Source organism: Suncus etruscus, chromosome 2 (genome assembly GCF_024139225.1).
Source record: "Suncus etruscus isolate mSunEtr1 chromosome 2, mSunEtr1.pri.cur, whole genome shotgun sequence".
In the NCBI taxonomy this organism is placed as follows: Eukaryota; Metazoa; Chordata; class Mammalia; order Eulipotyphla; family Soricidae; genus Suncus; species Suncus etruscus.
Window position 1 is genome coordinate 15,674,069 of NC_064849.1, and position 144,179 is coordinate 15,818,247.

Here is a 144,179-nt window from a genome sequence, read left to right on the forward strand (position 1 = left end):
GGAAATTTAGCCTTGTTAGCCTTAAATCAACAAAATAGAGTTCCTTCTGCTCTAGGCTCCACAGTGTGCTTCAAACATGCCTAGAAATCCTGACTGCTCCAAAATTTGGGTGCCCATGGGAGTAAAACAATGACTTTAGTAACACTATTGTGAGATATATGTTGTAACAAGCAATATAAGCTAAATTATTTTGTGCCTGCTAAGAGGGGCAAGCTTGGGGTTGCTGGGAACACTGATAGAGGGAAGGTCACACTGGTGAGATTGGTGTTTATTTAACCTTGAATACCCAAAATAACTGTATTATGAACAACTTTGCAAATCATGGTTTCAGACATAAAAACAAAAATCTCCAGGTGCTGTGCAATTAATAGGTCCCTCTCTGATGTCCAAGTCTCTTTACCATTCAATGACACCATTTGTCCTGTTTCTTGATACCTGGTCCAAATGATGACATCCTGGTCATGTCCCTGCATCACCTACATACTACCAATGTATGTTGCCTGTTCTTGTCCTTGTACTATTCTCTGTTCAGCATATATATATTCCTGGTCTGTAGTTGGAACCATCACTGGTATCCTCATGCTGGGGATTGCTGCTCTAATTTGTTGCTGGTCCTCTTTAGGACTATCACTATCATATCCTTTTGGATTTCTGAGGTCTCTGGCTGTGGCCACATGATGATCCTTTGAGGTCTGATAGTCTACTCTGGTGCCACTGTGAGGTCAGATAGTCTTACCGAGCTTTCTTTTTTTATTTGTGGCACACATATCTGGCTGTGCTCAGGGTTCTGGCTTTGTGATCATTCCTGGTAGTGCTTGGGTGACCATATGGAGCGCCATAGACCAAATGGCTACATACAAGGCAAGTATCCTATCTGCTTTACTGTCTATCCAGCCCCATACACTTCCTTTTTTTTTTTTTTTTAATTTGGGGGCCATATTTGGCAGTATTAAGCTTACTCATGGTTCCACACTCAAGAATCATTCCTGGCAGGGCATGGGGAACCATATTTCATTCAACGTGCCACAAATTGCATGACTTTATTATTCCTTAAGGTTGAATAGTAATCCACTGTAAATATTCTACAAATACTTTTGTTTTTCTTGTTTTATTTATTTTGGGGGCCACACCCAGTGACGCTCAGGTGTTACTCCCGGCTATATGCTCAGGAATTGCTCCTGGCTTCAGAACCATATGGGACGCTGGGTTAGTCCGTCTTAGTGCAAGACAAACGCCCTACTGCTTGTGCCATTGCTCCGGCCCTTTTTATTTATTTTTAACTGCAATTTCTTTAGTTTTTGTTGTTATTACTTTTGTTATTGGGCCACACCAGTGGCGATCAGGGGTTACTCCTGGCTCTGCACTGAGAAATAGCTCCTGGCATGCACGGGATTGAACCTGGGTTGGACATGTGCAAGGCAAGTGTGCTACCCACTGTGCTATCGCTCTAGCGATATTCATTTGTTTTTGAACATTTGGGTTGCTTCTATATATTGGCTATTGTACTAAGAGCTGCAATAAATATAGGTGTGCATATGTATCTTTGAATGTTTTTGTGTCATTATAGTGGAACAATAATGTTCCACAGACAATATCAATCGATAATAAACATTGAACTAGAATACAGACCTTACAGTGCCAGTCTTGGGGTAAGGGGAATAAATAGACTGACTGGAAATAACATGGGAACATGGGTGGAGTACATGTATTGTGCTAAAGGAGGCAACTATTCACCAAAACTTTAACTGTCAATCAACAAATAATGGAGGGAGGGATGAACTAGAGTTGACAAAGGGAACGGGGGTAAGCTCATGAGTAATTCAGTGATGGGGTATGCAGTAACTTTATGATCAAAACTAGATACTAGAACATTGTTGTAGTTCTATTACCTAAACTATAATAAAAAATTAATACACAACACACAAATTTAATTGCAAAAAAATAATTGAAAAAACCATGAAGTTATCTTCAGAGGCTGGAGATATATGCTATAAAGTAGTAGAGCAAATACCTAGCATGTGTGAGGCCATGGGTTCAACCCTCGCACTGGATGCCTTCTCCGTATCCCCACTATACACTGGGAGAGATCCCCACCCTCACCCCCCCTTTTTTTGGCTTTTGGGTCATACCTAGCAGCGCTCAGGGGTTACTCCTGGCTCTACGCTCAAAACTCGCCCCTGGCAGGCTTGGGGGACCATATGGAATGCCGGGATTCGAACCACTGTCCTCCTGCATGCAAGGCAAACTCTTTACCTCCATGCTATCTCTCTGGTCCCCAGCCTCACCTTTTTTTTGTTTGTTTGTTTGTTTTTGTTTTTGGGCCACACCCGGTGACGCTCAGGGGTTACTCCTGGCTATGCGCTCAGAAATCGCTCCTGGCTTGGGGGACCATAAGGGACACCAGGGGATCGAACCGCGGTCCATCCTAGGCTAGTGCTGGCAAGGCAGACACCTTACCTTTAGCGCCACCGCCCTGGCCCCCAGCCTCACCTTTTAATAAAAAGAATCTTTTCTGAGAATTGTGAATTATTAAAAGCTTAAGAATTTTTATGGAATGTAAATATCCTTTCCTCTTTTAGTTTGTATTTATGCTTATTTGTATTTTTGGTTTAGGGACCACACCTGGCAGTGCTTGGGGAACTATGTGGTGCCAGGGATAAAACCCAGGCCTCTCAGGCACCTGGCCTGCTGAACTATTTTTCATCCTTAGCTGGTATTATGCAAGAGTTAGTGGCTTCGTGCTGGGCACCCCGTAGCCTGCAGTCACACTCACCACCCATCTAGATTCTCTTAGCTGCTCTGATAGTTGAAGCTTCAACTAACCACATTCCCCTCTCCAAAATACCAGGTTCTAGAGTCACAGGTATGCAGCGTCTAGCCTACATGGGCAGTTTGGATTTCCAAACCTGTTCTCACAGCTTTGGCCTATTTGTTTCAGTCTTGTGCCTTGTCATCTGATTTACTGATGTACAGTGTCCCTGCCCAGATAGCTAAAACTATGCTTGGTTGCTGATAGTTGGATTGGGTGGGAGGTGGGAGGAGGAGGGAATGGAAGGAAGCTTATGATGCACTAAGACAACATTTCTCTTTTTTTTTTTTTTTTTGGGGTCACACCAGGCAGTGCTCAGGGGTTATTCCTGGCTCCAGGCTCAGAAATTGCTCCTGGCAGGCACGGGGGACCATATGGGACGCCGGGATTCGAACCGATGACCTCCTGCATGAAAGGCAAACGCCCTACCTCCATGCTATCTCTCCGACCCCAACATTTCTCTTTTCGTCATTTCTCATTTCTTTTCCAGTTGCCAAATGTTTTCCATTAGAACTCTGAAAATGACTGTGATTAATTAGAACAAAGTTTGGTGTGTCTTTCCCATCATCATGGCAGCTGTTATACTAGAATGGAAACTGCCGGTTACTGAAATTCATTCAATCACAGAAATGTCTCGTTTAAAAATAAAAGTCAAGTACACACATTATTTTTTTCATATATTTACAATATAAATACTAATTTGTTTTCAAAGTACATATTCTTTTAACAATTTGCAAAAGTTATCTAGAGTGGGACCGCAGTTTAATGTAAAGTCTCTGTAGTAGTAACTAAGGAAAAATAGAACTGTTTTTGGGAAGTACGATTCTAGAAAGAATATGAAGGAGCACAATGATCTGAACTTGCAAAGGGTATATGAAGCAGCTTAATCCACTTTGCACTGTCAATACAGCATTTTAAAGATGTGAGGCAGCAATCTGGGTAAGATTTTGTTAAAACTAAACTCAGAAGATATAAAAGTATACATGCTTGCATAGTGCATTACCTTAAGGAAGCTCAATATTTCATTGTCATTTTCAATAAATTAAATGAATAATACTTACACACATCACACAAAATTAAATACTTGTATATATATTTCAATTTAAACATTAATGTCAAAAATACATAAAATGATTTTACATAGGATCTGTACTACATTAGAATACTGGAGACAAATATCACTTGAGTATTAAAGAAAACATTAAATATTAAATAACTGAAAAATATGTAAACACTAATCTAACTGGGGTTGGGGATTGCTGTTGCAACATGTCCAATGAAGGAGTTCAACAGTACAAAAATGAGGACAACTGTTTTTTTCCAGTCTACTTGGAATCTATGGATCTCACTCCAGAAATCCTTTAAGAAAAACTGGTCCAGGATAATAGGAGAAGATCCAATCTCCTACTTGTTAATTTGATACACTCTGTTCTATACTAATTTTTGCTTTCATGTGTGGGTACTGAACAGATGTTTTAAACTGCTTCTACTTTCAACATCTTGGTGAAAACTGAGGGTTTGTGGGTGATTCTGTGTAAGATTTGAGTTCATATGCAGCACCGCTATCAACTTCCATTGACTTTCTGGAGAACAGGAGCCGAACATCTCTATGGAGGTAGATCTTTCCAGATTTAGAACTCTGGAACCTAAGCAATGAACAAACAAGACACATCGTTTCAGGAAGTGAATCTTTAAAACTAAAAAACTTCAGGAACTGTAGTGATAGGGCATTTGCTTTGCATTATATGGTTAATCTGGGTTTAATCCTTGGCAATTCATATGGTTCCCTGAGCATCTCCAGGTGTGTCTCTCAAATAAACAAACAACAAAACAAAACAACAAAAATTACCACCCAAATCCCCCCAAATCAAGATCAAAGTACAAAAATGAAATGGAAAAAATGCTAACATTGGAAGCAGAAGATAATTTTACTACAGAATTAACATACACTTTATGTAACAACACTGATACTGACTAAGCATTTGCTTCTATTTACGTGTTCAACACTCCATTATTATTATTATTATTATTATTATTTTATTTTATTCTATTTTTTTTTTTTGGTTTTGGTTTTCGGGTCACACCTGTCAGTGCTCAGGGGACCATATGAGATGCCGGGATTTGAACCGCTGTTCTTCTGCATGAAAGGCAAACACTCTACCTCCATGCTATTTCTCCAGCCTCAACACTCCATTCTTAAAATGCCACAGGTACATCTTTTTGTAATCTGAATCTGACATGTGATCTTACCTTTTATCCCTACAGCTTCCTCATCTTTAGGGTTCAGTACCTGAAAGTTAGTACTACATCTAGCTTTTGCCATCCTAGCATCTTCTGCTCACCAAATGGGTTGATTTCACACAACTCAATCTCACATAATTTTGGATGAATTCAATTGTGAAATATAAAAAAAGGGAGTAAGTAATAATATCCCAAGAGACAAAGGCCAGGAGGTCTCTTGCCATAAATAGTGGGGGGTGCAGTTAGGGCAAAGAAAGGACCACTATAACAATGATAGTTGTAAATGACCACTCTGGACAAAAACTGGGTGCTGAAAGGAGATAAAGTGATATGCATGATACCTCTTCAGTGATAATATTGCAAACTACAGTGTCTAAAAAAAAAGGGAGAGAGAGGGAGAGAGAAACTAGGGTCATTGGTGGTGAACTGGTGAATGTGAACTGGTGAAAGGTGTTTGTTGTACATAGTATGAATGAAACTCAATCATGGACAACTTTTTAACTATAAAAAAACAAACAACTGGGAAGGAAGGAAAGAAGGGAGGGAGGGAAGAATGGAGGGAAGGAGAGAGGGAGGAAGGAAAATATAAACAAGTAACAAAAAAGAAAAAACAAAACTATTATGAATGATCTTGTATATTATGGTGTTTAACATTTTAAAAAATAAAAACAATTTTTTGAGTGAATGAAAATGACTTCCTTACTTGACCTGTCACTAAGGGCTGCAGAGGCAGGTGAAGCAGATGACCAGAGGCCAGCAGCTCTTGGGACTAGCTAATAAGAACAGAAATCTCATAGGCAGCAGGGGAAGACCCTCAGCTCTCTACCCACAGAAGCAGCCCACTTGGTTTGTTTGTTTTTTGACTTTGGGCCACACCTGGTGATGCTCAGGGGTCACTCCTGGCTATGCGCTCAGAAATAGCTCCTGGCTTTGGGGGGGGACCATATAGGATGCCGGGGTGGGGTCTAATTGTGGTTGGTCCCACGTCAGCCGCGTGCAAGGCAAATGCCCTACTACTGTGCCATTGCTCCGGCCCCAGCAGCCCATTCTGAGTAGAGTCCCTGGGCCCTGGCACTTTGGGGCTGGGTAGATCCAGGCACAGATCTGCTGGTCCTCTGGGTGTACAGAAATCAGCACAAACTTGCTGATCTCTTGGAAAAGTCAAAGACCTTATGCTAGAGCAAAATATACTCCCAGCTCTTAATCTCCAGCTCCTTCTGGTAGCAGGTGTGTGGAGTTTGTTACCTGACCAGTCCAGTAACCCCAGGTTTTTTGGGGTAAAGAGGTCTTCTGTCTTTTTGCCCTTGCCCTTAAAAAAGAAGACAGACCTCAGTACTTTCCTACTGTTACTCTTAAAAATCTGGGCCTTGTGACTATGTGATTTGTGTTTATATATTCAAGTGGACCCCACCAAGGAGACAGACAGACTTGAGTATCCTCCACCATCTCCCACAATTTTATATGGCCGATTTAAAATAAAAGTCCACTGTCACAACTAGAGAGATGATAGTACAGAGGGTTGCCTTGCATGTGGCCAATTTGAGTTTAATCACTGGCAACCCATTTGATCTCCTGAGGACTAGGAGTAATTCCTGAATTCAAGAATACACCTCACTTGGCTTAAAAACAAAACAAGCGTTCACTTTGGAATAAAAAAGTGACCACAGAAGCGACCAGATTCTAAGGATAATCAATCTAAGAAAGGACTGCTTTCATCAGTCTAGGCCAGGGGTCCTGAAACTTTTAAACAGGGGCCAGTTCACTGTCCCTCAGACCATTGGAGGGCCAGACTATAGTTTAAAAAAATAGATCAAATTATTGTGCACAATGCACATATTTTGAAGTTAAAGATGCCCAACAACAGATGAGTGGCTAAAGAAACTGATACATCTACACAATGGAATATTAAACAGTTGTTAGGAAAAATGAAGTCATGAAATTTGCCTATACATAATGGACATGGAGACGATTATGCTAAGTGAAATGAGTCAGAGGGAGAGCAAATAGACACAGAATATTCTCACTCATCTGTGAGATATAAGGAAAATAAAAGAAAGCATGGTAATAATACCCAGAGACAAAAGAGATGAGGGCTAGGAGGACCAGCACATGACAAGAAGCTTATCACAAAGAAGCTTATCACAAAAGGAACAGTTAGAGAGAAATAACTATACTAACAACTACTATGACAATGACAGTGAGAGAGAAACAGAATTCCTGTCCTGAAAACAGGCAAGGGGTGGGGGAGAAGGGAAATGGGGATATTGGTGTTGGGAAAGTTGCACTGGTGAAGTGCGGTGTACATTTTCTGACTGAATTCCAACTATGAACATGTCTGTAACCAAGGTGTTTAAATAAAAAAATTAGAGGGCCAGAGCAATAGCACAGTGGTAGGGCATTTGCCTTGCACTCTTCCAACCCAGGATGGACCTGGGTTCAACAAACATATGGAACAACTTTATATGCTATAGTAATATAATATGTAGCACACATGTTGTGTAGCAAATATACCACATGGCACATATATAACAATATAGTAGCATAATATTAGAATTCTAATTTTATAGGTATGTAGATAGTATTAATTGGCTATTAGTATGTTATAATAATTCAGTAGGTCCTCAGGATACCAAACACCAGGGAGAAGACTCCAAGATGACAGATTAAAATACACTGTGGCAGGAGCTAACTAACCTAGCAGTCTCTTCTAAGTAATGGATTTGTGTGTGCAGTTCACTCAGTAACTTCAGCAGTAAGAGAAAAGGAGTCCTGAAAGAAAGGCACCTCCTCTTGATGAACAATGATTCTTGGAGTAAGGAGTTGGGACAAGACAAATTGCTGTCCATTTTTGGGATACTACAGGAGGTAAGGCACATGCCTTGCATGCAGCAGGCCCTGATTTGATACTCAGAAATGAATGGTCCCCTAAGCACCACTATGTGTGGCCCTGGAGACCCCTATCACTGCTGGATCGCCTTGGGGGTTCCTCACACCACAGGGCATAAACATCATCTCATCCTCAGGCTCATGCACTGATTGCCCAAGAATTGCCAGGAGGTGACCTTGAGACTCTTGAGTACCACCTAGGAAGTGCTTTCTCACAATAAAACATAACATTATCAATAATGGGCTGTGAATCTACTATGAAAGGAACCAGAACTTACTTTGAACACTACTATGGGTCAAAAAACCATTGGGCTCTCTCTTAATTAACAGATTTACTCATCAATGCTGAGAACACAATTTCGATTTCAGGTTTAAAAACCTTACTCTAGGAGTTTGACAAACTTGTACCTCAAGGGCAGACAAACTGTTTCTTGTGAGTTAGGCACTATGAGCTTCTGATCAGAATATAGCTCTATGAGCTCTATGAGAAAAGAGATCCCCCATTCTTAATCTCTTTTTCCTCTCTCTCCCTTTTCCCCTCCCCCCTCTGTATCAGGGCTAGAATTCAGGTCTCCTGCATGCAATCAGCTCTCTGATTCAAGAAAGTGATTTTGTCACTGTTTTCCTAGTGTCTATATGCATGACTGACACATGAATATTTGTTGAATGAATAAATGCATCTATGAATGAAAGTCAAAAACTTCTCTGTCCAATTACAACTACTATTCACATGTGGCTACTAAAAACTTGAGGGCCCGGAGAGATAGCACAGCGGCGTTTGCCTTGCAAGCAGCCGATCCAGGACCAAAGGTGGTTGATTCGAATCCCGGTGTCCCATATGGTCCCCCATGCCTGCCAGGAGCTATTTCTGAGCAGACAGCCAAGAGTAACCCCTGAGCACTGCCGGGTGTGGCCCAAAATCCAAAAAAAACCAAAAAACTTGAAATGTGGCCAATTCTAATGGAGTTGTGCTGTAGTATATTATTATATAATTGATTTTAAAGATTTATTATAACCAGGGAATATAACATAATTCATGGGTAAGTTTTATATTATAAAATCAAATGACAACAACTGGATATATTGTGTTAACTAAAACATAAATACTTCTTGTTAGCTACTACTAAATAAAAGAGGCCTATGCATGGAATTCATTATAAATCTTTTTACAATTTTTAGAACATGTGTTTCACTATTCTAAATCTACATATATCATTTATTTTAATATAAGATGTTTTATATTATGTTGTAAATAAAGAAAACCCTATTAGTTCAACAGGCAAAAAAGACTAGAAGACAAGATGCCATGTTTTCTCCATCTTGGCATATCAGTGAGAATTCCAAGCTAATCAGATCTAGGGAATGTAAGTATTACAATGAAAGGAGTACAAATTTCAGTGAGTGACATCTTTCCTTTACCTTGGAGATCTGCCCACATTACAAACTGAGATATGGACTCTAATCTCTTTCTCTCTCTCTCTCTCTCTCTCTCTCTCTCTCTCTCTCTCTCTCTCTCTCTCTCTCTCTCTCTGTGTGTATATATATATATATATATATATATATATATATGTCTTTTTATTTATTTTTTTATTTTAGGGTCACACTGGCAGCGCTCAGGGGTTATTTCTGACTTTGCACTCAGAAATTGCTCCTGGCAGGCATGGGTGACCATATGGGGTGCTGGAATTTGAATCACTGTCCGTCCTAAGTTAGCTGCTTGCAAGGCAAATGCCCTACCGCTGTGCTATCTCTCCGGCCTCATATATCTATATCTATATCTATATCTATATCTATATCTATATCTATATATATGTCTTAACATCCTTTTGTCTCCATCACTCTTATTTCTCTAAATAGAATTATTTTACTTCGAAAACAGAAAAGGAAATGTGCCTTAGTGAGCACTGTGGTTGAATGTGTGAACATTGAAGCCTTATGTGTGATCACTTACAAGTACCACAACTATAAATACCTGAGTACCACAGCCAGGCCTGGCTCAGTTAAAGTAATATTTTTAAATTTGCTTTTGAGTCACAACCAACAGTGCTTAGGGCTTACTCCTGGCTCTACCCTCAGGATTCACTCCTGATAGTGCAGGGTGTGAACTCATGTCAGCAACACCCTACCCTCTGTACTATCATTCTGAACTCAGAATTTTTATTTTTTGTTTTTGGGCCACACCCAGTGGCACTCAGTAGTTACTCCTAGATCTGCACTTAGAAATCTCTCCTGGCAGGGGACCATATGGGATGCCGGGAATCAAACCTGGCGCAGTCCCGTGTTGGCTGCATGCAAGGCAAATGCCCTGCTGCTTTGCTACTGCTCTGGCCCCAGAACTCAGGATTTTTTTGTTTGTTTGTTTGTTTTTGTTTTTGGGCCACACCCGGTAACGCTCAGGGGTTACTCCTGGCTATGTGCTCAGAAGTCGCTCCTGGCTTGGGGGACCATATGGGATGCCGGGGGATCGAACCATGTCCATCCAAGGCTAGCGCAGGCAAGGCAGGCATCTTCCCCAGAACTCAGGATTTTTTTTTTTTTTTTTTTTTTTTTGGTTTTTGGGTCACACCCGGCAGTGCTCAGGGGTTATTCCTGGCTCCAGGCTCAGAAATTGCTCCTGGCAGGCACAGGGGACCATATGGGGCGCCGGGATTCGAACCGATGACCTCCTGCATGAAAGGCAAATGCCTTACCTCCATGCTATCTCTCCGGCCCCAGAACTCAGGATTTTTAAAAATAATAAAAAAATTAAAGTTTGCTAATACTATCAAATTTGATAGTGAGTATTAGCAAACAGTGTGATGCACCTTCGTTGGAAATATGGCAAAAACTCCAAACTGTAACAAGGAAAATTATTGGCTGAATATACAAGATAAAATACAGATTTACTTCATATCTATTACTTTTTATTAACTTCTATGTATTGTGATTTATAGTTTCTGATAGTTGAGTTTTAGACATATAATGTTTAATTATTTAATTTTTAATAATAAATATAAAATTTATATTATGCTGTAATAATCATATTGAATATATTGCCACCATGACATTAGATGACAGTCTTAAAAATCAATTATTAATTGAAATAAACAGAAAGCAAGTTCAAAAAAAATTTAAAGTTTTACTTTTAAAATAGTCTTTTCATGCTTATTTGAAACATTACCTCAGATGTATGAGGTAGCGTAATAACCGTTCTTCTGTGTGTCGAAGGTTCTCTTTATTAATATTTCTCTTCATTTCTTGTTTAACAGGTACAGAAAATGTTCTTTGTCGTAGGAATGTCTGATGATTGGCTGGCATATCTCGTAAATCATATATCACAACAAACATCTTCACAACGGTCTTATTGGGATTAAATAAGGTCTGAAGAAACAATATAGAGATTATTTTTCAAAAAACATTGAAAAAAATGTTGACTGGTTGAATTAAAATGTCTGTGTCAACAAAAAACAGGTTTTTATAAATAATTAAGTAATCCCAATTCATTTTGGAGGAATAAAGATAATAAAGTTTCATAAATTTAATAGAGTGATATTACATATTTTTCACAGTTCAATTTAAATTTTAATGTCATATTAATCCTGCAACAAGTCAAAATCTTTGGTCACAATAACAGAATATGCAATTGACCTTTTATTTAAATTTTATTTTTGGTTTTGGGGTATACCTGTTCAAGTTCAGGGGTTTCAGGCTCTGCTCTCAGGAATTACTCCTGGCAGGGATTAAGAAACCAATTGGGGATTAATACTGGTCTGTTTAAAAGGAGACATCAGGTCGTCATTTGCTTTGACAAGAAAACTTGGTTAAGAAAATAGTATTAAATCATTTTAAAAGTGATCTAAAAGTGAGTTTGTTACAGACAGCAGAATCTTTCTCCTCTCTCCTCCCCACCTCACTCTTCTCTCTTCCCCCAACCCCCAGCACAAACCTTACATTCAGGCCTCCTGCATGCAAACTAGATCCATTCAGCTATCTGTCTGATTCAAGAAAGTTAATTTCTGTCATTGTTGTTTTCCTAGTGCTTATATATTTGTTGAATGAATAAATACATGTATGAATGAATGAAGGTCAAGAACTCTGCCCAATACAACCATTATCCACATGTGGCTACTAAAAACTGTTAGTTTTACTTACAACATTTTTGTAGCAGCATATATACCTAACCAAATCCATACCAGGGATTAAATGCAGGTCAGCTGTGTGCAAAGCAAGTCCACAGAGCATTACACTATTGCACCGGTCCTGCTTTTGTTTAAATTTAAATAGTTCCACTAGGTATAGCAAAATGTTCCCTATCTTATCACTGAATGAAAATATTCTAGCTCAGAGGAATTGAGTCCAGTGGACTATGGAGGAACATACTTTGGTGGTAGATATGGTAGATATGTGCTAATTTATTATTTGAAGAGGTGTGACATTGTACCTCTAAAATAATCTTGTAAACTATCTCACTTCAATTATTTCAAATAATATCTATTATTTATAATATGCTATCTCACTTCAATTATTTCAAACACTAGCTGCATTAGAGTTTTAACTACAAAGTTCCTAAAATAGAATTTAAAATATTTCATGCATGGTAGCGTCTTAAAATAATAATTAAAGCCTTTGTATAACTAGACTCTAGATACTAGATTTATCTAGTGTTTTAGATACATCTAGTTAGTGTAAAACTTAAAATGTTTTTAGAGAGAGACATTTTTCTACTTGTAATATTTTCCGATTTTAGAAAATGAAGTCCATTATTATTAGATACAAAGTAAGCAAAACAGTATTTTGTGGTCTCTTCTCATAGTCTCTTATTGAAAGCATCATAGACATGACTTTTATTATTCATTATCATTACAGACCAAAATATGTACTGTGAAGGCTACAATAAGTTTAATTAATATTTCTTTTTTAAAATTAATATTTCTATGAATTAATCTTTTTTGGGGGGTCTACACCTGATGATGCTCAGGGGTTACTGCTAGCTATGTGCTAAGGATTCACTCCTGGCTTGGGGGACCATATAGGATGCAGGGGGATTGAACTGTGGTCTGTCCTGGGTCAGCCACGTGCAAGACTTACACTACCACTGTGCCACCGCTCCGGCCTCGAATTATTCTTTTTTATTTTTATTTTTTTAAGTTCTACTTGTTAAACAAAATCCCAAGGTACTAAAAATAGAACTTCGAACAAATTACCAATATATCAATAGATAACTTGGTGCCCATGGTTTCAGAAGCTCACCTGTGGCACTGGACATCACTCACAGAATCAAAATGAGAAATATTGCCACTAGGGTGTCATCAGGGGCAGTAGCAGTTGAGGCAGTAGCTGAGGTAGCTGCGAGAGCCTCGCTCCCAGACTATGGACCTGGAGCCCAGCAGCCAAGTGCTTTGTCTCCTCACCCTCCAAATCCCCATCATCATCTCATCCGAAGCAACTTCCACTACCCCAGTGAAGTCAGCAGCCCAGCTTTGACCCCCCCCTCACCAACAGGGGCTGGCATGAGTAGCTCTTTGACTGTGTCCGGGGATGAAGGACCCACTGTCACCGAACCCCGGCCTAAAGCCTGACCCCATCTCGCTGCCCAAAGCTGACCTTGGAGCTTGGGAATGGCCCATCACTGCTTTCTTTCTCCCCCAGATGACAGCCCAGCTCCTGAAGATGGGGAACTGCTTCAAGTCCCCCACCTTGGATGTCACCTTGGATGACATCTCCCAGTTCCCCAAGTCTCAATCGGACCGGGCTAACTTCAGCAAGGGGACAGAACCAAACAGGGAGCTGCCACCACCATATCAGGACAAGTTCCAGTTCCAGTCTATCATCCAATACCTAGTCAGACTCACCTAACAACTCAACTGATTGAAGAGGAACAAAGCAGGATAGCTCAAAGAATAGGTCTAATACAACATCTGCCTAAGGGAGTTTATGCCCCTGAAGGAGATTAGTCAGAAAAAAAAAAATCCAGGAGTGTGTGGTCTGTATGATGGACTTTATAGGGACCCAATTCGGTATCTGCCGTGCATGCACATCTATCACTCAGACTGTACAAATGACTGGTTGGTGAGATCCTTCCTGCATGGAGCCAGTTGGTGCAGCACTGTTTTTGGCCTACTAGACTAACAGAACTGGGATCTTCTGTCTGACTTCAAGTGAACCATCATTGTTGGTGGTTTTGATCTTTTTATCACTGAGCCCAAAGAACCAGGGATTAGGAATGAAAGTTTCCTTAAAATTCCTGAATGGCTGTAGATGTTGGGAGAAAAGTACCATATGTGATATTTTAGAGATTTAGGGGAAAATTGGGTTGGTATTTTTATGTAAAGCCTTGACCCAGTATTTAAAATATAATTGTATTTAGATATTTTTATTGCTCCAGTACTTAGGAATTGTATAAAAGTATTACAGCAGCTGTAAATGTCTAAACTGTCTGTTGAAGATTAGGAGAAAGATAGTGGTCATTTTTCCTAAGTGAAATAACCCCTATCCGCTGCTCCCCACTTAAATTCTTTTCTGAAATTGCTGGCATTTGGGTCAAGGTTTTATTAAATGCTACTTTTTTGTTTTGCTTTGTTTTGGGGCCACACCAGGTGGCACTAAAGAGTTACTCCTGGTTCTGCATTCAGAAATTACTCCTGGCAGGCTTGGGGGACCAGGATGTTGGGAATCAGACCCAGGTCCATCCTGGGTGGGCCATGTGCAAGGCAAATGCCCTACTGCTGTGCTATCGCTCTGGCCCTAATAGCTACATTTTATAACACTGGTACAAAAAGAAAGTAGTTCAAAGCTTAAAAAAAGAGAGAAATATATCAATATTATGTTCATTTTTTAAATATAGTGAGTCTTAAAAATAGTACAATCAGCAACCAGAACAACTAGCAAACTAGGTGATCAAAGCATATTTATGCATAATTAAACTCTACATATAATAAAATACAAACCTAAATTTCAGATTTAAAATTAACTATAAATTGGCAGTCCATAACTAGGAGTTGAATGTGTTGCCCTTGAGTTTATTTATGCTTAATTATTATGACAACTTGTGTCTTGCAGTGACCCACACTTTCTCATGAGGTACTAACAAGATACAAGAAAACAGAAAATTCATTCTTTTTTTTTTTTTTTTTTGTGGTTTTTGGGTCACACCCGGCAGTGCTCAGGGGTTACTCCTGGCTCCATGCTCAGAAATTGCTCCTGGCAGGCACGGGGGACCATATGGGACGCCGGGATTCGAACCGATGACCTCCTGCATGAAAGGCAAACGCCCTACCTCCATGCTATCTCTCCGGCCCCAAAATTCATTCTTTATGATCATTCTTTGAGATCATTAAAAAAGTTCAACATACAAACTCTAATATGTAATGATATTTAAGTAAATATACAACACACAACTGTGTAATATGAAACAAGCTAACATAGACTCCTTGCAGTATTGTAGCAATGATAATGAGACTAAATCCCGCAAAAATTGATCACACTTGGGCCAAAGGGCATAAAAGGGGTTGTTGAATTGGCTCACAACCTGAGTGCAAGGAACTCAGCAGGACTATTTTTTCTTTTCAGTCTTAATGAGATACAATCAGCATACCATCTACACTCTCTTCAGTAATCTGCAAGAGTCAGCTTTGTGATAGATTTTGGGGTTATAAAATTATCCTGGATCTGACTGAAGATAAACTCAATCACCAATCACTAATCAGCCTTCTCATCAAATTAATCTTCTGAGACCCTATAATAAAAGTTTGCTCAGGGCTAGACAGTTCTGAAATAAAAGAACATTGCCTTCTCTGCCCTAACATCTGTCAACCTACACTTCTGCTGTCTGTAACAAGTTCATTAGATCACTTTTAGAAATGATTAAACTAGTAATTAGTACTATTTTCCTAACCGAGTTTTCTTGTCAAAGCAAATGGCAACCTGGGGTCTCCTTTTAAACAGGCCAGTATCAATCTGGCTAACTATAATAAATAGAAGTCAGCAGTACTGGTAGTTTCTAATTACATTGACAATCATTTTACTTAAGTTATCTAAATTGTCAAATACTATTTTTTTAAAACATTCACCTTGATTAGTTTATTATGTTTTCCTGTTATGGAGGTTCCCAAATGGTCATTCCTGGGGCAGAGCAGGGAAACTCCAAACAAAGCTGCAGCCCCACTGTTACTTACCAAAGTTGTTGCAGCAGCAGTAGCAGGAGAAAGGGCTAAGTTCTATATGTATGTGAGAGAATGATTATTGCAATTGTAGACTATAAAACACATACCACTTGTATTGTTCCTGAAGGAGGTACTCGATAACCCCTTTTACCAAGGGACTCTAAAGTAATCACACCCTTGAAATAAAAGAAGACAAATTGAGTACAAAATGACATAGATATATAAGATAATAAAACAAAACAATGAATTAAATAATTATTAAATTTTGAGAATTATATTTGCACAGAAAAACAATTAAATTATATTAAGTCATGAGTATGAAACAAGATCTAGAAAGTTCAACACCTAATGAAAAATGTATTATTCTTCAGGAAGCTTCTATCATAAATAACAATTAACACATCAATGACCACACTACATGAAATTTCTACTAGGATACATACAGAGAAGTCCCTAAATGAGAGCTGGACTGAGTGCATATTTTGCATGCAGGAGGTCTGGGTTTTTATCCTTGGCACTAAATACAGTTGGTTCCTGAGTACTGTCTCTAGAATGACCCCTAGGCATTAAGTTGGGAATAGGCACTGAGTACCAACCAACCATCACCAATAAAAAATATATCTAAGAGAAGAAAACAAAGGGAATTTATTAACTTGTGTTTTGTGAGATAAATGAAGTAGAAAATAATACATTTGTTTTAGGTTATATAAAGCCATGTATGTAGAAGGTTGTAATTTCCTGGCTAAAAACATAGTAAATTATTCAGTTAGGAATGTATACATTCACACACATATCATACACATATACAAACTCATTATTAGAGATGTACCAGCATTGCTTATGAATTTGTTAGAAATGCAGAATTCTCCACAGACCTAACAATTACATTTGCATTTTAAGAGTCCTCAGATGATGTCATATGTACAGTAAAGCTAAGAAACACTGATGTAATTTTATGAGAATTATTTTATTCATTGCAGAAATTCAAACAGAAATGGGCATAAGTTTATAAAACAAGGGAAGCAAAGGCAAAATGTATACACATTTCTAGATAACAGGTGGTGACTGTGATATTTAATTTCTAAATTTTAACAATCTGGGGACCTCAGAGTAGTACTGGAGGTAAAGCTCTTGCCTTGCTTGCAGCCAATTCTGACTGGAATCCCTTGCATCCCATCTGGTACCCTCAACACTGCAGGGGTTATTCCTGAGCACAGAGCCAGAAACTGATATTGAGCACCACCAGGAATGACTCAACCCTGTCCCACCCTGCAATCTCAGGCCTCAGCCTTAAAAAACAAAACAAACAAAAACAATCCTGAACTAAGGGAATACTCAAATGGAAAACATAAGCTGAGTATGCATGAGCTCTTGAGTTCAATCTATGTGACACCACTTGGTCTCCCTCGCTCTACTGAAGTATCTTCTCTGTCTTCTGGAGTGAAAGCTAAAAACTAAAATAAGAATAAATTCTGTTTAATTTGTTTTAACCAGTTTGTAGATTTCCTTTGCATAGAATAGTTAAGTAAAATAACTGTATACTCTTCATTTTGTATTTTACACTATACAAGTCAAAGCATCTCAACCTTTTGGAAAGCAAATATAAAATAGGACTTTCCACCAATCAGCACCTTTTCCAAATTTAAATGATCTACTAGGGACTGGAGAGATAGTACAGCAGGTAGGATGCTTGCCTTGTATGTGACCAACCTGGGTTTACTTCTCAATCATATAGTCCTCCAAGCACTGTCAGAAGTAATTCCTGAGTGCAGAGCCAGAAATAACTTCTGAACATCACTAGCTTTGGTCCCAAAACTAATAATAAATAAATATACTAGAGGGTCTGGGGAGATGTCTCAAAGGACTGAGCATGTGTTCATATCCCTTATGCTACATGGTGCACTGAGCACTGCTAGGTATGGCTACCAAATCAAACCAAAGCAAACTAAGCAATACATTGGCGCTAGGAAGTAAAAATTAGTGGATAAAAGTAAAGTGAAGGACCAGACTCTCATATGAGAATACCTCAGATCCAGGTGAACAGCACTTGATATCAGAATATTGGTTAACCTATTAAACGTTCACGTAAGTGGGTACTGAAAAGACATGTGGTTCTGGACAAAACTGATTTATCCCAATAAAACCATGAAAAAAGAAAATCAATAAATTGCATCTGAAACAAATAAAATTTTAACAATTTATCTCTTAAACTATTCTATATATAAATATACCATACTTCTTCCTAGGTTGAGAAAGCTAAAGAAAAATATATCCAAATAAGTACCTTTTTAATTACATTTCTTTTTCTTTTGGTGATTGGGCCACACCTTGCTGTGCTTGGCTCTGCACTCAGAAATCACTCCTGGGCTTGGGGGACCACATGGGATGCCAGGGATAGAACCCAGGTCAGTAGCACGCAAAGCAAACTCCAGCTCCCATTATGTTTCTTTATAGTTCAGATGACAGTGATTATTTTAAATCTGTCCCTCTCCCTATAATTTCACTCAAAATGTTGTTCTTTAGGTCCCTCTATGTAGCAGTAAATTGCATGAAAGCAATAATGCTTCAAAGATAGAATTTTGTCAGTAAAACACTCATATAAAAGTACATCAGTGTCTCTTAGACTTTATTGTACATATGGTAACTTTGAAGGTCTCATAAAAATGCAGGTTAAATTGGTAGAACAGTTAGAATTCTGCATTTCTATTTGTTTGCTTTGTTTTTGGGCCATATACCATTGTGTTAGGACTTACTTTTGATTCTGAGTTTAGGGAATCACTCCTAGTAGCCTCAGGGGACCATTTGGAGTGCTGAGTATTTGAGTGTTTCAAATACTGGTTGGCCACACACAATGAGATCCTTATGGGTCCCAAAGTTTTGCATTTCTAACAAGTCTATTGGTGATACTGGTACCTATGTTTCTAGTGAGAAATTTATATATATATATATATATATTGCCTTGAATAACTGACTTCAAATTTTAATCAACAACTTAGAACTTCTAAATACTTGACTTTTTATATGATACGAACCAATAAAGTGTTCTATGTCTTAATTTCTCCTACAAAACATTAATCCTAAAAACTCCCTTTACTTCCTTTCTGATTTAGGAATTCCCTATTGATCTTTTTGGTTAGTTGGTTTGGGGGTTAAACCAGCAGTACTCAAAGGCTATTCCAGGCTTGGATCTTGGAGGAGGGGTGTTCACACCAGGCAGTGCTCAGGGGACCATATGCCGTGCCATGGATAAAAGTCCTACAAGGTAGAACCTCCCACAGCAAAACATGCATTCAAGTCCATGGAACTAGAAGCTGAAAAAACATCCTTTATTGCTTTGTGTTGTTTGTTTTGGGGCCACACCCAGAGATGCTTCGGGGTTACTCATGAATCTGCCCTAGGAACTAATGCTGGTAAGGAATGGGGGATCTTATAGGAGGCCAGAGATCAAGCCCTGGTTGGTCATTTGCAAGGCAAGTGATATATCCATTGTACTATCTCATGGGTTCCAAAAATATCCTTTATCTCTTAATTATTAATCTTAATATATCAACTATAAAATGTCAGGAATAATGATGCTTTTTGCTACATTTTATGTATAGTTCAAATATCTTTTGATCTTCCTTCAAAGATGTTTATTTTTAGAGCCTCTTTATTTTCTATAGATATATTCCAATAAAATATATGAAACTGGTGAGAATTCTTTTTTTTTTTTTTTTTTTTGGGCCACACCCAGCAATGCTCAGGGGTTACTCCTGGCTGTCTGCTCAGAAATAGCTCCTGGCAGGCATGGGGGACCATATGGGACACGGGGATTCGAACCAACCACCTTTGGTCCTGATCAGCTGCTTGCAAGATAAACACCGCTGTGCTATCTCTCTGGGCCCTGGTGAGAATTCTTGATACTGTGATAATTCAAAATAGGGCACCATTTTTTTTTTTGTTTTTTCGGCCACACCCGGTGACACTCAGGGGTTACTCCTGGCTATGTACTTAGAAATCGATCCTGGTTTGGGGGACCATATGGGACACTGGGTGATCTAATCACGGTCCATCCTAGTCTTGCGCGTGCAAGGCAGATGCCTTACTGCTTGTGCCACAGCTCCGGCCCCAGGGGCATCATTTTAAAAAAAGTGGATACCAACATGGTGCAGTGTGGGGGGTGGGTGGGCTGGCTAGCAATGTGAGCCTGATAGTCCCAGGTCTAAGTCTAGTGTGTGTGTGCAGGCCACCAGAGTTCACCTCATGGTGCCGTTGGCGTATGTATGTAGCATTCATACCATGCTAGACAAATGGGGCATCCTGACCATAATGTTCTAATATTGTAAATATTCCAATATATAACATATTGTGATGTGTTTATCTCAGTAGTGCTTTGCATTTTACTATCAAAAATTCGCATTTTGTTTAGATGGGGATTAGGACCCTACTCAGTACAGCTCAGAGACTGAGTCTAGCTGTCTGCTCAAGAATGACCCGTGGTGGTGCTTGGGGTACAACAGGTGATACTGGGGACCAATTAGGAGTTGGCAGTATGTTAGGCATGTACCTTAGCTCCTGTACCATCTACAGCTATATAAATAAATTGAATTGTAAAAGGTGATGCATTTCTAGGAAAAAATAAATAACGAAGAGGACGCAAGTAGATTTACAAAGGAATTTTTTGTTTTGTTTAGTTTTTGGGCCTCTCCTGGAATGTGCTGGGCTCAGAGGCTCCTGTTTTTTTTTTTTTTTCATCAGGAATTGTTTTCTGGCTGTGCTCAGGGTGTGCCTTGTATCAAACCAGTACCAGCCCAAACAGTAATTGACTTATCTCCTGTACAACTCAAAGGAATGGTTTCTGATAATAACCAATGTTATGCATCATTATGATTATGGCCCACACAGTAAATATTATTGGAAAAAGAGATCTTTGAATAATGGCAATTCCAAGTATAAAACATCAATATTGTATTAAAACTAGGTTTTTTTTTGTTTGTTTGTTTTTGGCCACACCCAGGGATGCTCAGGGGTTACTCCTGGCTATGTGCTCAAAAATCACTGGATCAGGGGGCCGGAGAGATAGCGTGTAGGTAAGGTGTTTGCCTTGCATACAGACGGACGGTGCTTCAAATCCTGGCATTCCATATGGTCCCCTGAATCTGCCAGGAGCGATTTCTGAGCGGAGAGCCAGGAGTGACCCCTGAGTGCTGCCAGGTGTGACCCAAAAACCAAAACCAAAAAAAAAAAAAAAAAAAAGAAATCACTGGATCAGCCATGTGCAAGGCAAACATCCTACTGCTATGCTATTGTTCTGGCCCAGATTATAATCAATTTTATTAAAAAAAAAAAAAAAGAAACAATTTCTCTAGCTTCTTGCCCCTCCTTTATTTAGATGTAAAAAGCATACTTAGAGGGGCCGGAAAGATAGCATGGAGGTAAGGTGTTTGCCTTTCATGCAGAAGGTCAGTGGTTCGAATCCCAGCTTCCCATTTGGCCCCCTGAGCCTACCAGGAGCAATTTCTGAGTGTAGAGCCAGGAGTAACCCCTGAGGGCTGCCAGGTGTGACCCAAAAAACAAAAACAACAACAATAAAAAAAGTCTTTTTGCTGAACTGTGGATTGAGATACTTATTAACAGTTTTTGATTGGGGCAGATCAACCATGAGGTCGAAAGCTCCTGGACCCCTGTCTATCTCTTGGAAGTTTGGCTTGGTTTATTTCCTCCTGTAATGCTGTTCCAGACCCATTTTTCCGGAGTTGGATTACAGCATGTGGAGTCCCACACATCAAACAGGTTCTTACTGAAAATTTCACTATTAGAATGGAATAAAGCTAGATAATATTCTTTGAATAAACTGCACCAACGAAAAGTAGATTATCTGCCTAAAAAAGTGGAACATACCTTCCTTAGTTGTTTTTCAATTAATGTCCACATTAATTATTAATGCCTATTAATTAATGTCAATTAATGTCTACATTCCTGTTTCATATTCACAACTGTTATGAATAAAAGATATTGTGGCTATGCCCTTGGAAACCTAAATGGTCCCTAGAGAAAAATATTGAGAAAAAAAGGTTGGGTTGGAGTTGGAGAGACTGGAATGCTTAATAAGCTTGTCATGCTTGTGGCTGACCTGGGTTCAGGTTCCAGGAATAAACCCTGAACAAAGCTGGGTATGGACCCCAAACAAAACAAACAAAAAAATGAAACAAAAAATTGAGGTAAGTGTTGACCTAGGAAAATTATGCCTACAGCAATTATATTTACCAAAGTAAGAGTTAATGTGAAAACTTATATATGACTCTATATTTAACATCAACACTGTAAAAATCTTATACACTTGCTCTCAGTCTCTTTTCTTACCATTTATGTCTTTTGAAAAAGGGTTGATGTTAAGCATATAACAGAACTTGGAATTTTTTCTGCAGCTAAATGTTATTTTGCCCTTAGTACATAGAAAAATGTGATAAAATCATAAGTTCTTTTTTGTTGCTGTTTTGAGGTCACACCTGGTGGTTCTCAGAGCTTACTCTTGGCTCTAAACTCAGGGATCACTCAGGCAGGCTCAGGGGAGTAAATGGAGAGCTGAAGACTGAATTCAGGTCAGCCACGTGCTGTAAGGTTAGTGCCCTATTTACTGTACTGTTTCTCTGGTTCCAAGGTAATATGTTCTTATGGCTTAAGACTATGTATCAATAGGGAGGGAGTGACATAGAGTGGGTTGGGTGCTTGCCTTGCATGTAGCTGATCTGGGATTGATTCCCAGCATCACACATGATCCCCAAGACAGCCAAGAATAATTCCCAAGTGCAGAGCCAGGAGTAATCCCTGAACATCAACTAGTATGGCTCAAACACAAAACAAAAAAGACTGTACAAAAACTCTTTAGCTATATTACTCTCAAGTAAACTATTCAAGTATTAGCATGGTTGGAAAATAGCTCTGTGGTAAAGAAAATATTTAACATGTCTGAGGTCCTGAATTGGATCCTCAGCACCAAAGAAACAAGGTAAAACAAATAAAAAAACATGGACTCAAATGTAGGTAGTAAGCTAAAAAAAAAAAAAAACTTTTTTTTTTTTTTTTTTGGTTTTTGGGCCACACCCGGCAGTGCTCAGGGGTTACTCCTGGCTGTCTGCTCAGAAATAGCTCCTGGCAGGCATGGGGGACCATATGGGACACCGGGATTCGAATCAACCACCTTTGGTCCTGGATCGGCTGCTTGCAAGGCAAACACCGCTGTGCTATCTCTCCGGGCCCTAAAAAAAATCTTTAGATTAAAATAAATAATTCAAAGACAAATCACATATATGTTTGGCCATCAAATTTAACCACCTTAAATGTTACCAAGCTGAGAATCTCCCATGAAGGAAATCCATGTATAACTAGTGTATACAGTATGAACTTGAGAATATGAACTCAGGAAAGAACGAACTATGGTTTATACACTTATTAGTCAAAATTTAGTTTCTGCAGATCAAATAGAAGTTATCAGCATTATTCCCAAATACAAAAGAATATGCTGTTAAAACTCAGAAATTGAGAAATAGGTAATATAGAAATTGAGAGGTTAGGTATGTTAGTCTCTATTCATCTGTCAATTTTTTTCTTAGGAACTGCTTATATTTTCAATCCCCATACGAAAGCAATATACTCTCTTTAAACATATTTGCCATTAAGCTTTTAGGTTTTATCAGAAGAAAGATTTTGAAAAGTACTTGCCATATAAGGAGAGGGAGCATTATCATCTGAAACACTGTAGAATGACACTTCAACAGGAAGGGTCAAGTGCGTGGGGCAGAAAACACCACTTGCTCCCACCTCAGCAGTAAAACCATCAACAATGCCAAGAGGATCTAAACGATAATTCAGGACAGATTCCTGGAAGACAAATGACAATTTTTAAGAAATAAAATTTATTTATTATTACTTTTTTTTTTTTTTATTTTGGTCACACCAGCGGTGCTCAGGGGTTACTCCTGGCTCTGCATTCAGAAATCGCTCCTAGCATGCTCGGGGACCATATGGAATGCCAGAAATCAAACCGAAGTCCATGTGGGTTAGCCGCATACAAGGCAAATAGCCCTACCACTTCGCTATCGCTCTGACCCCCAAAAATAAAATTTGAAAGTTAACATTCTCATTTTTTCCTAATTAAAAAACATCAGTTTCTGATACCAAAATGCTCTCATTTTGAATGTTATTTGACCTGAAATACACTCCTGTTCCCATTGATCTCTTACCATAGAAGCAACTCTCTGATATTTGGCCTAACAGGTTTTGCCTATGTTTGTTCCTGTACTGCAGTGATATTTCAGCTGACCAGCACTGGGGCCGCACACACAGGAAGCATGAGCTCCACTTCTCTGAGCTATCTCCCTGGCTCTCAACTATCTTTGAATTGCATCATAAATTAGAACTACTTAATGTGTTATTCTTATCTCTGTAATAAATATAGCCTCTAGTAGAGCAGGTATAATGTCAGAGATCCTCTTGTATTTTGCAGTCTTTTCAGAGTGCTAGCCATGTACAAGCATTTGAAAACTTGTTGGCAAAGTAGAGCCTCTACACTCAGGGATCACTCCTGGTGAGGACTTGGGACATTATGTAGTATCAGGATCAAAAAAATCTGCCGGGCCCGGAGAGATAGCACAGTGGCGTTTGCCTTGCAAGCAGCCAATCCAGGACCAAAGGTGGTTGGTTCAAATCCCGGTGTCCCATATGGTCCCCCATGCCTGCCAGGAGCTATTTCTGAGCAAACAGCCAGGAGTAACCCCTGAGCACCACTGGGTGTGGCCCAAAAACCAAAAAAAAAAAAAATTGCCTTTGTGCGTGATATTAGAAAGATTGAGGATTCCTGTGTGCACTTTGGCACAAAGGAGACATTTTGAATAGTCTCTGCTCTGCCTGATCTCCCCCACCCAGAACATCTCCCGAGGGTATGAAAGTAGAGAACATCTCTGAGAGTACATCACCAGAGGTAGGCTGTCTCCTCCCACAAAGGGTGGGCCAGGAGTATTGTCACTCTGCTCTGCTTCACCAATGTACCCCAGCTCGACTCTACTGCTTGTGTTATCTCCCAAACTCTGAAAAAAAAATTCATTTCTAAAAATGCTACCATAGAGCTGGGGTGTAGATCAAGTGGTAAGACCTATGTCTCGCATGTGCAAAGCTCTGAGTTTAAACCCTCAGCATTGCATGAGCCAGGAGCACTTCCAGAAGTGACCCCAGGATATAAATAAATAATTAAATAAAGTGTCAGCCTAAGAGATAGTTTCATGCCTGATTACATGTACATGATTTGTATGCAAGAGATCTTGGTTCAATCCCTAGCACCACACGGTCTCCTGAGAATTACTGGGAATAACCCTGAGTACAGAATAAGGAGTCGTCCTAAAATACAAGGAGCAGTCCTTGAGCACTGCCAGGTATGGCCCTAAACCCCAGAATAAATACAGAAAGGATAAAACAAAACATGTCTCATATGACATACACTTTCTTGCTTAATTTATTTTTTGGGCCACACACAATGATGCTTAGGGGTTATTTCTGGCTCTACATTCAAGAATCACTCCAAGCAGTGTTTAGAGGGATCATATGGAATGCTATAGATGAAACCCAGGTCAGCTTATGCAAGGTAAGTGTCCTACCTGCTGTACTATTTCTCTGGCCTCATCAATTTAATTTTTAAAACACTAAATTTGCTCACCACAAAGAGTGGTGAATGCAATTAGAGAAATAACTACACTAACAACTACCATGACAATGTTAATGAGTGAGAGAAATAGAATGCCTGTCTAGAATACAGGGAAGGGGTGGGGAAGGAGGGAGATGAGGGACATTGGTGGTGAGAATGTTGCACTGGTGAAGGGGGGTGTTCTTTTTATGACTGAATCTCAACTACAATCAGATTTGTAATCATGGTGTTTAAATAAAGATATTATTTTAAAAATATCACTAAATTCACATTACAACAAAAAGTTAAAAAAATATAGACATACAAAAAGTAGACAAGCACTTTTTCCTTATCTCCCAAGGGTATTCACTAAGATAAAATTTAATTGTCAAGTATGAAACTGTCAGAATGGAAAACATTAAGTCTGTTTCAAAGTTTCTTTTCTACATATATCAACATATATACATACACACATCATGACATATAAGTAGCATTTTTCTTTGTTAGTTCATTTAGTTATTTTTTAAAGGGAAATATCTAAGTCCTCACCAGTCAAAGTCCATGTGTAAATTTTAAAGTGACATAAAGAATTAAAATGTCTTCGTCAAAGCAGTAATATCAAGAGACCTCCTAAACATCTGAGACAACTGACCTACAATCTCCATTTACTGCTCTGCCATCAATCCAATCCATATCCTGTTGAACCAACTTCAGTCCCATGGTCTTAGTGTTGTCCTCCTCCAATCATTAATCCAGTACAGATCCACAGAACCTCTGCTCTAACTAAATGAAGTATTTTCTAACATTTCTTTCCATTCCATTCTGGTATATCTTCTGTACTACTGCTTGAGCTGTTACTCTTTTTTTTTCAAGCTTTATATCATCACCAGGTCAAATATCCATATCTCCTGCTCTCCTAAGGGTGAAATCAAGTCTTTGTAGCATAGAATGGAAGCCCCACCCTGCCTTTTTATATTCTTTCTCCTCATTTGCAGACAAAAAGTGTCATGCTGAGTCCCAACTGATACTTCTGAACATCAGTGCACTCTTTGACCTTGCTTGCTTGCTCAGATTGGCCAGAGTCAGAGAGTAAGTCTAGGACAGTATAACCTTTGAACCTTTGCTTGTTGTGATGGGCTCACTGTGGTACATGAGCACAGGAACACATGCAGCACATGCAGCACAGGAACGTTCTGTCTGATACAGCGAATATAGGCCTAAACCTATGTTTTAACTGCAAAAATTAAGGGGTCGTCTTATACGCCGGCAAATACGGTATCATTAATTTTGGGGGGGGGTCACACCTGGCTGCACTTAGGGGTTACTCTTGGCTCTACGCTCAGAAAATGCTCCTGTTAAGCTCAGGGGACCAGATGGAATGCTGGGATTCAAACCACCGTCCTTCTGCATGCAAGGCAAATGCCCTACCTCCATGCTATCCCTCTAGCCCCGAGTATCATTAATTATTAAATTAAATTAAAATTAAATATTCTGATTTCCAAAAGACAAAATTTTTAGAGCATTATGTATATCTGTTGCAAAAAATTTACTTCAAACATCATACTTGGGGAGGATATTTAGAAAATCAAAGATAAATTAAAACAGTCATTAGAATTACAAATTAAAAAAACATCAGTTTGGCAGTGGAAATTGACAATTACAGATAAAAGTTAAGTAGCCAGATACTTTACATTCCATAATATTGGAAACTCATGATAAATAACTCACTAAGTGAATGAAAAATTTAAAAATACCACATCACTATTACATACTTAAATGGCTGAGCTTAAAAAGATTGACCACTCCAAACATTGATAAGGATACATCCCATAACTAGGTCATAGCCCAAGTAAAAAGAAAATTTATGTCTATAAAAATTTTAATATATATGAACATTAACAGCAGATTTATGAATATAAAAGCTCAAACTGGAAACGACTCAAAGAATAACAAATGTTATATCCATATAGTAGCAGGAATAAATTCTTTGTACACAGAATATGAACAATCTCAAAACAATGAAGCTTGACTTCAAAAAGAATACTGTATGGGTCTATATTAAATTCTAGAAAATGCAAACTATTTTACTGTGTTAAAATGCAAAGAGATTCCCTCATGTGGGAAAAGAATCAGTACACTATGAATGGCTGTGGGTACTGTGTTGGACTGAATACCTGATCAGACTAAGTTTCTCTGAGATTTTTTTTCCTTTCATCTATTCCCACAAATGTCAAAATGTCATTATTTCTCTCAAATATAATGTTGTGTCAAGTTCAGTAATTTAAAATTAATTTTCCTCTCATTTCTATAGAGAGTCGCATTTACAAATTCAGTATAGAATACGTGCTTTCTATACTTACAGAAGAGTATCAAATTAATTGTAAAAGAGAATCCAAGTGTTGGATAGTCTATAACTTCTTTGTATTTCCCTTTGGCCATGATTGTATATTTCCAGGAATGGAAAGGTTTTCAAAAATGGATGATTTCAATGCTTTGGAAAGTTACAACCCATTGACTTATTTTTCTTTCACAAAATTATAGAAACAATTGACCTACTAGATTTAAGAAATTTCAGGGGCCTGGAGAGATAGCACAGCAGTGTTTGCCTTGCAAGCAGTCGATCCAGGACCAAAGGTGTTGGTTCAAATCCCGGTGTCCCATATGGTCCCCTGTGCCTGCCAGGAGCTATTTCTGAGCAGACAGCCAAGAGTAACCCCTGAGCACTGCTGGGTGTGGCCCCAAAAACCAAAAACCAAAAAAAAAAAAAAAAAAAAAGAAATTTCAACTCTCTGAATAGTTTGAAATCATTACCTCAAAATTTCCTAAAAGACTGAGACTTGTTATAGGTGGAGCACTAGAACTCAGAAATGGTTTTTCATGAATATCTGGGTCATCTTCAATGTTTAAACACAATCGAGGACTATTAAAAGAAACAAATAGACAGATGAACACATACATTTTTCTAATATACTCTTGTCAATTAAGAAACATCTTCTAATTTACACTTCTAAAAATTAAAATAGAATGATCAGTTTTACTTAAACTCCCATAATAAGTATTACGGTAACGAAATTGCAAGATAAAAATATATTTAGTTTAAATTCTGAATTAGATTTTATTTTCTATGTTTGACAAAGGCTATATTCTCTCTCTCTCTCTCTATATATATATATATATATATAACTATGTGGATGGTTTTAAAAGTGAAAGTCATTTTTATAATTTAAATAATAGCACATAGTAGTATCTTGCATTTATATGATAATCTGTTACATTTCTATACATAAAGTAAAAGATATAAAATAATACTTAAAAGTATAATAAAAGGAGAAAATGAATGACTGAAAATATATAAGCCCATTTACATGAGAAGATGAATATGTATTTTTGTAATGACAATAACTATTATAGTGACTATTCACTAGCCTAACTTTTCCTTACTTATCCTTAATAACTGATTTATTGAACAGATAACCAAGTGAAAGGATACTGAACTGGTAACACTCTTAAGAGATAACCAATGCAAAAATAAGATTCCCCATAAAATATTTTTTAGAGTAAGCTAAATCAATATAAGAAATGTATTATTGTTTCATGTAAAGAAATAATTTAAAACAAATACCTTCTTGATGATAAGTTTTTAAGATGCAGTAATGAGGAATCCAGATTAAAGCAACCAGACTGTGTCTTTCTCTGAGGAACCTAAGAGCAAAGTAATGCTTTGTGATAATTAAGTAGACTATGATTTTAAAATTAAATTCGTAAAAACTTCTCAAATGAAGCTGAGCATTTCATAAAAATAAAAAACCTATGGGCTGTAGAAATAGTATCAGTAATAAGGTAGATAGATTCTCAGCATAGCTTATGGTTCCTGAACACTGACTTAAGTCACCCTGGGCACCAGAACTAAGCCCTGAGCACCACCAATTGAGGCCCCAAAATATAAACCAAACCAAACATATTCTATTAACAAATAATTTAAAACACATTCTTTTTTATACATGCCTGTTATGCTCCACATTTATTAACTAATGTAGAAAAAACAGGTGATTATCCTGTCTAGAGTACAGGCAGGGGTGGGGTGGCGAGGAGGGAGATCTGGGATATTGGTGATGGGAATGTTGCACTGGTGATGAGGAGGTGTTCTTTACATGACAGAAACCCAACTACAATCATGTTTGTAATCAAGGTGTTTAAATAAAACATTACTTAAAAAAAAACAGAAAAAAACAGGTGATTAATAAAAATACTGGTTTTTGAATTATGTTCTCTTATGGCCACATCCATCAGTACTCAGGGACATCTCCCAGTAGGATGCGCAATCTGGTGCTCGGAGGATCATTCAGTGTTGAAGAGAAAATTCACAGCACTCACATAAAAAGCACATACTCAATGCCTTTGAGTCCTCTACCAGGCTTTTTGAAAGGCAGACCATTTTTTTCCAACACCAAATATTACACAGACCTCATTATATAAAATAAAAGGACTTTAGCTTTTTAAATTTAAATATTTGGGGGTGAGATAAAAATTCACAGAAAAAAAGTTGATTTTAATTAAAAAAATAAAATATTTGATGCTAATAGTTTATAAAACAGGTGTTTTGATAATAAAAACAGGTGATATGATACTAATTACTGTAGTTTTAACTAAAATGGCATCTATATTGGGCCAGAGAGACAGTATAAGGATTAAGGTATTTGTCTGGCATGAATCTGACAATACTTCTATTTCCAGCACCACCTTAGTACTGGGCCTGTAGTATTTTTTTTGGGGGGGGGGGCACACCCGGCAGTGCTCAGGGGTTACTCCTGGCTTTGTGCTCAGAAATAGCTCCTGGCAGGTTTGGGGACCATATGGGATGCTGGGAATTGAACCCAGGTCTGTCCTGGGCAGCAGCATACAAAGAAAATGCCCTACCTCTGTGCTATGACTCTGACCCCCTGGGCCTGTAGTATTATCTGAGCATTGCCAGGGAGGCCATCCATCTCTGACTCTCAAGAATGACATTAATTTCCCACAACCTTAAGAAAGACAGTATCACCCTCATTTTACAGAAGAGAAAAAGGTTAAAGAGACTCACTAATGTCAAAAAGCAAGACAGAAGCAAGGTGACTCCAAACTGATGCTTTACTATTGGATTCAGGTATCTATACTTTTTGTAAATGAGAAAAATACTTCAAGATATGATGACTTATGTCATGAGTTACAAATCAAAAGTCATGAATTTGATCTGTCTGGTGAAGACATCCAGCTATTTTCTCATCACTCAGTAACAAATATTAAAGGATTTGAGAAAAACACTATAATCCAATAATCCAATACATTTTATTTGATTATTATTCATTCTTCAGATTAAAATGTTACTGTTAAATATGAAAAAACATTTTCCAACTGTACTTATGTTCTAAAAGTACTTATATTTTTAAATTAAATTTTTGGATTACAATAATTTGCAGGGGCTGGAGCAACAACACAGCGGTAGGGCATTTGCATTGCATGCAGCTGACCCGGGACTGATCCAGTTCGACCCCTGGTATCCCAGATGGCCCCCTAGCCTGCCAGGAGAGCTTTCTGAGCACAGAGCCAGAAGTAATCTGAACGTCACCCAAAAACCAGAATAAATAAATAAATAAAATACTTTGCAAACATTTTACATCTTTGCAAGTTCTCAACTCAAGATGGAAGAGGAAACACTTACAGGACTTGAAAGAAGAGGCAATCCTGTTCGAGGATGAAAAGCTCTTGTTGAGGTTCCATCCAAGGAATGAAAATTGTGTTTCTGCCAGTCACTTGAATGTTTTAGTGGTACAATCCTCTGTAAGGAAAGTAATTAGACTTTAATACTTAATTAAAATATTTAAGTACTTTTGATATATATATATGTTTTATATACATTTATATATATGATATATATATGGTTTTTTTTTTTTGCTGGGGTTACACCCAGCAGCACTCAGGGGTTACTCCTGGCTCTACGCTCAGAAATTGCTCCTGGCAGACTCGGGGGACCATATGAGATGCCGGAATTCTAACCACCATCCTTCTGCATGTAAGGCAAATGCTTTACCTCCATGCTATCTCTCTGGCCCCTGGTTTATATTTTTTACTTTGGAGATATATAATATTTTACTAAGGCATTCATTCTCAATAGTGTATACACACATCATAATCAGAAAATATAATGTTCTGATTAGATCATATCTGAAAGTGTGGTAAAGATTGACTAATGTATGGAATTTCCTAAGATGCAAAATGTATATTCAAGAGGCCAGAGAGATAGCACAGTAGTAGGTCATTTGTCTTGCATGCAGCTGATCCAGGATGAATGGTGGTTCAAATCCTGGCATCCCATATGGTCCTTGGTGCCTGCCAGGATTGATTTATGAGCACAGAGCCAGGAGTAACCTGAGTGCTGCTGGGTGTGACCAAACAAACAAAACAAAAACAAAAACAAAAACAAAAGGTATATTCAAATACAATTGTCTTTTTTTGGGTCAGGAAAAGTATAAACATACTACCTAATTTGCCACAAATTTGTACTGAAATTTTCCACATTTGGGGAAAGTCATAGGAGTTAGCATATCTGGAGTACAATGGAGAAGTTGGGTAAACTACTTTCATGATTATGAAATCTTTTTGTTGTTGTTGTTATTGTTGTTTGTTTCTTGTTTTGGGGACCCAACTAAGCAGTGCTCAGAAGTTACTCTTGGCTCTGCACTCAGAAATTGCTCCTGGCAGGCTGATGGGACCATATGGGATGCTGGGGATTGAACCTGAGTCTGCCGTATACAAAATAAATGCTCTACCTGCTGTGCTATCACTCCAGTTCTCTTTTTGAAAGGTAAGTATCAAATGCAATCATCTTTGGTATATTTTGTATCAGGGTATAGTCTCTAGTAAAGGATTTTTGTTTTGTTTTGTTTTTTTGGGTCACACCCAGGAGTGCTCAGGGGTCACTCCTGGCTCTATGCTCAGAAATTGCTCCTGGCAGGCTCGGGGGACCATATGGGATGCCAGGATTTGAACCACAGTCCTCCTGCGTCTAAAGCAAACACCTTACTGCTGTGCCATCTCTCCGGCCCCTAGTAAAGGAATTTATTGATTTTTTTTTTTGTGAGGGAGGGTACAGTGATAGAATCCATAAATTCATACTTGGAAGTCACATGCTACATTAAAACCACAGCAAATGCTTGATAATTAAAAATAATAAATATTACCTCTGTATTTTTCAGTTGTTTGCAGGAAGACAAACTGCTTTTTACACTCTTTCTCTGAGGACTGCTTGGAGATTTTTCATCGATTGAATCTTCCTTATCTTGTTTGTTTTTAAATAGGTCTTGCTTTTTACACTTGAAATCATTATTTTTATTGAGATAATTTTTCATACCATTAAGTTGAATATTTTGTTCACACATCTTAGGATCTTTTGAGTCTTTGTCTGAGCACTTATTTTCATCTTTGTTCATATACCCAGACATTTTCAAAATATTAACTTCTATTTTCAGATCATTTTGTTTTGAGTGATCAAACTGGTGATTGTTAGAGTCTGTGTTACAATGTTCTTTTTCTGTTGTTTTTTCTTTATGCTTACTTGTGCAGTTTTGTTTGTCAATACTGTTACAACTTGAATACTGTTTATTGAGTCCATTGCAAAGTTCTTTTCCCTTAAATTGACACTCAGAAAGTTCTTTTTCCACTCTGGTGATCAAATCCAAGTTATTTTCTTTGCAATGAGGCATATTTGAGGGAGTCAATAAACTACTGGCATTGTTATGTGTCTCTTGAAATGTACTTCGGATGATTTCACTGGGACTTTCCTGATATGAACTTTGTCTTATTTGAGGTTTTAAAGAGTACTTGTCTGTACTGTTGCATTTAAAGGAACTATAAGATTTACTAGGCTTTTTGCTTTCCCCTTCACTGTTGTCTTCTAACAAGGAAAATTTTGTACTAGAGATGAATAAAGAGGTGTCTTTCTTGCTTTTCTTCAACAAATTTTTGTCTTCATATGAACTCCTAAACAATTTAGAAGGAACCGAACAGGAACTGAGGGCATTAAATGACTGCCTGGGCAGATGCGATGCTGTGGGATCAATGTGCTCCAAGTGCTGAGCAATCCTTGCAATTACATCTTGCCTTTCCTGGAGTAGAGAGCCTATCAAAGGATTTATCTCACTACTACGTTGAGAAGAACAAAGACCTTTAGAAATGCAAGTTTCATTTGAAGAAGTTTCTTGTTTTACTCTAATTTTCCCCTCACTGGTGGTATCTTCTGAGGATGTAAGTTCTGGACAACCAAAAGAAACAGAAAAGGCTTCTTTATTTTTTCTCACATTTTCATTTTCTTGTGAAACTCGGAAAAGTTTTGAATGAAGAGAATTAGACTCCTGAATATTAAGTGGATGTCCAGAAGCATGCGAAGTGCTTGGATCACAATGAATTAAATGCTGAGCAATTCTTGCAATGATCTCTTCTCGATCTTGAATTAAAGAACCTATTAAAGGCTCAGTTTCACCAACTGGCTGCCGCGAACTCTGGAAGTTTGGTATGTTGGAATCAATCACTGAAAATGGTTTTAGAGTTCTCATGGATGCTTCATGTGACTTTTTATCTCCTATATGATTAAGGTCCAGTATATTGGCTTGTGATATTCCGTAGTCAGATTTACTGCCAGTTGCTGAAAAGGGTTTGACAGTCTTGACAGCTGTATTATATTCTGGAGTTTTGCCTTTTTTAGCATGTGAAACACTTTCAGGTGCCATGGTCCATGGATGCTTGTTACATGGACACTGTGAACTGTTTGTAGTACATTGCTCTGCTTCACTAGGATTCCGGTGCTGAAGGGTTTTACGTTCATGCTCTTGAATTCTGTTCTCATAAAGATTAATGTTAGTGTGAATGCTACAAGTCAAAACTGGATAATTCGATTGTCTGGGCAAGGACTGAACGCTGACTTTCAAGGCCACATTGTGAGAAACATTAGGAACAGGAAACACATGTTCAATTGGAGTCTGTGAAAAATTCCACTGTAGATCTATGTCAGCAGCACTGATTCTAGAATGACAGAAAAATACTGAATAGGTTACTAATTTTTAGAATTATTTCATATTATTTTAAATGTTAAGCTGTAATCTATTGTTTTTCTTTATTACTATTGAAGTTTTATTTTAGCTACTTTTAATTTTTTGTTTTTTTTGGGGGGGGCAGTCCTGGTGTCTCTCAGGGGTTACTCCTGGCTCTGCACTTAGAAATTGCTCCTGACAGGTTTGGGGAGCCATTTGTGATGTTGGGGATCGACCTCAGGTCAGTCCTGGGTTGGCAGCATGCAAGGCAAATACCCTACTGCTGTGCTATCATTCTTTCCCCCTATTTTAGCTACTTTATATCACATGTCATTGTAATAAAACAAATGAAGGCAGTTTAATAGATTATATTAAATATGTTAAATAATAAACAAATATTAATTATGTATAGAATAGATGTTATCTTTTCTGAGGTGAGGTTGTCTCTCCAGCAATGCTTAGGGGGTACTTTTGGCTCTACCCAACTGAGTAGTTAGACTGTGCAGCTGATACTGAGGTTAATGGGACTCTGCCCGGTGGTGCTAGGGTGAGAAACATGCAGTACAGAGGATTGAACTCATGTCTTTGTGTATACCAGGCATGCACTCCAGCCTTCTGAATTATTTTTATAACCTGATATATCTTCTCTTTTTTCTTGGGTAGAGGGTGGTTTGGGGACCACAGCCAGGGGTTCTGGAGGCTAATCCTGGCTTTGTGCTTTGGGGTTACTCTGTTTACTATCAAAAGTGCTGAGGAGACCAACTGGAGCCAGAGATCAAGCTAGAGGTATGAATATCAGAACAGGGATGAATACTATAGGGGTTAAGATTCTTTCTTTGCATTCTGCAGAGCCTGGTTTGATTTCTCAAACACTGCAAAGAGTGATCCCTAAGCCCAAAGCCAGGGGTAAGCCTTCAGTATTGCTGAGTGTAGCCCAATACCTCTACCCTAAAAAATAGTACCTGACTACTTAAGCAGTAAGTCTAAGATGTCACAATTAAAATTTTATTTATTAGGGAACTAGAGAGAAGTACAGTGGCACTTGTTTGCATATACCCAATTCAGTTTTGATTCCCAGAATCCAATATGGTCCCTTGAGCAATATCAGGAGTAATTTCTGAATGAAGAACCAGAAATAACCCCTGATCATTGCCAGGTGTGACCCAAAAACTTAAAAAAAATGTTTTAGGGGCCGGAGAGATAGCATGGAGGCAAGCTGTTTGCCTTGCATGCGGAAGGACGGTGGTTCAAATCCCGGCATCCCATATGGTCCCCTGTGCCTTCCAGGGGTGATTTCTGAGCATAGAGCCAGGAGTAACCTCTTATTGCTGCTGGGTGTGACCCAAAAACCAAAAAAAAAATTTTTTTTAAATCTTAATTTAAAAAAGGACTTTGGACCTACCACTAAATAGTTGTCTACTTTTACTGAAGAAGGTAATTAAGAGATACTGTGTGTAAAGGCCACTTCTCTAAGTAGTAAATTCATTATTCCATATGCTTCTATGATGTCAAATTTATATGATAAGATATAAAAAATAAATTAAGTCAATACTGTCATTCTGAAAGTAACTTAATTGTTTATAATGACAACCACAATCTATTCATGACTCCCTAAAACAAGCTTAAAAATTCATTGATGATAATACCAAATTTAGTACAAAAAGTCATGTTGACTAAATTCATTGGTTTGCTAAACTCTGCAATGTGCCTGACAAGGTAGCAGGCAGTGGGTGGGGGAAAGGGTGGAAGGGAGGTAGGGGATTACAGAATATGGGAGCACCAGTGATAGTAGATGGCAGTGGTGGTGGGCTTGGTGTTGATATACTATATGCCTAAAATCAAATCTCAGTAACTATAAAACAAGGTTTAAAATAAAAAATAAATAAAATCCTTAAGTAAAAAATATCTTTGGTTCATACTAGATTTTTTTGAGAAAAATATCAATTTATCTACTTAGACTTTTTACTTATGCTTTAGGCACTGTGAAAATACAAAGTTATTCCTGATTGGGTTCTATGAGAGGCTTCTATGAGAGGCACTTTATACATGTAAGTTTAACAAAATATATGTAAGTTTTTGCACTGCATCCACTTATATTTAGAATTAAAGGAAATAAGCTATTTAAGAAGTAAAAGATATATGGTAACCAGTTCAGTTGAATATGCGATACTTGTTGCTATTATTTTTCCTAGATATACCTGTAAAGAATATTTCGTGGAATAGCACCATGAGAAACACTCAGCCAAGCACTTAATTGAGAAAAAAACACAAATGAGCGAACAGCTAATAAAAGTGTCTTCTCTTCAATAAATCGATCACCACTCCTAAGGGAAATAAAAAAAACATAATTTAAATTAGTGTGAGCACAATGACTAAATTTTAGAAAGACACAAGTAAAAATGAATGTTGTTTTCAAGCATATCTGAGAACATTTAACAGCATCACTTGAAATCACCCAATTACTTAATATATAAATTTTACTGTAAAAAGACTAAAAGATATTCATAGAAATAAATTTATATAAATGATATAAATATAATTATATAAACAAACAATATGTTATATATATAAATATAAATAATATTTCTATAAATACGTTTCTAAAATTTATAGAAAGTATTGAAAAACCTTATTTTCTTTTTTTTTTTTTTTTTTTGGTTTTTTTTTGGGCCACACCCGGTGACGCTCAGGGGTTACTCCTGGCTATGCGCTCAGAAGTAGCTCCTGGCTTGGGGGACCATATGGGACGCCGGGGGATCGAACCGCGGTCCGTCTCCTAGGCTAGTGCAGGTAAGGCAGGCACCTTACCTCGAGCGCCACCGCCCGGCCCGAAAAACCTTTTTTCTGAGAACATTTAGAACTTAGTTCAACAACTTACTGTCGAGGAACTGGTTCCAAAATCCATCTTTCTAACAGTAAAGCATCTTGCTTGATTGCAGGGTCATTGAGATCAATCCCTTCTGTGGTTGGCCCATCATCACTATAGCAACAGTCTGGCAGGAGCATCACTTCCACCATGACTGGAAGGTTATTCTTCCATAGCAATGCGACTTCAGACCTGGTTCGTCTGGCTTGGCGACACTTACAGAGAAAATGCACATTGCTTCAATAACCAAATCAGTTTTACATTTAAGTAAAAATTTAATTATAAGAGAAATGTATTTAATTATCTGAGAAGTATATGATTTACTGCAGACCTTTGTTTAGGTTTGTTTATTAAGATTTCCTCATTAACAAGTAGATATAGTCATTTACCACAGGTGGCTCACATTTGAATGTGGCTTACTAACACAAGTTGTTGTGCCAGCATCAATTTAAATAATGTACTAACACTAGTAATTTTTAGAATATGAAGATTAGTCATCAACAACATTTATAATGCAAATTTTTTAAAAATAATATCTTTATTTAAGCACCATGATTACAAACATGTTTGTAATTGAAACATGGGTTTCAATCATAAAAAGAACACCCCCCTTCACCAGTGCAACCTTCCTATCACCAATGCTCCCCCTATCTTTATCCTTCCCCACACCCTGCCTGTATTTGAGATAGGCATTCTACTTCTCTCATTTATTAACATTGTCATGATAGTTGTTAGTGTAGTTATTTCTCGAACTGCACTCACCACTCTTTGTGGTAAGCTTCATATCATGAGCCAGTTCTTCCAGCCATCATCTCTATTGTTTCTGGGCATTATTACAATAATGTCTTTTATTTTTCTTAACTCCCACCTACAGATGAGTGAGACTATTCTGTGTCTATCTCTCCCCCTCTGACTTATTTCACTCAGCATAATAGTTTCTATGTATATCCATGTATAGGAAAATTTCATGACTTCATCTCTCCTGACGTACAGCCACAATTTAAAAAATCTCAAAAAAAAAATGTGGACTTCTCAACTGGAGACCTGCCTCAGCAATTTCTCAACAGCTGACATTACCATAAGGCCTCTCCAGACAACTGGTGTACTCTCTTCAACCAAGAAGTCCACAGACATACAAGCAATACCATATTTTAAAAAAGGCCTCATTAAGTTTCTTTGTGATAATTCTGGACTCCCTTTCAGATTCATAATCTTTAGTACTGATAGCCCATACACATCTACATCTAAAAAGCCAATCATCTTTGACAAATCATTAGCTGCAAACACAAGTGCAAGATTTACTATGGTAATAGATTTTCCAACTCCACCCTTTCCAGAAGCCACAACTATAACTTGCTTAACACCTTCTTTTGGTTTCTTCTTTGGAAGTCTTTGGCACATGACTTGTTGATTTGTATTCTGCACTTTAGAGTCTCACTCTCAGGGCCAGATATCTGGCGCTGACAATCATTTGACTTCTCCCAAGAGCAGCAGAGGTCCGGCCACCACCCCGAAGCAACACTCCACCCAAAAGCAACACATGCTTCCAAGACTCCATAGTGCAGAATGCTGCGCAGCACCAGCTATGATGCAAATTTTCTTGGGGTGGGAATATCTTTGCTTTATCTTGTAGAATATTCCCACCCCAAGAAAATTTGCATCATAGCTGGTGCTGCGCAGCATTCTGCACTATGGAGTCTTGGAAGCATGTGTTGCTTTTGGGTGGAAAAAAAATGCCATATATAATGTATGATAGACCTCATAGGTAACCAAACCTTGCCCAGTTTGCCAATTTTATCATTTTTACAGTGGAAAAATTAGTTCAAGAGAAGATAAAAATATCAAAAATTCATTCCATTTACTATTTATGAGCTCATTATTATGAACAAATTATTTTATCATCTGTTCGAGACACTAATATTTTAAATAGGGGTTACTCTGGAGACACTCCTGGCAGTGCTCAGGCAATCTGAGTATTTTAAATCACTAAATTCTCTCCTGCTCCGTTTAACTTTGAAAGATTTTAACTTTGAAATACATTTAACAAAGGGCTAGAAAGAGTATAGTGGTTAAGGCCCTTGCATTGCATACAAAGAATGCCTGTTTGAGTCCTCAGCAAAACGTATGGCTGATTGAGAACCATGAGGAGTCACATCTGAGCAAAGAGCCAGAAAGGCACCTGTGCACCACCAGGGTGGTCTCTAAACCAACCAAACAATGAACCTATACCCAAAAGAAATACACCTAAGAAGCTAACTAGGAGAAACTGCTTATAACAAACGATTAAAATGAGTATTTTACCAGTATTATATGAAACGGTAAGGTGATAACAAAGAAGTATTCTTCAACTTTTAAAAAAGGGATACAAGAGGAAATTTGGTTAAAGTGGGGAAAGTAACCATGAACATCAGTTTACAAAATAAACAAGAAAATGAAACCGATGAGCCCAGGACTAAGATTCCAGAAATAAAGAAAGCTCAGTCACAGTAGCAAAGATAAGCATAACTCTTGTATGTGAGAAGGCAGTTTTGAAACTATCTGTGTGTCAGCTGATTATGTTCAAAGCTATCTCTGGTCTTTTGCTTATGGGCCAAAGTTACTAGCTTTGGTCTAGGATTAGGATATTTTTCCTTATGGCTATAATCAATTTCATATTTAAGTGTGAACATTATTTTTATGAAACAAAGGTCACAAAATCTATAGAGATAAATTTTAAAAATTAAAATCAAAACTCACCTGGGCCAGTTTGTCACTACATTCATGTTTGGTTGTTACTGGGTAACAGGACTGTGCTGGAGGGCAATGGAAACTTTCTGTGCGACCTTTTACAGAACACTCAGGTATTCGCCCTTCTGTGATTAACAAAGCCAAAGAGACCAAGAACTCCTCCGCATCATATTCAAAATATTCATCAAGATTATCTATAGTGTTTGAAAAGAAAAGAAAGTAGATATTTTAATAGCTATTTTAATGTATTCTCATTAAGAACTTAGCTTTTTTGCCTGATATATTGAATGTTATATTTTACATGCAAGTATATTTAATAACAGTGTACAATAGTATAAAATTAAAATGCATTAAAATTTCCATTCACAAGGTACATAGTTTAGAGATGAAAGTTAATTCGAAATTCTAGTTAAGATAGTTAAAATTATGGCACAGTTTTATGTAAATGTCATCTTATGAAATATTTTTTGTTGTTGTTTTTTGTTTTGTTTTTGGGCCACACCCGGTGACGCTCAGGGGTTACTCCTGGCTATGCACTCAGAAGTCGCTCCTGGCTTGGGGGACCATATGGGACGCCGGGGGATCGAGCCGTGGTCCGTCCTAGGCTAGCGCTGGCAAGGCAGACACCTTACCTTTAGCGCCACCGCGCCAGCCCCATATTATGAAATATTTTAGTTAATATGTTAGATTAACATTAACTCAGAAAAAATTTGTTCTTGTAATCCTCACAGATGCAAGGCAAATGCTCTACTATTGAGTTACATCCCCGGTTCAGTTGTAATAATTTTTTAATTTTGGGGGGCTAAAATGATAGCACAGTGGATAGGGTATTTATCTTGCATGAGGTTGACCTGGGATCAGCTTGGGATCCCATATGGTTTCCGGAGCCTGCCAGGTGTGATTTCTGAGTGCAGAGCCAGGAATTACCCTTGAGTTCACCAGGTGTGGGCCCAAAACAAAAAAAGATTTTTTTTTAAATTTCTCTCTCTCTCTCTCTCTCTCTCTCTCTCTCTCTCTCTCTCTCTCTCTCTCTCTCTCTCTCTCTCTCTCTCTCTCTCTCTCTCTCTCTCTCACACACACACACACACAATAAAAATTCCTCACAAGTACTCTAATGTTTTAAACAGTTAATTTTCAGAACTGTTAACCTGCCATACAAGTTAAACATGTGTGCACAGAGAAACAAGCACACACAAACAAAATTCAATTTGTTGTGCAATCTTGAAAAGATTGCTTTATTAAGCCAATTAAGCAACTTACATTTTAACTACTTACTATACTATAAGAAGATAATACAAACTTGTACTACACACAGCTCTCAGTTACAAAGGATTTATGATTTAGGACTAGAGAAATATAAATATCAATATAATAATGCAACACGAGCTTCCTGGAGCTGGATTTTTAGCAGCACAGGCGGGCAGCTGGCAGACCTCCGTATGTGCCAGCGGCCTTTTGGCCTGGCCTAGGGTGGGGGGCCCGGACCTGGGTCACCCGAACCCCCTCTCCCCCTTTCCTCCGGATCTCCAGGTGGGTTTCTGGGAGGAGCTCATGGGGCACCCTGGGTTTTCCCCACTCCCAGGCCGGGTCCGGGGACCGGCCTAGGTTGGGCTTAAATCCCTGTCCTTCGGGCTTGGGAGGGTCTCTCTCCCTTCCTGGAGCTGGATTTTTAGCAGCACGGGCGGGCAGCTGGCAGACCTCCGTATGTGCCAGCGGCCTTTAGGCCTGGCCTAGGGTGGGGGGCCCGGACCTGGGTCACCCGAACCCCCTCTCCCCCTTTCCTCCGGATCTCCAGGTGGGTTTCTGGGAGGAGCTCATGGGGCACCCTGGGTTTTCCCCACTCCCAGGCCGGCTCCAGAGGTTGGATCAGGGGGTGGCGTTTGATCTGGGGGGTGGCAGATAATTTCTCAGCTATACTCAGGCTGTCACTGGCAATTTCATACCAGTCTACATTTTGAAACCGCGCGGGGAGCCCCCGCGCGATCATATGCTCCTCCCAACCATCAGTACCCCAGATTTACCCTTCTTAACTTCAGTAACACACAGCTTCAATCTCTGACCAAAGACATACAGTAGATCTTACAAATCCCAGAACTATTTAGAAGGACATAAATCGAACACATATTGAACACATATATCTTTTGAATATTTTATGATTATTTTCTTTAACTGCTGTAACTCTCTATATATTCTTCTACCATGATGTTTCTATCCACTTTTCATCTTGTCTTTTCTTTGTAAGCTGTTCAGTAAGGATTGTGGTGGAACTGTCCCTCAGTTTGATGCCTATGATTGAACTATGTCATGGAAATTGCTGGTCTTGTTCCTATTGCCTCCAGATGCACCAATAACGCTTCGTGGCATTGATCCTTGTTTGCATAGACACATTAAAATGGGAAAACACTATACATACAGATTAGTTATTATCTAATAAATCTCATTACAATGTACCTTACACCCTGAATATTGATATAATGACCTGGCATAGGCCCCAGTTGAATGGGCATTCTCCATTCACGCTGGAACCAGGCAAGCTATCTACGAAACATCCAAGGTCTTTTATAGCAACAGTTGGAAGCAGTCCTCTACCAGGAAAGACACTACCAAGGGTGTGACATCGACCTCCTAAAAAGACACTTCCGTTTACACTGAGAAGACGTGACAACAACAATGACCTGCGAGAAGACATGACAACAACGATGACCTGCTCTACAGGACATGGTTCTCTCTATTGCCCCTTAAGTGTGAGGTGAAACGAGAGGATGCTCTGCACCATCCTGACTGCAATATGGGATATGCAGACTCCAGGATCTTTAATACAGAAGAATGATACCAACAACAGAGACTATGTGAGGAATGGAGGTGTATTGCCACTACAGACTATGACTTGAATTGGACAAACTAGTTTGCCTGGAGCCTAGAGTCAGTCCTGTGCCAGGAAACTTCAGGGGTAGGGTCTCCATGTATTTAGACCATAATTTGTCTTTCCATGTCCCTTATGTTTTGGTGGGCCTATGCAAACAAATGCCACTTTAATATCGTTTTTTACTATGTTCTCTTGACTCCAATCCTTAAGAAAAACAACCCATTAAAACTTTTGAGGTTAACTTAAACTAGTAAGCATGTGCATGGAACTAGATAAATGTACTTTGCCCTCAATGTTTAAAGAGTTACATCAGTCTAATATCTTTAGATTATATGGTGTGCTGCTAAGAAACAATATGTACTACAACTGGGGATTTGAGGGACAAAGTAATTGTATTGTACATGGGTTCAGTTTTGTTTTTCTTAATGTTCTTTGGCTGAAAGTTCAAGGCTGGGATATCATCGATGGAACTACTGAGAATCCTGTTTATGGGTGATTGGGCTTCCACTGTAACTTTACCCTGTCCTCTTTCTTTGCATCTTTGTTGTCATAATTAAAATAATAAAAAAAATAATTAATAAAAAAAAATAATGCAACATGAATTTCTAGTAAGTTCAGATAACAGTGGTAGAATTTTGCAAAACAGGTGCTAAGTGGAACCATGTGAGAAATTCTAATTTGTATGAAGAATTTATACCAAGAAAGCATGGCAAAGGCAGGGCTGGAGTATTGGAACACTGTATGATTGAAACTCAATCACTGTGTAACTGTATTTCACAGTGATTTCATTTAAAAAGATTTATCAAAGAAAAAAAAAGCATGCCTATTCGCCAATGGACGGCTTATAAGAAAGAAGTCTTAAGAGTTAACTTTATAGAATTATGAGTGTATGAGTTTTTTGGTTGTATTTTGGGGTATCTTTACTCTCTGTAACTTTTACAACTATGATACATTTCAGAAACCTACCAGATAATGGCTAGCTTACACACTAGAAATCATGTATTTAACTTAATAGGAAAACAAACTGTTACCATAACATTTAGAAATAACATGAAGTATACTAGCGGTATTATGAGGCAAATAAAAGATTAAGTGCATGTCTCTAAAATAACTTTTCAGATACTGCAATGAATAAGTTGAGTCTGAATTTTAATAAATAAAAAATCATAGTAGTCATAAAAATGTTAAAATTTTGATAATATAATCCTAAAATATCAGAGAACAGAATTATAGTAATTATATATATATATATTACTAGAAGCTGGAACTATGTCATATTGACATAAAACTTAGCAAAAAAATTGGTATTTTGAGAACACAGTATTTCAAATATCAAAAAGCATGGATGCCAAGGCTGGTCTGTGATTTCAATGTTACAGAAGAGTATAATCATTTCCTGCAACACATTATACTGACAAGTGCAAAACAATTTTTAGACTCTAGAGAAATAGTATAGGATTTAAGGTGAATGCATTGCATGTGGATGACCCCAGTTTGGTCTCCAGCACCACATGGTCCCTTCACAGTATTGAATATGGTCCTCGATGCTCCGGAGCTTCACTGAGGTAGACCAGATAATCTGGGTAACTCAGGGCCCAAGCAGCACCTCATCCTGAATCCAAGGATTGAAACTCCAGCCAAGAATAAAATCATTTAAGTATTCCTCAGATTATAATGTTATGCATATAGAAATTTATTATAAAAATAGTTAGAAGGGGCTGAAGCGGTTGCGCAAGCGGTAAAGTGTCTGCCTTGCCTGCGCTAGCCTATGATGAACTGCGGCTTGATCCCCCAGAGTCTTATATGGTCCCCCAAGCTAGGACTGATTTCTGAGTGCATAGCCAGGAGTAAGCCCCGAGCATCACCAGGTGTTGCCCAAACACCAAAAAAAAAAAGGAAGAAAGAAAGTTAGGAAAAGCTCCAATACTTAAAAATTGAATGACATACTGCTAAATAATTACTGAATCAAAGAATAAGGAGTACAAAAATTGAAAATGATGACAAAGTCTCATAATCTATGGAACATACAGAAAAGCAGTTCAAAAGGGGGAAAGTTAATAGCAATATAAGCATATATCAGAACCTAGAAGTTAGACCATAATCCATAAAACAAAATAAAGAAAACATAGGTAGAATTTTTCGGGATATGGCCCTTCGAGCTGTTTTAAGTGATTTGATTACATTGGCAAAGATAACAAACTTAAAAGTCATTGCATGGCAAACAACAACAAAAAACAGAAACAAAACAAAAAATACCTCCAGATAAAATAACAGGACACCAAATGGAAGTAAATATTTGCATACAATCCTTCAGAGAAAGTTTACAAAGAACTGATGAAACAAACCAAACAAACAAACAAAAGGATCAGAAAGAGGGAGAGGAGATGAACAGACACTTCCATGAAGAGTATATATGTACAGATGACCAGTAGACATATAAAAAAGTGTTCACCATCATTATTTGGGAATTGCAAATCAAATGACAATGAGAACAATTTCACACCAGTCAAATATATATATATAAACATATATAAAAAGGAAAGTGTGTATATATATATATATATATATATACAAAAAACAACAAGAAACGGGAAACATAAGACCATATGGGATGCCAGGGATCAAACTTGAGTTATCCAGATGCAAGGCAAATGCCCTACCATAGCTCTGGCCCCTCTCTCCAAATTAAACATGTGACTTTTCCTAGTGAAATTCTCAAAAAAATAGTCAAAGAGCCTAGAGATGTGGCTTAGTGGCAAAGTGCATGACTGAAATGTATGCAGACAGGTTTAAGAACCAAAGCAAAAAACTCTTGTCTGATATTCAAATTTAATTAGGTATCATGGTTTACAGTCTGAATTTAGATGTGACTATGTTGATGTCATTTTTAACAAAAAAATGAAAAACAATAACACAAGTGGTCATATACTATCCTTGTGGTAAGTTGCATGCTTAAAAAAAGTACAAATGATAATTTCTACAATGACAAACTTTGCTAAAGGTCAAGAATGAAGCAATAGGGGCCAGAAAGAGAGCATACATGCCTTGCATGTAGAAGGATGGTGGTTTGAATCCCGGCATCCCATATGGTCCCCCAAGCCTGCCAGAAGCGATTTCTGAGTGTAGAGCCAGGAGTAACCCCTGAGCGCTGCTGGGTGTGACCCCCCCAAAAAAAGAATGAAGCAATAATCTGTATGCCTCTAGAAAATACATTTAGATATTGCTGTATGAAAAGATTAAGTTATATATTAAATTAGAAGAATCTGACCCCATTTTCCCCCCACCCAAATTCTTACATCTGATGTTATGTATACTTACATGAGAAAAGGGGAAAGAGTAGGGAAGCACAAAATTGTGGAGATTAATGAGTCCTAGTCACAGGCACAGGAAGGAAGAGGTCTGGGGGAATCTGTAGTTTTCAGTGTTTATGTACTCTGTAATTGCTTGTATTTTGTTTCAAACACCAGGTATTGCTTGCCTAAATTTTAGTCCAAAATCGAAAACTTGGGTGTTAAGAGACAAAAAGTCTTTAAATGCATTAAAAAAATGTGTGTAGGTGTCTAAGAAAACTAGAGAACCACTAATTTTCTGCTTTTCTAGATACTTTTTAAAACTCTAGCAAAAAATGGTAGCTTGCCTTGTACATTCCTGATCTAGTGTGATCACTAGCACCAGAATATGGTACCCTGAGCAAAAGCAGGTGCTATGTCAGAAACAAAGTAATCCTGAGACTGGAGTAAGCCCTGATCACAGAGGTGAGGGAAGGAGAGGGAAGGGAGGAGTAAAAAAAGGGAAAGAGAAGAGGAGGGGAGGGAATTGGACTTCATCTCTGATTATTACCCTTTTATGCACCCAATGCTCTGGCTAAATTGACTCATTTTTTCCTTGAGCCAGCTCATAATACTAAGCACAAAAACTACTCCTGTTTCCAGCACTCTTTCTAGTTTACCACTGGAGTCTTTTTAGTCCATCTCTGCCATTAAGTCAATAGTCTTAAAGATTGCCATGGAAAAAATTGGCAAGGAGGTCACTCTTTGTGAACCATGAGAGAGTAATTCTACTTGCTAAATGTTTATGCTGATTTTCTAATCTTTAGCTACATTAGCAACTCATCAATGATTTTCTCAAACTGTAGTCAATCAAAAGTCACTTTAACTAATTTAAGCAAACAAATGCATATTTTAAGGAGTCTGGGGATATAACATATTTTCCGGAATATAAGACAACTAGGCTATAAAACAACCCCCACCCCCAATTTTAGACTTCCTCTCTGACTCTGGCCAACCTGAGCAGGCTTTTGACAGTGTAGATTCGGGTCCAGAACATTGTCTAATTTGCATGCATAAAAAGCCTCCTTGGATTGGCTGAGTTAGAGAGGCAGTCCGAGCAGCCTGGCAGTGATTGGTGCAGGATCGAGTTGTAAAATGTTTCATGGCAATATCCAGGAGATTTTTGTTTCGCAGCACATCGAAATGTTTTCCGGGATATACTCGGCGTATAAGACGACCTCTGTTTCGGTAGACTTTTTTTCGTTTCAAAAGTCGTCTGATACGCCGAAAAATACGGTAGTTCAAGTATAAATCCATGGTGGTGGGGATCTGCCAAGTTTGATCCCAATGGCACTGCAGTTTGTGGTTCTTGGGAGTCTTCTTTAGTTAAATACAACTACAAAATGAGTGAATGCCACAACGAAGTATATTAATTTTCATGAGTTCTGAAACCAAGTGAAAACAACCCCTGGTCACTGCAACAGCAATAAAAACAAAAAAAGAAAGGGGAAAGTGAATAATTTAACACTACATTTTAATAGCAGAGTGCAAGTTTGCCTACTGGAGGTTTGCTTTCAACCAGCACTGCAAAGTCCCAATGCATAGATGCAAATAGGTGTGCCCCCCAAACAAACAAAATACCAAGCATTTGATTAATTTTTTGTTTGTTTTGTTTATTTGAGTCACAATCAGCAGTGCTCAGGGGTTACTCCTGGCTCTCTGCTCAGAAATCACTCCTGACAGGCACAGGGGACCATATGGTATGCTGGGATTCAAACCACCATCCTTCTGCATACAAGGCAAATGCCCTATCTCCTTGCCATCTCTCCAACCCCTTAAATGCCCTTTGTGAGGAATTGTCTTTCCCCATTTTATGATGGCATTCTTCTGTTGTTGTTGAGCTCTGCATGCTTTGTATATCTTATATATACACTTTGTCTTTTATACTAGAAAATTTTTCTTTCTCTTTTGGGCCATATCTAGCAGTGTTCGAGGTAGAAGCAGCACTGTGGGTGGTATTAAGAGGGATTATGTGCAGCTGGTATTTCACCAGTGTATTTCTTCAAAATAAACTCTCCAACCCCTTTAGCTGTTATTAAAACCCTAAGTTCTAACTTTGATACTAATTATTAAATTTTAGGCCTCAAATAGTATTTTAAGGAATAATAAAAATGATTCATTTTATCAACCTACAAACTGCTTATGTGATATGCTGGGGCAATTCAAATTCTAGAAGGAAAACTAAATTTTAAGTGATTTAAAATATTGGCTAGAGGGGCTGGAGAAATAGCATGGAGGTAAGGCGTTTGCCCTGAATGCAGAAGGACAGTGGTTAGAATCCCGGCATCTCATATGGTCCCCCAAGCCTGCCAGGGCCGATTTCTGAGTGTAGAGCCAGCAGTAACCTCTGAGTGCTGCTGAGTGTGACCCAAATATCAAAAAAAGGAAAAAAAAATTGGCTAGAAGGTAGGAGTGCAGTAATATATATCAAAAATGCAAGGGAAAATCCACTGTGTTGTTGTCAAAGATAAGAAAGACTATGGGGAGGATAGTCTAAATTATGGTGATATGATAAGGGATCACTTTTGGTGATGCTTTTGGGGACTTTGTGGGATGCCAGAGATAGGACCGGGGTCCACTGTGTACAAAGCAAGCACTCTATCCAATGAACTATTGCTTCAGCCCAGCCCTAATATTTTAAATGGAAGAAATAGAACAAGTCAGTGTAACTAAGAAAATTTCCTGATGTCCTCATTTGCCTCCTGAAAGTTTGGGCTGCCAGAATTTTCAGCACAGATGTATGGTTACAAACTTGAGCTGCTTATATTTTTCTCTGACCTACACAAATTTTGTTTAATTTGACTTCTCAGTACTCTCTCTGTATAAACCATGGGTCTTTATCTCATCAGAGTTTCAGGATGTGAAAATCTACAAAAAGAAAATACTGTCCTTTTCACTGCCTTTATGGGAATATTTCTGATTTCATGTTTGTTATTTTTCCATACCCCATGCAGAAAGAACCATGAGACAAAAAGATGAGAAAACATTCTCACAGAAGAATCAAAGTCATGTCTCTCAAAAACACAAGTTTTAGATATAGATAAACACCCAGAAGAAGGCCTTGTGCTGAAAAGCTGCTATTCACTCACTACTCTGTGCTATTTTGTTTTGCTCCAGCTAATCCCAGATAACAGGCACATAACTTTCCAAAATTACCCTAAGGCTTAACCTAATTTAGTCTTGCATTTTACCTCATGGGAATATGGTTACAACATAGGCTGATTCCCCAAAATAAACTGTCCTTTCAACTTCCTTCTCGCTACCACATGCATGATCCCTACTTCAAAGGTATTCTTAACATTCATATTTTCCATTGTGTGTTCATATGTCTGAAATCTAAAACTCCTGTTTAGATTAATGGAACAGAATAATTTTGATTAAGAACTAAAGAACTGAGCACACACAATTCTGCTTAGAATAAAAAAGGAGTTAGGTAACATTTAGAGCAATGACCCCTCTTGTGTCTAAACATTTCTGAAGAAAATTCCAGTGGTCCAAAGGTGCTAGATAGGCATTTTTCTAACTTCATCACAGAATTTAGAGGTGTAATATCAGTCTGGAGGACCTAACACTACATTCCAGGCCCAATCCTTTTGTGCAAGGTTAGGATAGTAGGGTGTTTGCCTTGCACGCTGTTAACCCGGGATGGATCTGGGTTATATTCCCAGCATCCCATATGGTCCCCTAAGCGTCACCAGGTGTGGCCCCAAAACAAAACAAAAAGAAGAATCCAATCCAGAGAATAGAGTCAGCATGGGTATCTCAGGGCAAATCTACCTTTAAGGGACATAGCCTTAACTGGGACATGTTACCATTTCTGTAAAAGCCAAAGAACAGTGTCTAATGTCGATGATGACTACCTTAAACACTTTGCTTATATACATATGCTGATGTCCTTATACAAGTCTGTTTAAAGATCCAATTTTTTTTTTTTTTGGCTTTTGGGTCATACCCGGCAGTGCTCAGGGGTTCCTCCTGGCTCTACGCTCAGAAATCACTCCTGGCAGGCTCAGGGGACCTTATGGGATGGCAGGATTCGAACCACCGACCTTCTGCATGCAAGGCAAATACCTTATCTCCATGTTATCTCTCCGGCCCCGAAAGATCCAATATTTAAAATCAATGATTTTATACTATACTATGACTAAAACCAAATAATGCCTTGACAGGAGTTTTTTTTTTGGGGGGGGGCACACCCAATGACGCTCAGGTGTACTCCTGGCTATATGCTCAGAAATCGCTTCTGGCTTAGGGGACCATATGGGATGCTGGGGGATTGAACCATGGGTCTGTCCGAGGCTAGTGTAGACAAGGCAGATACCTTACTGCTTGCACCACCACTCTGAGCCCAATGACAGTTCTTGATCTAAGGACATTTATGAACCTCTGGATATATTTTTACATAATCACGCAACATCTGTGTACTTTTTCCTACCAAGAGTGTCAGTTTTAAATTCTCAAGAGAATTAAAACCCCAAAATAAGCCACTGTTATTGAATATTCTATTTTTCCATGAGTTAAAAACAACAACACCAACAACAACAACAAGGGGGCCGGAGCAGTGGTGCAGTGGTAGGGTGTTTGCCTTGTATGTGGCTAACCTAGGACAGATGGTTCAATCCCCCAGCGTCCCATATGGTCCCCCAAGCCAGGAGCGATTTCTGAGGGCATAGCCAGGAGTAACTCCTGAGTGTCACTGAGTGTGGTCCAAAAATCAACAAAACAAAACAAAAACAAACAAACAAAAAAACCAAGCCTGCAAACCTCCTACGAAGTTAAATCAAGTCTGCAAACCTTCTACGAAGTTAAATAGTTTAAAGTAAAATATATCATCCCAAACAGCATACTAAAATATAACCAGGTAAAATCAAGATTCTATTTCAAAAGGGTTCTCCAGTCTTTTATATTAGTTGTAAAATAGCAACACACAAATACTAAATCAAACAGAACTTTTTCCCCTTTCTCTTATTTCTTTTCCCATTTTACTATTTCCTTGCTTTTACTTACCGTTTTTTCTCCGGCATATAAGATGACTTTTTAACCCATGAAAAACTTCTTAAAAGTCAGGGGGTCATCTTACATGCCGGTATATGGCATGCTGAAACTTACTCCAGCTTCGGGGACAAGTGATCCAACCCCCTCTTACCATTGCATCCCATCCAGCTGCCAGGTGTTATCACTCATTCCGCTGCTTGCCCTGATTCATCTTTAAGGGCACACAGAGGAGCTGAGTTACCGAACTCTGCATTTCATCCAGCACTGGGTATGCGGCTTTCTGGTGCTCAGGCCTCTGTTCAGCTTTTATGGGACACTTAGGAGGTGCTCTGTCTCCCTCTAGCTGTCCTATTAATCACTGCACCTCAGCCAGCTGCTCTTGGAGGACCGCTCTCCCTGCTCTCAATGTAGAGCACAATTAAAAAAATCACAGTCACTCACTACAAATGACAAATGTAAAATGATTTTTGGTACTCCAAAGTCTGGCTTTATTAATCATATACTCTTAACCTTTGAGGGTTCTACTCTTTTTCTCTTATGGTTTTTTTTTTTTTTGTTTGTTTGTTTTTGGGCCACACCCGGCGATGCTCAGGGATTACTCCTGGCTGTCTGCTCAGAAATAGCTCCTGGCAGGCACAGGGGACCATATGGGACACTGGGATTCGAACCAACCACCTTTGGTCCTGGATCGGCTGCTTGCAAGGCAAACGCCGCTGTGCTATCTCTCCGGGCCCTCTTATGTTTTTAAATTTCCATTTGGTGTGCATTAAAAGAGAGGTAGTTTTATGTGGCGAATATAGCCTAAATCCTATATTTTAACAGGAAAATTAGGGGGTCATCTTCTATGCCCAGTTGTCTTATATGCTGGAAAATATGGTACTACATATTTCTTCAGGATTTAGTCATATACTATTCTATAATCCTGACCATTTTCCTGCCAAATCCTATATTTTCCTGGCTTTCCAGATCAAAAGTATCTATGAAAATGGAAAAGCCTAGAATTATATCTACATATAAAATTCAAGGGAAAGTCTAAATATACTAAATTAAATTACTACTTTCAAATTCTCAAAAAATTGAAAAATAAAATAATTTTAGAAAATGATTTATTATGATAAAAATCTCATTTTATCAAGTGTTAACTGTGTTTTTGTAGTTTTTATACTTATTCATTTTAAACTCAATAAATCTGAAAATCTCATAATGACGAAAATTTAAGGCTCAAAGACATAAAACCATATCCCCAAATGACTTAGCTATATAAAAATGATTTACACAGGACTATAGGTAAGACAAGCTATCTCAAGTTTGACCCTAAATTTTAATGGTCAATATTTAATAATAAAATGTTAAGTAATAGGACTTCTACAAATTAGACAAAGAACTTTTCTCCTATTCTTGAAATAACAAAAAGCTTAATGCAAAATGTGAAGCCCATGTATGTATGAATTGCGAACTGTTTTTAGATTCAAAGTATGAATAACAATGGAATTTCTGCAAAAGTCAAATAAACACTATGTCTTACAGCATCTTTTGTTTTATTGTTTTGGGGACATGTCAGATGTTACTCAGAATTTACTTCTCACTTTCTGCTTAGGGATCAATCTTGACAGGGCTTGGGGGCCATATATGGTGCTGGGGATTGAATCCAGCTCTATTATGCCTAAACCCCTGTGCTATATTTCCAGCTTCAACACTTTAAAGCATACAGATAGTGGATCTTTATGAGAAGTAGAAATAATAATAAAAGACTTCATAGAAGGCATAGAGGGGAAAAAAATCTAGAGTCTGAAGAGGGTACAGGGGTTAATCCTTAGAGGCTGAGCCTGGTTTGACTACTGGCATGGTATATGGTCTCAAGTTCTACCAGGAGTGAATCCTAAGCAGAAACAAAAGTCTTGAGAACTACCAAGTATGACCCCAATCTTCCCCAAGCTCCCCATCAGTCTAACTCAGATTATTATCCCTTCACAAAATATTTTAAATTACAGAATTTTAAAATAAATAAAATGGTACATTATGCTACTTGATTTCAAAATAAAAATATTTTTAAAATAAAATAAGTTTTGGTAATCACTGCAACTGACAAGTATTACAGCTTATATTTGCTATTCTTCATCAAATGGTCAGAAAAAACTGAGGAAAAAGTAATTTTTTTTTTTTGATTTTTGGGTCACACCTGGCAGCGCTCAGAGGTTACTCCTGGCTCTACACTCAAAAATCAGTCCTGGCAGGCTTGGGGGACCACATGGGATGCTGGGATTCGAACCACCATTCTTCTGCATGCAAGGCAAATGCCCTACCTCCATGCTCTCTCTGGCCCCAGAAAAAGTAATTTTTGAATAAATATATTTTATACTTTCAACTATAAAATAGCACAATAATAGCCACTTTAAATAATAATATAATAACCACTTTAAAGCTATGCTTTAATGCTTCACAGAGAAAAAGGCAATAAAAATTCTATTGCTAAATAGTAAATTCAAGAAATTAAAATATGCTAGCAATGTATTTAGCCAGAACACAAACATCAGTTATTACCTGATGTTCTGATAGTAAACAGACTTTTTCAGTGATCCAAAGTTAAAAATTTAGACCCAAGAAGGCAGATCAAAGAAGTGGAGAACATTCCTATCATGCTTAGGGTCCTATATTCTATCCTTGATATCTCTTTGACACCCCACCTAAACACAGTGAGATACAGCTCTTACATCGCCTAAGCACAGTCAGCCAGGTATGGGCTGGTGGTCTCCAAGAAACAAAGGGGAGAGCCCCCAAAACAACAACAAAATAGAATCTTTTTTTCTGAAGGGAGGATCTTCCATGAAGTAACTCAGAGAACACAGAGATAAAGTCAATTATGGAACAGGTCAATGCCTGGACTAGAAATGCAATAACAGTATTTGGAGGAGTCCAGAGCCAAACTAGATGATACTGGGGTGAGGAAAACTGTGGTGTCATAGATTCAACCTTGATCCCTGAGCATAAAAGCATGTACTTCTAACTTTTGAGCTATTTCCTTGTCCTACCTAACCCCTAATATTTAGGAACTGGGCCTATGTGTAAAATGTGTAAAATCAACTTTCAAGATGATTCTTCTGGTAACACAATAGCAAAGTCAACTATAAATTGTAAAAAAAAAGTCAATGGCAAAGTCAATTATAGTAAAAAAAAAAACAACTAGACACTATTTTGTATAATTAAGCTTAAATCTATAGGGACAACTTTCTTGCCAATTTCATGCTTCTTTATCTTTTGCAGATGTTACATTAGAATGAAAAGAGGGCCAAAGAGATGGCACAGCAGTAGGGCATTTGCCTTGCACACAGCCAATCTAGGATGGACAGTGATTTGAATCCCGGCATCCCATATGGTTCCCTTTGCCTGCCAGGAATGATTTCTGAGCACAGAGCCAGGAGTAACCCCTAAGTGCCGCTGGGTATGACCAAAAAACCAAAAAAAAAAAAAAAAAAAAAGAATGAAAAGAACCTGGTCTTAGAAATTGGAAATTGTTCATTCATTTATTTTTTGTGAGGGGTGCATACCCAGTGGTGCTTAGGGATTAACTCCTGGCTCTCCACTCAGGAATTAATCCTAGTGGTGCTTGGGAGACCATTTGATTGCACCTAGGTCAGCCACATGTAAAACTCTGGTCCAAAAATTCTATTAATCCTTAATTAGCCAAGGGAAAAAGGCACAAGTTAATTTATCCAAAATTTTGGTCTTTGTTCCATAATTTAAAAAATAAATAATTGGGGCCAGAGCAGTGGCGTGGAGTGGTAATTGCCGACGATAGTCTAGGACAGACCAAGGTTTGATCCCCTGGCATCCCATATGGTGCTCCAAGCCAGGAACGATTTCTAAGCACATAGCCAGTAGTAACCCTTGAGCATCACCGGATGCTACCCAAACCTCCCCCAAAAATGAATAATTGATAAGAACAATAGCTAAAAAACTGAGAATGTTCATAAGGACTTCCATATGGCTAGTTTCCATATTTAATAAAGTTGAGTCCTCAACATACCTCTGCATCCCTGTACCCACTTCCCCATCTCCTTTTACAATTCCTTTTCTGCAAATGAGTGCTTTACATTGTGGAAATCAACACATCCAAGGAATAACACAGCTTTTTCTTTTTTGCTATAATTTCTATGGTAGCCTTTAATAAGTTTAAAATTTGGGCTAGGCTACACATAACAACTGAAAAAACAAGAATGCCACCTTCTTTCATTTGTAAAAACAAAAAATAAGGGGCTGAGATATAGTACAGATATAGTATAGTGGGCAAGGTATTACCACATAAGGTCTGTCAGGAGAGAGCAAATGGGGTGTGGGCGAAAAATAAAAATAAAGAGCTAAAATATTAATTTTATATATATCATACAATTTTTATTTATTATATATAAATGACTCAGTTAAAATAGGAGCTACTTTTGAAATCAAGTAAAACTGAATATGCAAAGGAGAGATAGTACAGGAGGAAAGAAAGTACTTGCATTGCGTGCCACTGACCTGAATTGTACTGTACTATTGTCTCTGAGAACAGCCAGGGGTCACTCCTGAGCATAGAGTCAGGAATACTCCCAGCCCCCAGCAAAAGAAATTCTAAAAAAATTAACAGAAAAGAAAAAGGGGGGAAAAAATCCCCCAAACTTCATAAACATGTAACTTGCCAATTAGCTTTCTTTTTAATTAAATCAAAAGATTCACTCACTAAGTTAACTAGGTAAGTTTTATAATTTCACAGCACTGGGAATATATACATAAATATTACCTAAAATTTTTTTTAGTCATTCACTGGATAAACTTGTTTTTCAGATCTCCTAAAACAAACTATAATCTATTTTAATTATTATGGAAATTAAATTAGTGAAGTTTCACTTAACTACTTTTTATTGTATATGCAGTATTAAGCCAGGCATGCACTGATTACATTTTAGAGTCTTACTTTAATTTGAAAATACTGTTTTAACATTATGGTATGTTGTCTTCAAAATCCTTTGTTTTTTGATTTTCTATGTGGGCACAATATAACAATAGTGATCTTTTTACTTGGACTATTTCATCCTGTGTATGAACTGCACAGAATGAATAATTAGAGATTATACAATATAAAACAGTATCTTCAGAAATCCTTATTTAAAAATAGCACATCAAGCCCTTTAATTGTATCCATTTTCTCACTAAACTAAATTCTGACAATCTTTCAAATTCAAAAATAATGAATATCAGCTTAAAAGGTGAGATTTATTTAATTACTTTTTTTTAAGGGTAGAGACTGTTCAACGGGCTGAAATACATGTTTTGCAAATGGGAGGCCCATTTAGATCCCCAGAATTGCATAGGGGACAGCCTTGGAGTCCCTGAGCACCACTGGGAGTGACCTCTTAACAGACAGACTACAGAAGTAGCCTCTGAGCAATGCCAGGTGTGGCCCCAAATACAAACCAAATAAACACAAACATTTTAAATAGCAGTAAAAAAAAAATAAAACAACAAACTAAAGTCCCCCAATGCAGTCAATGCTTCTGGCTAATCCCCATTCTCTTCCCCTGGTATTTCCAGTTTAATATTTTCCTCATTAAAGTAAAAAACAGTTTTTCTGTTGTTTTTTAATCGTCTTTCAATCTTAATGATCTTTTTTAAGCAACAGAGTAGATACAGCTTATATAAAACTAAAAAAAGAAAAAAAATCCCCTAAGTTCACTGTTTTTCAAAGTGAGATCATTTTTGTCGACCTATTTATAACAATCCATGCAAAGCAAACATCACAACTGGTAAACAGCTACAGAGATTTGCAAGCTTAAATAGAAAGCCCTTAAAAACACTTCATTACACACCGTCTCTGTGAAGCCCTTTGTTCCCACTGAAAACCATACTGGAATCCTTGGGTAAGAAGTCGCTCCCGGCTGTCAGGAGCTCTACAGCCCCGTCACGGAGGGATCCAGATGTCTGCAGTGGTTAAAACAAATGTTCTGCCGGTGGGTGCTGATTCCGCTTCCCTCCGCGTCAGGTTTTCACAAAGGCAGCAGAGTAGGAGCGCACATAGCAACAGCACTCACAGCTGATTGGACGGAGGGTGTGCTCAGCCCCCTGGCTCGCCAGGGCCACTCCAGCTTCCTGCCTACTTGGCAGCACCGAGCTTCGCTCCCCTTACCAACTCAGCTGTTTGGGCAACTTGAAAGGCAACGACAGCAGAACCATAATCACCAAGTACTCGAGCACGAGCCCACAATACCTGTGTCTACAAACCGGGAGAATTTCCCAAGGTAACGTTTATTCAGTTAGTTTCACCAAAAAACTGAAGACAAAGAAGGGGGGTGGCTGGAAGAAATCTATCACTTCACATTTCAAGTAGATCAGGTTTGACTACCCTCCAAAAACACACCGGCACACAAAAAGTTACCATTAATTCATCGAGTTCCATCTATCTAGATTACTTCGACAACAAGTAAGTTTACAACAAACCTTAAATTCCTAGAAAACCACGACCAGTTAAAGCCTGAAAAGACCCAAAGTACCATACTCATTCTAATTTTATGTTGTGCCTTGAAAGGGCAAGAAAAGATCGAGTTATAGATTTATTAGAAAGAGATTAAAGGAGGAAGATAATCAGCTCCTTAGCTCTGACAAAAATTAAAGATTTAATTGGATACTGGCTTTAAAATCTTTCTTATGACATTACATTACACAATGACAAATTCATTGACTTCCTTCATCATAAAAATTTTTGGAGCTCCAAAAACCCTCCAAAGAGGGTTTTTTTTTTTCTTTCAGGTTTTAAGTGCTGGATTTAACATACTGGACTACATTATCCTACAAGTCTTCAGAACAAAAGCCCCTCCCCAACTTTGGGGGAATCAACTGAAGCAGAAGTAGATAAGCACATATAAAGAGTCAGAAAAATTCTTCATTTAAGAGCTGGTGAATATCATGTAAATTAGACGAGTGTTTTGAATTTCAGCCTTGAAAAAGCAACGAAGTGGAACCTTCATTTTTGAATGCATCCACTAAAACATAATTCATGATATTTCATACCTATAAAAAGATTTGTAGGACTACAACAGAAGCATATTTTTTACTACTCAGATCTGTTTATTTGCAGTGTCTTGGTGGTAGAGAGTAGAAGCTGATGAAAATGCTGGCACTGTTAAAGTACACTATGATCCCGTGCCACTATTTTTAAAATGAGAGGCCACAAACAACACTGTAGGATCTACCAGATTACGAACCTAAAAAAACCTTCTAGGATTTCTGGAGTTCCACAGTATGTAAGAAAATACAACCTGCTAACAGTTAATCTGATTATTGTCTTAAAGCACCTACGAGTCTTATTACTGGCTCCACAATTAACCAAAGGAAGAAATGATAATGGGAAAAGAGAACGTTGGAACTGATCTTAGAGAAAGAATAGCATAGTAGAAAGAATAAGAATTCTTAGGCAGACAGACCAACCACATTAAAAATGAATCTGTAATTTACTAAAAAGCAAAATGCCAAAATCCTATACAAATTACTAAATCACTTTTGGGCTTCAGTTTATTAAATATAAAATGGAGCTAACTCAGAGGGCTATTGTGAAGGCTAACAGCTGCACTCTGATAGCCTCGAAGATCTGCTAAGAAGGACCTTCAAAGAGCTCTTCCTGAGTCAGAGAGATAAGGCAAGGGGCTAAGGCCTTGCATGCCAATGACCTGATTTTGAAACCCTGGCACTGCTGATGTTCCCCAAGCCACCAGGGTCACTACTGAGCAGAGCCAAGAATAGTTATGAGCACCTTATGAGCACCACTTCGAGTGACCCAAATACAAAAACATAAAACAAAAACAAAATCTTCCTCTAGACTAGAGAATCTTTGCAAAACTATTCTACTAGGAGAAGCCTCCCACAACCTAATTATAAATCTCTGCTTAAAATTCTTCCCCAGAAGCATTCACAAGACTCGTCTTGAATTCCCTGTACTTTTTTCTTAGTACTCAGTACAGAATGCTCACCAGGATTTGTAAAAAATAAAAAATTGGTCTAAGGACTTTCTTCATCATTACACTGTAATCACATTAAAGGGAGGTACTGAATCTAACCACTTTACTGCTTACTTAGCATGAGGCTTAATGCATATATGGTATACTATTTGATTTAATCTTACAACCACAAGAGAACAAGTATAATTATGATTATTGTCAAAAAAGAAAATCAAATTTAAGGGCTGGAGAGATACTAGAGTAAGTAAGGTGCTTGCCTGTCTTGCAGCTGACCTGCATTCAATCTAGGGCACCACATATGATCCCCAAGTACTGCCAGGAGTAAGTCCTGGGCACCAATGGGTGTGTCCCCCTGCTCCAATGTTTTAAAATAAATAAATAAATGAAAGAAAAGTCAGATCTGAAAATTTACTCAAGTTGTATGACTAAATAAATGACCTTTAAGATAGTCGAATGTATACACATTCATAAATCAAAAGTCAACTATGTCTTTTTGGAAAAGGAAAAATAATATATAATCCATATAGTTTTTAGAATATTTCTTTTCAGTTATAATTCTTAAACTTTTTAGGTGGGTAGAAGCTTTGGGCCATACTTGGCAGTGCTCTGTACAACTACTGGTAATGCTGGGGGACCAAGGAGTGCTAAGGATTGCAGTGGGGTTGGCTGCATGCAAGGCAAATACTTTAGTCCCTGAGCTATCTCTCTGGCCCAAAATTCTTTGATTTTTTTCTTTCTTTTTATTTTAGTTTTTTGGCCATGTTAGAAGATAGTCAGGAGTCATTCTTGACTCTTCACTCAAGAATTACTCCTGGCAGTGTTCAAGGATCGAATCAGGATCAGTCACACGCAAGGCAAATGCCTTATCCTACTGTATTATCTCTTGAGTCCCACCTTTGGCTTTTTAATGAAAGATTATTACCATATAAAATCATCAATATCATATGCAAAGAGATCTTAGATAATAAAGAAAACTTACATAAATATTAGGCTTATAAACTATAAATAAAAGCTTCTACAACAATTATTTCACTTAAAAATAAAGTTCAATTGAATGATATATTTAATAAATATATTCTCCATACTGCCAGTTTTACAATAATTTCAAAATGACACTTTAATAATTGAAAAATAAATCTGTGCTTTATTCAAATTTCCCAAGCTTAGTACAAAGCTATAAATGTTATGTGTTTTGTTTTGTTTGCTCTTGGGCCACACCTAGTAATACACAGGGCTTAATCCTAGCTGTGCTCAGAGAACACTCTTGGCATACTTAGGAGACCCTATATTTGGAGCCAGGAACTGAACCAGGGTCATGTGCGTACGAGACAAATGCCCTAACTTCTATACAATCTCTCTAGCCTCATAAAAGGCTATATGTTATAACATAATGTATATTAGTACTTTGTGTGTTTCAACAGCTTCCAAGTTAGGAATGTGAATGCCACAGGTTGGAATGACAGTATAGTGAATTAGGGCATTTGCCTGGCATGTAGTTGACCAGTTCAATCTCTAGCACCACACAGGGTTCCTTGAGCACGAGCAGGAGTGATCCCAGAGCCAGGCGTAAATCATGAGCACTACTCAGTATGGCCCCAAACCCAAATTTAAAAAGAGACAAAGAGAAAACAAAGTGAATAATACGAAATTCAGTACCATGAGTCCCAGGTTCTCAATCCTAATGTTTCCCCTACTCCGCCTCTCCTATACCCCACGACTTAACATAGTCTTAGCTGTGCTAGATCATAACTGCTCCAAAGAAACAAGTTCAAAAATAAAAATTACATATATCAGACTAATGTAAGTAACTAAGTTCAAAAATGCCTTCCATAAAAAAATCCTGTTCATTTTGTTTAGGATGCTGGGGATTGAGTCCAGGTCACATGCATACAAAGCATGTGTTTTAATTCCCCAGTGCCAAAAAAACCCCTACATATTACCAATAAAAATTAAAATAATTTTCAAATTATCAATGGATTTAGATGATCTATACCTTCTTTTAGTGAAGTGGCACTAATCTATTGATAGTGAGATGATTTAAAGATAACCATGCTATCATGGACATTTTAAATAGAAAGAAATATTACTAGTTAAAAAAGAACACTTTACAGGTAATAACTCTTTAGAGAATAATACATAACATGTACAATAACCATACTACATAAAGATATCATATTAGTAGGCCCATGCTAGACATGGCATGAATTTTTTTAGATGCCCATTTCCTTTGATCCCTCATGGGAAAAACCAGGTTCAAATTTAGGACTTCCTGAATCTAATAGGCATGCTCCTACCAATGGAAAAAAGGACTTAACTACTCAACAGGGAGCCACACTATAGCTGCAGTGCAATCACTACACAAGGATGCAAATAAGTGATTCAATATGCAACTTCGTTACTTCATGATAATAGGTCACACACCTAATCCATTGAAAGTAGAGGAAGAAATAAAGAACACAGAACCCAAAATCAGAGATTTGGGTTCGAGTTAAACCCTGTTAATTTGCTTTTTCCTGCTGAGCCAGCCTAGAGACACCAAGGACTATAATCCCTCCAGGACCCACACCTGGTAAGATGTCCCCACCCAACGAATGTGGGGCCGATTTCTGCTGTGTGTATGGCACACAGAGACTTAGAAAGGATGGCGGCCATGCTCTCTGCCTTTTTCCTGCTGAGCCAGCCTAGAGACACCAAGGACCGTAATCCCTCTAGGACCCACACTGGGTAAGATGTCCCCACCCAACAAATGTGGGGCCGATTCCTGCCTTGTGATTGGGCACCCAGAGACTTAGAAAGGATGGTGGCCAGGCTCTCTGCCTTTATCCTGCTGACCCAGTTTAGAGACACCAAGGACCATAATCTCTCCAGGACCCACATCCGAGAAGCATGACCTCTCCGCTCTGCTCCACGGCTGTGCTTATCTTTTAACCCCTGAATTCCATTTCTCCATATTGCAAAAAAGCAATCTACAGCCTTACCAATGGAGAAATTTTGCAGAACACCCCCTTGTTTAAAGAAATCAAGATGGCTGCTCTGATAATCTAAAAAGTAGGAAACAGCTAGGTATCCTCTCAAATAAGAAATTTAAAGTAAAGTTATGGAAGATGTTCAGGGAGCTCAAAAAAAGCATCGCTAGACTTGACTGAAGCACAATTCAGCATCAAGAGGATTTGACGACTGAAATTAGAAATTTTCATACTGAAATAACAGGTCTGAACAACTGAGCTTATGCAACTCTTGCCAGGCATGGGGTTTGGAGAGACCCCATGCCAGAGGCTTTCTCCCTAGCCTGTGGAGTGGGCTCAGGTGGGTTCAGGGGTCCTCAGGCTTCTTCCCTCCCTTCGTACTCCAGGGGGGAGGTGCATGGGGAGGAGGGCAGCCAGATATCTGGTTTCTGGTTTCCTCTTTGAATCTGGAGACCAGCTCTTGCCAGGTATGGGGTTTGGGGAGGCCCCATGCCAGAGGCCCTCCCCCTAGCATGGGGAGTGCTGGAAGGCTTGGCAGGCCCCCAGCCGTCCTTGTCTTTTCCCCCTGACTCCAGGCCTTTCCTGGGTGCCAGCTCAGATGGCCAGAAGTGGGTCCAGGTGGATCCTTAGGGGTCCTCAGGCTTCCCCCCTCCCTCCATACTCCAGTGGGAAGGTGCATGGGGAGGAGGGCAGCCAGATATCTGGCTTCCAGTTTCCTCTTTGATTCTGGAGGCCAGCTCTTGCCAGGTATGGGGTTTGGGGAGGCCCCGTGCCGGAGGCCTTCTTCCTAGCCTGGGAGTGCTGGGAGGCTTGGCAGGCCCCCAGCCATCCCCCTCTTTTTTCTCTGGACTCCAGGCCTTCCCTGGGTGCCGGCTCAGATGGCCAGAAGTGGGTTCAGGTGGATTCTTGGGGTCCTCAGGCTTCCCCCCTCCCTCCGTACTTCAGTGGGGAGGTGCAAGGGAAGGAGGGTGGGCATATATCTGGCTTCCCATTTCCCATTTGATTCTGGAGGCCAGCTCTTGCCAGGTATGGGGTTTGGGGAGGCCCCGTGCTGGAGGCCCTCTCCCTAGCCTGGGGATTGCTGGGAGGCTTGGCAGGCTCCCATCCGTCCTTCTCTTTTTCCCCTGGACTCCAGGCCTTGCCTGGGTGCTGGTCCAGGTGGGCTCTATAGGGGTCATCAGGCTTTCCCCCTACCTCTCCCTACAGTAATGGGAATGTGCTTGAGAGGAGGGTGGGTCGTTCTAGCACTGGTTTATGTTGGGACAGTCACTGGAAATTATTTCTCCTTGGTCTCGTATTGATAGTATTGTATGCATATAGTTTATATATGCATAATATCCATCTTGTATTGTGACCTTGATACTGCCCTACAAAGCTCATTTCTAATCTTTTACTGTCTCAGTCCCAACCCTTATTTCCCCCCATCTTCCCATGTAGGTGCAGCTCATGACATGAAGCTCACCACATAGAGTGATGAGTGCAGTTAGAGAAATAACTACACTGAAAACTATCATAACAATGTGAATGAATGAGGGAAATAGAAAGCCTGTCTCGAGTACAGGTGTGGGTGGGGTGGGGAGGAGGGAGATCTGGGAAATTGGTGGTGGGAATCTTGCACTAATGAAGGGGGGGTGTTCTTTACATGACTGTTATCATACAACTACAATCATATTTGTAATCAGTGTTTAAATAAAGATAATTAAAAAAATAAAAAAATAAAATTAAGACACTAAAACATTCTTTTTTTATTTTAGAATATTTGTTTCTCAAAGAAGAAATAGCTTGTTCAATCAAATTAAATTCAAAAAGAAAACAAAAAGGAACAACAACAAAAAAAACATTTAGCCTTTAAAGTTCTAGAATGCTATCAGTCCCAAACATCCATCAAGTTCAAGAATAGACAAAGCAGAATAGAATAGTAATATTTCATTGGAATATGCCTAAACAACACAGGGATTTCTCAACACTTTGCAGTAGACTTTAAAGCAGAGGCAACATTTTGGGAAGCAACTTTAGAAATACACCTTTTCACAGTGATGAAGAGAATCAGGGCAAAATTGGTCAACTGAGCAACTTTTCCAGAGAACATCATCTAAGAGTTCTTTTCTATATTTGTTTTTCCTGGATACTTCAAATTCAATAGGTCAGCAAAAAAAATCTTTTGTCTCTTTCATTAACCAACAACCATGCTACTATTTTCTCTGCTTGTGACATGTCTGGGGACCATGAAATTGCTCAGTCTCAACTTCAGTTCATACTGCAATTTTATAGGAAGCAAGACTAACAGCACAACACAGCAGTAGAGATACAACCGCGCTGGGGGGTTAATTTAGGGGGATCAGTGGGCGTTACTCCTTCTTCTTCCAGATATTAGTCTTGCTATCTCTTTTGGCCAGTGGTGGTTGGCCCCGTTTTCTCATGGGGGATATATTGGTAAGACACTAAAACATTCTTATAGTGAGCACTGAAGTGGGAGTCCCTGGATTCCAAATGCATTCTGCACCTGTTTCTGTGGATAAAAACATTAGAACATAATTATAGACTTATATAAAGAGCAGTTATTTGAACACCTGCTCAATCTAAACAGCTGTATTCATTGCTGCAGGTTTCTTTGAAATATAAAAGAGAATAAAGGTTTTTGTGCTTTTCCTCTTCCAAAAAAAAAAAAAAACACAACCCTATTAGCTTTGTAAACTATCACTTCTCTGAAATTGCTAACTTAGGAAGGATTTTCTTTCTCTTTCTCTTTTTCCTGCAATGTATATTATATGGAACAACGGGATTGTATAAAGTAGTCTGAAAATAGCAACATGCTATACAAATCAGATGATCATCCCTAGTAGTAGCAGAAGTACAAAATATCACTCTCATTTTACTAGAAAGATCCTTGGAAATTGCAGGACATATTGGAAAAGAGCAGATATTGTAGGAGTTCTCATTCTTTCTATTTACAAAGCTGTGCTAAAAATATCTATTTAATGTATCTGAGTCTTTCTTCATGTGCAAAGAAATGGTTTACAAGAGATTTAAGTTTCCTTTTTTCCTTTGCAAACATCAAATCTAAAGGATTCTAATAAAGGGCAAATGCACATATATGCACACATGTAAAGAGTGTCAACACAAAGATTTCAACAAATGGAATGCATGATAACATACATATATCAGTAGTAGTAATCAGTATCAATAACAGTGGGGATAAAATTTAAATATCAACCACCAAGTATTTTTATGACACTGATATATTCAAGTTTCTTAAGCAATGTCACATTTAATAACACATTAAGTAGCTCAATAACTCATTTGCAGGAATAAATGGAAGAGCTAAAATTTAATACTTAGCAGTTTTAGAAAACAGGGAAATTTATGGCTTTCTCATTAGTTATAATTTTATTTAAACAGTATTATGTTGGTACTTGGATAAATGGAGCCATCATAAGTTACATTAATTTTCACCCATTTTACTAGTGGTCAAAACTGCTGGTTTGTATTCATTATGGCCTCATACAAAGATTGAGTTTTTTTTTTGTTTTTTTTTTTTGTTTGTTTTTTTGGTTTTTGGGTCACACCCGGCAGTGCTCAGGGGTTATTCCTGGCTCCAGGCTCAGAAATTGCTTCTGGCAGGCACGGGGGACCATATGGGATGCCGGGATTCGAACCGATGACCTCCTGCATGAAAGGCAAACACCTTACCTCCATGCTATCTCTCTGGCCCCAAAGATTGAGTTTTTAAGAACTAAAGCATATCTTAAAGTTAAAATATTGAAACAACTCTCAGATTTAATTGCAATTCTCATTTTTCAAAAGGTTTTGGGTTATGATGACCTAGATTAGTTCCAGAAGCAGAGTCATGTTTACAAAATCTAAGATCTTGGAGAGAAGAAAATGTTCTAGCTATGTTTTTTTTTTTTTTTTTGGCATCATTCATACTACATTGTTTAAAATGAGATAGAACAAAGTTTATTTATATTCTAAGCTACTGGACAAACACTTAGTCTAATAATATCTTACACACACTACTCATATTTAATAAGTATCAAGAGTAGGCATAAACTTAACTTTTATTTCCTATAATTTATAAATGAATATTACCCTAAGAACATAAAATGTCAAGACTCATGTGATTCCCTTTACCTATAACCATGTTTCTTAAAGACATGTTCTCTAATACATAACAACTCACAAAACTTAAGAACAAAAAAGCAAATAAACCCCATCAGAATATGGGCGAAAAAACTGAACACTTTACCAAAGAAGACACACATAAGAACACCCTACCCATAATGTTCATTAATAGAAATAAATGTAAACCAAAATAACAATGACAAATCATTTCACACTGCTATGAATGGCCTGTATCAAAAAGGTCAGAAACAAGAGCTAGTGGGGGTGTGAGGGCAAAAGGTTTAATATTCTCTCATTTAAGACTGAGAATGTTAACTGGTCCATTCTTTATAAGGAATATATGAAATTTCTTAAGATATTAAAAACAGGGGCCGGAGAGAAAGCATGGAGGGTAAGGCGTTTGCCTTTCATGCAAAAGGTCATCAGTTCGAATCCCGGCATCCCATATGGTCCCCCGTGCCTGCCAGGAGCAATTTCTGAGCATGGAGCCAGGAATAACCCCTGAGCACTGCTGGGTGTGACCCAAAACCACAAAAAAAAAAAAAAAAAAGATATTAAAAACAGAGCCTGGAGCAATAGCACAGAGAGTAGGGCATTTGGGTTGGATGTCACCAACCCGGGAATGACCCAGATTCAATCAAGCCAAGGCACCCCATATGGTCCCCTGAGCCTGGCAGGAGCAAGTTCTGAGTGAAGAGTCAAGAGTAACTTGTGAGTGCCTCCAGGAGAAACTTTTGAGTGCCGCCAGGTGTGACCAAAAAAATCCCTAAATAAATAAATAAATAAATAAATAAATAAATAAAATAGAACATTGAAAAGAATCTAACAGTTTCACTCTGAAGTATCTGCCTAAGAACACAAAACATTATTTTTTATTTTTTGTAGAAGATGCATGCATACCTGTTTACTGCAACCCTATTTACAATACTCAAGTTCTAGAAACAACCCAAGTAAGTGTCCAACAGATGAGTATAAAAGAAGTTGTGGTGTGTGTGTATAATTCCAGTATGTGTATACACTGAAATTATTATTCAGCTCTTAGAAAAGAAGAAATGTAGGGTTAAAGTGCTTGCAGACTGATCCTAGTTTGAATCTTGACACCACATATGGTCTCTGATTACCAGTCCCTACCCCATCACCACATGCACCACCCCAGCCCTGCCCCACTCCCTTTCACACTCATTACCTTAGGTGTGGCACAAAAAGAAACAAAATAAATAAGGGAAAAGGAGAAATGTTGCCTTTGTTTACAACATGGACCAAATTGATAAGAGTCATAATGAATGAAGTCAGAGGGAAGACACATACAGCAGACAATAGATCTGGGGTTCAAGATCTGCCCCCACATGCCTTCAATGAGTCCTGTATGAGACCCCTTGAGAACTGCCAGATATATGGCCCCAACCCTCCTCAAAAGTTTCAGTAACAGTTGGGGCTGGAGAAATAGCCTTAAGTACCTGTCTTGGTCACTGCTGACTCCATGCTCAGTATCACAGATGGTCCCACACGCATGGCTAGAAGTGATCCCAGACTACATACATAACTGGGTACAGCTGAGTACATCCCCACCCCAACCTCATGCAAAGGTTCACAAAAAGTGAATTTTTGAGAAGTGCAGGGCTCCCAAATAAGTGTCGGGGGTCATTGCAGGTTACATGGCTCAGTATTAGGAGGTAGCAATGTGGCAAGGGCCACTGGTGCTAGGGAGAGAACCTAGGGTCACACACATTAAGCACCCCAACCCATAAACTATCTTTCTGGACAAATAAAAATATTTTCATGGAGTTAATGTATTTGACATTTATTTGTCCCTGTAACAATTTTTGTAAAGAAAAAAATAAAAAAGGCTGTTTTACAAATAAATAAGTTGAATCTTAGCAATCTAGCCTGGTTGAGTCAACAAACCCAGGTTGATTTCCAACTCCTGTGTCTTTCTTTGATAATCTATCTGAGGAAGACTTCATTACTTCTAATTAAGCCAAAAGTCACTCATATTCTACATTTAAAATTTGAAGAATATTAGTGGAAATTTGCTAACATAAAATAGTTATGTAGTATTAAGTAAATTAAGTTAAAACAATTAAGTATTAAGTAAATAGTGTACTTTTTCTTGTTTGTTTTGGGTTTATACCTGGTGGCTCCTAGGGTTTACTCCTGACTCTTCACTCAGAAATTACTCCTGATGGTGCTTAGGAGACCACATGGAATGCCAGGGATCAAATCTGGGTTGGTGTGTGCAAGGCAAAGGCCCTTCATGTTGTGCTCTCCATTGACCTAATTTCATGTAATTTTTACAAAGATTAATATCTTTACATTATGATGCTAAATTCAGACTATTTCATATAGCTCTTTCTCCAAATGATTTGTTTAAATTTTTTTGGCTACCTACAACAGTTCAAACTCTTAAAACTGAATTAATTATATTGCTCTCAATGAGATTATTATAATCAATGATATCCTCTTTATTCTCTCTCCAGTATAACAATTTTTGAAGAGAAACAAAATATTCATTGATTAATGAATTAGTGACTGGCAACCACTTACTCATGTCATAATTTTAAAACTATAAAATAAATATCATTATTCTAGCTTTAACCAATGAAAAAAATTGAAAGTCAGATTTGATCAAGCTTTACATAGAGTAGGAATAAAATCAGAACTTGAGGGCCGGAGAGATAGCATAGACGTAGGACGTTTGCCTTACATGCAGAAGGACGGTGGTTCAAATCCCGGCATCCCATTTGTTCCCTCCAGCCTGCCAGGAGCTTTTTCTGAGCATAGAGCCAGGAGTAACCCCTGAGTGCTGCTGGGTGTGACCCAAAACCAAAAAACAAAAGAAAACAAAAAATCAAAAAGTAAAATCAGAACTTGAATTCAGGTGTATTTCTAGATTTTCTTAAGATAACATAATCTTTGGGATTAAATATAGTAAGAAATCAATTTAATTTCACATAAAGACAGTTGGGGCTAGACTTTTTAAGAGTAAAACAGTGGACAAGAAAGAATCTGCTACTATTACATGAGCAAGATTGAGTAGTGACTTTTGTTTAGGGAAAGGGATTGTTGTTATAGGGCAGTAGGGTCAACTCTAACTGCAGAGTAAAAACATTTTATTATTGGTCAATCTGATACTGTTTACCAATGAACATTATCCGGTACACTGTAGGCAATTGGCTCTACTATATCACATTCTACCCATAGTTCAGAGGGCAGTATTGATTGATAGCATGTTTTACTTAAGTTAAGAGAAAGTAGGTCCTAAATATTCTCTACCAAAATTCATATACCTAAGAGACTGTGACAACTCAGTTACATAATCCTTTATTAGCTGTGACTCATTACTTCTAGAGAAACAGATGTTTAGCGACCCCAACAAATTCAGAATATATAAATTCTTATTTTATTTTTTGTTTGTTTGTTTCAGTTTTGGGCCACATCCAGTGCTTAGGGGTTATTCCTGGCTTTGTGCTCAGAAATTACTCCTGGCAGGCTCAGGGGACCATGTAGGATGTTAGGAATAGAACCCTGGTTGGCTGCATGAAAGGAAAATGCCCTATACACCGTGTTATCACTCTAGACCCATGCAGTTTTCTTTTTCCACTGTGTTACCACTCTAGACCCATCCAGTTTTCTTTTTAATCAATACAAATACCACAGTCAACCAGTACTAAATCTCTCTATTTTCAATAAAATTTCAGTACACACAATTTCCATTTGTCCTTCTAAAAAAAAAACAAAACAAAGCACAACAGTCAACGCACATATTTATATACTCTATACAGAGAACCAAGAATATTTGGAATTACCATGAAATGAAAGGGTAGTAGAAAACAGAAATGCTGCAAGTTTGTGCAAACCATATGACTGTCTTTCTCCAGTGAGAAACCTATACTAGAACCTATTTGGCCCCCTTTCCAGGAACTAAAAATCAAGCAAGAATTCCCCTGAGAATCTAAGCAAACACCACGGCAGCCTCTGTTCTGACTTACCCAGTACCGACTCTGCCTGCAGGTAATGACCACTCTGGGAAATACTGTCTCTATACCTTGCTCCTCTCCCTTCCCAAATAAAACTAGGTAACCTTTCTAGATTGGTCTGATAATTCAGGGAGGAAAAAAAAAGTCAGGGAAGACCATATTTGACTCCAAGTTTTAGAGATGTATCAAGCACAGAGCATGTGCTCAATGAAAATTTGTTTTAAAGAGAAGGAGGAATAGATCCATGTCTCAAGTTTTACTGTATGTAAGAGTATATTCTATAAACAATATTATCTTAAATATATACTGCAATCAACAATTTATTATTTATCACAGAAATTATTGTTAATAATTAAAATTATTTTAAATAAGCATTTTGTCAAAATGTGTACAATTTAGTAAATTTTTCTTGAAATCAAGTATTTATGAAACAAAGTACAAGTCATTTGCTCTAATTTAAAACAAGTGTTCCATAGTAAGACTTTGATTTAGTACAAATGTCTACTTAAATTATAAAATATTAACTATAATACTTGATAAAACATGGCTGAGAGCAAACTGTCTTCCTCAAGCTATATTTAACCTAAATGCAGAGTAAAATAGAAGTCAGTGGAAGACGATACTTGAATGCACACACAGGAAAGCAAAATGGTTGGGTGACCTTAAAATTTTTGTCCAAACAGTAACATATTTAGAGTGAAAGGAGACACTTGTGAAACAGGATTGATCAGACACAGAGACAAAGATATAAAGCAGGGTAACTTAAAAATACAAAACTGACAAGTGGAGATAGCTCAGATGCTCAAAGATGGGCTTCAATCCCTGCTATCACATAGCTGAGTATTTCTGGGTATAAATTTGATGATTCCCAGAGCTAATGGATCCGAGCAACACATGAGGCGGCCAGAACACTGAATTTAAGTCCACACCAGGCTTAAACCTTCAAGAATTCCAGGGAAAACCACTTGCCTGGCAAAAACAACAAAAAAAGAAACCAAACATAAGCTCTAAATTTAATTAAAAATTATTTTTATTTTGGTCTTTGGGACATCCGGCAGTGCTCAGGAATTACTCCTGACTTGTGCTCGGAAATAGCTCCTGACAGATTCAGAGGACCATATGGGATGCCAGAGATTGAACCAGGTTGCCCATGTGCAAGGCAAACACCCTATCCACTGTGCTATTGCTCCGGTCCAATAATTTTAATTTAAAATGTGAATTTGTTCCATTAATCTTATTCATGCAAGTCCAAATATAAAATATACAGTATCTGAAATATTTTAAAACAGTGTATTCATTTTTTCAAATGCCTTTTACAAAAGAAACTACCATATACAATTTACTGTATCATAGGTTGAAGACTAAGAAAAAGTGCTTACCCACAGGGCACTGGAAGTGATTAAACATGAAATATGAACTAAAATATTTTTTTCAAGTATATAATAAAAGCATGGGCACAGTGAATAGTATGGGGGATACTGCAGGGAAAAAATTAGAAGTTACTGCTGCTCTAGGAATACAAATTATAGTAAAGGAGGTAGTCAAAAATGAACAAACTAAAGACACTCAAACTAGGATAGATGCCCTGCTTTCCTTCAGTTCCTAGAGCATGCTAGGCTCTTTCTCAATTCAAGTACTTTCCAATTACTATTTCCTTGGCTCCTTCTTGTCCCCGAGTCACTAAATTTCTCAGGACTTTTTCCCTAATCAACAGACCAAAAGGGGATTTCACTCCTCTCTCAGGGGATCCATTGAGACTCTGTATTATTTCTTTCATGCCATTTAGAATATGTCCTTACCTTACCTACTAAGGAAACATATTGACCTTAGTAGGCAACATTTATTAAATACTTTTTAAGAATCAAAAATATTCTTATATATTTAAGTATATGGATTAATTTTATCATTATAATAGCACTTCTATGTATTTTTACTAGTACTGTTTTGCATATAAAGAAACCAAAGATAGCTCTTTATTTAAAAAAATAACATTATTTTGCTATATCTGATTTTAGTATACTAATTTCCTGGATGAATTATTTTTATTTTAGTTTTTGATGGGAGAAGGTGATTGGAACCACCATAACTGGTGATGCTCAGGGTTTATTCTGGCTCTGCAATCAGGGATCACACCAGGTAAGGGTTGGGATACCATATGGGGTGCTGTGGATTGAAAAAGGATCAGTCGGGGCCAGAGAGATAGCATGGAGGAAAGGCATTTGCCTTTCATGCAGAAGGTCGGTGGTTTGAAACCTGGCGTCCCATATGGTCCCCTGAGCCTGCCAGGAGTGATTTCTGAGCATAGAGCCAGTAGTAACCCCTGAGCACTGCCAGGTGTGACCCAAAAAACAAAAAAAAAAAAAAAAAAAAAAAAAAAAAAAAAAAGAAAAGAAATAGGATTAGTCACATACCCAACCTATAGTACTAAATGACTAATTTTCAATTTGAGCATATTAGATTTTCTTTTAAAACTATGGCTACATATCTTAAGAACAATGTTAAAATAGAGTCATCTAGCCTTAGTTTCTTTCAAATCCCTTGAGGAGGCTGCCTGAAAATAATTTTATCTCTAGTACAAGAATTAGTAACATTTTTGCTGTGGGTTGGTAAAGAAAGTATTCACTGGCTAGCAGAAAATAAAAGTTTTATTTTCCTAGTTAGAGTACTTTTTCTCTGGACTTTATGTTTTCTCAACTATGAAAATGAAAAAGCTCACTCTTTGGATTTTTCCAACTCCAATTTCAAGGAGCAGATGATTTTGAGAGTAATTTCAAAACAACAACAGCAATTTCATGTACTGAACTTGTAGTAATGTAATTTAATCTGTACCACTGTGTAATCTGAGGATTTGTTTTTCTTTGGTAGCCATTCAGAGTCCCTTGGTAGATCTTCGAGCTATGCAACATAAACTGCAAGATAAAAGCATACTGCCAGGGACTGGAGAGATGTGCAGCAGGTACATTTGCCTTATATAAGGCAGACCCAGGTTAGATTCCCATCATTCCAAATGCTTCCAATTCCTCAGCACTACCAGGTGTGGCTCAAAAACCAAAAACAAATAAAAATTGTGCCTGCAGTGTCAATATTCAATTTGCACAATAATTATTAATTTTTGAACACATATACTAAAAAACATATGCATGCTCCTTATCCCAATTTATGAATATTAAGAATTAAATTTAAGGACATGAAAGCCCAGTGAAACAACTAAGAAGTTATAAATGAAAGAATCTTGACATTTACTTATTACACTACACCAAAGCTCTCCTATGGCCAACGATTTTTCCCTTGAAGCTTTGGTATAAAGTATTTATTTTGTTTGGTAGAGGAAAGGAAGTGTTTCCACTCTCTTCATAACCTTAGTTCCATAGGGGTCTTTTACTTTCATAGCTAATGAGAGGTTAGAAGTTTCTACTACCACTAAACGCCTGGGTTGATTAAGTTTCTGTTAACAGTTGCTGGAAATGAAAAGGAAATGCCAATTTTAACCTGTTTTCACGCCTCAATTTATTCTAATACTATGACAAGAGTGTCATAAAACCATGGGTAATTGCCAGTATTGTGTGTCATGTTTATAGTCCAAGAGCTTTCATAAAAGAAAATTCTTAATCCTTCATATATTTATTTATTTTATTTAAACACCATGGTTACAAGGTTGTTCATATAGTTTTTTTTTAACAGATAGTTGTTCATGATTGAGTTACAGTCATATAATGTACAACAACCTTCACCAGTGAATATTTCCTGCCCATGTTCCCAGTTTCCCTTCCATGATCCTTTTTCCTGCCTGCCTCTAGGGCAGATATTTTACTTCTCTCTCTCTCTCTCTCTTTCTCTCTCTCTCTTTCTCTCTCTCTCTTTCCCTCTCTCTCCCCTCTCTCTCATTACCTTCATATATTTTATTAGTAAGGGGCAAAGGAATAATAATAGCAGAGAGTAGAGATTGTTGTAAGATATATTTTTTTTTACCAAGTAATAGGAAAGAGTCAAAAAGTTTCATTTCAAAATCATCAGAGAAGACTTGAAGATCCTTGCAGAGACCCTTGGAGACCCTTACAGACACTGTCATTTGGGAACTTCAGTAGGAAGGAAGGAACAAAGGAAAAAAGAAAAAAAAGAAAGGTCTGGTTTCTGACATACCACAATCAAGTATAAAGAGCAATCAACTAAAGTCTGTAATCCTTAGCAAGCTTCAGTCTAGTAAACAAGTAAAAAGGTACAAGGGGAAACTTACTTAAAAAAATGGGCCCACAGAAATAGTACAAGGGTTAGGCACTTGACTTACATACTGGCAAGCCTAGTTTGATTCCTGGTATCATATAACTGAACATCAACAGGGTTGAGCAGAGCTGAAATGGTGCACAATATCCTGGCATTACTGGGAATGAACCCAGAAAACAGCCAGCAAGAGTCCCCAAGTTTTGCTTGGCATGGCTCCAAATCACCACCTACCAAAAAAGAATGCTAGATATTCTATAATATCTCTGAATATCTCTGTGCTAGTTTATAAGATTAAGTAACAGGGAAAAATATATCAATTTCTTCTGCTAGAAAATTTCCTCTAATATCAAAGTATTCCATAGTGCTCCACTGTGGAACGAAACACAAACTCTAACATTCAAAACACCACAATCCTAAAAATCCACTGCCATTCTCAACAGTCTGCTATCATATAGAAAAAAAAATTTTTTTGGAAAAATTTGTTTTATTTTGTTTTGTGGCCACACTCAATGGTCCTCAGGTGCTATTTCTGTCTGTCTTATCAGGGGACCATATGTAATGCTGGGGATTCAAACAGGAGTCACTGGGATGCAAGGCAAGTGCCTAACCTTCTGCATTATCTCTAGCTGCTCTTAAGCACCTTAATTTTCAGAATTTCCTCACTTCCAATCTTCACCTCTCAATCTTTGTAAATATCCATCTTTCCAAATCATACGCATATAATACGTATATTTTATTTTTATTGAGTTACTGGAAGATACATGTTACAAAGTTGTTTTGACTGAATTTCAATTGTATGATGTTTGAGCACCCATCTCTTTACCAATGTAAACTTACAACCAATGTCCCCAGTTTGTTGGTTTGTTTCTTTTTAATTTTAAGCTACACCCACTCACACTGTACTCCCAGGGCATGACTGGGGTCTGGAAAGACAAGGTGAGATCATTCTCAGAGGTGCTTAGGAGACTATGTAATCCTGGAGATTGAACTGGGTCTCACAAATGAAAACATGCACTGCAGATCTTTAATTCTGTATGCCATCCTTGCGCAGGGGGCCATGCTAATCTTCTCTGTACTGTTCTAATTTTAGTATTAAAAATATGGAATGCTTTACAGATTTGACACTCAGACCTTTAAGCCATCTCCCAGGCCTGAGATTCTGTTTCTGAAAAGATTTGTTTGTACAAAAATGATAATAATGTTGAAGATTTACAGTTGTTTTCTCCCTAATGTTCTCAGTTTTCTGGTTCAGAATGTATTATCTTTTCTGGTACTATCTGCGCTTCAACCCCTGTTCGTTGTAAGTTCAAAGGTCAGAAGCAGGGCTCACCATTCCAAAATGATATACTAGAAGCAGAAGTCTAAGGCCATAGTGACCTCTAAGATGCACTAGCTCTCTGAACTCTTTTCCCAGAACACCCACGCCTGCCTTTCAATGCTCAACATACCACTATCTCTGCCGAAGACAGACTTCAATAAAATTAATCATTCCCCATGAACCCTGATGGAAGATATTGCTTTTAAAAATTATTCAGGGCCGGGGCCAGTGAGGTGACGCTAGAGGTAAGGTGTCTGCCTTGCAAGCACTAGCCAAGGAAGGACCGTGGTTCGATCCCGGCATCCCATATGGTCTCCCCAAGCCAGGGGCAATTTCTGAGCGCTTAACCAGGAGTCACCCCTGAGCATCAAATGGGTGTGGCCCGAAACACCAAAAAAAAAAAAAAATTATTCAGGGCCAAACTGATAGTACATTGGGTAGAGTGCTTGCCTCATATGTGGCTGACCCAGGTTCAATCCTTGGCATCCCATATGGTCTCCTGAGCACCACCAGGAACAGTTCCTGAATGTAGAACTAGGAGTAACCCCTGAGCATCACAGGGTGTGGCCCTCCCCCAACAAATGAAATAAAATTATTTAGCTATCAAATGTTTTGCATTGTTTACTATACAAACATTTTCTCATTTATACATTTAAACAGAGATATACCTTAAACTCTTAGCACAAGAAAGTCTATTAAAATTAATAAAAGGGAAAAGTTTAATTCAGTATCATGTAAACGAAGCCATTACTTTTTTTAGGTTAAATAATATTTGTTGCAAAATAAACTGAAAATAGTTGTACAGTGTTACAGTGTAACAGTTGTTACAGTGACTTATATTATCAATTAAACCATTTAATAAAATCTTTTCTGTGAACTGCAAAATTATTCTGGAGCTCTTATTCACTGCTGGAGCTTAAAGACATAAATAGCTTCAAACACTTCAAAATACAAACTCACTAGATAGGAACTCTAATTTCTATTCCTCCAAAGAAACAGACTTATGTTTTAAATTATTATAACTAAAGCCATATTACTGAACAAAGGTGTCAGAGTTTAACAACACCAAAAGTCAGTTCTACCCTGTTTTGTTAAAGTAGAGAACCAAGAACAGAGCCTTGCAACTGAGCACAACACATAAGATCAAATTCTCACATAACGACACAAGCATTAAACTTTAGAAATTGGGCCCAGAGAAATAGCACAGCGGCGTTTGCCTTGCAAGCAGCCAATCCAGGACCTAAGGTGATTGGTTCGAATCCCAGTGTCCCATATGCTCCCTAGTGCCTGCCAGGAGCTATTTCTGAGCAGACAGCCAGGAGTAACCCCTGAGCACTGCCGGGTGTGGCCCAAAAACCAAAAATCAACCAAACAAAAAAAACCTTTAGAAATTATCCCTAAAAAGTTAAACTGACAGCAGATTCTGTATTCAAATACTATTACTAAATGTTTTTTGTTCTTTTTTGGTTTTTGAGCCACAACCACTGGTGCTTAGGCCTTTAATCCTGACTGCATTCATGGGTCCATATGAAGTATTGGGTTACTGTGTGCCTTCAAGTGTCTTGACCCCTGTCCATCTCTCTAGCCTCCTGTTAGTAAACTACACTGTATAGATATAATTCTTGCTAGAAAGGTTTTTTGAGATATTTATCCTATATATGCCCTCAACTAGACAACTAGGTTCTATGGATTTAGTATTAAGATTTAGTTATAGGATAGTTAATAGCAGTGCTTCTCTAGGTAGACAAAAATATGAAACAGCTTAAATATATCTACACAAAGAGGTTTGAATACTTAAAATTTAAGAATTAAAAATTAAATTGGGGGCCGGAGAGATAGCATGGAGGTAAGGCATTTGCCTTGCATGCAAAAGGACGGTGGTTCAAATCCTGGCATCCCATATGATCCCCTGAGCCTGCCAGGAGTGATTTCTAAGAGTAGAGCCAGGAGTAAGCACTGAGCGCTGCTGGGTGTGACCCCCAAAACAAAACAAAACAAATTTAAATTAAATTGGTTAATATATGTATACAAAAATTAGCTAAACAACCGCCAAAAATACTGTAGTGAAAGAATAGCTGATGAAAATATATTCACTACATTAAATAGTGCCTAGTTTTCAAAATAATATATAGTTAAATTTTAGTTTTGGTTTGGGGGCTACACATGGTGGTGTTCAGCGCTTATTCCTATCAGCGTTCAGGGAACATTTCTTGCAGGTTCACTCACAAAACCTTATCAGGGCTCTGGGGTTCAACCTGGATCAGCAACATGCAAGACAAAAATCTTACCCACTGTACTTCTATCACTCTGGGATCTATTGTTAAATGCACATATATGTATAAAAATTCAAAAACACTAAAGTGTTTACTATTCAATTATAGGGTAAAATAAGTATTACCTCTGAGTTTTCTTAACTTAAAAAAATCAGATGTATTACTGGCATAAATTTTAAGATACAATGCAATTTTCTACTTCAAAAGAATCTGAAGAATGCTATTATTTTAATTTGAGAAAATGAGTATTTATGACACCACAATTCCCTAAACCATATAGATCAGCTATACTAGCAAAGAAAGACAGTTCAATAGGATATAAATTCTCCTACTTATATTTGTACATTCTATACAGGTGGTACAGACGCATCATCTCTTCTGATCTCCAAATAATCTAGTAAAGTAAGGAAAAAATATCCCCATTTAGAAATAATACTTTTTAGAGGAAGAGTGGGCCACATCAGGCAGTGCTCATGGGACACCCCTGGAGGTGCTTGGGAACCATATGCAGAACCAGGAATCAGCCATATGCAAGGTAAGTATCAATCTCTATGCGCCATATTATCACCAAACTTAGCTTTTATAGTGACAAAACTACAAATCCTCTAAAAATGCATAAAGCTTTCTGGTAGTAGCAAAAGTTTTTTCTATTTAATTTTAAAGATATTAAGTGTATTCAAGAATACTCAAGCTTCATATCGTGAGCTGGTGAAGCGTACCACAAAGAGTGGTGAGTGCAGTTAGAGAAATAACTAGACTAACAACTATCATGACAATGTTAATGAGTGAGAGAAGAAAAATGCCTGTCTCAATTATAGGCAGGGGGTGGGGAAGGACGGAGATGGGGGGGCACTGCTGGTGGGAATTAAAAAAAAAAAAAGGAATTCACTCAAATATTAAGCAGCCATTCTAAACCAGGCATATGGAAAAAGGCAGCTAAGAACAATAGCAATGAATCCCTGTTCTCTTGGAACTTACTGGGAGAATAAAAAAAATTAAACAATGTAGAACATCAGGAAAGTAATTTAGTAGAAGTATGAAAAAGAATAATGCAGAGCAAAGAGAATAAAAGCAATACCCTTTTTCAAAGATAGTTCGAGATGACAACCTGGAGGGTGTGATGACTACTCTCAAAGACAAATGAAGTTATGAAGAGCGTTGAGGTTGATTTTTTTTCCAAAGGACAGCAACTGCAAATATTCTAATGCTCCCCCTATACAGTCATTGAAGAACAAAACTAATATAATTGCTTTTTTTTTGGGGGGGGGCTACACTAGGCAGCGCTCAGGGGTTACTCCTGGTTCTGCACTCAAATCACTCCTGTCACACTCAGAGGACCATCTGGGATGCTGGGGATAGAAACTGGGTCCGTCCCATGTCGTCCATGGGCAAGACAAACACCCAACCACTGTGCTATCATTCCGGACCCAGACTAATGTAACTGTATTGCATGAAATCTTAGAAGAAAACTAAGATGTGAGGTCAAAGAAGTTTGAACTTTAAAATGAAATGGAGGGGCCTGAGAAATATCATAGTGGGTATGGCGTTTGCTATGCATGCAGCTGACCTGGGACTGGCCAGGGTTCAATCCCTGGCATCTCATCTGCTCTGCCAAACCTGCTAGGAGCCATTTCTGAGTTCAGAGCCAGGAGTAATTACCTGAGTGCCACCGATTGTGGCACTACCCTCCTCAAAATAATTTAAAATAGAATTCTTCCCAATTCAAACAGGATTCAAAATATAATTTTTTTTTTGTGGTTTTTGGATCACACCCGGCAGTGCTCAGGGGTTTTTTTCTGGCTCTATACTCAGAAATTGCTCCTGGCAGGCACGGGGGACCATATGGGACGCCAGGATTTGAACCGATGACCTTCTGCATGAAAGGTAAACACCTTACCTCCATGCTATCTCTCTGGCCCCAAAATATAATTTTTTTCAATTAAAAAAATCTTCAACATTCATCCTTCTATAATTATCATTATTATTATATTGGTTTCTGAGCCCCACTAGCAGTTATCAGAGGCCATTCTTGGTTCTGTGCTGAGGAACGACCCCTGGCAGTATTTGGGGGACCATGTGCAGTGCTGAGGATCAAACAAGGATCATCCATTTCAGCCCCATGCAAAGCAAGTACCTTATCTTCTAAACTCCTCATTTTTATTTTAAATCTATTATGTCCAAGCAATATTTGGTGGTAAGGGGAGCACATAAGGTGATGCTTAGAGTATACTCTTGGTTCTTTCCAGGGCTCTATACGTAATGCTAAGGATAGTCCCAGTGGGCCACATGCAAGGCAAGTGCATAAATTGTGCTAGCTCTCCTGTCCCTGTCGTAGTAAAACAATATTTTAAGCTAAAAATACAAGAAAAAAATCTGTTTAATTAAAAAAATTGGGGATCAGAGAGATAGCATAGCGGTAGGGTGTTTGCCTTGCATGCGGCCGACCCAGGAGGCATCTCATATGGTCTCTTGAGCCTGCCAGGAGTGAGTGTAAGCCAGGAGTAGCCCCTGAGCACTGCTGGGTGTGGCCCAAAAACCAATCAATAAAGCTTTTAATAAAAATAAAAAAATACTTTTTGAGTCACTGTAAGACAGAGTTAAAAAGTTATTGGTGGTTGAATTTCAATGTCCCAACACCTGTCCATTCACAAGTGTTCATTTCCTGCCACCAATTTGCTCAGTTTCCTTATGTCCCTTCCACACCCCCTGTGTCCGCTTCCCTCTATGCAGGCTGTTTGTGTGTTTTGTTTGTATGGTGTTTGTATGTTTGTATGGTCTGAGTGTTAAGAGTTTCTATAGAGCAGTTGTAAAGGAGAATAATCTTATTTTAGAATACTAACACATACCTCTGTGTTAAAATTGAGTCCTAAAATTACATATTCCTGGGGCTAGAGCGACAGTTCAGCAAGTAGGGTGTTTGCCTTGCATACAGTCAACCCAAGTTTGATTCCCAGCATTTATGTGGACCCCAAGCCCTGCAGGAGTGATTCCTGAGTGCAGAGCCAGAAATAAACTTTGAGCATTACTAGGTGTAGCCCAAGAAACAAAAAAAATTTTTAATTTACATATTCTTTATTACAAATGTAAATAGAAATGATCCATAATAATATAAATTATAACTTTATAAATGAAATTATTATTCATGATTTTAAAATATAAATGTAATTTCCATACATTAGGATATGAACAGCTTGAATTCAAATATTGGTGACAAGCTTTAATTCCTTTAAAAAATATAGCAAGAGGAGCTGGTGAGGTGGCGCTAGAGGTAAGGTGTCTGCCTTGCAAGTGCTAGCCAAGGAAGGACCGCGGTTCGATCCCCCGGTGTCCCATATGGTCCCCCCAAGCCAGGGGCAATTTCTGAGTGCTTAGCCAGGAGTAACCCCTGAGCATCAAATGGGTGTGGCCGTAAAACAAACAAACAAACAAAATATAGCAAGTGAGAAAATAAAAACTTGGAAACTTCTGGGGCCGGAGAGATAGCACAAAGGTAGGGCATTTGCCTTGCACGTAGCCCCAAACCAGGATGGATGGTAATTTGAATCCCGGCATCTCATATGGTCCCCCGTGACTGCCAGGAGCTCTTTCTGAGCACAGAGCCAGAAATAACACCTGAGCGCCACTTGGGTGTGACCCAAAAACCAAAAAATAAATAAATAAATTGGAAACTTCATATTAATTTTAAAAGTTACTCTTCAACTGTAAATTGGTTGTGTTCCCAAAGAGAAGAATTTTAAAATTCAATCAATCAGATTAGGAATAGAAGTATTTATAAATAATAAGTTATATGACTGAATTATCAGGCTAGCCTACAAAAGGTTTCTTAACATACAATGGTATTTGCTTGTAGGACCATAATCAGGCCTAAATTCTGATTCCAGAAGTAGAAGACCCAAGATCCAACTCTAGGCAGTGTTCTGAAATCCAGAAAAAGACATTTGGGACACCGTTTTACCAGCAACCTCTAAATCTTTCCCATGCTTCTCTCAATACTCATTATGACATATTATCACCAGAAATAGTTGATATGCTCCAGTGACCTACTTTCTGTCTTCCATTCTGTGTATATTACAGATGTGAGTTCAATGCTGGGTTTGAGTTCATTTGGTAGACTACAAGGTCATGTAACACAGCAGGAATCCGTTGATCACTTAGACCTGTTATGACAAGCCTTTACAAGAGGGAAAAAACCCTCAAGGATAGGGAGATAGTTCAGGGAGCAGTGGCCAGTCTGGTTCAAACCCTACACCACCGGTAGCATTAACAAGCACTGCTGGGAGTGGCCCCAAACCTCCCAAAATAAATATTTTAAAAAAGAACTCAGTTCCTCAATATAGTTTATTTAAGTCACATATTCTTCTAAAACATTTATTGTTGCCTACGAGGTGCCAAGTATATGCGAGGTGTTGAGTCACATGTTCTTAGCTCATCTTTCTCACAAAAGGCTAATGATCTTAGAACAAAAATAATTGACATTCAGATAGGCTATGAGATTCTCTCAGAGTTATCTAGAAAGTGCTGAAGTAAAAAATTTCTGGGGCCGGAGAGATAACATGGAGGTAGGGTGTTTGCCTATCATACAGAAGTGGTTCGAATCCCGGCATCCCATGCCCAAGCCTACCAGGAGCAATTTCTGAGTGTAGAGCCAGGAGTAACCCCTGAGTGTTGCTGGGTGTGACTTAATCCCCCCTCCCCACCCAAAATTCTATCAGTTTTACCTGAAGACTTTCCTATATCAAAACAGGCTGCTAAAAAGACCCAGGAGTTCATTTTATAAAAAAATAAATAAACAAAAACAACCACAATGCCTCCATTCCTAAAAATTGTACAATTAAATATAAATTTATTTAAAAAGAGTGATCCATGCAATTTCAGGATAAGGGAAATAGTAAATAAATATATATTTAATTAGGTACTTTCTTATTATTTTCAGATACTGGGATCCAACTAAAATGCAGTTGGCTGTCCTCAAGAGCACTTTGCCATTGGTCATACAAATGGCCCACAACTAGTCTATACACCTATATATATGAATGTATGTATATAAATTTAATAATTCACAAAGCTCCTTGCTGCTTTGCTTTACCTGAAGTGCATAAGAAATACTTTTGAGCCTGATACATTTTACAAAATAGAAAAATGGTTTGGGATGACTCATATCAAAGGTTCTGGGTTTGAGTCTTTAACATTAACCTATTTTATCTTTAAGTGCTTACTCTCCAATAATTTTATTTCATAATTTTATTTTGTACTTTGGGCCATACATGTTTTTCCAATCATTTTATTTTTTTTTATTTCATCCCTCCCAATAATTTTAACCTCCCTTTCTGCCTGTCTCAGAAGTATCAACAGGAACAAATTCATCATGATGGATAGAGGGCAGATATGTTCCAAGAAATGTCTATGTGGATTATTTGTTAATTAGATACATTTAACAAAACTCAGTAATAAAATCCAATAACCCCATCCAAATGCGGGAGAGGGGATAAACAGATACATTCCCAACAAAGACATACAGAAGGCAGAGAGAAAGACACAAGGAAAAATGCTCAGTATCACTCAAGACTAGAAAATTTCTGACTGTGTTGGTGGAATTGTGGTGAGAAAGGAACCCTTCATCCACTGTTGGTGGAAATGTTCAACCTCTATGGAAAACAATATGGATATCTATCAAAAAGAAATAGAACACCAACCCAGAATACTTCATAGCATCTATCCCCAAAATACAAAAACGTTATTTCAAAAGGATATATGCACAGGTAGTACAATGATATGTAAACAACTCAATTACCCACACAGAGATGGATAGATTAAGAAGTTCTGGTATACATACATATATACACACTAGAATGTCATGCAGATGTAGCTCTAAGAGAAAAACCAAACCAGGCCAATTTCAGCAAGATGAAACTAGAAGATAGCATGCTAAGAGAAGTCATTTTAAAGTAAAAGAATACAGAATGATCTCTCTTGTATGTGTGGGATTTAAAGATACACAGCAATGATGTAACAAAGGGTCAAAGGCAACAAAACAGGAAAAATTATCCATACAATTGAGTTGGGTGGGGCTGAAATAAAGGTGCATTGGGATCCTTTGGGAAGGGAGGTGAGTACACTACACACTGGTGATTGCTGTGAAGTTGGAATTATATATAATAATAATAATAATAATAATAATAATAAAATAATATATATATAGTTTGTTAGTACAACCACCAATGGTTTTTTACTTGATTCTACACCAATTGGCTCTGTAATCACTGAGGCATACCAATTATTATCTCTTCAACAAATAAATATTCAACCTTTTCTATGCCTCTACAAATGAACCTGTCATGTCTGCTAGGTACTGAGAGTAAAGTCATAAAAGATACTAATTTACTAGCCTCATAACATTTAAAATCTTGATTTGGAAACAGTAAAGAAAAAGTTATAGAAAGAGGTGACTAATATAAAAGAAAGTAATTGCAAAGGCATAAACAAAATACATGCAATTTAATACCATATTTTCTGGCGTATAAGACGACCCTTCAACCCATAAAAAACTTCCTAAAAGTCGGGAGTCATATTATATGCTGGTATACAGCATGCTGAAACTTGTTCCAGCTTCAGGGATGAGTGATCTGCACCTCTCTTACTTTTAAGAAGTAACTTACTTTTAAGACTTTTAGGAAGTTTTTCATGGATTGAAGGGTCGTCTTATATGCTGGCAAATACGGTCATGCTAATTGCTAGTATTGAGCAGTTTGAATAAGATAGTCATAGAAAGCCTCTCTCAAAGTGACATTTAAGCCAAAATCAGAATGACAAGGAGCTACCTATATGTCTACTGGATAGAAAAGATTTAAGAGAGAAGGAATAATGTACACAGGTCCTAAGTAATATAATCAACTTTGGGAACTGGACCTAGTGAACAAGTAGAAGAGAGGGAAATGGCCTAATTATAATTTTAACAAATGTTAAACATTAAATGTTGTGTTTTTTTTTTTTTTTGGCCACACTCAAGTGGTGTTTATGAGTTACTTTTGGCTTTGTAATCAGGAATTACTCCTGGTGGGCTCAGGGGATCTTATGAATGCCAAAGATTGAGCTCAAGGTTGGCCCCGTGTGCAAGGCAAACACCCTACTGCTGTACACTGCCCTCGCCACTAGGTGGAGAGCTTTAATATAAGATAATAAGAAAAACTACTTGAATTATTGTCTGATATTTTGGAAAGCTATTGTATCTTTTTCCAGTTTAGTAAGTGAACAAAAACAAGGAATCATTTGAACAAAGACATAATTAATTATTGACAGACTTCAATTTATCTATGAGAAGAATAAGTTCTATTTTGGGGCACAATTTTACCTTTTTTCACTATAAAAAGTTTAGCATCAAATGATTTTAATATTTGCTCATCCTTTTAAATTCTCAGTATTTGTGGAAAAATATACCTAATTAGGTACTAAGTTGGGAAGTTGAAGAATAAACAAACAGAGGCCACAGAGCGGTGGCGCAGCAGTAGGGCGTTTTCCTTGCATGCGCTACCTAGGATGGACCAAGGTTCAATCCTACAGGGTCCCATATGGTCCCCCAAGCTAGGAGTGATTTTTGAGCACATAGCCAGGAGGAACCCCTGAGAGTCACTGGGTGTGGAACAAACACAACAACAACAACAAAAAGAATAAAAAAAATAAATGTTCTTCAATAACCATCCATTTTTGGTTAGGCCACAATGCACAGCAGAGGGCCACCAGTCCTATTCCCAATGGTGTAGGGGCTTGTGTGTGGTACCTGCGATCTAACCCCAGTTCTCATCCTTAGGCAAGACGTTCTCAGCCTTTAAAAACTTGTATTTTAGGCCACAACTGGTTGTACTCAGAGGCGATTCCTGGCTCTGTTCAGAAATTACTCCTGGCAGACTCAGGGGACCAAATGGAGAGCAGGGGATTGAATCCCCACCCCCCGTATTGTTCTCGATACAGAAAATTGAGGCTCCATGTTTCTTTGTTTTTGAAATATTCCACTCATCCCCCCACCCCACTCCCAGGGAGTAACGTTCTTCCAGGAACCCTTCCTAGAGGACTTACTTAGGTAAGCCTGATGTGTTTAGGGGAATCTCCAGCACTGCTTACAGCACTGTAAGCAGTGCTGGAGTTCAAACCAGGGGCAGTAACATGTAGAAAAAAAAATTTTTTTTTTTACTGCTGCACCATCTCTCTAGTCACTAGAAACCAATTTTCCATTTTTTGTTTTAGGACCATATCCAGTGGCACTCAGGGGTTACTCCTGGCTTTTGTGCTTAGAAATCACTCCTGGCAGTGAGTTTTTCTTTTTTGGCAGTGAATTTTTCAAAGATTTGTGCTCAGAAATCACTCCTCAGAGGACATAAGAGATGCTGAGGATTGAACCGGGCTGGCCATATGCAAAGCAAATTATCTACATGCTATGTTATCAGTCTAGCCCCTAGAAATCAATTTGGTGTGTGTATATAGGGGTTGAGAGTGACACCTCATGATGATCAGGGAATACTCCTAACTCCATTCTCAGAAGTCACTCCTAGAAGTGCTTAGGGGATCATATTAGGGATTGATCTGGAGTCAGCTACATACAAAGCAATGTACTATCTTATCTCTCTAGCTTCTGGTAATAAAATTTTAAATTACTATCCATATTAGCACTTAACTTTCAAGTCTTTTTTTCTTATTTTTCAAAGAATGAATGATTGAGTGATTCCATCTACTAAGCCATTACCTTCTTACTGAAAACAGGGAACATCTTTGCTGAGTTTCCTTTAGAATCTCAATCTCAGAAGCTGTATCAAGTCAACAATTACCTAACAGTAACTGATGTCAAGGCCCACCAAAATGGATGATAGAGTAATAATAGATCTGTGGCAGCCCATTTTTTTTTAACTCCCTGAATGACTCACTTCATTTATAAGTCCAATAAGAATAGAGTTGTTTATAGCATTTGAATTTTTGCTGTGTGTTGGCAAATGTTTTAAGCAGACAACAATTCTTTTCTAAATTTGTGGTGGTAGGGGGATGGTCACACCTGTCAGGGCTCAGGGAACACTCCTTGCAAGACTTGGGAAGCTTATGTGGTGCTAAATATTAAACTCAAGTCAGCTGCATACAAGGTAAGCACTTGACCTACTGCACAATTTCTCTGGGGCCAGTTATTTTCTTTTACTCTAACACTTGTCATTTCCTATTGTTTGATTTACATTGATGAACAACAAATAATTCTTAGCAAATAAGCATTGCAACTATTTCCCTGGTTTGTTATTTTCTAGTCCTTACCACTTCTATTTCAGTTGCTCAGTAAGGCATTATTTTCAGTTCACACACCATTGCAAATATAATTATAATGCAAGGACAAAACTTTGTGAAAAGGTTAGTCTGTTCAGACTGTTTGTATCAAAATAACATAAGACTAATGGCTTATTAACAGCAGAAATTTATTTATCACAGTTCTGGAAGTTGAAAAGTCCAAGATTAAGGTGCCAGCAGGGTTGGTTCTATTGGCTTTGCTGGCTTCCTCAAAGTATTCCATATAAACTATAGATTTTCCTTAAACCCTCAGATGGTAGAAAGGGTGATAGAGCTTTCTTGGGTCTGGTTTTTAAGAACATTAACACCATTCAAGAGGGCTCCACTTCATAACCTAATCAATTTTAAAGGGCCAACTTCCTACCATCTTCTTAGGGGTTAGAATTTCAGCACACCTGCTGGTGGTCAAGGGCTGTTCCCATGCTTCAGGGTCACTCCTGGTGGTGCGGGGGCGGGGGGTGGCATGCAGAACCAAGGATCCCAGATTTCTTGCTGCAATGCTTATGGTCTTGACTCGAGCTTTCTCTCTGGCCCTCAATATAAGTATTTTTAGTAGATAACATGATCTATTGTGGGTGGTGGTGATAGGAGGTAGATTTGCATTTACACTATTAATTCTCTCAATTTTAGAATAAAAATTGTTAGGTAAGTTTTACTGGTATAACTAGGTTTGCTCTTACTTAATTAAATGACTTGTAACATGTTCAGATATGAACTGAAGGGGCCAAAGCAAAAGTACAGCAGTAGGGTGTTTGCCTTGCACGCAGTTGACCAGGACAGAGCCAGGTTTGATTTCTGGCATTCTATATGGTCCCCAGAACCTGCCATGAGCAATTTCTTAGGGTAGAGTCAGGAGTAACCCCTGAGTGCTGCCGGGTATAGCCCCAAACCCAACCCTCCACAAAAAAATACAATAAAAACAAAAACAAATATGAACTGAAAGTAAATTATGTATTTTTTAGACTAAAAAAGTTTAGATTCTACTCAGATTGTTGTACAATGCCATACAACGTCACAACCTTTAGAACTATCAAAAGCAAACATAAATTTATATTCTTTTACTCTGAAATTATTTGTATAGGAAGAAACATACCACTCATCCAGAAATAATGAGTTACAAAATACATTTATAATATAATGCTTTAATTATTTCTTCACAAAAGTCAACTTCAGACTTCTCCAAAGGCATTCAATTATCTATTTAGGACCCAGGTCCAAATATGAGTACAAGGTGATACAAAACTATTTAACTTTTACAGTTTCCCAAAGATAGCCAGTAGTTAGCACCACTAAAAAAAAAAAAAAAAAAAAGAAAAAAGAAAAAAGAATTATTCCCAGATGGATTGGTCAACCTCTATTACCTCTAAAATATAGAAACCAAATGTTAATCACAATAATACGTGACAGTATAAAGACTTAAAATAAACATATATGTCAAGTATTCGATAGTAGCTTTTATATTTTCTCAGATAACTACATGTTAAACACTTATTACACTTATTAAACTTAATAGATAACCCAAACAAATAAAAATAATGTTAGGGGGCCAGGAAGGTGGCGCTAGAGGTAAGGTTTCTACCTTGCAAGCGCTAGCGTAGGACGGACCGTGGTTCGATCCCCCCGGCATCCCATATGGTTCCCCCAAGCCAGGGGCGATTTCTGAGCACATAGCCAGTAGTAACCCCTGAGTGTCAAATGGGTGTGGCCCAAAAACCAAAAAAAAAAATAATGTTAGATTATTGCTCATTTGATTTTTTTTACCTCTGTTGAAAATATTTCTTTAGGAAATGGAGAATGAACTTGGGTTGCATACAGTCATGCTCAGGGGTATTCCTGGCTCTGTGCTCAGGGATTAAGTAATCTGATGAAGATTATATAGTTAACTAAATGAACAAGGACATACAGTTCTAATTCAGAGTTTGTGCTTTGTGTTTATTTGGAGGGAAGAGGAGCAGTACTCAGGGAGTGTGGGAATTACACCCAGTAATAGTCTAAATTCCAAAAGACTTATCTTTGACATTCTTCAAAATTGCTTAAAATTAAAATCTTACCTCAAAATCATGATAAAATTATGATTGCATGAAATACAGTTATAATACTAAGAAGTAAGATCTTTATTGTCTGAAAGTACAATAACACTTTCCTCACACTTTCCTATCAACTAGCAAGACTGACCGATGTTTCCAGACCCTCTATAAAAGCAAAATGTCATTAGTGGCCAAAGGGTACTTTCAATTGCCTTCAGACTTTTACTTCTATTAATTGAGCTGTGTGCTTAACAAGAACGTGTTTCCTCTCAAAAAATCTGTACATGCCACTCAAATATAACAAAATGAATATATATACTACAAGACCAGCAGAATACAAGGTATTTTCCCTCTTTTTCTGGTTTTGGGACACCACTGAGTGGTACACTCAGAAGTTACTCTTGGCTCTGCACTCAGGAATCACTCTTGGCAAAACTTAGGGGGATCATAAGGGATGCTGGGAATCAAACATGGGTAGGATAAGTGTAAGGCAAGCACCTTATATGCTATACTATCTCTCTGCCCCCACCACAAAAATTATTTCCATGAAACTCTGTTGAATAAACTGGGAAAAAGATATTTTAATTTACATATTTTGATGAATATACATACATGTTCTCTTCTAAACAAATTCCTACTGATAGTATATAAGATACATATATAAGATACTCATACACACATACTTATAAAATTGTTAGATTAAAAATAGTAAAATCATCCCAAATTCTGAAAAATGATCTCATTTAACCCCCCAAAGATCCTACATCAAAAGACATATTAATAATTAAGGCTGTTATAATGATTCCTGACAGGACAATCAACTATCATATCCAATTATTGATAAGAGGCTCTTAAATGTTGCTTGCTGTGGTGCCTGTACAGTTCCCAGTTAAATCAATTCAGAGTCATGCCCCACAGCTGCTGCCATGTCTGCTCATCAGCTATCTCCACAGACACATTTTATTCTTGAAAGAGATGTAAACCAATATGCGAAAATTCAGGGGTGTACTGTTTCACAGCAGAAAAGTGGGGCACTCTTCTTTCTGAGGAGGAGAGGGCCAAATCCCCTCCCTGTCAAAGCCTTAGCAATTGCATCCACAACCCACAATCACTGCCACATCAATGGCCCAACTTCACAGCTTTATCACTGATCTCTGTAGATGCCTGGACCAAAACTCCAGGCTTGCTGGTATTTGGGCTGAGATCTCCAGGGCTTTGTAAGAGAGAATGTGGGCACCCTTCCCCAACCAACTCTACCTTCTTGTATTTCTGGAAGCCCTGGAAGCCAATGCCATACCCCACATCACAGACATATAAGCCACAGAACTTAAAATGCCTAGACACCAACAAATGTTTTAATGTTTTAATAGGAACACACTAACCTAGATCTCAAAGCAGCACAGCAGCCACATATAGTTAACAAACTAAACCAGCAGAATGATCAACTAGCAAGAAACAGCTTAGTAAATCTTCAATGACTTGAATCCACTGAGAGATAATTTCCACAAATTTTCTCTTGCTGTAGTTTTTCATTAATTCCATTAGTTTTAAACAAACAACATAAACTATTTTGTGCATGCCAAGGGGGTAGGCTGTGGGTGGGTGGGAATCCAGGGACAAAGGTAGAAGGAATTTTATACTGGTAGTGGGATTGAATTTGGAACATCAAATGACAGAAAAAATGTATTATGAGTGACTGTAAAATACATTGTTTATATATTTAAAGTAATAAAAAACATTTTAAAAAGCAATCAACAAAAATAAGTATGACAGCTATTTTAAAAACAGAAAAGAAAAATACATGACTACTTTTTATTTTGGTAACTGTGGTATGATATACATCAAACTACTATTGTACTTACTCAGAAGCTCTCTGAAGCAGTGTGTCCCACTAAGCAAACAGCCTTATCACAAAATTACAATACTAGAATCCACATACCTGAATCAGATGCTGAATCTCTGAAGGGTTTCTACATTTACTCTCATTTCATAAAAACAACTCAATGGAACACCAAATCCAAAGTCATCAACAACAGAATCAAGACACCCAATCTACAACAAGCTATCCACAAAGCAAATCTGTTAAACTAGCAACCCAGGGTCAAAGGGGGATGTATAGGATGCATGTTGGGAACAGGGGTGGAGGGAGGACAACACCGGTGGTGGGAATGGCCCTAATTCATTGTCACTGTGTACCTTAAACATAACTGTTAAAGATTTGTAATTCACACTGGTCACAATAAAAACAAAAAACAAAACACAAAAAAACAACCCTCAATGGAAAGCTTAGTTTCTTCATTCTTAAGTTAACAGACCAAAAGCTGTAAAATTAAAGGAAATAATAAGCTTGTTAAAAAACAAAAGACTTCTGACTACCTGGAAATTTAATAATAAGACCTCAGCCCCCACTCCAAATATTGAAGTGAGTTATGCTAGAATCAGAAACATTTTCATAAATTTCATAAATGTAGAGTATTTCTAGATCATGATAAAACTGAAATTCCTTAACAGTGCCATTTATCATCTAGTAAGGTTAAACTACTTTGACTTTTTATACTCTCATTTATTTAAAAAGCCAGGGAAGCATTATTCTTTTAGAAATTTTCCTAGATTTAGGGGCTGGAGTAATAGCAGTGGTAGGAATCCCCAGCATCCCTTATGGTACCCGAGCCTGCCAGGTGCGATTTCTGTGTGCAGAGCCAAGAGTAACTCCTGAACGCCGCTGGATGTGAACGCCCCCCCCCCCAACAACAATAAAAAAGGAATTTTCCTAGACTTCTAATATCTAATATGATGATATAAATAACATAAAATATATAATGTAATCTGTTCAGAAATCAGTGTACATAATCGCAATATAATATTATCATTTAAAGAGTAAAATTTCAACTATCACAGAAAAGCCACACATATAGAATAGTTTAAGAGACTACAGAAAATGAAATATAGAAAATAAAACTTACTATTTTCTAGCTAAGTGTTGCTGGCTACTATGCCTTTCCTACTGAAAGTAAGAGGGCCCAAAGGGATAGTACAGGAGGAGTTAAGGCATTTACCTTGTATGTGGCTACCCTGGTTTGATTCCCAGCACTACCAGACTGACCTCCTGAGCACTACCATGTGGACCTCAGAAACCCAACCCTCCCCCGCTAAAATTCTAACTACAAGTCAAGAAATCAACTCAAAGATCTAAAACAGGGGTCTCAAACTCAATTGACCTGGGGGCTGCAGGGGGCAAAGTCGGGGTGATCCTTGAGTGCAAAGTCAGTAGTAAGCCTTGAACATTGGGGGGTGTGACCCAAACAACTAAAACAAAACAAAACAAAAAAAGATTCCTCTAGGGCAGGGCCACAAAATGTTGTACAGAGGGCTGTTTGCGGCTCGAGGGCCTCGAATTTGAGACCCCTGATCTAAAAGATAGCTCAGAGCTGGAGTATTTGCTCAGGAGTGACCCCTGTGCACTGTACCTGGAGTAGCCCCAGAGTACCACCAGGAGAAATAAAAAGAAAGGGAGGAAGAAAAAGTAAGGAGGAAGGAAGGCAGGAAGGAAGAAGGGAAGGAAGGGAGGAAGGGAGAGGGAGGGATAGATTAGTTCATAGGCTGGGTATATGACTCTGGTAAAGTACACATATATGTAAGACTTTAAGCTTGATCCCTAAGACACTCCGTCCCCAAAAGAGGGTAAAAACTCATTTAATGAGTTGTAACAGCAAAATTAAAAAACAGAAATAGAACAGAAAATAGAGATGGTACATTGTAAAAGTATATTTTGTAAAATTTAAGTATTTCTATACTTCTTTTCAAAGTGTAAACCATTAACTTTTGTTTTTTTTTTTTTTTTGTTTTGTTTTTTGGGCCACACCCAGCAGCACTCAGGGGTTACTCCTGGCTATCTGCTCAGAAATAGCTCCTGGCAGGCACTGGGGATCATATGGGTCGCTGGGATTCAAACCAACCACCTTAGGCCCTGGGTCGGCTGCTTGCAAGGCAAACACCGCTGTGCTATATCTCCGGCCCCAAACATTAACTTTTGTCAGCAACACGAAGAATCAAGATTCTAAAGGCTGCTATTATAAAAATATTATTACTATGTTTATATACCATGATTTACTTTATTATAATTCTAATAAAAGTTATTTTTTGTTGTCGTGTTTGTTTGCTTCTGAGACACACCTGGTGATGCTCAGGATTTATTCCTAGTTTTGATCTCAGGGATTATTTGTAGTGAAGCTTGGGGGACCACCTGCCATGTTCAGGGCTTTTTCCTGGCTCTGCACTCAGGAAGTACTTCTTGCACTTCCTGGAAGGCTTGGGGGGGGGGGCATATGGTATGCAGGGGATAGAATCTAGATGGGTCTTGTGCAAGGCAAATGCCCTACCCACTGTATTATTACTCTGGCCCCACTGATACTTTTTTGTTTGTTTGTGTTACTGTGCTACACCCAGAGGTTACTGCTGGCTCTGTGTTCAGGAATCAGATGTGATGCTGGGGATGCCAATATCTTCTCTTGCCTGTTTGTTTGCTTTTGTTATTGGGCCACACCTGGAGGAACTCAAGGGTTACTCCTTGGGCTGTGTGCTCAGAAATCACTCCTAGCAGGGACCAGATGCCAGGGATCAAAACTGGATAGGCCATGTGCAAGGCAAATGCCCTACCTGTTATGCTATAGCTGCAGGCCACACCAATCTCTTTTTAAAAACTGCTTATAAGAGGACCAGAGGGATAGTGCAGCAGATAGGGTGCTTGTCTTGTATGTAGCTGACCCAACATCTCATATGCTCCTCCGGAGTCTGCCAGGAGTAATTTCTGAGCGATGAGCCAGGAGTGCCACTGGGAGTAGCCCAAACATCGAAACAAAACAAACAAAAACTGCTTATGAGTTTAAATTCAATATAAATAGTGATTTTTATTTCATTTGTTTATTTTGAAATGCAATTTTAACCTTAGTGCATATTTGCGAAGTCACTGATATAATCTAAATGTCTAAACTTGACCTTCATAAACACTCTACTTAGTAACAATATAATTGCTAATACTTTATGTACATAAATACTTTATATGCAAAATACTTTATGCACATTTAAGAAATAATTTCACACTGAAAAACCCTTTTTCTCTTATAGGGGTCACCTACAATACAGCTGTCTCGGGCCACCAAGGCTACAAGAGAGGTGTCAAGGATTGAACTCAGGGCCTGGTCTCAGAGCCCATGGTTTAATGAAAAAAGACTGAATTAAGCAGGATTTCTCACATTTCTAGTGGATTTTAAAAGACATTATTACCGAAGAATACTCTACCTAGAAAATCTGTCTTTCTAATTCACTTTAAAAGTTTTAGGTGAGAAAATAATCAGTTTCATACACGACTTTTCAAATGAGCATTTAAGAATATGAATATTGTCACACCCTAATCCTCTACCTATAATATTCCTGAGTATGAAAAGAAGACTGATAAATTAGTTTTCAAATTCTTCTCAGTTCCTAAAAAAAAAAAAAAAATGAAGCACATCCTATATTTTAAGTCCCAAAAACCGAGACGCAGAAAAGACAAGATACACAACTTATCACTAGGAATTTCAGCAGCCCCGCTTGTTCATATATTGGCAAAGTACACATGACCCTGAATTGTGTCACAAACTTTCTGAATGTGCCGATTGCTCACGAATCAGCTACTGAAAGCAGTAATATCAATGTAAGTGTATTACTCAGCGCAAACTATCTTAAAAATTCTCAATCTTATCAAGTTCATGGTTTCAAGCTGCAAGGGGCTGTCAACTTCAAAAGTGAAGTTGGGCTGATTTCACTTCAAAACCAGTCACAGCACTCTAGAACGATGCCTGATTCTAAGGGTAGCAGCAGGCATGCATGTTTTCTCCCTTTTCTCAGTTCCACTGGGGTCTGTTGGGAAACCAAACACTTCTGAGAAGTGTGTCCTCCTACTGAGGGCGCAACTTTCCTCTTTGTCCCTTCTCCTTTACCCCACAGCAGCTGGAATCCGTAACAGAAACAAGTCATCCGAAGTAATGTGCTACTTCAGTGGGTCCCAACAGTCGATTACGATGAACACTACCAAACGGAGACACGATGACGAAGCGAAGGAACTCCTGGTTTAAAAAAAAATGCTTTATTTACCTCGTTCTGGCTTCATCTTTGCATCCGACGTCCACCCCGGGTGCTGGGAAGTCCACAAGTGGGTTCGCTGCCCAGCCTCCAGGCTGCTGCCGTGGCGAAGGCTCCGTTTTCAATAGGCTGAGAGAGAGAGAAAGAAAAAAGGCAAAGCAACTTTAAGCCGGCTTCGTTCCAAACTCCGGAGCTGGCCGGCAAAACTAAACAGAACAAAACAAAACCCAAAAAAAGGACTGTTAGCCGGCCTCTTTCTGGCACTAACTGAGTGGGGAGCACCGGGAGTCTGAGAGGGAGCGAGGAGGTGGGGTGAAGCCAGCAAAACAAGACAAAACAAAACAAAACAAAACAAAAACAGGTGCGGAGAGCAGAGAGAAAGGAGGGGAGAGGTGAGGAGGAAGAGGAGGAGGAGGAGAAGAGGAGGAAGAAAAAAGAAGAAAAAGAAAGTATAGAAGAGGAGGAGGAAGTAAAGAGGAGGAGAAGAGGAGGAAGAAAACAAGAAGAAAAACAAAGTATAGAAGAGGAGGAGAAAGAAGGAAGAGGAGGAGGAGGAAAAAGGAGAAGAGAAGGAGGAAAGGAGGAGGAAGAGAAGAAAAAAGTATAGAAGAGGAGGAAGAAGAGGGGAAAGGAGGAGGAAGAGGAGGAGGAAGAAGAAAAAGAAGTATAGAAGAGGAGGAGGAAGAAGAGGAAGAGGAAAGGAGGAAGAAGAGAAGAAGAAAAATGTATAGAAAATAGGAGGAGGAAGAGGAGGGGGAAAGGAGGAAGAGTAGTAAGGGGAAGAAGAAAAAGAAGTATAGAAGAGGAGGAGGAAGGAGAAGAAAAAGAAAAGTATAGAAGATGGAGAAGAGGAAGAAGAAAGAGAAGAAGAGGAAGAAAAGAAGAAAGAGAAAAGAAAGAGAAGAGGAAAGAGAAGAGAAAAAAGAAAGAGAAGAGAAGAAAAAAAGAAAGAGAAGAGGAAGAAGAAAGAAGAAAGAGGAAGAAAAGAAGAAAAGAGGAAGAAAGGAAGAAGAAAAGAAGAAAGAAGTAGAAAAGAAGAAGAAGAAGAAGAAGAAGAAGAAGAAGAAGAAGAAGAAGAAGAAGAAGAAGAAGAAGAAGAAGAAGAAGAAGAAGAAGAAGAAGAGAAAAGAAAGCACAGACAGACGGGCAGACAGACAGAGATGGGAGATGGGGGCAGCGCCTGGTTTTCCAGAGACAGAGACGGACAGAGACTGACTCGGCGTCCCTCAGGCTGGGCGAGCCGGGAGCGGGAGGTCGTCGGGGCCAGCGCCGGGCCTCGCCTGTGTGTGCCCCAGCCGGGGGCCCCCGAGCTACCTCGGCCGTCCCCGAGTCTCCGTCCGTCCGTCCGTCCGTCCGAGGCCCTGTCAGGCCTTGGCCTCGGCGGGGGCTCGCGGGAGGAGTTGGGGCGCCCGGGGGGCGCGCCGCGCGGAGGGCCCGACCGGGCTTCTCCCTCTTCCCCTCCCAGAACCGACCCCGCTCCCCACTCGCCGCTCCGCCCGGGGCTCACCGGGGGCCGCGGAGCCCGCGAAAGCCACGGCCGAGCGCGGCGGCGCGAGACGGAGCCGCCCCCGAAGGCGAGGGGGTCCTCAGGGGGTGGGCGGAGACCTCGACGCCGCCTCGGCGACCCTCGGGCCATGCAACCCGCCGCGGTCCTCGGAGACCCCCCGCCGGCGCCCCGCGTCCTCACTCGCTGCCCCACCGAGTTCCCCGCCCGGTCGGTCCGCTCGGCCGCAGCTTTTCTCGGCCCTGTCAAAACACCGCCGGGTCACGTGGCCCGCAACAGCCAACCCACGCTCGTCACTTCCTCCCCGCCCGCCCGCCGGCCACGCCCGCCCGACGAGGGACACGCCCGGTCGCCCCTCTGGCCCCGCCCACCACACCCGCCCCGCCCCTGTTGTCATGGCAACCGCGCGCGTCTCCAGGCGTTCTCCCTCCCTCCCACCCAGCGAGAATCGAGTGCGAGCCGCCGGTGGGAGGGTGGGAGGGTGATGGAGGGGTTTCCCAGGGCTGGCGCGAAGCCTAGAAGGAAGGGGCCGAGGTTCCCTCCCTCTTGACACGGAGCGAGAGACGTCTCGTCTCGTCTGCTCCGTCCTCTGACCTGGCCCAGACGGCCAGTTTAATTATAGCCTCCTCCACCTCCACACGGCGGTGACCCCGAGTGCACTGCACTACACTGCACGGCCTGCTCCGCGCCCTGGAACCTGAGCCGGGCTGGGCCGGGCTGGATAGAGGGGCAGCCCTAAATTGTCTGGGAATGAGGAGGGAGAGAACTCTCTTGGCACCCTCTTTTTTTTTTTTTTTGGTTTTTTGGTTTTCTAACTCTAGGGTTTTGTTTTGTTTTGTTTTGTTTTAGGAAGCTGCGGATCCCCAAGCACCACCACCACCACAAGGCATTTCTGTGCTAAAAATAATTTTATTTTTAATGGCAGGAAAACACTGACTCATGGCAGGAGGACACTTTTTTTTGACACCCTGTTTATAGGGAGCAGGAACTGTAATTTGGTTGTTTGTTGTTGTGCTCTCACATGTGACAGGATGACATTTCGTGTTCTGATGGTGTCATTACTGCAATACAAACAGATGACAGGTCTGTGCTGTCATGAAAAACAACAAAGAAAGAAGCAGTGCCAGTAGAGTTCTTGGAGCTATTGGCTCCTCAATACAAAGTTCATGCCGGGATAGGAGACCAAAACAGACTCAAAGAAATAAAAATAATACATTGCTATGTTCTTTGGTTTTCATTACAACTGTGTGTGTGTTGTGTACCCGCGTGTGTGTAGTAAGTAATTCTGCGTAAAAGAACCACAACCTGGAAAGAATTGGATAGATCTAAAGTTGGTTGTTTGTTTTACAGCTTTGTACTTTTCTGTGATGTCCAAAGTTTTACAGTACAGATATATTGCTTTTATAAATACAAGATTGACAACTCTATTTTAGGGACTCGTACTTACCAAAGACATGGAATTTCTATTCTAAAGATATGGTATTTCCTAGAGATTTTGATATGTACCGTTAAACTACGTGTGCAACTGCCCTGATCAAATATCTCTAAGATTATAACTTATTTTTAAAAACATACAAGATAACATTTCATTTACTTAAAAAATATTGTAATTGAAGAGGCTCTTCTAAGTAGCACTTAGTGAATGGGGCCTCCCAGGCCTGTGATTCAATGCTGCTGTGGCCAGGAAGTTTCTCCTAAGTATGGTTCCTGGAAGAGGGTATCAGAGGACCAGAGAGTTGGTTTTGGAACTCAGGTCTGGTACATGTAAATGCATAGACCCTGAGCACTGAGCTACTATTTTGGCCCACATTTTATTTTCACTGAAATGATTTGCCTTCCTAAAGATGGACTTTCTGAGAAATGCAATCTTGCACTTATTTCATGGCTCAAAGTGTTCACTACTAGGGGATTTGTGTTTTACAGTACTAAAGATTGTGTTGTCATTTATAAACTGGAAATGTACTCCTTCTAAAATTACTTCTCAACCTTGGTATTGATGAGAGACAGAATAGTTACAGGTAATCCAGAATCCTAAATTTAGCATAGCAGCTGGAACTAAATAACAACTACCGTATTTTCCGGTGTATAAGACGCCTTTCCAAACAAAAAATAGTCAACCAAAAATCGGGGGTCATCTTATACACCACCGAGTATAACCCGAAAAATGTTTCAATATGCCGCTAAACGAAACAAACAAACAAACAAATAAAATCAGGCACAGAGTTTCCAAATCTCTTTCTTGGGGGCTCCCAAACAGTACTCAGGAGATCTGGGGGCCACTTCTGGCAAAACCCAGCTAACTCTGTTGGTGGTTCAGTGCTAGGGTCCGAGGATGGGGTGTTGTTTGGTTCATGTAGTGGGGGAGAATTGCCAGAAAAGGTGCCTATGATAAGGGACCAGTCACTGCAAGGCTGCTCGGACCGCCTCTCTAACTCAGCCAATCTAAGCAGGCTTTTGATGCATGCAAATTAGACAATGTTCTGTACCAAATCTACACTGTCAAAAGCCTGCTCAGATTGGCCAGACTTAGAGAGGAAGTCTATGACAGTATAACCTTTGAACCTTTGCTTGTTGTGATTGGCTCACTGTGGTACATACAGTTGCAGCACAGGAACGTTCTGTCTGATACAGCGAATATAGGTCTAAACCTATGTTTTAACTGCAAAATTAGGGAGTCGTCTTATATGCTCAGTCATTTTATATGCCGGCAAATACGGTACTATAAAAGATTTATGGGACAAACAGTGGCAAAATCTGTGATTTAGCTCTTCTTCGTCTGCCTAGTTTATAAGAAGTGCAAAAACCAGAAAATGTTGAAAGTTGAAACTGAGAACATTGGGTAATCTGATACACAAATTGTTCTTTAAAAATATATTTTTTAAAAAATATGGAACGCTTCACGAATTTGCGTGTCATCCTTGCACAGGGGCCATGCTAATCTTCTCTGTATTGTTCCAATTTTAGTATATGTGCTGCCGAAGGGGCCGGAGTAGTGGCACAGGGTGTAAGGCATCTGCCTTGCCCGGGCTAGCCTAGGACCGACCACTGTTCGATTCCCCAGTGTCCCATATCGTCCCCAAGCCAGGAGCGATAGCCAGGAGGAACCCCTGAGCATCACCAGGTGTGGTCCAAACCCCCTCCCCCCAAATTAGAAAATATTTGGGACTGGAGTGGTGGCGCAGCGGTAGGGCATTTTCCTTGCATGCAGCTGACCTAGGATGGACCAAGGTTCAATTCCCCTGGTGTCCCATATGGTCTCTCAAACCAGGAGCAATTTCTGAGTGCAAAGCCAGGAGTAACCCCTAAGCGTCACCGGGTGTGGCCCGAAAACCAAAAAAATAAAAAAATTTTTTTTAATTAGGAGCCGTATTGGCAGTACAGTAGGTAGAATGGTTGCCTTACACGTGCCTGACCTGGCTTTGAACTCTAGCATCTTTTATGGCCCCTGAAGCACTTCATTGTTTTATATGAATTTCAGAAGTGAGTGAAATATTTCTTTGAAAAATATCATGAATATCCCTATAGGGATATTCATTAAATATGTGTAATATTTTGGGAAGTATTGACATTTTAATCCTCACAATCCATGATGAGGGGATGTACTTCTATTTCTTCATGTTCCTTTTAGATTTCTACTTTTTTTTCCTTTTAGATTTTTTGATGCATTGTTTTGTGGTTTTATTTGTATAGTTCTTTTTACCTCTTTAGTTAAATTCATTCCAAGGTACTTGATTTTCTGAGGCACAATTGTGAAGGGGGGCAGAAAGATGACACAGCGGTAGGGCATTTTGCCTTGCATGCCACCTATCCGGGATGGACCTGGGTTTGATTTCCGGCATCCCATTTGGTTCCTCGAACCTGCCAGGAGCGATTTCTGAGTGCAGAGGCAGGAATAACCCCTGAGAATTATTAGGTGTAGCTCAAAAACAAACAAACAAACAAACAAACCCCCCCCAAAAAAAACAAAAAACAAAAAACAAAACCCAAGCAAACCAAAAACCAAAAAATAAACAATTGTGAATGGGATTTTAAAAAGTTTCTGTCTTCTTTTATTTGTATATAGAAAAACCATGGATTTTTGCATATTAATTTTCTATTGTTTCTAGAGGCTTTTTTAGTCTTCAGTATTTTCTAATTATAGTACCACGTCATCTGCCAACAGTGAAAACTTCTTTCCTTCCTATCTGGATGCCCTTGTTACCTTTCTTTGGCTAATTGCAATGGCAAGTACTTCCAGTACTATGTTTAATAGAAGTGGAAAGAGTGGGCAGCCTTATCTCATGCCAGATCTTAGAGGAAAGGCTTTTAGTTTTGCCCCATTGAATATAATGTTTGCCATAGGTTTGTGGTAAGTGGCTTTGATTATATTGAAGAAATTTCTGTCATTTTGTTGAGAGTTTTTATCACAAATTGTTAGGTTACAACTTATTTTACCAAAACAAATATCATCCCTGGTTTCTTTTTATCTGTTTACAACTTGGTTTCACACAAAACAAAGATTGTCATATATATATATATATATATATATATATATATATATATATATATATATATATATATATATATACACACCTGGGTGGGACAGGCTCAGAATAGCCTGAACTTACTGCCCCACCTGGGGGTGGTCTCTGTACTCAATAAAAACAGTTCTGGCATGCACCTTAGTGGAGATATGCGGTCGAAGACTGCCAACGTGTTTCAGCCTCAGCCTGGTTTGGATTATTTCATGTGCAACCCCGGTTCAGACTCATTTACCTGGGGTTGGAGATATAATGCGTGGGGTGATTTTACAACAAATGGGTGCTAGATTTTGTCAAATGCTTTCTCTGCCGCTATTGCTCTGAACATATATTATTTATTTTTAATTTTATTGATATGGTGTATTATGTGATTGACTTATATTTGTTAAACCATCCTTGCATCTCTGCGATGAATCCTACTTGGTCATGGTGTATGATTTTGTAGATAAATTATTTGATTCTATTTGATAGTATTTTGTTGAGGATCTTTGCATATGTGTTCATTGAAGATATTGGCCTATAATTCTACTTTTTGTAGTGTCTTTATCTGCTTTTGATATCAGTGTGATGTTAGCTTCATAGAAACTGCTTGGGGGTGTTTCTTTCTTTTTATTTTCCTATAAGAGCCGGCCAAGAATTGACAGTAGGTCATCATTAAAGATCTGAAATAATTTACTAGTGAATCCATCTAATCAGGGCCTTTGTTTTGGAGCCTTTTGATTACCATTTCAGTTTGGATGATGTAATTTTTGACTCATTCATCGTTGAAATTGTTGCTTCCTCATTCAGCACATATTTACAGAGTATTCACATATTATTCTCTGGAATGCTAAAGTCACTGCAAATAAACGAGTTTGCAAGTTACTATCTATGGTTTTCTCGTATCTATAAAAACAAGGTATTTGAATGCTGGTAGTAAATAATCTCTTTTCATTATAATACTAAAACAACCCTATAATATATGAAACATGTTTGGTATAGTTGAAAATGAAAACTTAAAATGGTAGCTTCAAAGTGTTAGTGATAGTACATTTAAAGGCATCCAAGCAAAACAGTTATCTTTGATTCGTATTTGGTGAGGGCTAAAACTGGAAACTGGCAGAAAAATAATTAGGAGGTAATACAAAGGGTGAAGTGTGTGCCTAGCACTGGCCTCATCTGGGTTTTTTTTTTTTGTTTGTTTTTGTTTTTGTTTTTTGGTTTTTGGGCCACACCCATAACGCTCAGGGGTTACTCCTGGCTATGCGCTCAGAAGTCGCTCCTGGCTTGGGGGACCATATGGGACGCCGGGGGATCGAACCGCGGTCCGTCCTAGGCTAGCGCAGGCAAGGCAGGCACCTTACCTCTAGCGCCACCGCCCGGCCCCTCATCTGGGTTTAATCCTTGGCACCACATCAAGTTCTCCGAACCCTTCCAGGCTATTTCCTTATCATAGAGCCAGAAGTAAGCCATGAATAAATATTCTAGGTATAAACCAAAAACTGAATTATAACAAAACATTAAAAAAAAAACAACTAGCAGGAATTACTTTGTTTATCCAATATTTAAAAGATGCCCAAATAATTACTTTCAAAAATCTAACTGTTAAGCAAGGAGGCAATCCTTTCAACTTTTATAGGTCTCATTGAATGGATATTATATAACAAAATTGTTTACTTAATGGGAGTTTCTAGAAGTTCTTTTGTTGACTGAGGTAATAAACATAGCTGCCTTGCTTATTTTATTAATATGAACTGTTGCTGTTATCAAGGTCACAGACCCGGTCTAGGCTGCCAGAATGAACTCCGCCAAAGAACTGATGCCAATTTATTCTTGTATCTCTAGCACTAGGCAAAGGACATGTCGATCTAAGTCAAGCTTTTATTGACCAATAAATGCTCTTACACATGCCTACAAACTGAATCCCTGATACCTATTTGCATTTTTCTTCAGAGGGATAAAGCTACTGAGTCAGGAAATGACTTCATGGCACAATCTTCATATGGGAAAGATGCATTTTTAGTATACATTTTTTTTTTTTGGTTTTTGGGCCACACCCTGTGACGCTCAGGGGTAACTCCTGGCTATGCACTCAGAAGTTGCTCCTGGCTTCTTGGGGGACCATATGGGACGCCGGGGGATCGAACCGCGGTCCGTCCTAGGCTAGCGCAGGCAAGGCAGGCACCTTACCTCCAGCGCCACCGCCCGGCCCCTAGTATACATTTTTTATTGTCTCTTACTACTTGGTAATAGAAAACTATTGGGAATAGACTTTTACTCCCTTTTCCCAATGACATGTTTAAGTTCTAATTTGTAAACATGACATCAAAATCAAAATAGATTATCTGACTTGGAAATAGATTCTTTGCACAATAGTCAGTTATACTGGACTGAAGCAAACCCTAAATTACTAGCATCCTCATAATGTGAGAGAGATTTGAATATAGAAGAGACACAGAGAGGATGATCAGGTAAGAGAGATTGAAATGATGCAGTTGTAAGTCAAAAATCATTGAATCAGCAAATAAAAATTGATTACTGAATATATAAAGTGATTGGTAGAGGTCCAGCCAGAGAGAAAATACAAGTCTTTAGGTGCATTCCTTGTGTGCAGCCAATCTGGCTTTCCATCCCTGACACTGTCCTGACATCATCCCATTACCTGAGGTAATGGTCGCTGAGCATGAAACCCTGAATGCTACTGGATGTGACCAGAAAAATAGAACAAACAAATAAATGATAAGAGTTACCCCTGGAGGTTCTAGGGCATTGCATCTAATGCCAGTGGGTTGAAGTGGAATTGTTTATTTGTAAAGCAAGCACCTTAATTTCTATGTTTTCTAGTGTCCATGAATGAATTAAATAAATAGCTCATTATGTCAGTGCATGTATTTTTTATTCAAGAGAGGGTTTAATCTTTTGGTGCCAAATGCTCCCCTAAGCACCATCAGTTGCACCTTTCCCCCCAGTACAGTACTATATAGGAAGTAGACCTGGAGCACTGCTAGGTATGTCTCCCCAATGGAAAACAAAAAAAAAATGTCTATATAGATCTAGGGTTAGACAATAAGTGGAAAAATACCAAAGTGTATGTGGCTTGGAAGGTGGTTCAGTGGTGAAGCACCTAGCCTTCAAGGTGTGAGACTTGATGTCCAAATTTAGAACTATCTCCATAACACCCTCTGATCCTGGTGGCACTTTGTCTGTGATCCCATGGTGCCACAACAAGTATGCATATTTCAAGTTGGTATGCAGTCCTCAGGCATTGCAATAAGTACAACATAAAGGTCAGCAAGGTGGCAGGAGGGAGGAAGGAAAGGAGGAGAGGAACGCAAAATGAAGGAAGGCAAAATGAAAGGAAGAATGGAAGGAAGGAGATATATGGGAAAATGGAAGAAGAAATGGAGTAGGTCCCAAGTACACGTATACAAAATTTTATATGAATGACGAATATATTTTAAAACTGTGCTTGGGTATAATATCTAATATTAATAACATAAGGTACTTGGCATACATGTGGTCAAACCAACATGTCTTGGTTTCCAGACTGCATGGTGCATTGAGCACTGCAGGGACTAACCTCAGAGCAACAGTAACCTCTGAAAAACACATGTAGACCTACATTTACATCAAGTAGATGCAGCTGCTGTGTATGGCCTATCTCCTCCCCAAACCTTCAAACCTCCCAAACTACATTTAGTTTGTTTTATTTTATTAAAAAATTTTTTTTAATTTTGAATCACTATGAGACAGTTACAGAGTTGTTCTTGATTTTCAGTTATACAATGTCCAGTACTAATTTCTTCACCAGTGCATATTTCCCACCACCAATGTCTCCAATTTGCTTCTCACAACTCCTCCTGACCTCCCATGCCTGCCTCTATGACAGATATATTTCTCACTTATTTCACTCTTTCTCTCCCTCTCCCTCCCTCTCTTCCTTTTCTTTCTCTTTCTATTTTCCCATTTGTCCTTTTTAAATATTTTTGCAATATGGTTACTGAAAGGATATAACACATAACAATTTGCCTCCTTTCAGTACCCAGTTCTTATTCAAAATGATCGTTCCAACTATTATGTCATAGTAGTTTCTTTTCTCTAACTGCACCCCATTGCTCATTATGGCAAACTTCCTACCAGTCCTCTTGATCTTTTTCTCTATTATTTTTGGGTATAATATCATATTGTCTTATATATACATATATATTTATATATATCTCACAAATGAGTGCAGTCATTCTATATTTATCTTTCTCTGACCCATTTTGCTCAGCATAATACTCTTTATGTTCATTCATGTATAATCAAATTTCATGACTTCTCATGCACTGAAATTAGAGATGAATTACAAACAGACACAGAGGAAAAATTTTAATATTTGGAAATTAAACAGTTTACTACTGAACAGCTAGTGGGTAAGAGACAAAGTCAAAGAAGAAATCAAAAGATTCCTGGAAACAAATGCAAATGAAAATACAAATGATCAGAGTCTGTAAAACACAGCTAAATCAGTACCAAGAGGAAAACTTATAGCTTTGCAAGCATTCATTAAGTGGAAAAGGGGGCTTACATAAATAACTTAATGGCACAGCTTATAAAATTGGAAAGTTTTATTTATTTTTTTTTGGCCACAACCTGTGGCACTCAGGAGTTACTCCTGGCTCTTCTCTAAGAAGTTGCTCCTGGAAGGCTTGCTGGACCAATTGGGATGCCGGGATTCAAATTGAGATCTGTCCTGTTTTGGCTACATACAAGGCAAACGTACCTATCGCTGTGCTATCGCTCCGGCCCCAAGACTTAGTTCTTTAAAAAAATAAAGAAAATCAACAAACCATTAGCCAAACTTACAAAGCAAGGGAAAGAGAGAATCTTTTTTTTCTTAATTTTTTATTTAAAAAAATTTTTTTTTTGGTTTTTCGGGCCACACCCGTTTGATGCTCAGGGGTTACTCCTGGCTAAGTGCTCAGAAATTGCCCCTGGCTTGGGGGGGCCATATGGGGGATCGAACCACGGTCCTTCCTTGGCTAGTGCTTGCAAGGCAGACACCTTACCTCTAGCGCCATCTCGCCGGCCCCCCAAGAGAAAATCTTAATAAACTGAATTAGAAATGAAAAGGGAGAGATTAATTACAGACACTATAGAAATTCAAAGGGTGGGGCCGGGAAGGTGGCGCTAGAGGTAGGGTGTTTGCCTTGGCAAGCGCTAGCATAGGACGGACAGCAGTTCGATCCCCCGGCGTCCCATATGGTCCCCAAGCCAGGGGTGATTTCTGAGCGCATAGCCAGGAATAACTCCTGAGCGTCAAACGGGTGTGGCCCAAAAACCAAAAAAAAAAAAAAAGAAAGAAATTCAAAGGGTAATCAGAGATTGCTTTGAGAAACGATGTCACAAAACATAAGAACCTGGAAGAAACGGATAAATTTTGGATTTCTATAATTTCCCAAAGTTAAGCCAAGATGATCTGACATATCTGAGCAGATATATAACTATTGAGGAAATCAAAATGGTAAGCAAAAGTCTTCCTAAAAGCCCAGGCCCAGGTGATTTACTAGTGACTTCTTCAACTCTTTCAAGAGGACCTACTGTCAATCCCTTTCAGGCTCTTCCATGAAATTAAAGAAATAGAAACACTACCAACTAGTTTTTATAAAGCTAATATCACCCTGATAACAAAAGCAGACAGATGCCATGAAAAAGAGAACTAAAGACCGATATCTCTGATAGACACAGATGCAAAGATCCTCAACATAATCCTAGCATATAGGATCCAACACCTCATCAAGAAGGTCATACACCGTGACCAGTAGGTTCCATTTCACAGAATCAAGGATAGCTTAACATATGTAAGTCAATCAATATAATATACCATATCAACAAAAGAAAAAATAAAAAACATGAAAATAAACAATATGAACAAAATTAAAAACCATAAAATCATATATGATCAATAGATACAGAGAAAGCATTTGATAAGGTCTAACACCCATTCATGAGCAAAACTCTCAACAAGATGGGAATGGAAAGAACTGTTTTCAATATAGTCATGGCCATTTACCACAAGCCCATGCAAGTATTATACACAATGGAGATTAAACTGAAATCCTTTCCTCTAAAATATGGCACATGAAAAGGCTGCCCTCGCTTGCCACTCCTATTCAAAATAGTACTGAAAGTACTTGCCAAAATAATTAGGCAAGAGAAAGGTATCAAGGGCATCCAGATATTAATGGAAAAAGCCGAGCTCTCACTGTTTGCAGATGACATGATCCTATATTTAGAATATCCTAAAGACTATCAAAAAGCTTCTACACACAATGGATTTGTATAGCAAAGTGGCAGGCTACAAAAGCAACATGCAAAATCAATAGCCTTTTTACACACAAATAATGATACAGAAACAATATACATTAAAAGACAAACACATTGGGTTCGGAGCAGTAGCCCAGTGGTAGGGCATTTGCCTTGCACACAGGTGACCCAGGATGGACCTCAGTTCCATTCCCAGTGTCCCATGTGCTCCCCCAAGCTAAGAGCGATTTCTGAGCACATAGCTAGAAGTAACCCCTGAGCGTCACTGGGTATGGCCCCAAAACAAAAACAAACAACAACAACAACAACAACAAAAGGCAATCACATTCACAATAGCATCACAGAAACTCAAATTCCTTAGAGTCAACTTAACTAAAGAGGTGAAGAACCTATACAAAGAAAACTACAAAACACTGCTTAAAGAAATAAAAGAGGACACAAGGAAATGGAGACAGATACCCTGTTCATGGATTGGGAAGATTAACGTCATTAAAATGCAATACTTCCAAAGCATTGTACAGATTTAATGTACAATTAAGATTTAAGGATACCCATGACATTCTTCAAAGAAGTGGAGTAAACACTTAAAATTCATTTGTTACAATAAATGCCCATGAATAGCCAAGTAAACCCTTAGGGAAAAGAAGATGAGAGGCATCACTTTCCCAACTTTAAATTGCACTACAAAGCAGTAATCATTAAAACAGCATAGTATTGGAATAAAGACAGACCCTTAGATCAAGGGAATAGACTTGAGTATTCAAAGAATGACCCCCAGACCTGAAATAAATTCATATTTATTTATGATAATGAGAAAATAAATGCAAAATGGATTAAGTAAAGCCTCTTCCACAAGTCGTGCTGTGACAACTAGTTAGCCACATGTAAAAAGTGAACTCAGGGGGCAGGAGAGATAGCACAGCGGTAAGGCATTTGCCTTTGAGGCAGAAGGATGGCTGTTCAAATCCCGGCATCCCATATGGTCCCCCGAACCTGCCAGAAGCGATTTCTGAGCATAGAGCCAGAAGTAACTCCTGAGCACTGCCGGGTGTGACCCAAAAACCAATAAATAAATAAATAAAAATAAATAAAAAGTGAACTCAGACCTCTTATCTAACACCACGCACAAAGGTCAAATCAAAACGGATTAAAGACCTTCATATCAGACCCAAAACTATTAGGTATATAGAAGGAAATGTAGGCAAAACACTCCATGACATTGAGACTAAAGGCATCTTCAAGGAGGAAACAAGTGGAAGCAGAGACAAACAAATGGAACTACATTAAATTGAGAAGCTTCTGCAATTTGAAGGAAAAATTCTGAGGGTTTGTTGAAGATTCTGAGCCAATAAACTTTCTATACTTTACAGATTAATAATACTTTCTCAATTTTATGATAGCACTTGTGCACTACACTATACATTTAATCCTCATATCACAATTTCTCAGATTGTGGGTTCAGAATCAGAGATTTAGAGTAACTTTCCAGAATTAATCAGGCCAGATAGTACCACAGGTAAGGTTCTTGCCTTGCATGCGGCAGACCTTGTTTCAATCCCTAGTACTCTGTATGGTCCCCCAAGCAAATCAGAATTAAGAGCCAGGGGTAAGTTGCGTGCACACACACACACACACACACACACACACACACACACACACACACACACACACACACACACACCACTTGTAGTTAACAAATGGGAAAAAAGAAAAATAAATGGAAGGAACCTGTTTTCTAAATTGGTTCATTTAATTGTTATTACAGCATTACGAAGTAAGTTAATGATTCCAAGGTTTTCAAGTTGGGAAATGAAGACTCTGAAACCTGGAGAATGATTGTACCTTTAGAGTGCAGGTGGTCTCAGGTGGTTTCAATGCTTTGAGATATGACCTCTAATAATCAGATTACTGGTTTGTTTAATAGCTATTAATTTAAAAGAGAAAATAAGATATTGAGTTACTATTTCTTGAGCATTAAGTAGAAACTACTTACTGCTTTCTAAATACTCTCTCATTTAATTTTCACAGTTTCTATGAAATATTACTGTCCCAGTTTTATAACTAAAATTAACAGGAAATGGGAAGTTAATGTGTCCAAAGTCAAACAATTATGAAATGGCAGATCCAGGGCTCACACATAAGGAATATGATTATGAAAAACAACCACTCCTAAATATTGATCTCATTTAGTTGTTTTTTTTTTTTTTTTACCCAAACTCTTTACCTTCCAGACTCTGTGCCTCTGGCATTCCCCCACATAGGTTTACTTCCTTCTTCCTATTCAAACTTCTCTGAAATTTCGAAATCCAAAGTCTTAGTTCAATATTCTTTCTAGAGCCCATGCTCACACCATTTTTCTTTTTCTTTTCTTTTTTTTTTTTGGATTTTGGGCCACACCCGGTGATGCTCAGAGGTTACTCCTGGCTCTGCGCTCAGAGTTGCTCCTGGCTTGGGGGACCATATGGGGCGCCGGGGGATCGAACCGTGGTCCGTCCTAGGCTAGCGCAGGCAAGGCAGGCACCTTACCTCTAGTGCCACCGCCCGACCCCACCATTTTTCTTTTTTTCTGAAAGTATGTTTTATTTTTTATTTATGCTCATATCACATGTTTTCCCATAAGGGCACAGATAAATTTTTATCTCAAATTTTTTTTATGTTGGGGCCGGGAAGGTGGCGCTAGAGGTAACGTGTCTGCCTTGCAAGCGCTAGCATAGGATGGACCGGACCGCGGTTCGATCCCCCGGCGTCCCATATGGTCCCCCCAAGCCAGGGGCGATTTCTGAGCGCATAGCCAGGAGTAACCCCTGAGCGTCAAACGGGTGTGGCCCAAAAACCAAAAAAAAAAAAATTTTTTTTTATGCTTTTTGCATTGAGTGGCAACCCAGGTGCAATGATTCAGGTAAATACTTAATGCCATCACTGTTCTCCAGAACTGCACCACCAGTCAGCCCAATCCTCTACTATCTTTTCAGCCGCCATGTTCTGAATTGTTTCTCATGGTGCTCTGTGCATAACATTTTCCTCTCAGTAAATCATGTCCCATTGCTGTCTCTATGCATGGTAATTCTAGGAAACATGACTGAGTATTAGTTGTTTATTTAGCAAGTGAAATCCATGCAGTAAAGCTGCTGCAAAATGAAAATAAAACGAACGAAGATGGCTGTGAGGATTGTTAGATACTGATAGACCCTGGTTATTGCTTTCATTAGTAAAGCAGCTGTAGGCCCTGCTATGCTTCAGCATATCTGCCTCATTTGAGACCCCCTTTCTGTCATGTGACTTAATCCCCCTGGCCACAAGTGACTGAACTAAGAATCAACAGCATTAAAAAAGAAGAAGAGAAGAAGAAGAAGAAGAAGAAGAAGAAGAAGAAGAAGAAGAAGAAGAAGAAGAAGAAGAAGAAGAAGAAAGAAGAAGAAGAAGAAGAAGAAGAAGAAGAAGAAGAAGAAGAAAAGAAGAAGAAGAAGAAGAAGAAGAAGAAGAAGAAGAAGAAGAAGAAGAAGAAGAAGAAGAAGAATCAATAGCATACCCAAAAGCAACTTTCTGTGTGCTGGTAAATGGCCTATGAAAAGAGTCAGTGCAGGAAAACAGTCCAGCAGGAGTGCATTATATTGGTTAGTAACTTGTAAACTAATTCTTCTCTCCCTCCCTCCCTCCCTCCCTCCCTCCCTCCCTCCCTCCCTCCCTCTCCCTCCCTCCCCCTCCCTCCCTCCCTCCCTCCCTCCCTCCCTCCCTCCCTCCCTCCCTCCCTCCCTCCTTCCTTCCTTCCTTCCTTCCTTCCTTCCTTCCTTCCTTCCTTCCTTCCTTCCTTCCTTCCTTCCTTCCTTCCTTCCTTCCTTCCTTCCTTCCTTCCTTCCTTCCTTCCTTCCTTCCTAGGAGCTCACTCATGCCAAGCAAGTCACCTGGTTCTTAATTGTCATCTTTATGCTGATGAGAATGGCAAAGTAGGAGTGTTTTGCAAACCATTTGAGTAATAGCTGACACAGATATAGAGGTTACCCTGATACCCTGATAATTTTCAATAGGTAAAGGAGTGATAGACCCCCAGCTCTGAAAGTTTTTTTAGTTATAGCTGTATTAGACTTCTGAAATGCTGCCAGTCCCAAATAATGGGAAAAAGTTTTCATTTTTTTCTGAGAAACCTAGCTGTACATTTGAGATTGTGTTTTCCTGTAATGGTTTCATGAAACCTTCTGACAACCCCCCCAGGAAAGTAACCTGAATATCTAATACTTGAAAGCATTTATCATAGTTTTACAATATTTTCAAACCATGAGTAAAAATGTTTAGATACACAATTGAATTATTTTAGACATGTGTTACAATAAAAATGGCTACCTTCTGGATTCTTGTGGATGCAAGTAGAAATAGTTTGCAACCACCAGCATTTTACACCAGCTATTTAAAACTCATAAAATCCATCACCAAACTACAACAAACAACCGTTCAATAACAACCCTTCAGCAACCTGTGACCTGTATTTATATGCTTTAAGTATACCTGCCCTTAGCTGGTTCTGATATCTGATTGACTATGTCCTATGTAAATGAAAATAGAAAACTTATCAGTCATGACTGGTTACAAAACAACTAATCAAAGCACTCATATAATAACAAACCAGAGAAGCTTTACAACATAGGCTAGCTCTACATGTATATATAGATGTATCTATTGAGATGCCTGCCTCCCTTATTTCTTTTTTTTGTTGTTGTTTGTGTGTTTTGGGAGGGGCACACCCAGTGACGCTCAGGGGTAATTCCTGGCTCTGTGATCAGAAATTGCTCCTAGCTCTGGGGACCATATGGGATGCCTGTGTCTGTCCTGGATCAGCTGAGTGCAAGACAAATGCCCTACAGCTATGCTACCACTCTGGGCCCTGCCTCCCTCATTTCTTTCTTTTTTTAAAACAACAACTATTGATTGATTCATTGATTGATCGATTGGTTTCTGGGTCACACCCAACGGAGCTCAAGGATCCTCCTGGCTCTGAACTCAGAAATCACTTCTGGCAGGCTGGGTGACCATATAGGATGCCCGGTATCAAACTGGGTCCCTCCCAGGTCGGCCACATGCAAGGCAAACACCCCGCTGCTATGCTATCTCTCTGGCCCCAACTGCCCTCATTTCTACGTAACTCATGACAATTAATTATTCAATCAACTGGGCATGTTAATTACCTAGTAAGTACCAGAGGTACTAACATTAGAAATTTAGTAGTGAACAAAATAAAGTTAAAACCTGTCTGTATGGGGGGCAGGAGAGATAGCACAGTAGTAGGGCATTTTTGCCTTGCACACAACCAATCCAGGATGGACAACGGTTTGAATCCCTGCATCCCATATGGTCTCCTGAGCCAGCCCTGAGCATCACTGGGTGTAACCCTAAAACCAGGAGAAAAAAAAACCTGTCTGTATGGAGATACAATCTAACCTAGAATATTAGATCACTTGGCCTTTTATCTATACAAAACTTAAAATTAATAAGCTTCAGATATTTGTTTTTATTTTTGTTCTAAATATTCATAAGTTTTCCATATAAAACCCATGTGTCAACACCTTAATGAGACTTACATTTACATAAAAATAAAGTTTAGTTCTGACTTTCTAATAGCTACCACATCTAAAACAAAGTAATAGACTATAAACTATTAACTAGAGCATGGCTCTGGAATAATGCCACAAGCACAGTGGTAACAAGATGAAGCTTGTAAAAGCCAACAACAGAACAGCCAATCAGGAAAAGAGCCAGCAGTGACTGGCCTCTAGATCCTTCAGTTCCTCTGTGGTCAGGCCATTTGCCAAACAGGTAAGGCCACCTGCTCAGATATATGGTATCAAAGAGCATCACACCACTCTGTTGCATCTAAACACAATTAACTGGAAGAAGTAGACAAGTAACTCAGCTGTTGACGAAATTAAAAATAGCTGCTTCTACTGCTTCAGTGAGTGAAATGTTCCATTAAGGAGAAGAGCATGGGAGACATGGCCAAGAAAGAGATGTCCACTAATGTATCCAAACTGATCACTTTTCTTGCCAAACATAGTTATTTGAACAGTATTTCTGGAGTCATTTCTGCCTTTTCTATTATGATGAGAATACTTTCAGTGACCATTGAAATTCTATTAGGTGATGCCATTTTTTCCTGAATTAAGAACAGTACTAAGAGCTTCCTAAATAAAGGCCAAGTATTGAAGTTGAAAGTAAGATTCAGTCGTTCATCAAAGGTGGAATGATTGTACTTTAAGAGAAATAGGTTGATATGTCTGAAAAATCCAAGATTTAGAAGTTTGGATTTAGAGCAAGTCTATGCAGAAGACTATTTGAATTTGCTGGTTTTCTTTTCTCTTTTCTTTCTTTCTTTCTTTCTTTCTTTCTTTCTTTCTTTCTTTCTTTCTTTCTTTCTTTCTTTCTTTCTTTCTTTCTTTCTTTCTTTCTTTCTTTCTTTCTTTCTTTCTTTCTTTCTTTCTTTTCTTTCTTTCTTTCTTTCTTTCTTTCTTTCTTTCTTTCTTTCTTTCTTTCTTTCTTTCTTTCTTTCTTTCTTTCTTTCTTTCTTTCTTTCTTTCTTTCTTTCTTTCTTCCTTCCTTCCTTCCTTCCTTCTTTCTTTCTTTCTTTCTTTCTTTCTTTCTTTCTTTCTTTCTTTCTTTCTTTCTTTCTTTCTTTCTTTCTTTCTTTCTTTCTTTCTTTCTTTCTTTTCTTTCTTTCTTTCTTTCTTTCTTTCTTTCTTTCTTTCTTTCTTTCTTTCTTTCTTTCTTTCTTTCTTTCTTTCTTTCTTTCTTTCTTTCTTTCTTTCTTTCTTTCTTTCTTTCTTTCTTTCTTTCTTTCTTTCTTTCTTTCTTTCTTTCTTTCTTTCTTTCTTTCTTTCTTTCTTTCTTTCTTTCTTTCTTTCTTTCTTTCTTTCTTTCTTTCTTTCTTTCTTTCTTTCTTTCTTTCTTTCTTTCTTTCTTTCTTTCTTTCTTTCTTTCTTTCTTTCTTTCTTTCTTTCTTTCTTTCTTTCTTTCTTTCTTTCTTTCTTTCTTTCTTTCTTTCTTTCTTTCTTTCTTTCTTTCTTTCTTTCTTTCTTTCTTTCTTTCTTTCTTTCTTTCTTTTCTTTCTTTCTTTCTTTCTTTCTTTCTTTCTTTCTTTCTTTCTTTCTTTCTTTCTTTCTTTCTTTCTTTCTTTTCTATCTTTCTTTCTTTCTTTCTTTTTCTCTTTCTTTCTTTTTTTCTCTTTCTCTCTTTTTCTTTTTTCTTTCTTTCTTTATTTATTTACTTTCTTTCTCTCTTTATTTTTTCTTTCTTTCTTTCTTTCTTTCTTTCTTTCTTTCTTTCTTTCTTTCTTTCTTTCTTTCTTTCTTTCTTTCTTTCTTTCTTTCTTTCTTTCTTTCTTTCTTTCTTTCTTTCTTCCTTCCTTCCTTCCTTCCTTCCTTCCTTCCTTCCTTCCTTCCTTCCTTCCTTCCTTCCTTCTTTTTCTTTCTCTTTCTTTTTATCTCCCCTTTCATTATAGTGTAGATATATGGTCAAAATAGTGTTAAATTTTATGGCATTGATGTTATACATTTTACCATGATCAAAGTACCCATGACCTTCCACTAGTGTCCTTTGTCACCCTTGGGCCACTCCTCCCCCAACTGTTAGTCAGTTTTGTTATCCAAGACCAAGGGTTTGTCATTGTTCAGTACAGTCTATTCCCTTGTTTTGTTTGTTTCTTTATATTCCACAGATGAGTGAGATCATCATCCCTGAATGTGTAGATTTTCTGTCAGTAACAAGTCTAAACTTGGAACAACAAAAAATTGCTTCTCAACTGAAAAAATAAAAGCAAAAAAATGACAAGAGAAGAGAACAAAGTGATGACATTTATATTTCAGAATTTTAAAACTGGTAATTTGCCAAAATTAAATTATAATGAGTCCTGAGAATAAAAGTGAACATTTTTTATTTACCATAGTAAAAAAGAAAGTGAAAATGAATGATAACAAAACTAAAAATAAAATTATAGGGGATTTATTAGGCAACAGTTAAGAAAAATGAACAGTTAAGAAACTGTTACTGGGAGAAGAGTTGTCATTTTTACTTAATAAAATTAACTGCAGTTTTTTAAGTAAAAATAGAAAAATTAAGAAGATAGAATTTTGTACCTTATGCAATTGAAATATCACGTACTGACATTAATATAATGCAAGAGTCAAAAATATTAATGCTATATATAAATATATGTCTTTTTGTTTGCTTGCTTTTTGTTTTTGGGTTGCAGCCTGCAGCATCAGGGGTTGCTCCTGGCTCTGTGCTGAGGGATCACTCCTGGTGGGCTCAGGGGACCATATGGGGTGCTGGGTTTCAAACCTGGGTTGGCCAAAGGTAAAAGCCTTCCTTGCTGTGCTGTTGCTTCAGCCCCAATGCTATATATTTTTTTCTATTGACTAAGATTAAAAGTAAATGTCTGCTTGTATGGATAATATTATCTAGTGACTCCATCAACCAAAAACCAAAAGTGATTTGCTCCTAAGATACCAAATAGCTACATACCTGAATCTCTTATTGTCATATGAAATTAATCTGGTTACTATATTCTGCTATGGAAATGATCTTTCTTAACTCAATAGGGTCAGAATAAAAATAACTTCAGAAGATAATTTTAGTTACTATAAATTTATTTTATACAAATGAATTTAAAAATAAAGAAATAAATAAAAAATAAAAAAAGTAAAGAGTAAAAAATTAAGACAAAGTGGGGCTGGAGAGATAGCACAGTGGTAGGGCATTTACCTATCATACAGCCAATTCAGGACAGATGGTAGTTTGAATTCCAGCATGCCATATGGTCCCCTGTGTCTGTCAGGAATGATTTCTAAGCACAGAGCCAGGAGTAACCCTTGAGCGCTGCTGGGTGTGACCCAAAAACAAACAAAAAAATTAAGACAAAGTGGGTAATTTTACAGAAAATAGTAATCATAAAATGAATTTAAAATAGTGGGGCTGATAGACCCCCTGGGCTGACCACTTAGTCCAGGGGACTGAGATCCCCCCACACCAGACTGGTCTTCTGGGCCATGTCTGGTAAATCGGGCCCTGGGGGGGAGGGTGGGGGAGAGAAATTTCTCCCCTATACATACACAAACTACAGAGGAAGGGGCTGCACCCAGAAGACTCCACATGCCAATTTCTCTGTTTCTCTTCAGCTGGTATGGTGGGGGCTCTGGGCAGGACAGCTAGCCATAGGCTTTTTAACAACACTCAAAAATATTCTTAATTCTCAACTGTTTCTAGGGAAAAAAATGGAATTCCCTAGATTTGGAGGATAATATTCAAATAGGTCTCTAAAATCAATGTATATGTAGACATGACTTCCTATACAGTGGTTCTCTCTGACTGCCAAGCCTAATCCATAAACAATTCAGCTATACAATGTATATAGCCCCTCTAATATATTTCCCCTCCTCCACACAGAGCCCCTTCTACTCCCTCATCTCCCAATCCGGATTCGTTATCTTCCCCTTAATTAACCCTCTTTACCCTCAGTTCTTTAACTTGTTAGGCTCCAAGACCGACCTTCTGCCCCAACAGATTCTGCCCTTTCATACACCCCTATAAAGCTCATTATTACTCCTTAACTCCTTAACTCTCTCACCCCCCAACCATTAGTACCCCACATTTACCCTTGTTTTTTTTTTTTTGGTTTTTGGTTTTTGGGTCACACCCGGTAATGCTCAGGGGTTACTCCTGGCTATGCGCTCAGAAGTCGCCCCTGGCTTGGGGGACCATATGGGACGCTGGGGGATCGAACCGCAGTCCATCCTAGGCTAATGCAGGCAAGGCAGACACCTTACCTCTAGCACCACCTCGCCGGCCCCTACATTTACCCTTTTTAACTTCAGTACTACACAGTCCTAATCACAGACCAAAGTCGTACATTGGATTTAACAACCCACAACTATTTGACAAGACATAAAATGGACACATAGGTCTTTTGAATATTTTATGTGTATTTTCTTTAACAGCTATAACTCTTTCTAAATATTCTTTTACTGTGACGATTCTACCCACTTTTTATCTTGTCTTTTCTTTGTGAGATGTTCAATAAGGAATTTTGGTGGAAGAGTCCCTCAGTTTAATGTTTATGATTGAACCATGTCATGGGGATTGTTGGACTTGTTCTTATGGCCCCCATATGCGCTGATAACGCCACGTGTCATTGTTCCTTGTTTGCATAGGCACATTAAAATGGGGAAATACTATACATACAAATAAGTTCTTATCTAATAGAGATTGGAACACACAAATCTTGTGGTGCAATGGGACGTCACACCCTGAACATTGATATAATGACCTGGCACAGGCCTCAGAAGAATGGGCATCCTCCATTCACCCCTGAACCAGGGAAGCTATCTACGAAACATCCAAGGTTTTTTATAACAACACCTGGAAGCAATCCTCTACCAGGAAAGACCCTACTACTGCTCTGACATCGACTTGCTCAAAAGAGACTTCCCTTAACACTAAGAAGACTTGACAACAGCAACGACCTGCTTACAGGATAGGGTTCTCTGCATTGCCCTTAAATTGTGAGGTGAAATGAGAGGACGCTCTGCACCATCCTGACTGCAATGTAGGATATGTAGATTCCAGGATCTTTAATACAGAAACATGATACCAACAACAGAGACTGTGTAAAAAATAAAAGTGTATTGGCACTACAGACAATGACCTGGATTGGACAAACTAGTTTGCCTGGAGCCTAGAGTTGGTCTTATGCCAGGGAACTTCAGGAGTAGGGTCTCCTTGTATTTAGGCCAAGGCTTTTTCTTTCCATGCCCCTCATATTTTGGTGGGCCTGTGCAAACAATAATTGCCACTCTAACACCGTTTTTTGGGGGGGCCACACCCATTTGTTGCTTAGGGGTTACTCCTGGCTAAACGCTCAGAAATTGCTCCTGGCTTGGGGGGACCAGATGGGTCGCCTGGGGATCGAACAGCGGTCCTTCCTTGGCTAGCGCTTGCAAGGCAGACACCTTACCTCTAGCGCCACCTCGCCTGCCCCTCTAACACCGTTTTTTACCATGCTCCTTTGACTCTAATTCTTAAGAACAACAACCCACTTAAACTTTTGATGTTAACTTAAACTAATATGCATGTGCATGGAAATGTAAAAAAATTACTTTGCCATCAATGTTTAAGGAGTTACATAAGTTTTATGGCTTTAGATTGCTTTGTGTGCTGCTAAGAAATATTATGTACTGGGGACTTGAGAGACAAAGTAATTGTACATGGGTTCTGTTTTAATTTTCTTAATGTTCTTTGGCTGAAAGTTCAAAGTTAAGATATAAGCAATGGGACTACTGCGAATTCTGTTAATGGGTGATTGTCCTTCCACTGTAACTTTATCTTGTCCTCTTTCTTTGCATCTTTGTTCTCATAATTAAAAATAAAAAATTAAAAATAAATTAAAATAAAAAAATAGTGGGGCTGGAGAGATAACTCAAAAGAGTGGAGCTCATACCTTGTACTTGGAGAGGCTTAAGTTTGATCCCCATAATTGCATGTTCCCTTGACTATCACTAGAAGCAAATGCTTAGAGACAAGGTAGGTTTAACAGCTGATCATCTCTCTCTCTCTCTCTCTCTCTCTCTCTCTCTCTCTCTCTCTCTCTCTCTCTCCCTCTCTCTCTCTCTCTCTCTCTCTCTCTCTCTCTCTCTCTTTTGGTTTTTGGGTCACATCGGGTGGCGCTCAGGGGTTACTCCTGGCTCTACGCTCAGAAATTGCTCCTGGAAGGCTCCAGGGACCATATGGGATGTCCGGATTCAAACCACCGTTCATGCTTGATCAGCTGCTTGCAAGGCAAATGCTCTGCCGCTGTGCTATCTCTCAGGCCCCATGACCATCTCTGAATGTGAACCCAAAACATAATTAGGAAAAAATATGGTAGAGAACCTGTATAGATATAAAATAATAAACAGGACCTTTGGATGGGCTTGGATGGTGGTGGATGGTGAATGGAGGCCTTTCTCCTCCAGCCCAGGACCACGTGTATCCACCTCCTCTAGCCGTAGGGGCAGCAGCTTCAGGATAGTGGCGAGTAAATTATCCACATACAGGTTCCAAGAGATATAATCTTTATTCAGGTCCTGTCCAACATGTGTAGCCTATATCATAACCATTTACGCTGGATTCCTATTCAGCCCTGCATTGTACCTTGTCCCTCAGAGATCTCCTCCTGCTTCCTCCTCCACCCTGCATCCATGCAAATCCCTTTTTGCCCCTGAGGACAAACCTTTTATAACCTCCTCAAGACCCCTCCCAGAAATGGGAGGGTCTTTCTTGTAGGTAAGGTTACACAGGAAGAATAGAGGGATGGGGCTACAAATTATCTTAGAAATAAAAAAATTTGGAAAAGATTTACTCTTAAAAAATTTCTGTCTAATTCCAAATCAGTTTACACAAATGATCAACAAAAGGGTCAAAGAATAGCTAATTCCTCTGTTGTATAACTGGCTCAAAGCAAATCGAGATGAAATTCGTTCCATCTGAGACTGATGTAATCCTGGTTAGCAAACCAAAAAAAAAAGTTCTTCCCTGCCCCCCTACACAAACACTAGAAACAAATCTCACTTATGAACGTAGAAGAAAAAAATCCCAGAGTATTAGAGCAAAATCTGGCAGTATAAAAAGGAATATTACATTATATATTATACTACTAGTAACAACTAAATGAAAGGAATAAAGCAAGAGAGAGTTTATTCTATAAGAGTAAAGCAGAATCATTTCAAGTTTATTAAGTCTACTAGTAAAGAATCACCATAATAGGAGGCTGGAGAGATAGCATGGAGGTAATGCATTTACCTTGCAGGCAGAAGGTCGGTGGTTCAAATCTCGGCATCCCATATGGTCCTCCAAGCCTGCCAGGAGCGATTTCTGCACATAGAGCCAGGAATAACCCCTTTGCCGGGTGTGACACAAAAAACAAAACAAAACAAAATTACCATAATATCTCATGAAAGGAAACAGAAACCAAAGGGTCATTATTATTATTATTATTATTTTTCTTTCTTTCTTTTTTTTTTTTTTTTTGGTGCCCAAACAGGGACTTAAAGGGTCATTATTATGCTGAAAACAAAATTCACTTGACAAAATTGAAAAATCACTAAAATGCCTTAAGGAATAAGAAGACATATAAATATAAAACTTTCTTATAGAATATTTACTGTGAATTTATATCTAATAGTGGAAGTAAACTTTCTCTTAAAAGTCAGTAAAAATTAAATGTTTACTTCTACCAATACTATTCACTATTTCATGTCAGGTTTTAGTCAACATACTAAAAAAGAAAAAGAGACAAGCAAATGAAAAGATTGAGACAAAGCTATTTCAGAAGTTATGATTAAACTAATGAATTCAGTTAAACTAAAGGAATTCAGTACCAGGGTTGAAATGTTTGAAAAACTAATTGCTCCTACGTCTCAAAAAAGAACTAGTTAGAAATTGGAAAGGAATCTATTCACAATAGCCACAAAACCATTAAGTAGCTTTGTAATTGCGAAGTGCTGAGGAGGGGATAATACCAGACAACAGGGCCTGCTGGGTGCATGTGGGTTGAACTCATTGTTTATGCTTGCAAGGCAGGTGGTTTTTGCTGAAGGGTTTTTAATGAAATTTGACAAGTAGATTCCAAATGTTTTCTTGAAACACTAGAATAATACTTATCTCTAAAATGCTTACACTCGAGACACGTAAAAAATAATGTTGACTAATATGGAACTGCTTCTTCAAGACTTGTTTACCATGCTCATGTTAAAAAAATGTATTTGTTGGAAAGAATAGTATATCTGAATGGTGCATTTATTCACTTCTCCCTCACACTTAGTTCTCTTTTCTTATTTTTCTTTTTCTTTTTGTTTTTGGATCACACCCGGTGGCACTCAGGGTTTACTCCTGGTTCTGTGCTCAGAAATCGCCCCTGCCAGGCATGGGGGACCATATGGGATGCTGGGAATCCAACCACTGTCCATCCTGGATCAGCTGTGTGCAAGGCAAAAGCCCTACCACTGTGCTATCCCTCTGGCCCCCTAGTTCTCTTTTCTTTAACAAGAACTGAGTTCTCTAAATTACACTGTATGATGTGGCTGTACTTTGTACTTTGACACAGTGCCTCCAAATACACAACTGAGAATTTTGTAACTTTTCACATTAGTCTCTTTACATCACATTTTACCCTTTAAACTTAAATATGTGGATATTTTAATATAGTTTAGAACTCAATCATATGATTAATACTTCTCCTTTGAAACTTAGGAATTCACAAAACTTGACTGGGTATTAACTAGATAAGCTAGAAAAAAGCAAATCCTAAAAAATAAGTCATTTTTACACACAAAACCCTACTGTTTTACAAAAGCATTAATGAAAAAATTAGAAAGATCCATTTTACATATATCATATATAATATATATATCTTCCTAATTTTGGCATCAATGCCTTGTAAAGCAGTAGGGTTTATATATATGTGTATATATATATGTACATATATATATTTAAAATCTAAGTTTACCTCACTGATATTCAAGGGCCTTCATGTGTTTTCACCTTTATTTATTTATTTTAAAGCAGTTTATTGATTGATTGATTGGTTGGTTGTTTGGTTTTTGGGCCACACGTGATGCTCAGGGGTTACTCCTGGCTCTGTGCTCAGAAATTGCTTCTGGCAAGCTCAGAAAACCATATGGAATGTCAGGAATAGAATTGGGTCTGTCCGGGTTGACCGCATACAAGGCAAATGCCTTACCACTGTGCTAACTCTCTGGCCTTGTATTTTCACCTTTATTTTTAATAATTATCATATGTACTTTGATGCCTCTTTCTATTTTTTTTTCTTCTCACCTGTCATTGAATAATTTTCCAATGTTCTCATACTGCCACAACCTCCCCACCCCACCTGCTGCATTTTTACATATTCTTTTTCATCCATCTCAGATACTCTGAACAAAATAACTTTCAACTTTAACTCCTTAATCTGCTTCCAGATCTGCAATTCTGCACTAATCATCCTTTCTCATAAATTCCATACCATTACATTTAATGGATTCTTACAAGATATAGTATCAATAACAATCTCTTTATTTGCTAGAGTATATACAATAATGGAGACATGTTTTATATTTATTATTGCATTTCTTTCAATCTCGATTGATTTTAATTATATTTATAATTTAGGTTTAGCAATTTATAGACTTTATCAGACTTCCAAAGGGTTTCAAGATGAGAAAAGATTAAAACTTCTGTTCTAATATCTATTTTATTGAGACCTGATGTTATTACTTCCAAACTTTCACTTCTCAGGTCACATGCTAGCATCTAGGATAAAGTCTCAAGGGTAAGAGTCCTGAGAACTTTCTCTGTTCTATTACAATTCATCCCTTCCATCTCTCTCTACATCCTGATCATTTCTGCTCCTGTGTATTCTTGGCATGTAACCTTTGATTCCTCTGGGCATTTTTTCTTTCTTCTCTTTTCATGTACAGCCATACAAACTCCTCTGCTTTTAATATACCCTTTTCCCAGTACTTCTCATCTCAGACTAAATTAGTCTTTTTTTCACTTATTCTTACTATGTCTTTTTTATTTTCTATTTAAAGATTTGGTTTATCTCCTTGCCATTCTTTGCTCAACAGCAACATCTTGTAAAAAGGGATAATTCTATATCTTGGAATCTCTAGAGGGTGTTAACTATGCATAATAAATTCATCTGCTAATAACCTAATGTTTACCAATAGATTAGTAGGATAAAAAATTGTGATATGTACACAATGAAGTATTGTTTAGCTATCAGAAAAGATGAGATCTTATTGTTTGCTACCTCTTGGGTGGAATTGCAAGAAGTCATGCTAAGCAAATTAAGTCAGAAAGAAAAACAAAACCAAATACCTAATTTTCTCACTTTTTTTGTCTGTTTATGTTTGTTTGGTTTTTGGGTTACATCTGGCGATACTCAGAAATTACTCCTGGCTCTGCACTCAGGAATCACTCTTGGTAGGCTCCAGGGATCATATGGGATGCTGAGGGTTGATCCTGGGTTGGTCCTGTGCAAGGAAAACACCCTCCCTCCCCATTGTGTTATTGCTCCAGCCCAGTTTCACTCTTTTTCAGAATACAAAGAAACAAAGAATCAGACAATCCCTAATGAAAACAACCCTGAGATATAATAATAATAAAAAAAACTGTAATCTGAGGGGGCCGGAAAGAAAGCATAGAGGTAGGGCATTTGCCTTGCATGCAGAAGGACGGTGATTCTAATCCTGGCATCCCATATTGTCCCCGGAACTTGCCAGGAGCGATTTCTGAGCAAAAAGCCAGGAGTAACCCCTGAGCGCTGCCAGGTGTGATCCAAAAACAAAACAAAACAAAAGAGCTGTGATCTGTGGATGCTGGAATTGGGGGGCACCTCAGAATAATGGTGAAGTTTTTGCATACTTTCATGGAGGTCATGTTCTAGCACCACTGCAAGTATAAAACAATACTGTATTATCATATAATATAAAACAGAACTAGGCCTAATGGGATAGTATAGCCAGTCAGGCACTTGCCTTGCATGCAACTAGCCCCAGGTTCAATTTACAGCATCCCCTATGGTCCCCTGGTCCCCACCAGGAGTGACACCTTAGCAAAGAACCAGGAGTAACTTCTAACAATCACTAGGTGTGGTCCAAAAACCAGCATTTAAAAAATTCTGAGATGGCACATGAGCTAATGATAAAAGTAAATATTTGATAGATATCTTGACATGACTGGATAGTAATTTATAAAAATATAAATTTGGGGGCCAGAATGATAGTAAATGGGTAGGGCCTTTGCCTTGCATGCAACCAACCAAGTTAGAGGCCCAGAATCCCATTTGGTCCCCCAACCACTGCCAGGACTAATTCTTGAGCACAGAGGCAGAATAGAATATATATCTATATTTAATGTATGTTATATATATAATTTCTTCTCCATACCACATACCACACAAAAGAATAAGCCTTAGATGAATCAATAATTTAAATGTTAAAAAAAATGAAACCATAGCATGAATATAGGGAAAAGATTTCTAGCCATGATTCAAAATGTAGATGCATTTAAAGAAAAGGCAAATATATTTGATTGCATTAAACTTAAATGTTTTTCTTTAAAATACTTTAATAAAATTTAATATACAAATTATAAGTTGGGAGAATACCAAACGATGTGAACAGACAATCGCAAGGGATAGGAAATGGTATTTAACAGATACTCAAATTTGCATATAATATGCCATTTTTACTCTATGTATTTACTCAGGGAAACAAAAACCTGTCCATATAAAGATTTGTGCTTAAATGTTCATAGGAACTTTAATTATAGTAGTTCAAAACTATAAACAATTCAAATATTCATTGCCATATGAGTAATTTTCCTTTTGTTATTATCTTCTCCTGTTTCTTATTATTTATAATCGGAGAAGAGATTGTATATATGATAAAAAAATTTAAATATAATATATTAAAATATATTAAGATATAAGCTATGGCCTAACATATCATCTCTTTTGGAAAACATTCCAACTTCAAAGGAACATATAGTCTGTTGTTAGATGGAATATTATGAAGAACTGTATTTCCTTATGGTAGGAGAGAGAAGACAATGAACAAAGATTTTAAATTGAAATTGAGATGGAAGAAATATAACCAGGGTAGGGCATGACAGAAGGGGTTAAGGATTTAGAAAAGAAGGTTAGTAGTTCCATAACTTGTTATAATTAATTTATAATTATAATTATAAATTATATATATGTAATATATATATATAATATATATATATATTATATATATAATATATTATATTATATATATGTAATATATATAATTATAAATTATAAATAATTTAGTATTGTCATTAATAGTCAGTGCAATCAGAACAAGAAATCTGGCATACAATATTTTGGATTTTATTTGAAGTTGATGTGGTTACTTGTCTGTTAGGTTATACTAAAAAAAGATCATCCCTGGTACCTTTGGATGTTTGTTTACAGCTTGAATTTACCCCAAAACAGAGATGGTAAACCTGGGTGGGACTGGCTAAGGATAGTCTGAGCTATTTGTCCTTACTGCCCCACCCAGAGGTGGTCTCTGTACTCAATAAAAACAGCAGTTCTGACAGGCAGCTTGCTATTCATAATAGATAGAAGGCTGCCAGACTTTCTGTGTTTCACCCTCAGCCTGGTCTGGATTGTTTCTTCCATGACTGATTCAGACTCATTCAGCCAGGTCTGGAGATACAGCGCGTGGGGTGATTTCACACTTGTCTACAATGAATGTGATCTTTTTCTGGTTTACCAATTTATTTTACTAAACTGGAGTCTACAATGAATGTGATCTTTTTCTGGTTTACCAATTTATTTTACTAAACTGGACATGGCCGTGGACACAGTCTGGTAGAAATCAGGCAGTTCATGGACTGATAGAGACCAGATTCCACCTTCATTCAATTAAGCATCAGTGACAAGGCAGAACTATTTCCAACAAGTGATGATCTAGAGTGGGCAGGACTGAGCTGGGAAACCTGGAAAGGCAGCAAAACAAAGCAACATAACACAATAACAACAAAACACAAAGCATAAAGAACAGAAAGAGAAATCATTCCCCCACAAAAGTAGAGAAGACAGTACAATGTTGTTAGCCAGATCCAGAACTTGCAGGATTTTTGCCACCTGCTTCATCCAATGGGGGAGGTATTTCACTTTTGTATTTAACACTATATGTAAAAGTCAACAGAAATCTAGACTCTAAATGCAAGATTTAAAACAATAAAGTTCTTGTAAAAAGTGTCATGACATTTTAGGATTGAAATGAGAAGCACAGACAATAAAAACGTAGTAAAAAACGAATAGGTAGGATCCAAGAGATTGTATAGGGATTAAGGCTCATACCTTGTATGCATCTGACCCTAGTTTAACCCTCAGAAGCATGTGGATCTCATAGCATCACTGGGTACTGCCCTAGAGTTTCCCCGAAAACACCGCTGGGGTGGCCCTGGAAGGCCTAACTTCTAGAGATAGTCCCAGTAATCCCTGGCACAGTCATCAAGGGCCTTGAGCTCTGATGTGAAGCCCCACATTCTTGGGACTTCACACTAAATTGCTGCCCTGGTTAGTCAAGAATCACAGGATTAGCCCCCATGTATTTCCAAAAAGGAGAGATAAATTAGACTTCATATAAAAATTTAAATTCCATGCACCAAACAACCTGTCCACAGAATAAAACAACAACCGACAGAACAGAGAAAATAGCAAGTCCTATATCTGATAAAGGACTAAAACCCTTCCCCCTAAATATAGAGAATTCCCCAAATTCAGAAGTAAAAAGTAAACATCTTAAAATACAGGCAAAGGAGGTTGGAGATATGGCTTAGAGGTAGACTACACGTTTTATATTTGTGAGGCTTGGGTTTGAATCCCTCAAACCAAAAAAAAAAAAAAGTAAGAGGGGGGAGTGTCAGCAAATAACCAGAACAGGCATTTTCCAAAGAAAATATATGTGTGAGAGTCTTCTCCCTTCTGCCTGGTAAAATTGGGTTGCAGTTGGTCAGTATTTACAATCTCAAATATCTCCAGAACTCAGTCTGGCAACGATTTTGTGGAGCTGGCTGAGTCTTGATAGCAAGCCTGTGTGAATGCATTTATATTTTAAAAAGAAAAAGTAGCCCAAACAATATGCATTCAGTGTAGGGGGTCAGTTTTACATGCTCTAGATTTAAAGGATTTCCAAATTACTTCTTACCTTCCAAGTCATGTGATTATTTTGAAATTTTACTGACTGGTAACTGACCTAGATCCCCTTCCTTTCTAAGGTATTTATTAACCTGCAAGGTTCTCACTGGTCATCTATTATTGCAAAATCATTGGCCTTGCATATGAGAGAATGGTTTCTATTGAACTAGAAATTTTCCATGTAAAATGTTTCACACATTAGTGGAACTTTGCCCCAAAGCTCAAATTTTGCTGTCTTTTAAAGGAACAAGCCACTGGTTACAAACTGCTGTTACCAGTTATAGATTATTTTTCACGCTTTGACCTTTTTTTTTGTTCTGCTTTGTTAAAGGGCTACACCTGGCAGAAATCAGGAACTATGGTCCTTTCTTGAAGGCCTGCTGCTGAGGTACTCAGGAGACCATGTGGTCTTATCTGCACTCTAGTCCTTGAGTTGGAGTTAATCGTGCACCCCACCCCATATTGATTTTTTAACATAAGAAAATATAAAACTAGGGACCGGAGAGATAGCATGGAGGTAAAATGTTTGCCTTGCATGCAGAGGGTCGGTGGTTCGAATCCCGGCATCCCATATGGTCCCTTGAGCCTGCAGGGAGCGACTTCTGAGCATAGAGCCAAGAGTAACTCCTGAACGTGGCCGGGTGTGGCCCAAAAACCAAGAAAAAAAAAGAAAGAAAGAAAGAAAGAAAATATAAAATAACATACCAGAAATATGCTTAGGAAGTATTTTCTTAGAAAGGAAGAAAACATAATCTAATAGTAATGCTATTTGTAAAAAATTCAGATAATTTTGAAAATTCTAAATTTTAGTGAAGAAAAAATACCATAATTATGGACATTAGATAGTTTAACAGTTCTCTTTGACATTTTCTGGTATGAGAATTTGAGGAAACTGAGAATAATTACTAACTAAATATTTAATTTCTGGGGTGGAGGGGCTCTGGGGATATGTGTTAGAAAGAAAATAAGATTTATCCTTTAAGAAACAAAGAGGAAATTGATGCAATAGAATTTTAACTCGACTTCTAAATATTTACACAATAAAGCATATGCTTTCACTCTTTCCATGATTACTCTCATTTTCCATTTATTCCTTTTGAATCTTCCAGAGAACTTTATTGTCAGTTGCAATAGCTAGCCCTTCATTTTCCTGATTCTCTTCAACTTCTCATCACTTAAGACCCCTCTCACAGAGTTTTGTGCCTTCTCTGATCTTCCTACCCTATCTCCCCATACCATATTCCTCTTTCTAGGTACTTCCCCATTAGGTTTGTTCCTGCCACAGAAAAGTTGCCTGCCACATAGAAGACGAGGATCTATAGTCCAGGCTAGTAGTACAGTGGGTAAGGCATTTTCCTTACACATGGCCAACCTGGGTTCCATCCCATCTCGACATCCCATGTGGTCTCCTGATTATTGCCTGGGCATCATCAGAAATATTCCTGAGTGCAGAGACAGGAGTAACCACTTGGTACAGTTGAGTGTGGCCCAAAACACAAATAAACACAAGACAAACAAACAAACAAACAAACAAACAAAAAAACAAAATAAAAACCAAAAGAGAATCTAGGAATCTCTAGGGAGCAACAATAACTAGGACCTAGGATATTGTTTCAATTACAAAGAAAATAAGGCAGAGGCATAGTATTTGAGAGGGGGAGTGCTGAGGGAAATGTTCCAGAGAGAGAAGGCTCAGAGCCCTGGAATTGTTGGACAAGTGGTTCTGTGAAATATCACAGCTTGGAAAGACTCAAATAATTTTCCTGTTGAGGCCTGTTTCCACATACTGCAGTGTGAATCTTCTGACCTACAGCCAAGCAGCTCAGGATATTTTTAATTGTTATAATGATGAAGGAGTTATGCTGGGCTTTAGCCTCACACAACTCCCAACCAAAGATTTTGGAAACTAGCAAGTGTTTGGCCAGTACAGAAAAAGATTTGCCCAAAGAAAGGCAGTAGCAATGTCAAATGTTCTATAAAAATCAGAGACCAGAGGACAAGTGTGGGAGTTATTGACCTTACATTTGCAATAAGAGAAGCTTTTGTCCCAGTTGTATGTATTTTTATGTTATTTTGGCATAGTAAGGGAGAAAGGCATAGGCCTACCCACTCCTTTGATTTGTTAAGACATAATTTTCTACTGAGAAGCCTGTTTACAACTGCCCTCTGGCCTTGACATATTTATCAGATTCAGTGAGTTGAATCTGAGAATAACCTTTGAAATTCACATTTCAACATCTGTGAAAGTGGCTAGTAAAAGAGCTCTGGCATGAGGAATGGGTTGCCATAGGCCATAAGGGGATTTATTGCTGAGTATTAAAGACTTACATACAAAATTCGAGTTGCTTAAATAAAGTATAGTTATTTACTTAACAAAGTTAAGGAGGCAGTTTGAGATCCCTGAAGTTCTATGCCCTGGCCTCATGCTGGTTTCATGCTGTCCCATGTTCATTGTCCCTTTAAATGCATCTCCTGAGATCTGAGGTACAGCACCTCCCTGTGTTCTTGCCCAAGCACATGAACAAGAACGATGCTATCTTGCGGTCTGCTTGGGTACAAGTGTGAGGTCAAAGAGAGAGTTGCTATTGATGGCTATCCTTTTATGACTTCCTATTTCCCATTCACAGCCACCCCATTATCAATCTTGACTGGATACTTTTCGGGGTAAAATTTAAAATCACCAATTACATTAACAAGGTTATCTAGCATTCCTACTAATCATTCCTACCTAACACAACCACCAATTACCACTGTTGATTTGACCAGATAGTGAAAATTACACTAAGGAAAGTATTTGAAAAACTGAAATGTAGACAGCTACATTCATGCTTTTGCATTTATTAGAAAGCAAGCAGTCTTATTCTCTTGTATTACATTTACTACATCTAGTGCTCTTGGGATGAATTCTAGGTGCTAGCAACAATCAGTAGACCCCAAGTGCTTCCTAAGGATGTTTGCCAACACTGTTCTGAGAACTCTGAGTTGAAAATCTTCCTTGTGGGGATTAATTATTAATCCATGTAATATTAAAGAAATTCTACACAAGAAACTTACTTGTTATTGTTTAGTCTAGTGGCCAGATCATTCCCTTTTTAAAGAGAGTTCATTAATATCTCTTATAAGTAGTTTACTGTGGAAAATACTGTCCTCTGTTCTTTTCTGTAGAAATGTTTGGTAATAGGCACAAAAAATGTACTTTTGGTTTGCCATTTTGTCTCTCAGGTTCATTTTTAACTGCTGGTTGAACTGGTGCCAGTTGATCTGACTAACTATGGTTCTGGAGAATATCTGGAGCCATTTGATAAAAGCTCATAAAAATAACACAACCCTATTACCTGGGCTTCAGGGCCATTTTCACAAATGTGCAAAGCAATCAGAGTAAGGACTGTAAAAGAACCACAGGGCTGGAAGAAACCTTAGAGATGACCTACTTTAACGCCTTTATCTTAAAGATGGAAACTGAGGCCTAAGCTCTGTTGGATCACTTCCCCAAGAAACATTACAGTGCCAAACCAGAACTGGAGGCTAAATGTACTTTCCCAAGGAATACTTACTAAAGGTAAAAAGTGCATTGTTGTATTTCTTAGGATTAGTATGGATTCAATAGCCTTTAGAGCAAAATTTTGAAATCCTTAGAAGAATCTGCCAATTATTCATAGTATTATTTTAGGCAACTTGACTTACCCACTTCAAGGCTGTTTTCTCACCTATCAATGGGACTAGCATAGAATATTAGCTGCCTTATGGAGAAGTATCAAGGGGGAAATATTTGGGACCTTATGCAAATATAGAAATGATTGGTTTGCTTGCTCTAAGTGACTCTCTCAGTTCTTAGAAATGTGACCCTGAACTCTAGTAATTTGACTAGTTTAAATATTGAGAGGACTTATCAATACAATACATTGCTTAAACTACTCTCTTCTCTACCTTTTTGTAAATACAAAAGAAAGGATATTAAGGACAAAACTTCAGAGTACATTCTGAAAATTAAAAATTTTTTAAGCTACAAGTTATATTTTGTCATTGGGCTGTGTTCGAATTGACTAAAGGATCTAATGTTTCTCCTGGTAAAATCTAGTGTTCGAATTGATTAAAGGATCTAATGTTTCTCTTGGCAAAATCTATGTGTAGGAAGTCGAGTTTGACAGGCATTTTGTAAATGTTAGTATTTACTAACATTTAGTAACATTTACTAACATTTTGTATGCTCAGGGAGAGTACATAGAGAAGGTTGGAGAGATAGTACAAGGGTTGAGGCTCTAGATTTGCACATGATGACCCCTGATTTGATCCCATAAAGCACAGAGCCAGGAGTACTCCCAAGGACCATCAAGCATGGCCCAGATCCTCTCCCTCTCTATAAAATAAGAGAAAAAAAGAACAGAGAGGTCATACATAATATGTCTAAATATTCAAAAGCTGTAAATAAAGCTGACTAAATTTATTTTTAACCTGGAACACTGTTATCAATTAACTAATGTTCATTTCTATTTTTATCAGTTCTCTTTTTAAAATGTTTTTTTTTATTATAGTTTAGGTAACATGATTACAACAGGGTTAAGGTTTTCAGTTATCATGTAAAAGTTATTGCATCACCACCAAAGTGCCCACTGCCTTAAAATATTTTTTTATTATTATAGTTTTGGTCATATATTCACAACAATGTAGGCATGGATGGTTTCAGTATATAGTTAGCTCATTTCACCACCACCAAAGTGCTCAAGATTCTCCAGTAATATCATTGTGCTACTTCTAGTCTATTATTATCATCCCTTCTGCCTCCCTCACCTAGTATTCTAAGTTCTATAATTCAGAGACAATGGTTTTTGTCAACATCTTTGATTTGTCCAAGTTGTGGATAACAGCATAATTTTATTTTCTTCCTGTGACTGCATAGTAAATATATATGTAATGACATATATGTTAACTTCTTTAGTTTTATATATATATATATTTACTTTAGTTATTTGTCATAACTGGGCATGTGCATTGTCTCTATAATCTAGTTTTTGTACTAAGCAGTCTATGAACCTAAATATACATATAACTTTTTCATCAAAGAAAGGCCAGGACTCTGCTTGAGTCTAAGAATAGTTATATATCTTTTGTAAAACTCCTGGTGAAGTGTGATAGGACTGAGACCAAAGGAGAGATAAGGAGAGTCAGTGGGAAGGTCACACAAAGAAGGCTTGGTGGTCCTTAGACATTAAAAAAAAACACCTGGGAAAACAATTAAGAAGGGCCTAGGTATGACTTAAATCATAATGTGGGGGTGGGAGAGGTGGGGAACACTCTGGTGGGGGCTGTGGTGTTAACAAAACTGTAAACCAGGGTGCATACATTTAAAAAGAGAATGGAAAATAAATACAATTGAATATTTGATCTTAATGGCTATCTTAAAAAATTAGGTGGTTTATGAAACAGGCATAGTATGGAAAGACCTGGTTAAAAGAATAAACTTAAACTATATAAATTCAAAACAACTAAGTTTTCATCTGAGTTCCGGTGAGGGGGATCAAAGAGGAAGCTATATAAAACATTTTCTTAGGATTTACTACTCCCAGGCATTTCATTATCTGTTTGAATTAGGGGCCACCAAGATAGGACCAATGCAAGCAAACAAGATTACCTCCCCATTTTCCACTTCCACCCTAAACACTCCCATCTTTTTGTTCTGCTCATAGTTTGGCAGTTCCACTGCTGGAAACCCTACCACATTCCTCCAGAGTGTGGGATCTCTAATGCTATAGGACAGATATGTGAGTGCCAGAGCCGGTGTGCAAACCACAGCAAGTTCATCTGTGAGCTGAAGAACTCAAATGTATGGCTACATTTGATTAGTCCCAGGTCTCAAATGAAGGTGAAGAAAGGGGAAGATGAAGACAAAAGTAGGGGAAACCACCTCTAAGAAAATATATCAGAATAGATGGTTGTCTTCAGTGGGCACTAAGACAGGGAGTAGAAGTTCACTCTTCCTTTTAGGATTTTGTAGTTATACCTGTCAGTCTCATGTTCGGATCCCATCTGGTTCTGAATGGGTTGAGAACTAGAGTCTCAAGTCCAGTGGATAGAGGACTATGTTGACATAAAGTTGGCATAGAGAATGCAGCTTGTACCTGTGGCCTACATGAGACCTCCATTTCTGCCTGGGTGACTGGAGCAGTTGTGGGTGCCCAGAAAGGTATCAGGGTTTTGCAGTTTTACTTATTCCTTATTTCCTTTCAGAGAGGGAGACCAGGGAGAGGTGGGTCGTGCAGGATCTGCACTCAGCTCTGTTTGTTTTGTGTGACAATATCTGGGAAAGCCTCAGACACTGATAGTGAGCCTGCTGTTTAACCTTAATCCCTATTCATTTGATGCTTCGGTCTTTTCTCCTCCAGAGGGCACAGCTGGGAACAGCCTTCTTGCTTTCCTGAAAAGACATGGGGTGGGCAGAAATTGCTGTATTGTATGGGTTGACTTTGGAACATGAGAAGGAAGAGATGTATTTCCCCAGCTGTCATGTGATTCATCCCCTTTCAGAAAAGTCCAGAATAGGTGGCACCTGGAAGCTATATTTTAAATGAGCTCTCAAGTTTAATTCAAGGCAGAGCCAGTTGATATTCACTTCCTGTTGCTTGTTAGGAGGGTCAGTGGGGGGTAAGCAGATGTCATTAGTAGTTCAAGCATTTGCTGACATCTATTTTGAAAAGAAGCCAGGGATTCCCTCCTGAGTAACCCCTCCTCCATATTCACACTGTAAGCCTGTTTTGAATGGGAGAACGTAATTTATATCAATTATTGGTAGAAGCTGCCCTGTGTGGAATGAAGAGTCCTGCTTTCTGAAGTTGCCAATCAGAGGGAGAAAAGCCTAGGGGTGGAGATGGGGGTTCCTGACAGGGGATTCGATTATGTCTTTATGGGCAAAATTGAGTTGGCCAAAGTTTGAAATTCATATTCATGTTTGATACTTTCCTTGTGCTCTTCATTTAGCAAAATTCTCCCAAAACATTTCCACATATTCCAGATGACCTTTCTTTAATTAAAGTTGTTAAAGCCAGCATTCCTTCAAGTGAAGCTCATAGGGTGACGTAGGAGAAAAGGAAATTAATACAAGTAATTACAGTGAAATGTGTGTTTGCATTTTAATATAAAACACTCGTTTGCAGGTATAATATCGCAGTGGCTTAAGATTCAGGCAAAATTCTGACACTATTTGCCTGATAATCCAGGGATGGAATTGTTCACAGGACTAAGCAGACAATACGGCCTTCTGTGAGAGTGTGGAATGAGTAAGGACCAGGCACAGACTAAGCAAGGTCATGAAGAATAAAGACAAAGAAATGACCACTAATCGTCACAGAATGGAGCTATTGGCAAATTGAAAAACTGTGGAGCTACAGAGGCAGTGATAATGGAGGGTAGTCTTCAGATTTTTCTAAATTCACTGCATATTTTACTGAATTCACTGTAGATTTTTCTAAAGTGGCAGTGATGAGGGTGGATAATCTAGAGTTTTCTAAGCAAACACCTATTTTTGAACAAAGGAAAATGTTATTCTCATAGCTGCAGGACTTATGTACATGCTCACACATTCATGGTAAGATCTGTCTGATGTTGACTGCTGTATCCCTACATATATGTATTCTGTTTTTCACCTGTGGCAATCTCTGGATCTTTTGAATCCTGTACATGCTTCCAAGCTGGCTCAGATTTTCAGAGACTGCTTTTGCTGGGCAGGCTTCCCTAAATAAAAAAATTCCTCTATTCTAAATTCCAAGTATTTATTGTGTTAATAATAACATGGTAAAGATCACTGTAATAATACTAATGCTCTTCATTCTGGACTAGAAAATTATCGAAGTGCAACATATACTTAACTATATTTGCTTATCACAGGATTATTCAAAAAATAGCAATATTCCTACTTCAAAACAAACAAACAAACAACCCCAACAAAGAAACTGAGGTTTAGAAGAATAATGCTTCTTCCAAGCCACATACCTGAGTATTTAATGTAATGGATATTCTGTTTCTTCTGGTTTAAGTCACAATTTTTGATTATTTTCTAATTATTTCCTATTTCTGATCTTGGAACTTAAAATAACATATTATACTTTTCTTCAAACAGGAAAAATCTAATGCATTTTTGTATTCCTCAGAACCCAGAATTGCATTCTGTGCACAGTTTTTTTCATTAAAAACTATATTCATAATATGGAGGTTCACATACTTAATATATTCTTTGAGTATGAACTTCTAAATTTATTAGAAGGTATTGTTGATGAGTCTTTGACTTGTTGCAACAAGATTTATTTTCCATAGTTGGGATGTACAATTTCAAAATATGACAATATAAATATTTGCTTGGGGCCAGAGCAATAGCACAATGGGTAGGGCGTTTGCCTGGCCTGGTTTCAATTCACAGCATCCGATATGGTTCTTCAATCCTGTCAGGCATAATTTCTGAGCAGAAAGCTAGGAGTTACCCCTGAGCGCTGCTGGGTGTGGCCCCAAAATAAAAAAAAATTTTTTTGCTTAAATTTACATCTGTAAATATAATGGAACATTGTAATATGAATGGAAAATTGTAATTCAATGATAGGAGTACATTTTACTATTGATCATTGTATAAAATATTAATTTGACCCAATATACAAATTCAAGTATGTGAGCATGACATAAAATTACTAAGATAAAAATTATGTGTACATGTGTTATATATCTATATTCACAAATGTAATATATCAATGTGCATATTAGTGTATGCCTCCTAATTTCTGAATCACTTTTGTGAGTCACTTTATTTTTGTTTATTTTTGAGGCACACCTGGTGATGCTCAAGGATTACTTCTAGATTTACTCTCAGGAATCACACCTAGCAGGTTCAGGGGACCATATAGGATGCCAGGGATTAAACCCAGGCCGGCTGCATGCAAAGCAAGTGTCCTACTCTCTGTGCTATTGCTCTTGTCCCTAGTGAGTCATTTTTAATAAATATGAATACATACTTTATTTCTAAATTAACTTACAAATTGATTTTCTTCAGAGAGAACTCAATAAAACTATGACAATATTACAAGCTGAAACAAAGGAAATAAGAGTATTTATTTCTTTTGGTAAGAGTTATTTCCTTTTCCAGAATTCTGATTCTCTGGGTTTTTGTTTGTTTTTTTCTTTTTCTTTTTTTGTGTTGTTTTGTTACCTTTTTCTCCTTTCCCCTCTTTCTTCTTCTAAATTGATATTTATAACACCTAGATGATTCTATCTAGTTTTTTTGGGGGGGGAAGGTGTGCATATTTGTTTGTTTTTCTTTTCCCTTTTCATTTCTTATACCTCCAACAGAACATTACTGAAATCATTTTGCTCAGCCTCATAATTTTTGTTGTTGTGGTGGTTTTTGGGTCACACACGCAGTGCTCAGGGGTTACTCCTGGCTCCATGCTCAGAAATTGCTCCTGGCAGGCACGGGGGACCATATGGGATGCCGGGATTCAAACCAATGACCTTCTGCATGAAAGGCAAACGCCTTACCTCCATGCTATCTCTCTGGCCCCTTAGCCTCATAATTTGAAGGGGGAAAATGGATGGTACCAGAGCAGACAGTCATATAAATATTTAGTGGAAATAAAAAAAGGATCAAACTTGAACACCAAACCAAAGTCAACAACAATCGAATCGATACCCAATCTACAACAAGCTGTACAAGTGGGGACCAGTTAGGCTAGCATCCTGGGGGGTAAAGGAGGGAGAAGTGGGATGCAGGCTGGGAAAAGGGGTGGAAGGAGGACAACACTGGTGGTGGAAATTCCCCTTTTCATTGTCATTATGTACCTTAAATATTACTGTGAAATATTTCTAATTCATTTTGGCCACAATAAAAATTAAAAAAAAAAAAGCTCCAGAGGGGGGGAAATATTCTAAAACTGGCTGTTAAACAAAAACAAAGTAGATTCATAACTTTGAGAAATAAATAATCTATATGTATTAAAGTATATTAGAACTGGAAAGACAGTACATTAAATAAGGCACTTATTTATGGTATTCAGGCACCATTTGAGGGGCTGGGGATAGAAACCAGGTCAGCTGTATGCAAGTTAAACACCCTCCCCTTTGTACTATTTCTCTGTTCTTGCAAGTTTTAACTTTTATATGAATATATTCATTCATGACATTGATGTTATTGCAAAATAAGCTACAGTCAGAATATCCAATCATCTTAGTTCCTGAAATAATGTACATACACACATATATTGAGTATAGCAATGGCTAGTTTATATAAAACATCATGTTGTTTTCAGATCTGCTGTCTATTCCAAGGAGCTCCTGGTACATAATTTGCTCTTATTAGTGCCATGAAGTCATGGCCCACACACAAACTAGACATGTTCACCTATGTCAAATTAAAGCCTGACCAGCTTAGGGGCCACCTCACCAGAGAATTGAGTGAGCGAATTGGTGTGGGATTTGAGGGAGATGCAAAGAAATCAGCCAAGAGGAGTCATGGGTAAGTAGAAATCATGAGGAAGCAAGAGTTGAGAAGGCAGATAGAAAATGTGTGGTTGGAGGAACAAAACAAAGGTAAGACTGTAAGGAACTGAGTCACGAACTCCATTGTTGATGAATCAGAATTGCTGTGGAGCTAAGAGTGATGGGCGGGGTCTTGAAACAGCAGGAATGAGGTCTTCATGGAGCTGGTCATGCAATAATAACAGGTGGCCTGAGTCCCTGTAGACTTCCTGTTTCCTCACAGCATGCTCCATTCATGATGTTTTGATTCTTTGAAAGAAGCTCTCTGTCTCTGTGTCTCTGTATCTTTGTCCCTATCTCTCTGTCTCTGCCTTGCTCTCTCTCCCCGCTCAGTGTCCTGATAGGGCCTGCTTACAAACCCAGAAATAAGATTTTCTGGTTTAAAATCTGTTTTAAATCTGTTTAAATTTTGTTCTGCCCAAACCCATCATTTTTCCTGGCAGAAAAATGTTTCAGCTACTTTACCAAGCTCAAGAAAAAAAAAAAAAAGGCAAATAATAGCCATTGATATTTCCCAGATAGTCTGGTCCTGCTGATAATTTCTGGGAGATTCTCAGAAAGGGGATGAAGGGTGAGGGAAGATTCTACCTTTCTGCCTGAAGGCACAACAGTCCATTGCCTCACCTGACATCTTTCGACAGAAATGGCTCTGCTTCACAACTTAACCTTATTAAACTGCCAAGCCACCGAACTTGTTCTGGATTTATAAATCCTGGACCACAAACAGCCGTGTGACTCTTCAAAATTTTATTGTAGGGGCCAGAGAGATAGCATGAAAGTAGGGCGTTTGCCTTGCATGCAGAAGGATGGTGGTTCGAATCCCAGCATCCCATAGGATCCCCCGAGCCTGCCAGGAGTGATTTCTGAGCATAGAGCCCGGAGTAACCCCTGAGCGATGCCGCGTGTGACCAAAACAAAACAAAAACAAAACAAAAAAAAGAGCAACAAAATTTTATTGTAGTGTCAGTTCAGTAGTATCACAGAAAATCTGATGGGGAAGTTACATAGAAATCTACCAAGCTCTGGGGCCCAAACAGTAACAGAGAAGGTTCAACGACAACCAACCAAAGCTTGATAAATCTTCAAACAATATGAAGTAAATTTTTTTGTTTTTGTTTTTGGGTCACACCCGGCACTGCTCAGGTGTTACTCCTGACTCTATGCTCAAAAATCGCTCCTGGCAGGCTCAGGGGACCATATGGGATGCCGGAATTCGAACCACCCACCTTATGCATGAAAGGCAAAACGCCTTACCTCCATGCTATCTCTCCAGCCCCAATACAAAGTAAATTTGTTTGTACCTGCAAGGGGCAGGCTATGGTGGTGGGTGAGAAACTGGGGACACTGGTGAAGGAAAAAGTCATACTGGTGGTCGGATTGGTGTTTGAACATTTAATGCCTGAAACAACTATATTATGACCATCTTGGTATAGCACAGTGTTATAATAAAATATATGAAAAGAAAAAAATTATTCCAATGGATGATTGGATAAAGAAACTATGGTACACCTACATAATAGAACACTACTGAAATTAAGACAAAATTATGCAATTTGCTGCTACGTGGATGGGTCTGGAGTGTCTGGCTGAGTGAAGCTATTCAGAAGGAGAGAGACAGGCACAACATGATCTCTCTTAGATGAAGGATATAAATAAATGTAATAAGAGAATAATAAATTCCAGAGGCAACAGAAATTGGTCATCAATAGGAAGTTTAGCACAGTGTGGCTGGGGATGTGGGGAACAAGGAGGCAATGATGAGGGGAAGTGAACTCTGGTGAAGCGTGTGGTACTGGAAGATGTTACTGAATGAAATTCTACCATTAACAGATGTACATTTTAATATTTTATATTAATAGCATTTTTATTATTGTTATTATTATCATTAAGTTTTGGAGCCACACACTCCTGGCTGAGCTCAGAAATCATCCCTGTAGACTCAGGGGACCTTATAGGATGCCAAAGATGGAACCCAGGTCAGCCAAGCACAAGATAAACATATTACCTGCTGTGCTATTGTTCCAGCCCCAGATGATTTAGTTTGTTTGTTTGTTTTTTTGTTTTTGGGTCACACTCAGCAGCGCTCAGGGGCTACTCCTGGCTCAATGATCAGAAATCGCTCCTGGCAGGCGCAGGGGACCACATGGGATGCTGGGATTCCAACCACCGTCCTTCTGCATGAAAAGCAAAGCCTTATCTCTATGCTATCTCTATGGCCCCCAGATGATGATGATGATGATGATGATGATGATGATGATGATGATTTTGGTTTATGGGCCACACCCAGCGGCGCTCAGGGGTTCCTCCTGGCTCTATGCTCAGAATTCACTCCTGGCAGGCACGGGGGACCATATGGGACGCCGGGATTCGAACCACCGACCTTCTGTGAGGCAAACGCCCTGCCTTCATGCTATCTCCCCGGCCCCCAGATGATTATTTTTTAAGAGCTACTTGCTTATTCCAGAATCAGGACAGGGCCTGGAGGCACCACTTGGTCCTAGGCAGCAGAAGCAGAAGCTAATATCCCTACACATTGTCTTTCGGAAGACAAGTACACTGGATTTTAGAGGCTGCTGAGGTCTGTCCTGCATGCCTTACTCCTTGCTAGGGGAGTCCTGAAGAGGTGCGTAGGGTCCTGGAGGGGACTTTCCATCCCCCATTAGTTGTTGTAGTTAAAGGGGTTAAGGGTGTGGGCTCAAATAGCGGTCGAAGGGGTTTTTAAATAAAGTAGTTCCTTTTGATGAGACTTTTTAGAATGGAGAGTCAATTCAAATATCTTGTCTTTTATGCTGCAGTTTTTAAGTTGCTGACTAACATTTATAGCGAAGTCAATTTATTAAACAGTTAAATCATTTTCTGATGAAGATTCATTGTGGTTTAGGATATTTGCTTAATAAAAACTGTAAATCAGTCCCTTTGATTAGTATTTTATTATCACTGATTAAATAAATACCGGAAATATTTTGATTTTTAACAAAGATGCTCATTGAATGGGAATGCAGGATTAAAAACAACAACAACAACAATTTTTATGATTTATAAGCAAATTTCTTTACCTGATCTGATTTATTTTGGTGAGGTGTTATTTATCTGCCATGATTCAATATCACAGTTTCCAAAATAAGAAAGAATATCCAAGTTTATTGCTCAAATCTAAATTAACATGACCTTTTAAAAGAAGAAAGAAAAGAAAAGAAAAAATATATTTAAAAAATCTTTTAATGCTTATTTAACTAAACCACTTCATTAAAAATCATTTTTGAAAAAAATCATTGTTGAGATTATTTTATTTTGTGGGCTTTTGGGGTGGGGGGAGTATACCTGATAGTGTTTAGGGGTTTAAGAGCTATTCCCTGTTTGGAGTTTGGGGTTTGCTCTTAGTGGTGTGCAGGGGACCACTTGGTGAGTAAAACCAAAACTGGAGCTTTGGGGCCTGAGAGATAGTCCAGTGAGTAGGGCACTTCCTTGTACATAGCTGACCTAGGCTTGATCCTTGGTACCCCATATGGTAACTCAAATTCAGCTAGGAGTAAACCTTGAGCATAGAGTCAGGTGTAAGCCTTGAATACTGCTGGGTTGACCTCCCCTCATAAAAAAAAAACACTTCTGCACATGTGCAGATTGTGTGCTTTTAAAGCTATTTTCTGACTCTAAATGTATTTAATATATATTTTCCAAAGATAATAACAAAAATTACGTATTAATATATGGGTTACTAGTTCAAAACATTTTATTTTATTTTATGTTTTGTTTTTGGGCCACACCCAGTGGCGCTCAGGGATTACTCCTGGCTCTGCACTCAGAAGTCACTCCCAGCAGATTTAGAAGACTGTATGAGATGCCAGGGATCGAATGCCTCACTGCTGTGCCATCGCTCTGGCCCAGTTCAAAACATTTTAATTGATGGTATGTATGATTTTAAAAGTTGAACTGGGCATGTTGCACAGTAGTAGAGCACGAGATGAAGTGCATGGATGAAGCTCCAGGTTCAATTTCAATTTCTTTTTTTTTTTTTTTTTTTTTTTTAGTTTTTGGGTCACACCCGGCGGTGCTCAGGGGTTACTCCTGGCTGTCTGCTCAGAAATAGCTCCTGGCAGGCACGGAGGACCATATGGGACACCGGGATTTGAACCAACCACCTTTGGTCCTGGATTGGCTGCTTGCAAGGCAAACGCCGCTGTGCTATCTCTCCGGGCCCTCACTTTCAATTTCTCCCTGCCCTTTTCGACCTAAAACTTATATATTGAGCCAGAGAGAACTATTCATTATGGCCTGAACATCCCCGCCCTCAAACACACACACACACACACACACACACACACACACACACACACACATTTCTTCCCTTGCCTTTTACCAGCCCTGTAATAGTTCCTTCATGCCAATCAAGTATGCGTGATTGACTTCTAGATGCTGATAAAATTCATTTCTCCTCCCAACCCCCAAACATTCCTTTTATCAGGTGGCTTTATTAACACATCTTTATTCTCCTTCCACTAATTTAGATGATCAAATTTTATTCTTAAACAAACAGGGTCTTAGAAAGATTGTACAAGGTTTAAGATGCTTTTTTCTGCAGATTGCTTATCCTATTTAGATCCCTTTAGCATCACCAGAAATTATCCCTGACCAGAGCAAGAGTAAGCCCTGAGCACATAAAGTGTAATTTACTCCCTCCACAAATAAATGAATAAATAAAAATAAGCAAACAAAATATCGTATACATCTTAACTTTTAATTTCTTGCTCAGCATATGTATGTAAAGTTGTACCTTAAACAATAGGGTGTTGAATCTTCACACAGTCAAATATGTGCATATAACTTCTGAATCATCTGAAATTTAGCTGCTAATATATGTGTACTGGTGTTTACTGACAGTATAGGCGGTTAACAGTTTTTGGTATGTTACATGTGTTATATACTTTATTCTTAGTTGAAAGTAAGTTAGAGAAAAGAAAATGTTGTAAGAAAATTCTGAGTGGGTCTGGAAGGGGTTCAGATTTTTGCCTGTAAGAAACTTGGTTCAAACTTGCCTAATCCCCCAAGTCCTGCCAGGGGTGATTCTGAACATCCTGCCAGCTACAGCTCCTGTGCATCACCAGGTATTGTCCCCAAACAAACAAACAAACCATTCTGGAGTCACTCTAAAAGTCTCCATCCTAATGGCCTTCATACAGAGGAAGAAGAGAAGAGGTGGAGAAACTATTCAACCATGCATTCGCAGTTAAACCACAGTATTCAAGGGTCAAGAGTAGTCAATATTTTAGTTTATTTTATTTGGACTAAAAATTAAATCCTGCCATTCTTGTTTTACTCTTACCAGCACAGAGACTTTTCCCTTCGACATTAGCTCCCAGCTTTCACTTGGTAGATGGGTAATTGACTGACTGTGGTCCTTCCACATTGCCTTAACACCCCTTCCAAGCTCTCCTTTCAGTTCTCACCACATTGATCTCTCTGCCCGCTGATGCCTATTGCTGTGACTTTCAGCTTCTCTAGGTGCAGGGAAGTAGTAAAGGGGCAGCCCAGTCCTCTACCAAGATCTAAACAGTGATGGGAGGTGAAGCTCCCTCACCAGTTCTAACACTGGCCACAGGGTTCCTTAGTGGTGAGGTAATGCTCTCTAGTCACTATGGGGCAGGCTGTTTGAAGAGTGATGTGTCTTTTCTGGCTTCCCTTCTTTTCCAAGAATCTCCTTAGGGCACAT

The 144,179-nt window shown here is 38.4% G+C and overlaps 1 protein-coding gene, 2 non-coding genes and 1 pseudogene across 5 annotated transcripts; 1 reads left to right on the forward strand and 3 right to left on the reverse strand.

Annotated features, from left to right (window-relative positions):
* Positions 1-3,473: 3,473 nt before the first annotated feature.
* Positions 3,474-97,535, reverse strand: ATOSA (atos homolog A). 3 transcript variants are annotated; one of them, XM_049769295.1, is made up of 13 exons: positions 97,406-97,535; positions 95,911-96,027; positions 40,397-40,581; positions 37,673-37,875; positions 36,993-37,118; positions 32,950-34,786; positions 31,431-31,547; positions 29,355-29,434; positions 28,544-28,652; positions 23,779-23,937; positions 16,185-16,253; positions 11,097-11,296; positions 3,474-4,455 (listed from the first exon to the last, which is right to left on the reverse strand). In XM_049769295.1, exons 2-13 carry the CDS (start codon positions 95,924-95,926, stop codon positions 4,302-4,304), a joined length of 3,255 nt encoding a protein of 1,084 aa, XP_049625252.1. In that variant the 5' UTR covers positions 95,927-96,027; positions 97,406-97,535; the 3' UTR covers positions 3,474-4,301. The 3 variants fall into 3 exon arrangements, with proteins under 3 accessions (XP_049625252.1, XP_049625251.1, XP_049625253.1); XM_049769294.1 differs by lacking the exons at positions 95,911-96,027; positions 97,406-97,535 and adding an exon at positions 57,418-57,549; XM_049769296.1 differs by lacking the exons at positions 3,474-4,455; positions 11,097-11,296; positions 95,911-96,027; positions 97,406-97,535 and adding an exon at positions 57,418-57,549 and having other exon boundaries at positions 16,154-16,253.
* Positions 13,586-14,216, forward strand: LOC126002119 (RING finger protein 11-like; annotated as a pseudogene).
* LOC126002317 (U6 spliceosomal RNA) lies at positions 75,851-75,957 on the reverse strand. The gene has a single exon (XR_007493061.1). It is a non-coding gene; the product is annotated as a U6 spliceosomal RNA (small nuclear RNA).
* A 2,748-nt stretch (positions 97,536-100,283) lies between the features above and the next one.
* LOC126003156 (U6 spliceosomal RNA) lies at positions 100,284-100,387 on the reverse strand. The gene has a single exon (XR_007493693.1). It is a non-coding gene; the product is annotated as a U6 spliceosomal RNA (small nuclear RNA).
* Between the last annotated feature and the right edge of the window lie 43,792 nt (positions 100,388-144,179).

Excerpts from the sequence above, each read along its gene's own strand:
- ATOSA (XM_049769294.1), bottom strand. The coding sequence starts at position 57,454 with ATGGTTTTCAGTGGGAACAAAGGGCTTCACAGAGACG. Across the intron at positions 40,582-57,417 it reads CAAAGGGCTTCACAGAGACG|ATAATCTTGATGAATATTTT; the intron begins GTGTGTAATGAA and ends CAAACACTATAG. Across the intron at positions 11,297-16,184 it reads CTTCAGGAACAATACAAGTG|ACCTTATTTAATCCCAATAA; the intron begins GTATGTGTTTTA and ends TTGTTTCTTCAG.